Here is a 136,377-nt window from a genome sequence, read left to right as displayed (position 1 = left end):
ACACCAAGCCCCCGCACAGCACAAACTCTACGAGGAGTACGCATACGCAACATGGCTAGAAAATGGTCGGCTGCGGGAAGCTCATAAGCCTGTCTTGCGTGGTACAATACAAAGACAAATGGCACTATTTAAACGGGAACGCAAAAATCTAGCAAAAAAACTAGAACTCAATTTTAATGCAGCCTACATATCATTTCAAGATAATCCATCTCAGAGTACAAAATCTCATCTGGAAAAATCTAGATTGGAATACGATCTATTTCTCACTGAGTCAGTTGATAAATCCCTCAAATGCTCCAAACACAATTTCTACATGAATACAAACAAACCAGGTACATATTTGGCTCGGACATTAAATTCAACTAACAAATCTTTCAAACCAATACGTTTGAAATTATCAAAAAATGTTTACACTTGTAATCCAGTTAAAATAGTCCATAAATTTCACTCACATCTCGCAACTTTATACAAGACAAACAATGAATTTAATCCTACAGAGGCTGAATCCTTCTTCTCAAAAATAACCTTACCTGAGTTATCTCAGAATCAAAAAAGCAGTTTGGATGAGCCTATAACTATAGATGAAGTTGCTAACGCCATAAAAGACCTAAAACAAAAGGCCAGGCCCAGACGGCTACTCGGCTTTATACTATAAAATATTCTCAGAAATACTCTCTCCCATTCTCACTGAAACTTTTAACAAACTTCTAGATGGACATTCTTTTCGGCAAGAAACACTAATGGCACTTGTTTGTATGATCCCAAAACCCCTTTCTGATGATACTTCCTGTGTGAATTATCGGCCTATCTCTCTGTTAAACCTCGATATTAAATTATTAGCAAAAATAATAGCAAAACGCCTCAATAGTATTATAGGAAAATTAATACATAGAGATCGAGTAGACTTCTTGCCAAATAGACAGGCAGGCGATAATATACGCAGGGCAGTGTTATTGGCACATATTGCTAAAAAACGGAAAATCCCTTTATGTTTTCTATCTCTCGATATTAAGAGGGCATTTGACACAGTATCCTGGCAATATATGCAATATTCATTACAAAAATGGGGTTTTGGACCCCACTTTTTAACATGGATCAAAGCATTATATAATAAACCCAAAGCCTATATAAAATATGCTGGATACAAATCTGAAGCCTTTAATATCGAAAGAGGTACCCGACAGGGTTGCCCATTATCTCCCTTATTATTTGCCCTTATACTCGAACCCATGGCCCAATACATCAGAACAAGCCAAACTATAACTGGCATTGAAGTAGGAGGTATTACACACAAATTATGTATATTTGCAGACGATATATTACTTTTTCTATCATCACCACAGGTCTCTGGTCCTAACTTAATACCAGCTCTTGATGGATTTGCAGCCCTATCCGGGCCTTATGATTAATCCTAAGAAATGCCTAGTGCTTAATATTTCACTCACAAACATGGAATTGATCCCGGCTAGGGCTGCGCTCCCATTCACATGGGCAGAAAAATCAATCCCATATCTTGGAATTCATTTAACAGCATCTCATTCTGACTTATTCTCAACCAATTATCCTCCTGTATTAAGACAGATCACAAATCTAATAAAACAATGGTCCAACTTCCTTTATCCTGGATAGGGAAGATTAATGCAATCAAAATGACTATTCTACCCAAATTGCTTTATCTATTCAGAGTCCTCCCTATTCCAATTCCTTCCTATTTTTTGAGAATAGTACAAAAAAGAGCAACTTCGTTTATATGGGGCTCTTCTAAACCACGTATACCTATATACACACACTACATCTTCCCAAAAATAAAGGAGGCCTGGGATACCCTAATTTTACTAACTACTACAGAGCAGCACATTTGGCCAGTCTGTCCAAATACCATGCAAATACCATGCAAAACAGGAAATCCCATTATGGGTATTTATAGAGGCTTCAGAAAATGACCCTCTATTAATATCAAATTTATTATGGCTTGATACTAAAGACCGCTTTAAAATTCATAATCCCATAACTAAACACTTCTTATCTCTCTGGGATAAACTAAAAACCAAATGTCAGTTACAATCTCCACACAATCCTCTCCTTTCTTTTATCAGAAATCCGGCCTTTTATCCGGCATGGATCTACCCAAATTCTTTTAAAGCTTGGACAACATCAGGCATTCAGACACTAAATGAATTCATAGCATCTAAATCATTCCTTTCATTCCCATCGCTTAGAGAAAAATATGATCTACCAAACTCTGAGATATTTAGATATCTCCAAATCAAAAATTTCTATACACCATTCCTAAAGGGGGATACACCATTATCCCAATTATCCATTTTTGAATCAATCTGTACAAAAGATCCATTTGCTAAAGGTACAATTTCATCACTTTATAATCAATTATATGGAGTAGCAAATCTTAATAGACCCTCTTACGTTCAGAGGTGGGAGGAGGACCTGGGACGAACTTTAGAAGACACGGACTGGTCTAACATATGGCTCACATCTAAGTCATCTTCACCCAACATCTTAGCACTGGAGACAAATTATAAAGTCCTAACTCGCTGGTACCTTGTACCCGCTAGAGTGGCAAAATATTCACCTAATACCTCAGCTCTTTGTTTTCGAGGATGCCCAGAAATAGGCACATATTTACACATATGGTGGACGTACCCAGTAATCCAAACCTTCTGGAAGGAAGTCTTCGTGATTGCATCTAAAATATTTAAAAAAATAATACAACCAGATCCATATTTAACTTTACTTAATCTAAAACCGGAATGGTTAACACTCTCTCAATTCAAACTTATGATCCAACTAATAACGGCTGCAAAACAAACAGTGGCCAAGGCATGGAAATCTCCTACATTGGTACTAGCAGAAACAATTCACAGAATGAATAATACAATGTCCCATGCTAAGATGGTAGCCATCGATCAAAATCAAATTCCAAAATTTGAAAAACTTTGGCATCCTTGGATAAAACAACAGTTCCTGTCAAACTTCAATGACTCTGTCCTGTTGCCATGGTAACAGATTAAATGACTTACAGAGACACCCATTCTAAGGCTTCAAAGAGAACTAAAAAGAATAATAAACTGACGAGCGGGACAACCTTGTGGACCATACCTCTACCTTTCAACCCTTTTTCTTCTTTCTCTTTCCTTTTCTCCACCTTACGATTAAAGCTCATTATCAGAATTTATTTGACCTATATACACTCTACTTGTAAACAATATGTATAGTAGGTATAAATCATTTAAATACCTACAAAAGTAACTAAGGAAATGATATATATCTTTAATTTAGGTTTACGTGAACCCAATGTTTAATATTTGAAATTTCATGATATTTACCTATATAAACCCTACTGTAAAACAATGAGCTTACTTTATAGATCCTTGTAAACTTACTTTATGTATCTTTATAACATTGTATACTCAATAAACTTCTTTTGACAAGGAAAATGGTCGGCTGCTCAGAGCGAAGTAACAGAATGCACTGAAGAACAGCATGGCCTGTGAAGAGCGACCTGAAAAACAGTAATGAACGAACAAGAACACAATGACAGAGTCACACGTAGCTTGCTTGCACGCACTGAAGAGCAGATACAAACCCACAAGCACAAACTGAACAGCAGAAAACGATCTTAAAACCACGAGTCTGAAAAAGCGAAAGGAGCCCAAAGGGTGCCGTGCTTGGTTCTGAACTGGCCTTTTCTAGTCTCGTCGTACGTGGTTTACGTCACCGCGTTCTTGGCGATTGGAAATTCCGACAACTTTGTGCGACCGTGTGTACGCAAAACAAGTTTGAGCCAACATCCGTCTGAAAATCCTAGGATTTTGTTGTCGGAATGTCCGATCAATGTCCGACTGTGTGTATGGGGCATTAGATTCATTTTGAACTTTATTTCAGTTAGTTTGAGGTCATGTCCCTTTGTTCTTGATTTTGGTTTCATGTTGAAAAGACTGCCTTCCTGAACCTTTTTCACCCCCCTGATGTATTTAAAGGTTTCAATCATGTCTCCCCTTCCCCTTCTTTCCTTCAGACTGTACATATTAAGTTCCTGAAGTTGCTCTCGATAGGTTTTATCCCCCACACCTTTCACCATTTTTGTTACCCATCTCTCGACTCGATAGAAACATATCCCTGTATGCCGTGATCGTTAAGATGCCCATCTAATAGTTTTTTTAAACTATTGATGCACCCTGCTGATACCACTGCTTGTGGAACAGAATTCCACATACTTACTGCTCTGACAGTAAAGAACCCTCTACGCAGATTAAGGTTAAACTGCTTCTCTTCCAATTTCAGTGAATGGCCGCATGTCTTTTTAAACTCCCTTTCACTGAAAAGTTTTTTCCCTATGCTAGGGTCACCAGTAAGGTATTTATATATGGCTATCATATTCTCTCTCAAGCGTCTCTTCTTCAGAAAGAATAAGTTCAATGCTTGTAATCTTTCCCCATAGCTGAGATCCTCTAGTCCCTTTATTAGCTTTGTTGTCCTTCTATGAACTCTTTCCAATTACAGCATATCTTTCTTGAGGACTGGTGCCCAGAACTGGACAGCATACTCCAGATGGGGCCAGACCAGAGTCTTGTACAATGGGGGAATTATCATTTTATCTCTGGAGTAAACCCTCTTTTTAATGCATGCTAATATTATGTTGGCTTTGCTTGCTGCAGCTTGGCATTGCATGCCATTGCTGAGCCTGTCATCTACTAGGACCCCCAGATCCTTCTCCATCCTGGATTCCCCCAGAGGGTCTCCCCCTAGCAATTAACTTCCGTTCGTATTTTTAACACCCAAGTGTTACTTTACATTTTTCAACATTAAACCTCATTTGCCATGTAGTTGCCCACCCCATTATTTTATTTAGGTCTTCTTGTAAGGTTTCCACATCCTGTGCAGAAGTTATTGCCCTGCTTAGCTTTGTATCATCAGCAAACACTGAGATTGAGCTATTTATACCAACCTCTACAGTGGCGGCTGGTGGTCATTTTTTTGGTCATGTCGGTCTGTCTGGCCGGTCAGTCAGTGGTGCACTTACCTCAACCATGGGTGGCTTCCCCGACTCTCCTCCGCGGGCATCACCTTCCCCAGCTCGGCGGCTTCCGTCTCCTCCCTCCTCCTCGGCGGCCGATCAGAACGCTTCTCCTTTTGGCCAAGTGGGAAACGCTTCTTACATCTGCGCTTCCTGATTAGCGGAGAGGCGATTCAGTGTTAGAATAGCGAATATTAATTTGCTATTCTAACACACCTAGGTGGGCTCCGAGCGCAATTTTCCGTGTCCAGGGCCCACCCTAGTTTGAAGCCTATTAGAGCCTCTGGCTCTAATCCGGTGCTTCAAAAAAAAAATGGAAAGGCACCCGTGCGGCCTTAATGGACGGGCTGCCCCTGAGCCTCTATATCATTTATGAATACATTAAACAGAATTTGTCCTAGGACAGATCCTTGGTGGATCCGACTTACCACACCGGATCATTCCATGTACTTGCTATTTATTACCACCCTTTGGACCCGCCCCTGTAGCCAGTTTTCAATCCAGGTACATACCCTATGATCCATGTAGACAGACCTCAGTTTGTAAAGAAAACTTTGGTGAGGAACTTTATCAAATGCCTTTGCAAAATCGAGATACGCCACATCCATAGGCCTTCCATTATTTAGAAGGCAGCTTACTTCCTCCTAGAATGTTAATCGATTGGTCTGGCAAGAACGATTTTTCATGAATTCATGCTGATTACTACTAATGATACTGTTTTCATTAGCAAATTCTTGGAAATAATCCCTTATCATCTCCTCCAATAGCTTACAGACTATTGATGTTAGGCTGACTGGCCTGTAGTTTCCAGGAATATATTGCAGCCCTATTTTAAATATTGGTACCACGTTGGCTTTTCTACAATCAGCTGGTACCATTTCAGTCAGTAAACTGTCAATAACAATTAGGAACAATGGTCTAGCTATCACCTGACTGAGTTCCTTAAAGTGGATGTAAAACCCATTCATGAAATCTGACCTGGGCGCATATATCTGTAAGGGGGGGTGGACAGGACGGTGCAGTAGGCAGCAGGTTTGAACACTGCAAACGGACAAGCTATCTCATTGTTTTTTTTTAATTTTATCTGCTATAGAGTGGTGCGCTTTAGCACCTGGAAGATGTGAGTACCCAGATTGATGTTTTACTTTAAAAAAAGTTATTAAACGATAAAACACCATTTAGACTTTATTTTTATGATTGGACATTTAGACCTCAGTTGGACTAACACAAACAGACACTATTTAATGTTTTTTTTTTTTTTTATTTATTTCATCAACATACATCTAGGGATATGGGTTCCCATATAGGTTTTTGATGCATTTATTTGTATCCATTCACTTTATTGATTGATATATTTATTTGCACTTATTCACTTTACTGATTGTGATATCAGGGTATTTTTTTATGGTTTAGGATTTTATATACAAGCACCACTCCAACAGATGGGGAGAATTTGATAAGCGCATTAACAACATATTTTATATTGATTTGTAGCAACAGTGTCAAAGCATTAATTGGTTGGTTGCAGCTCATACGTTTTTTTTCTGGTGTTTGAAGCTGTCTGACCATTGTAACAAAAGCGATTCAGCTACTGTGAATGTGTGAGTGGATTACATTGATTGCCCAGTTTTGTAGCATTTAAAAACACTGCGCAACAATGGTTTTTCTTTTTATGTGAATCATCACCTTGCAAATGTAATTCATCATGCAACTGTGATCTGTGATAATTGAAATACAAGCAAGTTCATCAAAGGCATTTGATTGGACGTTTAGACCTCAGCTGGAATAACCACTTCAGCCCCGGAAGAATTTACCCCCTTCCTGACCAGTGCGTTTTTTGCGATTCGGCACTGCGTTGCTTTAACTGACAATTGCGTGGTCGTGCGACGTGGCTCGAAAACAAACTTGAGGTCCTTTTTTTCCCACATATAGAGCTTTCTTTTGGTGGTATTTGATCACCTCTGCGGTTTTTATTTTTTGTGCTATAAACAAAAAAATAGCGACAATTTTGAAAAAAACGCATTATTTTTTACTTTTTGCTATTAAAAATATCCCCAAAAAACAATTAAAAAAACATTTTTTTCCTCAGTTTAGGCCGATACGTATTCTTCTACATATTTTTGGTAAAAAAAAAAAATAATAAAATAAGCGTTTATTGATTGGTTTGCTCAAAAGTTATAGTTTTACAAAATAGGGGATAGTTTTATGGCATTTTTATTAATAATTTTTTTTTTAATAGTAATGGTGGCGATCAGCAATTTTTATTGTGACTGCGACATTATGGCGGATACATTGGACATTTTTGACACATTTGTGGGACCATTGTCATTTATACAGCAATCAGTGCTATAAAAATGCACTGATTCCTGTGTAAATGACACTGGCAGTGAAGGGGTTAACCACTAGGGGGCGGGGAGGTGGTTAAATCAGTACTAGGGAGTGATTTCTAACTGTAGGGGGGATGGGCTAGCTGTGACACATCACTGATCTCTGCTCCCGATGACAGGAAGCAGAGATCAGTGACACTGTCACTAGGCAGAACGGGGAGATGCTGTTTACATCAGCATCTCCCAGTTCATCCTCTCCGTGAGGCGATCGCGGGTATCTCTGCGGCGATCGAGTCCACAGGACCCGCGACCCGAATCACGGAGCTCCCGGCCGGCGCGCGTGCCGCCAGCGGTGCGCACGCAATGGCACGGCGGGAAATTCAATGGGACTTACCTGTACACCCATTTGTCCAGCCGTGCCATTCTGCCGACGTACATCAGCGTGCGCCGGTCGGGAAGTGGTTAACACAAACAGACACTATTTTGGGTTTTTTATTTTTATTTCTTTCATCAACATATATCTAGGGATGTGTGTTCCCTTATACGTTTTTGATGCATTTATTTGCATCCATTCACTTTATTGATTGATATATTTATTTGTACTTATTCACTTTACTGATTGTGAAATCAGGGTATTTTTTTATGGTTTAGGAATTCATATACAAGCACCACTCCAACAGATGGGGAGAGTTTGATGAGCGCACCAACATATTTTATATTGTTTAATAGTATAGTGTTAATGGTGGTGGTGTCGGCACAATATGAGTTCCTCTATGTGGACGTGGGGAAGAATGGCCGGATGTCGGATGGAGGAGTCTTTGCCCAGATGGAGTTCTACCAACATCTCTAGACTGGTGGCCTGGCATTGTCACCTGATGCGGACAACGTGGAAGGACTCGCATTTGTCTTTATTGCTAATGAAGCGTTCGGTCTGGGCAAGCACCTGATGAGGCCATTCCCCCAAAGGACCCTCACCCCGGAGAGGAGAGTTTTTAACTACCGGCTGGCCAGAGTGAGAAGAGTCGTTGAGAATACCTTCGGGATAATGGCCAGCCTGTTCCACCTGTTTCTGACAGCAATCCATATGGCGGACTATAAAATCAACCACATCATATTATCCTGCTGCATATTGCACAATTTTTTAAGGAAAAATGCCCAAAATTATATTGCCTCAGTTGGGCCTGAGGCGGGACTTCCTGAGAATCCCCAGACGGCCTAGATACTGGCCGTCCTGGCTTGGCACCCCAAAGCGCCCGTGAAGTTTGGCAGAGATATGTAAATTATTTTACGGGTAGGGGGGCTATTGCTATGCCAGACAATGTGTAAATATTTTTTTAATAAAAAAGAAGATCTGATAAAATCTTGAATTTTCTTTATTGCTTGTGTTTGTTTTTGGCTGTCTCCTAAGTTTTCCCTAGTGCACTTGTAGTGCCAAGCGGATTTTCCTTTAGTAAATAAGCCCCATTGTCACTGTAAACACAAAATTACTTCAAAAACTGGTATTGACCATTGAAAGAATAAGCCACACTTTGTTGATTAGCAAAGTTATTACTCTGTGCACATTCACATTTGATGCAAAATTTTTTTTTTTTCTCAATTTTTTTTACTTGTTGTTTTTTTTTTTTTTTGGTATAAACACGCATGTTTAGAAACATAACATACAAAACTATGGAACTTACAAAGTTCAACGTGGAAAAACTGAAGGCAATATCAGACATTATAGTGTCAAAAATGTCTTGATATTGCTTTCATCAGATGGGGTGATGTCACCCCTGTAAAGGCCAAATTTTGAAGATGCACACAATTTGGGAGTCAAAATGGGTATTTCCCTCTTGATCCCATGCCTAATGTCAACATGTGCTATCTCCCATCATGGGGGGATCAATTGACGTGTTTTGGGGGTGCAACCCCTTCCTCTCACCTACTAGCGTTACGAGGAAGGAGTTGCACCCACAAAACACGTACATTGATATCCCCTGATTTCAGATAGCACATGTTGACACACCGTGTGCATCTTCAAAATTTGGCTTTTAAAATGTCAAAAAAAAGTTTGGGTAAAGTCCAAGAAATGGAAAAATGACATAGCTTTTGGAAGAAATTCAGATTCTACCCAACACATCAATTATATTCTTCGTTTGTTGTTCCAAAACATTGAGTTTCTTCCTTATGATGTCAATTTCACCATTCCACACCATGATGTCGTTGATTAGCCTTTGTGCACTGTCACTTGTGAAATGTTCAGCTTGCTCTTCAACAACCAGCACATCACCTAAAAATTTGGTTAAAAACATGTATTATAAATATGCAGGCATACATATAGTACCTGAAGCTGGGGTGTCAGACACTCACCTGTTGTGGTGACAATCTCACCGACTTCCTCCACCTCTCCTTCCTCCAGATCCACGGGGTGTGGTGTTGTGCTAAGTTACCCTTCTTTTTGAGGTGTAGAGTTCCTGGTGTCCTCTGATTAGTGTCCTACGAGTCTTTTCTCCCCTATGAGAATGAAACAAAAGGTAAACTTAGCACACAGATATTTGAGTCCAGAAATAGGAATATGAAACATTGCTGGGAAGTGGGGTACAATTGTCTGTTTTGGGCACAGTTCCAAGCTGAAGACCTGATTTTTTACGTTACCCAAGCTGGAATACTTTTTCTGTCAATTTTCACAGATGGAGACGCCCCAAGTATCCACTGGAGCACCTGTGTGAGACACCTTAAAAAGTTTATTCTTGTGTCCCACACTAGTGTTCTTGAGTCCAGATGTGTAAACAACTGCTGAGTGTCCTCTCCTTACATTACACTGAATCAAGCTTGCATTTCATTCTAGTTACAAACACATCTAGACATCGATGTACAAAACTTATTTTTAGACAAATAGGCATGACCAAATGTATTTAACCTGTATCTGCCCAAAACATTGTATTTAATGAGCGAACAATGTTTCCTACAACCGATTAATGTGCCCACGAACATGAAAGTCGCCATTTTAACAAATCAATGGTAACGAAAATCACATGGAGCAGCATGCAAGTATAATAATATCATAATCGGAACACACGACAACTACTTACTTTTTAGAAGAACTTTCTTGATCCTTCTATACTGATCCTGCTCCCTCAGTTTCAGGTCTGACCAGCGTTTCCTTATTTGCTCCTTTGATCGTCATACCCCAAAATTTGTGTGCAGACTCTTCACAACTTTTGTCCTGATTTTGGCCTTTCTTACATTCGGGTTGGTGTACAGTCCATTTTTGCCATCATAGTCGTTCCTCCTCAAGATGTCCACCATCTCCACCATCTCTAGAAAGGCCATATTTGAGGCCTTAAATCTTCTCCTCCTGGATCGTGACATTTCAGCCTCCGGGCTTTCCTCCTCCTCGTTACTGTTCTTGTCGCACACCTGCTCTGTCTCCGCCATGTCACTCTTACTGCGCACTGAAGAGAAGGGGCGGGGAATATTCTAAAAAGATGTCTGGGGTGCTCGACGTGGGCGGAGTTTCACGCATGCACAGTGTATATCAAGCTAAAACGCATGTGTTTCGTATGTACAATCTGTGTGCGGAGGAAAGGAGGAACGGAAGTGGCGAGCGTCCTAAACGAAAGTAAAATTTGAACTTGGGCCATCAGTGGCCTATACTGATTCAAGATTGAGGCCTATATTGCGATAAGATTATGAGAGTTTAGGCTGACATTAGTGTTTTTGTCTTGTGTATTGTCTTACAGCAAATATGAATCACTTTAAGGACCCAGAATTCAAGGCCAGTTTCATAGACAAATACAGGGAGATGAGGAATTCGTGAGAGGTGAAACACAGCTTATATTATAATAAACAAGCTTGGAGGTTAACGCTGGAGAAACTTCTGGAATTTGTGAAGACTCAGGTCCCAGATGCAACCATTGTGTTCTTGGAAAAGAAAATTGGGATCTTGAGGAACATGTATAAGAAGGAGCATAATAAGATCCAGAAATCACTCAGATCAGGAGCATCAGCAGCGCAAATTGTATGTACCCAGGCTGTGGTACTTCAACAAACTGCGGTTTCTGGATGACCAGACTGAAGCCAGGGAATCACTTTCTACCCTCCCCTGCAGCCTTCCCTCCACCCTTCCCTCAATCCCAGCAGAGGATGACGAGGAACAACCTGGGCCTTCCATCCTGGAAAAAGTGGATGCGCCCAGCTGGAGCCAGGTATATTATTTGTGGATATATTTATTGTCCTAATATTATTGATGTTAACTAGATGTTATAATTGATAACAAATTAATGATTTAAAACAAAGAGATTTACATATCAACAGACAGTAGTGGCCAAAAATGTTTGGAACAAGATTAAAAAATGCTGGGGTCAGAACGATAGTCTTTTCTATTTATTAACATTCAATTTGCAAGTCATGAGCTGAAAATTGTGTGTGATTGATGAAGCAAAGATTAAAACTATGTCCCTTTTTTATACACAGGATGAACTCAGCCAGGAGGAGGGTCTGGAAAGTGTCAGCCAGGAGGAGGCCATGCCCAGTGTCAGCCAGGAGGAGGCTGTGCCCATGGTCAGCCAGAAGGTGGGCGGGCCCAGTGTCAGCCAGGAGGTGGGCGGGCCCAGTAGGAGCCTCACCTAATCCCAGGTGCCTCCCCTCCGCCTTACAACAAAAAGGACCAGGAAGGGGATGATGACGGAGGAGGCAGCACTGGGCCTCATTAGGGAACCAAGTGATGTCCTCAAAAGCCCCCCCAACACTGAAGAGGCCTATGGCTGATATCTGGCCACAAGATTGATGAAATTGCAGGAGGGCCAATTTTGGTGAGGCCCTAAAGAAGGGGTTGAGGGGCCAGCTGACTGAGAACAGCCACATATGTGAGCTCGCCCATCCTCCTCCTCCTGCCACAAGTCCACCACCAGAGCCACAGCCTCCAAGGAAGGCTGCAGGGAAGGGTGCAGGGAAGGCTGCAGGGAAGCGTGGAGGGAAGGCTGCAGCGAAGAGAAGAAAGTGATGACCTGGCTTCAGTCTGGTCTGACAGAAGACGCAGGCTGGTGTAGTACCACAGCCTGGGGACATATGTCATCTGCTGCTAGTCCTAATCTCTGGGAGTCCTGGACCAGATTGTGCTCCAGATTATATGGACTCCTCAAGCTACCAATTTTATTTTTCACAGACTTGATGTGTGCCCTGGGGGCCAATAGGCTTTGCAAATTCCAAAAGTTTCTCCAGCGTTGCCTTCCTCTTTATTTTGTTACCCAGAATAAATGGAGATTTTATTTTCTGAAAATACTTGCCTATGTGTTTTTCTACAAAAAGGACAGTTTGTGAGTAGGCAGGTACATTTCTAAAAGACAATGTCAAATTAACAAGGGACACCAACCTCCTTGAGGTTAATAAAAAATACAAGATAATAATGTTATTGTGGTAACTTGACACACAAAAAATAAAATTATAAATGGAGATCACTAGAAAATAATTTTTCAATAATCCAAAAAAAGGAGATCTTGATGAAATTAAAAAAAAAAATAAAAGACTATAAAAAAAAATTCTAAACATTATTATTAAGATCTGGCTTTTAAAAATTAAAAGATTATTCATGAAATCAGCAGGAATAATCAAAAAATAAGTTTGTGAGAACTCTGTGTGAATATGAGCAGCAAAACAACTTCATTATTCTAGCATTATAAAGAACAAAAGAATGAGCTGCATTAAAAGATTACAGAATTTGCTGCGTGAGGAATGTGCTAGGTCCATTATGAACGCTAGTTTTACCTGAATGCTTCAGTCTCGTACTTGCTTCAGAGCATGCGTTGTTTTTAGTACGTCGGAACAGCATACAGATGAGCGGTTTTCCCGATAGGAATTGGTTCCATCGGAAAAATTTAGAACATGTTCTCTTTGTAGGTTCGTCATTGCTTCAGAGCATGCGTTGTTTTTAGTACGTCGGAACAGCATACAGATGAGCGGTTTTCCCGATAGGAATTGGTTCCATCGGAAAAATTTAGAACATGTTCTCTTTGTAGGTTCGTCAGAATTTTCGACGTAGAAAGTCCGATGGGGCATACACAGAATCGGAATATACGATGAAAACCTCCCGTCTGACTTTTTCTGTCGGACATTCCACTCGTGTGTACATGGCATAAGTCATTCATGCACTTTATTTATATGTGTCATATCACACTGGTTATTTCAATATAGTGCGCCACTTTTCATTTGTCATTGTTTAATTTGCCAGCAATGGACATTTTATATAATATATGGTATTATGTTTAATATCATGCACAGTTTGCACTAAGATATTCATGCATTTTATATGTGTCATATCACATTGGTAATCTTAATATAGCACGACATTTTATTTGTTTTTATATATTTATGCACTTATGAGATTGTGATCAGTGCCAACAGCTGTATCAAATAAGAAGGTTCTGAGTCATTAGTTTGGTTTGCTCACAAGCTTATTCAGTTTATCACATATATCTGTAGTCTTTACTTATCTCTCTCCAAAGCTTTGAGTGCCGTGTCTTTCTGCTGCTTTGTTCCACTGTTATCAGCATTATAAATTCTGACAAGCTCTCCAACACAGGAGATAAAAGCAGCTGGAAATTTGTGTCAGAGAGGTAACTTAGAGATAGATAAACAGAGAGCTTGTCTATTCACAGCACAGCTCTGCAAGTTTCTTCGTTCCTCTATATAAAAAGCAGAGGGTGCAATCAGCGCAAAAATAACAACAAACCCCCCTTTGTATGCAAGCTGAACACTAAGGAGCTTTCGCAAAAAATTCAAAATAGTAAATGTTTAAAATATATAAGTGCAGCGCAAACAAATTCCCAAACGTTGATGAACAACAAGTCCCAGAATATAATTTTCAATAAAATGATGAGAAAAAGTCCAGATAGTTGGTGGACAACAAGTCCCAGAAAACCTTCACCAGTGATGATAAATCCACATAAGGTGGCAGTCCCTCCACCTCTGGTCTTATTATCTACTCTCACCTCAAAGCATGGACTCCTGAGCTAACAGGTAGCCATGCAAGCAGATCCCAATATATCAAATGGGTTGAAGCGGATCACACACTTATCTCCAGAATCCTCAGAACCAAATGCAGACGTCAGACCATAAATGATAGAAAGGAACAGATTTAAGTGCTCACTGTATATTTATTAAAGTTAAAAATGTGTCCAAACATGGACTACTCACATTTCAGCAGTTTGGTACAGGCATAAAAAACACACAACCATGTGTCAAACAGTTTCTGAAGGGCAGCAGCGGGTGACGTCATACGCAACCTTCCCCCCGTACGCATTACGTTCCTGTGAACTTCCTCAGTGGGGCGTGGCTACGGCGTCACCCATCAATCAATTTAAAGGAGGTTGCTGTTACGGCAACAACCGACTCCAATCACAACGGGGCAGGGCCACGACGTAAAGCCGTCAGCCGAGTCCAAATGCGCCGTTGTAATGGCTACGGTCGACGCCACACAAAGCTGCAACACATACAGATCCACAGCCAGTGTAAAAAATCAACCTCTGAGCCTCTGTTCCTTTGCCTATGTGGAGGGGGGGTGTGCCTTTCCTCCAATCATCTCACACACGGTGTATGCCCAGACTCCCCTCCCACTGCTGAAACAGAACGAAAATTTTCTAACACGATGTGCACTTTCTAAAGAGTCTAGAAAGCTAAAGACAGAAGATATACAAGTAAAACATATGTAGGGAGATTTGTTTCATCTCTGTGTATCATCTGAGGCTGTTCACTTCACTGGATATATGTGAGGGTTGACATCCACTTTAAAGCGGAGTTCCCCCGGAAAAAAAAAGAAAAAATTAAAAGTCAGCAGCTACAAATACTGCAGCTGTTGACTTTTAAAATAAGGACACTTGGAAGAGGGAACGTTGCTCCACATTTTTTGGGACTGCCCCAAAATCAAACCTTACTGGTTGGAGGTGGCACGCACGATCAAGCACCTGACTGGTGTCACTCTGGAGGGGGATCCTGGGGTGTGCTTACTGCACCTCTCTAAGTGACCCATCAAGAAATACAAAGCCTCCCTTACTATCCAGTTATTGAACGCCGCCAAGTCATGCATCCCTTTGTGTTGGAGATCAGAGACTCCACCAACGAAATCCCAGTGGTCTGCCAAGGTGAATGAACTAAGAAACATGGAGGATCTCACTGCCACCTTGTACGGGAGGGAGAAGGCCTTCCGGGAGACATGGCGACCATGCCAACATTACATCTACACTGAAGCATACCTCCGAGAGGTTGCACAGCCTGATTAATCCCTGGGGCTCGGGTCACTCCCTAGTCGGGGGGCACCAACACCGTCTCCATCTTCCTTTATCCCCCCCTCTACCCTGCTACTTTCTTGCCTACCCCTTGCTTTACCTCCCCTCCCTCCCATCCGGGGAGTCCTATTCCCCCCCACCTTTCCTCTCTCCCCTATTCCTCCCTTCCCCAAATTGTTCCCAGTCATGGGCTGGTCTTGTCAGATACTATGAATATCTGATTTTACATCACCCGTCTGTTGTGTCCCGTGGCTGGGCTCAGCTGGTACTCGGGAGGCATTCCTCCCAGTCAGCTGTGAATGTGTTTCTCACTGTATGGCCCTGGTAGCTATACTAGCCTAAGTGGGTTATTAAGATAACAGTCTGGAAGCCTCCCTGGTTTAGCACACGCACAGCTCCATCATAGTGCCTCACCCTTACATGTATTATACAGAGTGCATAACCGAGGGAACCGTTTTTTGACACTGCTGATATAACATCTAACCCTTTCTGTTACACATTTCCGTTTTTCTTGTATACACTCTCATTTGTTTTTGACTATTAAACTGTACCATCTTGAAACAGAAATAAAGGAATAAAATAAGGACACTTACCTGTCCAGAGCTCCCACGTTATCCTCATCTGAAACCGACCCGTCCCTCGGCTCCAGGTGCAGGCTCTGGCATCTTCAGCAAGGGAATCAGGAAGTGAAGCCTTGTGGCTTCACAGCCTAGTTCCCTGCTGCGCATGCGTGCGTTGTGCTGCGCGTCCTGAATGGTCCCTGCTGTCTTCTGGGACCTGTCTGTCTCCCAGAAGACAGGGGGGGGACAGAGGAGGGGCCGGACATGGCGTAGATTGCCGCGGATTCTGCGGCGATCTTTAGCTGGAAGTGGGAGCAAATACCTGTATTAGACAGGTATCTGCTCCCCCCTGAAAGGTGCCAAATGTGACACCGGAGGGGGGGAGGAACCGGATAAGCGGAAGTTCCATTTTTGGGTGGAACTCCGCTTTAAAGACCCTCGGGTGTAAGCTGGTGGTTGGGGGGACAAACTTAAAACAGCCCCTGCTTGCTTTTGGTGCCCTCTTTCTGCCCTTTTTGTTAATTGAAGTGTACAAAAGTACTCTTAATTCATGTCACTGTACAGTGACATTCGATCCTGTACGGTGCGCTGGGATAAAATGCAGCATGTCTGCATTTTATCACAGCTTGCTTTAGTGGGCTATGGGTAGCATTGTTGTGTTAATGGGACACACAAAAACAGTTTTCTGTGTCCTTGCAGTGACCAGTATTTTACAATGCACTAAAATGCCAGTCACTGCACATAGGGGTTGATTTACCGAGGCTGGGTTCACACTGCAATACGGAGAAACTCACAGCAGGGGTTCGGTGTGTCCCTTTTCCCCGTTTCAGGTCTGATTTTCGGTCTGACCGTTTCAGGACTCCTGAGTAATGCGCTCCGGAGATGTGTGAACCGGCTCCATAGAGAAACTCACATCAAATTAGCAATAGTGTAAACCTAAACCTAAGGCCAGATTCACACTGACAGCGGGAATGAAATGGTGCGAGTTCAGCTGAACTCACATCATTTCATTCCCGCATGTCAGTCCCGACTTCGGGGGTGATTTCAGAGACATCTGTGCGGGTTTCTGCACAGATGTCTATTGAAATCGCACCCCGAAGTCACCAAAAGTAGTACAGAAACTACTTTTGGGAATAGCTGCTGATTTGGCATGCAATTTGACATGTCAAATCGCATGCCAAATCGCTGCAATGTGAACCAGGGCTTAAACTTGAGAATGCAAAATCTGGTTCAGGTGTCCATGGTAGACAATCAGCTTCTAACCTCAGCTTGTTTGACCAAAACAAAAAAAAGGAAGCTGATTGCTTTCTGTGCAGAGCTGTACCAGATTTTGTACTCTCCAATTTTATTAAATTGACCCCATAGTGTGATCCGGATCTTACTCTAAAGAGGAGGGTAATTCCTCCCACAAGGGTTAATGAGTTGGCACATATAATCATAATTTTGATGCATTTGCTATAATTTTATAGGTGTATTTTATGTGCTTATGTGTTTTATACTTGTTTTTAATGTGTTTCATGGTTATATTAAATAGTTTAGTTTACACAGAGTAGTATATTTATATATTGTGACATTATTACTAAAAAAGTGGCAAAGTCCCTTTGAAATTATAAAAAGAGTAGGGGAAGTAAACTGCAAGGTTTAGCAGCCAGGGAAAAGGAAACCAGAGCAAATATATCATGTTAACCTCTTGAAACCTTGGAAGGACAGAGAGACTGGCACTGGCAGTGCCGACCACCCAAAAGGATACCCATAACTGAAGCCTTATCAGTGGCCCAATAGAATGGCGTTAAAGAGTTTGCGAGTAATAATAGAGACTTTTTCTCTCACTTACCCAAACTGACCACAGTTATACAGCATGACATAATTATGGAACCAGGTGTCCATGTAAATGTAAAGCCCTATAGAATACCCGAGGCTAGGCTGGAAGCAGTTGCAAATGAGTTAAAGAACATGTAAGAGTTGAATCAAAAAGGGAAGGGGGTGGAGCAGTAGCTACAGTTGCTGCTACTGTCAGCCAGTGTCTCAACCCCCGAAGGGAGGAGGGGAGGGGACTATTCTGGTACTCAGTGTAGGTATATCATAGTAGGTATGGAACAGAAAGAATTATAAAATATTTTTATAAAAATTCACTTTTAATAGAAAAAATTTTCATAAAATTGCAATACCGCATACAATTGCGATTATAAACAACAATACTACAAATAACCATAGAAAAGGAGATATCACATAGTCTGAACCAGTGGATTCCACACAGTTTTAGATGGCAATTTTGTGTACAACTTTATTTCTCGACCGGTTTCGCGGTTAACACCGCTTCTTCAGGAGAATAGTATCTACAATATGACATAAAGTAGTTTTAACAAATACAAACATAGATATGTATGCATATAGAATTATTGCAGCAAAACTGTTGACAAAATATCCAAACATTCCATACAAAAAACATAAAAATAAGGACAAGCTCCCCCATTCAGGAGATTTCTGCGGGAATGTAGGACCTCATATAAAATACCCCTGCGGCGGACACAGGGGATGACAGACAGCCTCTGATAAATAAATATTGGATAAAATGATTATAAATATCACCATACTGTGATATCAAGGGGTGTGCCAGTGCCGTGCACGTGAGGTAAACCAGGGTAATGGTGTGGGGAAGGAAATCCGTGGGGGAGTAAGTAGGAAAGAGGGGAGCAAGAGGGGGGGGGAAAGAGGGGGGATGGAAAAAGACACCAGGAGGGGGGGTGTGGACATGAGTGGGGGAAAGGAGGGGGGGGAGAGAAAGAAGGAGGGCAGGGAGAGGGAAAAAGGGGAGGGGGAAGGAACATACGAAGGGGGTAAAGGAACCAAAGGGTGGGGAACAGAAAGGGAGGGAAGGGAAGGAAAGAAAGGGGGGGGAGAGGGGACCGCTGGGGGGAGGGAAGGTAAGGGGAAACCAGGAGAGGGTGAGGAATAGGGAAGGGAAGGAACCACAATGGAGGGGGAACGGACTGACCAGGATGGAGGGGGGAGGGGAGGAGGGAAAGCAGGAGAGTGAGGGGGGAGGAGGGGGGGAAGGAGAATAGGAATGGGAGAAGGGAGGGAAGGAGGAGACAAGGGCAAGAGAGGGGGGAGAGGGGGAGGAAAGGCGGAAGGGGGGTATTGGAAGAAGGAGGGAGAAGGACCCAAAAAGGGGGAGAAAAACAGGCAGGGGGTGGGAAAGGAATGGTGGGGAAGGAACAGGGGGGGGGGAGGGGGAAGGAAGGAGGGGAGGAAAGGGGGGGGGAAGAGGGGAGGAAATGGAGGGGGGAGGAAGGGGGAAAAAAGGGGTGGTAATGGGGGGAGGGGGAGACCCAATAAATCACCATCCATGCAGGTACTAAGAGTTGTAAAGATTGTAGAAACACTGCACCCTGACAGTGGTAATTCTGGCACTCACCACCTAGATATTGGAGTGTTGTGTGACGCATGAGCTGGAGTTGAATGGAGGAATTTCCGTTATAAAGGCAGTAGGTCCACGGGGTAATAAGAAGCCATGAGAAACGTTATGGCTTCAACCCTGTAATTAGGGCCGTGGGTACGTCCCAACTGGGATCACTCTGGCTAAGCCATTTAGACAGCATTGCCAATACGCAGCGGCCTAGTTGGATGATGTAGTCATCCACAGCCCAGATTGGGAATCTCATTTGCCCCGATTGCAAGTAGTAGTAGATTTCCTTAGGAAAGCAGGAATTACTGCCAACCCCAGAAGGTGTGCCATAGGCTTTGAGGAGGCCAAATACCTTTGCTATGTTATTCTTCGAGGCCTGATCAAGCCTCAAATCAATAAGATTGAGGGGGTTCAAAAGTTGCCCCAATCTATAAATAAAAAGCAAGTTCATGCATTTCTTGCGTTCACAGGATACTACAGACATTTTATACCCAATTTTGCCACCATTGCAGCCCCACTGAGAGATCTGACGAAAGGTAGAGGGTCAGTCATGATTAAGTGCAATTCTGAGGCAGAGAAAGCATTTCAAATGTTGAAGCAAGATCTTTGCTAACAACCTGTGCTCATAACCCCAGATTTCACAAATGAGTTTGTGGTACAGACAGACACCTCTGATGTAGGGCTGGGTGCTGTTCTGTCTTAAATCAGAGACGGGACGGAGCACCCGGTAGTCTACCTTAGCAGAAAGCTTAATAAACATGAGAAAAACAATCCCATTGTCGAGAAGGAATGTTAGGCTATCAAATGAGCCTTGGATGCCCTCAAATACTACCTGTTGGGGAGACAATTCAAACTAATCACTGATCATGCCCCTCTCAAAACAATGTGTGATAACAAGGAGAAAAACAGTTGTATGAGGTGGTTCCTTGCTCTTCAAGCATTTAAGTTCACAGTGGAGCATAGAGCTGGGTCACTTCAGAATAATGTAGATGCCCTTTCCCGTCCATTGCCTTGTTGGGACAGTTGCTCAGCCACAGGGGCTTGAACAGAGGGGGGTGGGGATATATGTGACATTATGAAAGGTAAGATGACTAAATAATGTATGTTACATATCATCTCGCATGCGTTCATATGCAGGGAACTAAGGAGAATCCGGTCCAGGTTTTCCGGGCCACCTTTGCAGTGTTGGTTCCAGACCTGATTGCAGTCCACTAGTAACCACCAGCAGGTGGTATAGATTAGGCAGGACTGGAGTAGGAGATTGCTCTTCGCCTGGGACTCAGGAAGCCAAACCAGAGAGAACTACTGATGTGAAGTTTGCTTTGTGAGAGAAAGAAAGTTTTCATTAACTTTTTTGTGGGTGACTGAGAGAAGCCCTTCACCTGTGACTTAGGAACCTGAAATGTTTAGTTAGTGCCTGGATGGCAAGGATTATTTTTTTTTTGATTGATCATGCAACCTTTTAAATAAAATTGGGTACAAGTCAGATTTGTTTTTGTTTACAGACGATTTTTATTATGTAAAAGGTCAAGGTATAAAACAATTACAATGATGGTACAGGTATGTATACAAATATTTTTAACAGTGAATGTTGTACAGGAAATAAAAAAGCGTATATGTTAAGAAGAGGAGGTGAGAAAAATAAAATAGAAAAATTATATATTTTTTTTCTCCTTTCTTTTTCTCCTTCTCCCTTTTTTTTTTTCTTTCTTTCATTTTAAATCAGAGAGGTGGTATCCCAGAGAATCCATTTTTTTTTTATAAAGGGGCATTGAATCGTATAACGTGTGGTGAATTCTTTCAGAAAGTTTGATATTCGTCATGCGGTTAAGAATTTGTGGCCAAGGTACCGAGGTGGAGCGCCAATTAAAAGCTATGGCCCAATGAATGGAGCTGAGGAATGTATGGATTAGCCTTGTGGTAGTCATTGGAATATCCTGTATAGGGGAGAATAGAAGACAGATTTGGGGTGTAAGAGAAATCTTTCTACCAGATATTTTTTCTATGATTATGCTAGCCTTATGCCAAGTGTTTTTTATGTGGGGACAGTCCCAAAAGATATGTAAAAGTGTTCCCGTTTAGCAGGGGTAAGATACCATCTATAGAGCAATTTGATGGCTGATTCTATGATTGAGCTTGTTTTGGTACATTCATGTAGATTTGTAAAAATAGTATCCCATTGATCAAGAGTAAATGAGGTATTTAAATCTGATTCCCATTGTAGCATGGGATGTGATTTCTCAGGCATGTTAGTCTCATTTAAACTTTTATATATTCTAGAGATTAAACCCCTATCCCGAGGGGAGGAGATACAAATTTGTTCAAATTGTGTTTGGGGGGTTGGGGGGACGGTGGAGTGTAAGTGAGTGATATTTCTGATAGAATTGTCTTATATTTGTATACTTCTCTAGTTCTGAAGGTGGGAAATCATATTTTGTTTGTAGATTGCAGAAAGTGATAAATGAATTGTTGCGGGAGAGCGATTTTAAATGTGCTAGGTTATGTGACTTCCAATTCGTTAGAAAGTTTTGATCTTGAGCTCTATCTGGGGGGGAAAAATGAGGGTCACCTAGAAAAGAAGCCGGGGGGAAGTGTGAGAGGATAAATTAAATTTAGAGACTTGTCTGTTCCATAGTTGAAGGGTGTGAGTGACGATAAGGTTTAAGGGTCTTATTTTTTGTGGTGGGATGGTCTTGGACCAAAGTCGTCCTTGTTGGTTGTAGGGTAGAATAGATTCTTCCTCGAACCGGAGCCAAGGGATTTGGGGTGAAGGGGCATACCACTGGGCTAATTGAGTGAATCTGGCCGATAAATAAACCCAAAGGTTAGGAATGCTGAGGCCTCCTTTTATTTGGGGTCTAAACATAAGGGAATAGCTAAATCTGGGTTTCTTGTTTAGCCAAATTAATTTGTTGATCTCTCTCTGTAAAGATTCTAATATTTTTTTTTAGGTAAAATAAGGAAGGGCTCTAAAAAAAAAAAAAAAAAGTTTGGGTAATATCATCATTTTTACGGCCACTATTCTGCCCGAGAATGAAATCTGGTCTGATGACCAAAGTTTAAGTAGATTTTTAATACTGTTAAATAGGGGAGGGTAGTTTGCTTGGTATAATGTTTCATACGAAGGTGTAATCTGAATACCTAGATATCTGAACAAATCCGCGTTCCAGTTGAATGGGAATTTGTCTTTAAGTGAAGATATTAAGGCTGGGGGAATATTGATTGGTAAAGCCGAGCACTTAGATTTACACCCAGACCTGTCAGGTCATGGAAGATGTCAAGAGTTTTAGTTAGATTGGGTAGGGAGATAAGAGGGTCAGTAATAAACAGAATCATGTCATCTGCATAGAGACTTAGCTTGTATTCTTTGGATCCCTTAAAATATCCTTTAATGTCTGTGTTGTTTCTGATAGCGCAGGCAAGGGGCTCTATCGCAAGGGCGAAAAGTAGAGGGGAGAGGGGGCAACCCTGTCTGGTGCCTTTGGTCAGGGGGAAAAAGTCAGAGTAGATGCCTGGGAGTTTGATACGTGTCTGTGGGTTGTAATAGAGAGCCTTAAAGCCATGTAGGAATTCATTGTTGATGCCATATTTGGGGAGTAGAGTGTCAAGATATGACCAGGAAACGCTATCAAAAGCTTTGTGTATATCAAGACTAAGTAGTATTGTGGATTTGGAATGTATGTTGGAGTCTTGAATGATATTTGTGGTCAGTCGTATGTTGTCTGTTATTTGTCTGTTAGGAATGAAGCCTGTTGATCAGGATCAACTATAGAGCAGATGACAACAGATAATCTGTCTGCCAAAATACGGCCAAATATTTTTAAGTCGTTGTCAATAACTTATATTGGGTGGTTGTTTTGAGGGGTGGAGCGGTCTTTATTTGGTTTGGGAAGAAGGGGACATGTTCGCTAAAAGCATTACAGATGGGAAATGGCCGCCTTGTAAGATATTATTATACAGTTTAGTAAGGTGTGGGGTAATGGTAGAGGCAAATTTTTTATAGTAAGGTGTGGAATAGCCTTCCAGGCCTGTGGCTGTGGATATCTTTAATGTTCCAATGATCCTGTTAACTTCTATGTCTGTACAAGGGGCATTGAGAGATTCAGTTTGTTCCCTAGATAAAGTGGGTAATGTAATGTTGTTAAGCCAGTCCAGGGAGGACTGTTTGGGAGATGATTGTGACGTGGAAAGAAGATTTTTAGAACAGTTTCATGACTTCTTTGGGATGGGACACTGTATTTCCAGATGGGTTCCTTAATTTGTAGGTGTGGGGTGGTTTCGTAGATTGATTTAGTTTTCTAGCGAACATGGTGGAATATAAATTGCTGTTGAGTAAGAATCTAGCTTTGGACCATCTGAGGGTGTCCGATGTTAATATTGTGTCTAAGGTAGTGCGTTTCTCTTGAATCTGTTTGAGAAGGTCACTAGATGGGTTTTGGCTGTTTCTGTGATATAAATGGTCTAGGTCTTTCGTGAGGGACCCAATATCTGCATGTTTGGATTTGTTTTTAATTGAGACGATATTTATCAGATGGCCTCTCATTACCGCTTTACGTGCCATCCATATATTTGTAGGAGACATGTCTGGTGTTACGTTATGTGCAAAATATTGCTCAAGGTGAAATAGAATTTGATGTTTGCTTGATGGATCTGTTAGCAAGCAATCGTTTATTCGCCATGAGTGTGTTGTATTGGCTAGACCTATGCGTGAAGTGTTAAAGGAGACTATGTGGTGATCAGACCAAGGACATGCATGGATATCTGCCTTAGAGGAATTGGCAAGTAGGATTGGGGTGCAGAAGATGTAATCAAGTAGGGCGAAGCTGTTATGCGGGTGGAAATAGAATGTGTAGGATTTGATACCTTGTGGGCTCTCCAAGTATCTACTAATTGATGATTATATATTGATCTGTTTTAAAGATTTGGGGAAAGCTTTAGAGAATGGGACAACTTTGCTTCTGTCTAGAGCCGAATGAGTGGCTAAATTGAAGTCACCACCCACTACAAGATGTGTGGAATGATAATTGTCTAGAGTATCAAAAAATGTGTTGAAAAAGTTTGATTGGTCATCATTTGGAGCATATACTGAGGCAATAGTGACAAAACGTCCTTTTAATTGAGCCTTTCAAAATCAAATAACGACTATCTGGGTCTTTAAAGACATTCTGAACCTCAAAAACTACCGAGTTCCTAATAAATATAGTAGCACCCCTAGATTTTGTTTTGTAAGTAGTGCAATAAAATTGACTGAAACTCTTGTCAACAAATTTAGGGTATTTGTCTGTTGCAAAGTGAGTTTCTTGCATTAATATTATATCCGCTCCTAATCTTTTGTAGTGGCGAAAAGCTTTCTTTCTCTTGTGAGGTGAATTAATGCCCCGGGCATTGTGAGAAATCACCCTAAGACCTGTTGTGGTGTTATTAAATAGAGATGATGGCTATAAGGTAGTGGCAATGGATCACAAGGCCCGGGGAAGAGCATATGGCAGTGTCACTAGGGTTGTCCCGATACCACTTTTTCAGGACCGAGTACAAGTACCGATACTTTTTTTTCAAGTACTCGCCAATACCGAATACCGATACTTTTTTTTTATGTCACGTGACAGTGTTTTTTTTAATTTTTTTTTTAACAGTGCTTTTTTTTTTTTTTTTTTTTTTTGGGGGGGGGGGAGGGGGGTGAACGGTGTATGTGTGTTTTGTTTTTTTTTTTGTTTTTTAAATTTACAATTTTTATTTTTTACAATAATTTTTTTTTTATTCTTTATTGCAATATGTGTTTTTTTTGTTTTTGTTTTTTTTTTTAATCAGCCCTGTTGGGGGGCTTTGGTGAGATATCAGGGGTCTTAACAGACCTCTGATATCTCCCCCTTGAGACAGAGAAAGAGACAGAGGATAGAGATTCCCCAGTCCCTTTCTCTGCAGCCTCAGCTGCACTGAGAATGAATGGAGAGAAGACAGCGGCTCCTCTCCATTCATAAACTGACACATAGTAATCACAAGAGATTACAATGTTTCAGTTATGTGAATGGACAGAGTCAGCTGACTCTGTCTATTCACAAAGGAAGGAGGAGGAGGACAGCGGAACGGAGGGGGACAGAAGGAGGGGGGAACGGAGGGGACAGCGGAGAGGCACAGAGGAGGAAAGAGGAACGGAGGGGGAGAACGGAGGGGGACAGAGAAGGAGGGGGGAACGGAGGGGACAGCGGAGAGGCACAGAGGAGGAAAGAGGAATGGAGGGGACAGCGGAGGGGGACAGAAAAGGAGAGAAGAACGGAGGGGGACAGCGGAGAGGCACAGAGGAAAGGAGGGGGCATGGAGGATAATGCAGTGACAGTCAGCGGTGAGCGATCACCGCTGTGTCACTAAAGCAGCTGAAAGCCGCTGGGGGAGAAGCTTGTATCTCCCCCATGCACCGATCACAGATGACTTTTAGGTATCGGGGAAGCATCGGGAGCATTTGCCCGAGTACAAGTACTTGGGCAAATGCTCGGTATCGGTGCCGATACCGATACTAGTATCGGTATCGGGACAACCCTAGTTAACACCATTAACATTAAAAATGAAAGATTACCTGAGATAGAGGAAAATCTGGTGATCACTGAGATGCCATCTATATCTTCATAAATACAATATTTCAAAATATACATCAATATCTTGCATAAGTATTTTCTTGTTGACCTATCTATATCAAATGACAAATTGTACTTATATATGTAAACACTGGAGATTAGGGTACTTGAACAGTAGAACCCTGGAAATAATGAACTCCTAGATAATAACAGTGCTACGTTGCACAGCGACACACCATCATAATGCCTTAAGTAAAATAGAGAGTATTTGGTCGACCTTTTCACAATTTTGTAAAAATAGAGTATTTTAGTATAATTATGAAAAATATTATTTATAGCTTGGGGGTCAGGGTGAGAAGCACTACCTGACCGAAAATAATATTGTTGTGGACAATACTGTCCATTACTCACAAATGGAGCATCCATCATTAAAACAATGGATAGCAGGATCAGTCGTGGAAGTGTATGCACTAATTGAACCATGCTTTTGGATACAAGTCAGATTTTAAGAAAGGCCTGCTGTCTGCACTACCTTTTTCCAAGGGAAAGTGATCCCCATTTGAGCCAACCCCCACAATATTCAATATAAATATTTATATATATATATTATATATATATTTTTTTCATTTTTTTATTTATTTGTATGTTTTCCAATAGAGAGTATTGTTTTCTGTGGTGTCTTTGTATCAGATTGTTGACCCCCCGCCTACGCAGATTTTTAAAAAATAAAAACGGGTAAAAAAGAATATACAGTAATTAAACTACCCCTCTCCTACACATACTACCCCCGCCATACACTCTACACCCCTCTCCTGCACATACTACCCACCACCATACACTTCGCACTCCTCTCCTACACATACTACACATACACATTCCCTATTTAACATTACCACATTCTGCATTATGTAAGTAATCTCAGACTCTATTAAACCACACCCCTTTAAGCCACTCACAATATTTCACGCATTTTAAGCCACGCCACAATTTTGACGCGGCACGCCGCGTTTTCGTTTGTCAATTACTGGGGCCCACTTTTTATCTTTCACACGGGCCCACTCATTTCATGATACGCCCCTGATTGATGAGCATGGGAGAAGTGCCCCCTTACACTGGTGGTCAGGGGGAAGAATACCCTTGTTACATGTAGCAGTAGCTATGCATCCTGATTACATTGGCAAGCTGGCCAGGACTCTCAACAGAGACACAGCTTGTCAGCCTCGCAGGAGTGATTTCCCCCCTCCCTTTTCTTCTCACAGACATGTTCTCAGACAAGACAACCCACTCTGCCCTTTCCTCTAGTTCTTCATTGGCAGAAAGAAGTCAGTTAATCAAGGGAGGAGCAGCAAGGAACTCTGGGGGATGGAGTTCCCAGCCCAGGATGTTTAACTGAAATCAATACACAGGGAAATACATTTTCCAAGAAACACTGCTGCACGGGAGAAGTCCTAACCAGAGAGGCTTCCTGGGAGAAGGCAGAGCTACCACGAGGCACGGGAAAGTCTGGATGTGGGGACAGAGGGCTGTGGCCTTAGATCTGAGGGATCGCTCCTTCTACAGTCAGGAAGTTAGTGGCAGGCATCGGGAGCTAAAGGAGGACTCAGAGTGCACATCCCAGGCATCCCGATCAGGATGCAATGTTCCAGAGAAAAGGTGTCAATCGGACACTTGCAAAGACCGGTATCACAGTGTCTCCGCCTGCGGCCTTTGGACACAGGAGTTGGTGAACGGAGTCTCGCCCAAATCCTTCCTAAGCTAGAACTCTGAATTATCTTTGTTGCCCTGCCTTCTTTAGTTATATGGAACTGTGATGCTGTTATACTCTGTCAGGCAGTGAAAACACTTGTCTGCTATCCCAAATGGTTACAATACTGGTTGACTGTCAAGCCTTTTTGGATATACTGTGTTCACCTCATTACAGGAGATCAACACGTGCACCATCTTAAAGTAACTCAAGATCTTAGAGGCCCCATCTGTGTTCAGGACACTAGTCACTTATATGTGACTCCACACTGGGGGTTGATTCAGTACACTGAGTAAAGTATTGTGATTAAGCAGGCCTACTGGGACTGTGGTGCTGGGGTAAAGAAGGGAGTGGACTGATAGACTAAAACAAGGCCATTCCTCTACCCTCCTCCTGCCTAGATTTATATAGCCCAATATAACTGAGGTTATCAGATGTTTGTTAAAGTAACATTATATTTCTGACTCATTATTCTTGTGTATTTACCTCTGCTCTCTGTGTTATTTCATTTAAAGGAGTCTCCTGAAAGCAGACAGATTGCTTTCATGCCTTAGTACTTTTGCTCTTTGTTCTATCAATGCCTATTTGTTTTATGGCTCAATATCACCGTGACTATTGTTCCATTTTTCTTTAAGCAAGTGCACAGTAAAGTCTCGCACTGTGTTCATTATAACCTGTCTCCTTTTGCTATATTATCTACACTACATTACATCCAGGTGTGCCAGTGGGGTTGGGTCTGTTCTTGGAGTTGAAGAGACAGAGTAAGAAACCAACAATATTCAAGTTGCTCCTGCGGGGGTAGCGCTACAGATACCTGAAAAGTATTTGTTTATTTGAGCGGAAATAATTGCCCATTGCTCAAGGAACCCATAGCAACCTTTGGAGGAACCCTGTTTGAGAAAGCCTGGTGTATACACAGGAGATGCAATAACTGCAAAAGAAACATATGGTGGTTTAAAACATATAAAAGTTTATTTTACTTTATAAGTACTCATGGAGTGGAAGCTTACATAAAACCATGAAGCGGAGTTTCAGGCCGGGATGTTGGTAGCGCATGCTCATTTGTGTTTAGGGGTAATAGGACGCTTGTTGCGTTTTTCTGATTTCAGATATGTGCTCAACTTTGGACGGGTGGCAAGGCATTGAATGTAAGCTGACAGGAGAGGGAAGGAAGCTAAACATTTTGGGTCAAGGTCAAGGTGACAGTGAAGCATGTCCAGGAGATTGTAGTCAGCATATGAGATCTGTAACAACAAAAGAATGAAACATTACCTCCAAATCTCACTCAATTTATTTAGCTTTAGACCCAACTCTCACTCTATTTCCCAACTATATTTTATTGCTGTGACCCTATTAGGAGTTTTCTCCTTTCTCCATGCTTGTCTTGGTAGCACATTGTCTGTCAAAGTGTGACAGGAGGCCCCCAGAACAAGAAGAAAAGGCAACCTGACAGATTCTAGCCATTCTTCTTAACAGAAAAAACAAAAATTATTGGTACAGTTTGGCTTTAACCACATCCCACCCGGCCTATAGCAAAATGACGGCCGGGCAGTGGTTTAATTGTTGTGATTGGACATCAAATTACGTCCTTCACAAAATGCCGCTTGAGCGCCCCTGGGGGTACACACCAGAGCAATGTGTGGTGCGGTGTGTCGCTCAGACACACCACATCTCCAATCACGGTAAACAGCCTATGACATAGGCTCTTTACCATGTGATCAGCTGTGTCCAATCACAGCTGATCAGTGTAACTAGGAAGTGCCGGTCATTGGCATTCCTCTACTCATGATGACAACACGTCATCGGCTTTCCTGGCGGGGGGATCTGCAATGATAAACAGTGCAATGATTATCAGTGCAGTCCCATCAGCAATGCCAATCAGTGTCCACCAGTGATGCCCACCAGTGCCTCCTGATCAGTGCCCCATCAGTGCGGCATATTAGTGCCTCCTTATCAATGCCCATCAGTGCCGCCTTATCAGTGCCGCCTCATAAGTACCTGTCAGTGCAGCCTCATCAGCGCACATCAGTGAAGGAGAAAAATTACTTATTTACAAAATTTTAGAACAGAAAGAAGGAAAACCTTTTTTTTTTAATTCTGTCTTTTTTAAAAAATGTTTGCGAAAAAATAAAAAACTCAGTGGTGATTTAATACCACCAAAAGAAAGCTCTATCTGTCTCAAAACAATGATAAAAATGTCATTTGGGTACAGCATTACACGGTCACACAATTGTCATTCAAAGTGCGACAGTGCTGAAAGCTGAAAATTGGTTAAGGACTCATTCACGCCAGAATGCAGTGCAGGAAAGCCATGTTTCATGCGCAGTTCCCACATTGCATTCAAAATGCACTGGGTGTGCAATCTGTTGCAGGTGTCAATGTAATCCTAATGACACCCCAAACGCAGATTAAAAATATAGTACCATGCTATCAGATGCAAATTGTTTTTAAAAGGTAGTGCATGCACTATTTTTTTGTGTTATTTCAGAAAAATAACACCATGCTGAATCGCAAAAGAACCCAGACCACGTTCCTGTGCGATTCAGGTGTAAATCGGCCTTTAAACTGTATAGATCCCATTTTCCACATGTAACAACTTTTATTTTTGTCCAACTAGTCCTTACTTCTTCCTTTTACTCTTTACTCTTATTACTTATCTATTTGTTTAACCTAGAAGACTAAAGCTGGATACACACTATCCAATTTTCTGTAGATTTTTTGCTTTAGATTTGCCAAAACCATATAATATGAGGTCAAACCTTAGGAGTTTCAATTTGTATGGAATCAGGCAGGTCCTTGCACTACATGGTTTGGGTAAATCTGAAGGAAATCTGACAACAAAAGTTGTATAGTGTGTATAGGGTCTAAAACTACCATTTTGTAAGACAAAAATAAATAATTTAGAGATAAACTTCTGACCTGTTTCTACTGTGACTACTTACTGACTATGACTGCTTTAAAGTATTGCTCACAGGGAAAGAACTATCCCGTCTGATAGAAATATCAGAGATGGCACAAAATATGATTCAGTATCAGTGTTTCCATATCTGCCTCCTCTCTAAATTCATCAATTACTTCCATTGTCAGCTTGATTTTAAATTAAAAAATGTAAATTGAAGCTTCACACCACTGCTAAGAGATCAAGATACAAATTCATTCCAATAAAAGCCAGGGGGACAATCCAAAAGTAACTGTGTTTTGGGGGTCCAAGCGTGCCCTGTTAATCAAGGCTTGATTGACAACAATGTGAACAGGCTAGAAGTGAACTGGACCTTCAACCACTTCCCACCTGCCATATTGTCAAATGATGGGTGGGCGGCGGCTCTCTCGTTCTGGCATGACATCATATAACGTCGTCCAACTCCTGCCGCACCAAAGAAACTCTTGCCCACCAAAAGAAACTTCTATCTGTCTCAAAAAAATTATAAAAATTTTGTTTGGGTACAGCATTGCATGACCGCGTAGTTGTCATTCAAACTGCAACAGCGCTGAAAGCTGAAAATTGCCCTGGGCAGGAAGGGGGTAAAAGTGTCCAGTAGGCAAGCAGTTAACACTTTTTTTCAATGTTTACATTTACAGAATTTGTCAGCAGCTGGTTTGACATTGTTGTTAATCAAGCCCTGATGAAGGGGGTGCTCTTGTTGGCTACTTTTTGGATTGTCCCCCTGACTTTTATCGGAGTTGTATGTGGACTTTTTAGCAGTGGTGTGGTGCTTCAGTTTCAAGTATTTTTTTATTTTACACTACAAGCCAAGGAAACCATATAGATCCCATGGGGTGTAAAAGTTGTCCTATCCAGGAACCAGATCATTTATATCAACATCAGTTTGGGTTGCCACCTCATCCCTTTAAAACCAAACACATATTAATTACACAGGTCCGATGGCTGATTAAGGTGTTAATTAAACTCACTTGGTGCCTTATCTGCATTAAATTAACCCATGTAATTCATATACATAGGTGTGCGCAGGGGGGTGTGCCAGGTGTGCCTGGGCACACCCTAATCACAACGTGAAGTGCTGATTCCCCCTACTGCCCGAGCGTCCCCCATGTTGGCCCCCATGCCCCGCAGTGCTGCTCGATTCCCTCCTCTCCTCTCCCCCGAGCTTCTGCGGGGGATGTTTCAGGATGTAGAGTGAAAGAAAAAGCAACTAAATTTGTAATTTACCAGCAGCCTCTTTTTCTAAATGAACACAGTGAACACACTCACTCACTGTGTTCATTCATAACTGAGGCATAGCAAACAGTGTTTACTATGCTTCAGTTTGTGAATGAACAGGAAGCCGCTTAGCAAAGAGAACTTCCCATTCATTCACTGTCCAGTGCAGCTGAGGCTGCAGAGAAAGGCATGTGTTTGAGCTTTGGGGTGCACACCCTAATGCAATAGGCTGCGCACACCTATGTTCATATGTGTTTGGGTTTAAAGGGATGAGGTGGCAACCCTAACATCAGTACATTAAGGTAGCAATACCAGTGAGATAACCCTTTGGGTACAGTTCTATTTTTTCACTTTACTTAACTGATTTGAAATTCAAGCAGGTGTGCAAATTAAAGGTAGATAGCACATTTCTACCCAGTTTGTCCACCTTTTTGGAACTCTTCTTGTGTAGTATTATTAAAAGGGCACGTCCATTTTAAAATACTAAAAGGGAACTTGCTGACCAGAGCAGGAACAGTTTAACTTGTTAATTTTTCTCCAGTGTCTTTCTTCAAACATTTTCCCTGTTACTTGGAATACATTTCCTGAACCTTTGGCCTGATTTCTAGTAAAGTGTAGGCAGAGGAGAACACCAAAAGCCCCAAACATTGACCATTTTAGGACTTTATGCTAGGTTTACACTACTAATGGAAAAAAAAACTGTAAGCCCAAAGACGTGATTGTGAATATAAAAGTAGGCAATGAATAATCATATTAGTCCATAAGTTCATAGAAGGGTAAAAGCTCTTGGAGTGATGGTGGCAGCTGTCCTCAGAGAAAGCCTGCTCTGTAAACAGGTAAAGAGAGAGGGGGAACACAGGAAGCACCCCCTGAGTGTAGTATTAAAGCACAATTTTAATGGCAAGGTAAGCAATAACACTCACAAGATTGAAATAAAAAGCAGGCTCATCTGTGTGAATAGATGGTATCTCTCCTGGCATCCGGAAAATAAGCGTCCACGCATTATGGAGATGACAGCAGATCCCCTTCCACCTCCATAATGTGTGAGCATTTGTTTTCCGGATGCCAGGAGAGATACCATCTATACACAGATGAGCCTGCTTTTTATTTCATTCTTGTGAGTGTTATTGCTTACCTTGCCATTAAAATTGTGCTTTAATACTACACTCAGGTGGCACTTCCTGTGTTCCCCCCTCTCTCTTTATAGGTTCACACTACTGCGATATGATTTTTATCTAACTTTCAGTGCAATTATGTAGTGCTACTTGGATGCAACTTTGATAAGTTTGAGTATCCTATAGGGCCAAACTGCACTGGAATTGCACCAAGGTAGTACAACAACCTTTTCTAAAACTGCTCTGTCCTGAGCTGCATTGATGCAAACGCGCACCATTTAAAACATGTTATTTCCCTTGTCATGTGATTCTGAGCAACTCAAGTTGTATCTGAAATTACACTAGTGTGAAACAGGCCTTAAGCTGTGAGGGTCGCCAAAGTGAGCATAGTTTAACCAGGGGTGTCCAGCCTGCATCCCAAAATGGCTATGAATGGGGCCCAACTCAAAATTGTAAACTTACTTAAAAATGTTGATTTTTTTTTGATGAGGGTGGGGGGGATTTTTTGGAAAAATGTGTTTTACAGCCAGTAAACACATGCGGTTGAATAAAAATGTGACAGTGGCGGACATTTACTATAGTGCGAATATGTGATTGCGCGGTGCATAAAAATAGCGCCCAATTAAAAGTTCAAGTGGCCGAATGCGCGATTCCCGGAGCGCGCTATTAGCGGTGAACATGCTTTAGTAAATTTGGAATCTGCGCTAATCAGCGATTCCGTGGATCTGCAAGTGCCAATTGCGAAACCCATTGAAGTCTATGGGAACCGAACAGTAAAAAATCAAAAGTGCCCATTTTGAAGAAAAATTGGCCACAAAAGGTATGGAGGTCTGGGAACTGCCCTGGGGAACATGTATCAATGTATCAAAAAAAAAAAAAAAGATTGATTTTCAGGAGCAGTGATTTTAATAATGCTTTAAGTGAAACAATAAAAATGAAAAATTCCTTTAAAATATCCTGCCTGGGGGGTCCCCTTAGTCTGCATGTAAAGTAGTAGACATGTGTATAATGAAAAAATTTGTTTCGTTTCGTTTTGTTTCGATCCCTTATTTAACTAAATTCGTTTAGTTAAATTCGTTGCATTCGTTACATTTGTTTTCGGGATTAGTTTAGTTTCATATTCGAATTCGAAAAAAAATTGCCAGTATTCGAAAAAATTTGTCTGCATTCCAAAAAACCTATGAGATTCAAGAAAATTCTACCGCATTTGAAAAAAAACAATCAAATTCGAAAAAATTTTACCGCATTCGAAAAAATTTGATCGAATTTGAAAAAGTAAACTATATATAACCATTTTGCGAAATTCGTATAGAATGAAAGTGAATTTGAATAGAAAAGATTAGAATAGAATAGAAAATAATAGAAAAGAATAGCATAGAAAAACAATAGAACAGAATAGAAAAAAATATAATATATTCTATTCTAATCTTTTCTATTCGAATTCGAATTCATTCTGTACCAATTTCGGAAGATGGTTTTATATATATATATATATATATAATTTGTATTATATAATATATATATATATATATATATATATATATATATATATATTATATTTATATTATATAATATAATATTTATATTATATAATATAATATAATATATATATATATATATATATATATATATATATATATATATATATATATATATATATATATATATATATATATATATATATATATATATATATATATATATATATATATATATATATAATATATAATTCTGTTCTATTGTTTTTTCTATTTAATTTTTTTCATTTCATTCTATTTCTATATAACCATTTTTCCGAAATTCGAATTTCGTATAGAATGAATTCACATTCAAATAGAAAAGATTAGAATAAAATAGAAAAACAATAGAACAGAATAGAATAAAATATATATATTATATTATATTCTGTTCTATTGTTTTTCTGGTCTATTCTTTTCTATTATTTTCTATTCTAATCTTTTCTATTCAAATTCATTCTGTATGAAATTCGAATTTCAGAAGCCATCTTCTGAAATTCAAAATTCGCATAGAATTAATTCAAATTCATTCTAAAAATGAAAAAAAAAAATTCATTTGAATTCAGAATAGCATAGAAAAACAATGGAACAGAATAGAAAAAAAAATAATATATTATATATATATTTTTTTTTTCTGTTCCATTTTTTTTTCTATGCTATTCTTTTCTATTTTATTCTAAACTTTTCTATTCGAATTTTGAATTATTTTTTTTACGAAATTCGAATTTCGGAAGATGGCTTCTGAAATTCGAATTTCGTATATAATGAATTCGAATTTGAATAGAAAAGATTAGAGAAGAAAATAATAGAAAAGAATAGACTAGAAAAACAATAGAACAGAATAGAATAAAATAAAAATAGAAAAATAGAATAAAATATAATATATTATTTTTTATTCTATTCTGTTCTATTGTTTTTCTATGCTATTCTTTTCTATTCCATTCTAAACTTTTCTACTCGAATTTGAATTCATTCTATACGAAATTCGACTTTCAGAAGATGGCTTCCAAAATTCGAATTTCGTATAGAATGAATTTGAATTTAAATAGAAAAGATTAGAATAGAAAATAATAGAAAAGCATAGACTAGAAAAACAATAGAACAGAATAAAATATAATATATATATTTTATTCTATTCTGTTCTATTGTTTTTCTATTATTTTCTATTCTATTCTATTTGAATTCAAATTCATTCTATCCGAAATTCGAATTTTGGAAGATGTTTTTTATATATATATATATATATATATATATATATATATATATATATATATATATATATATATATATATATATATATATATATATATATATATATATATATAATTTTTTTTTTTTTTTTTTTCTATGCTGGTCTATTGTTTTTCTATGCTATTCTTTTCCTTTTCTATTATTTTCTATTTTATTCTAATCTTTTGTATTTGAATTCGAATTTCGGAAAATGGTTATATAGAAATAGAATGAGATTCTAATTCTAATAGAAAAGACTAGAATAGTAGAATAGAAAAAAATTGAAATATATATATATATATATATATATAAACATCTTCCGAAATTGAAATTTGGTACAGAATGAATTAGAATAGAAAAGATGTACCAAATTTCAATTTCGGAAGAAGGTTATATATATATATATATATATATATATATATATATATATATATATATATATATATATATATATATATATATATATATATATAATATTTTTTTTCTGTTCTATTGTTTTTTCTATTCTAATCTTTTTTATTAGATTTCTATTTTCATTCTATTTCTATATAGCCATTTTCTGAAATTCAAATTTTGTATAGAATGAATTCAAATTCAAATAGAAAAGATTTGAATAAAATAGAAAATAATAGCATAGAAAAACTAACATCTTCCAAAATTAGAATTTCATATAGAATGAATTCAAATTCAAATAGAATCAAATTTGTTTTCGAGAATTCACTCGTTTTTTTTCGGATTCGTTTAAATTCGTTACTTTTGTAATTCGGAAATTCGGATGCATACGAATTCCTGAATAATGAAAAATGTTATAATAATGAACTAAACAGAATGCACATGTCTATAAAATAGCACATCTTGCCGCAGCAAAACGACATTTCAAAGGAAAAAATTGAAACCAAAAATTACTCGTGGCTGTAATGTATTGCCGGTTCCCAGCAATATAGATGAAAAATCAAGGAAAAAAACAGCGTAAGGTCCCCCCAAGCCAGAATTAGAAAAAAATTGACGTAGGGTCCCCCCCCAAAATCCATACCAGACACTTATCTGAGCAAGCAGCCTGGAGAACAGGAAGGGGGGGCGAGCGAGCACCTCCCCCTCCTGAACCATTCCAGGGCCACATGCCCTCAACATGGGGAGGGTGCTTTGGGGTCTCCCGATTGACGCCTTCCAGTGGCTATGCCCCATAGTTATATATGACATGTGCACCATGGAAGCGGACCAGAGTCAGAGGAGGGTCATTTTTGGATCGGAGAAGCGGGGGGAGAAGAAGCCGAAGGAAGACCGAAGGAAGAAGAAGACTAGGAGAAGAAGCAGGGAAGGAGAAGATTGGAGGAAGAAGCAGGGAAGAAGAAACATTTTTAATAAAGGAATTGTGAAAAACTGGCTATTGTCTTTTGTCACACTACATTACTTTTTTTGGTCAATGCGTACTCATTCACATGGGGGGGCTGGGATCTGGGTCCTCCCTTGTTAAAGGTGGCTTCAAGATTCCGATAAGCCCCCTCCCTGCAGACCCCCACAACCAATGGCTAGGGTTGTCGGAACGAGGCACTTGCCCCCATCAACATGGGGACAAGGTGCTTTGGGGGGACCCTGTGTCAATTTTTTAAAAAATTTGGTGTGGGGTTCACCTTAAAGTCCATACCAGACCCAAAGGACCTAGTATGTACTGTGGGGGACCCTATGCTGTTTTTTCCTTGATTTTTGAATAGCCGGATTTTTGGAATTCCACACCATATTATTATTGAATAATTACATACCATTGCATGCATTTGAAGGGTTAAAATTATGGAATAAAGTGCATTGGCTAATTATGGTGTTAAGTACAATGCAAGTTTTCAGGAGGCGATACTATCAGTGGGATTTGAACCCATCTGGATCCGTATCGGGAACCCCTGAAGTCGATCCATCCAATGATCCAGACAGAGTCTGATTGCCCGGATTTCCAAGATGTTGATAGGAGAGCTCAGGCCCAGGACTCCTCCCCACCCGGACAGACTGACATCGGTGGTGACCACCGTCCAGTACAGAGGAAGAAAAGGATTTCCCCTGCTGAAGAGCCGGGGGAACGAAGCCACCAGATCAAGGGACCCTTTGGTTCCTTGGCTCAACCGAATCTGACTGTCCAGAGACCCTGGATATTTGTCCCATTTTGACAAGAACCGGGCTAACACCTTGCCAGAACCGAGGCCAACACCTTAGGGAAGACCTGCGGAGCAGAGGCGAGACCAAAGGGTAACACCGCAAACTGATAATGCTCCTCTCTCACAGCAAAGCGGAGGAACCACTGGTGTTGTGCACATATCGGAATGTGCAGGAAGGCATCCTTGATGTCGATGGAGGCAAGAAAGTCCCCCTGATGAAGAGATGCCACCACGGAGCGAATCAGAGAGGTCCACGGGCCTGGAAACCAGCAAAGACTTCCCCCCACCAGCACTGCGGGCGAGGGCGCCCCTTCATGCCGAAGGAGCCTTATCTGGGGGTCTGGAGAACCCTGCTCACGGTTTGCCCGACCAGGGTTACTTGGAACCTCCCGAGGGGGGCTTGAAAGACTTTGAGCCTTTATCAGTGGACACTGAGGGACGAACAAACTTTCTGCGTGCCGAGAAGGAAGGACCACGCTTGCAACGTGGCTCCTTCCCCTTTTTTGACTGAGGAAGAAAAGTACTCTTCCCCCTGTGACACTATTAATGATATCATCTAGAGTGGCCCCAAACAAATGATCGCCTTGAAAAGGCAGATCAGCTAGGGCTGGTCCGCAGTCCAACACTTGCACTGAAACAGACCCACAGTTCCCTTAGAAAGCAAGGGAACTGCGTCCAAAGAGGCATCGCAGACAAATTGCAGCCCCTGGACCAGTTGGTCCACCAATTCTGTGAAGGCAGGAGGAAACTGATCACCCTCTAGGTCAGCGTTTGAGACACCAGGGCAATGGCCAGGACTGGCCCAAAGAGCTAAACCCACAATAGTGAACATAGTGCGACTCAGTTACTCTGCCTTTCTGTCAGCAGGATCTTTAAAAGCCGGAGAGTCTTCAACCGGAATCATGGTGGCTTTGTTCAATTGAGAGACCAGAGGATCCACCACAGGTGGAGTCGTCCACTTCTTAAGGCTTTCCTCAAAAGGATAACGCACCGCGAAGCACTTTGGGACTGCAAAGGGACGTTTTGGACGCTCCCATTCCCTAAAGAAAACTTGTCAAAAAAGAAGGGATAAGGGAACACTTTTGCCACGCGAGACGGCTGTGAGTGCCAAAAGGGATTGGCACCACCACCACAGCTGCGGCTGCATCCTCCAACCGAGACTCAGTCGTATGCGACCTCGCGAGATGTTTAACTCGCAGGGCCAGCCCCCTGTCCAGTGGGGCTATGTCATGGCCGTAGCTGCGATCTGCACGCGTTCGCTGGCCAGACTGGGGAGACCACTGGATCAAGTGTCCAGCCCATCGCCCAGTCTGGCAGTGGATTGAGGATCTCACCGGAAAAAATCCAGGAAAAAAAGAAAAAACAACAACAACAAAAAAATAAAATTTTCCAGAACTAGCGATCCCAGCAGGGAACTAGGTCCTTACTCCTGACTAGGCAGAAAAAAACTGAAGACCTGTAGCAGAGAGAGGGGTGTATATCACCTAGGACTGTCCATGGGCGTAGCCAAGTCTTTTTTCTGCCTAGTGTCCTACTCCTGTAGGGGGCGATATAACCCTATGGTTCTGAATAAGGAAGTGCTGTGTCTGTCAATCAACGAATGAGAAATTCCTTTTTATCTCAAACATTATATAGCAGTTGTAAGTCCAGGGCTTTTTTTCTGCTTGAACGTGCCGGAACGCAGTTCCGCCACCTCAGGCAGCCTTCTCCTCTGCAGCATGTCACAGAACACATAAGCCTGTAGAGGAAGTTTTCTATACCATTCACCTACTCCACCGACTTCTGTATGTTAGCTCCGGCACCCAGGGTATGTGCCCCACAGCTGACTGATTGGTGCCTTGGGATCGGGTTCAGATGCCGCAACTGTCGGCATTAATGAGGATTCTAGTGGCAGCTATCCCCACCTGCTGTCTGTCAGATCAGTGTAGCACGGAGCCGAGTGAAGTGCTCTTAAACTCCTCCTCGGTTCTGTGCTACACTGATCTGACAGGCAGAGCTGCACAAAGGAGACTGCACAGCAGGCTGAGGGAAAAAAAAAGCCAGATCTGCCTAACAGAATGGAAGTCTGCTGCATTGCTCTAATGCCGGTGAGAGAGCTGCCGAGGGAAAGGGGGGGAAGGGGGATTGGTTGTGCAGAGAGAGGGGAGACTGGGGGGGTTAGATTGTGCAAAGTGAGAGCTGTGGGCAGGGGGATTTATACAGGGTTAAGAGAGCTGGGGGGTGCAGAGGTGGAAGATAGGGGGTTGTAGAGGTTTACAGCTGTGGACTGGGATGAATTGAAGATAGGGGTGCAAAACTGAAATGTGGAGGGGGGGGGGGGTAGGCTGTGGATGGGGGTGCAGAGGTGATTGTGGACTGGGGATGTAAGCTGTTGCTGGGGGGGTGAGCAGAGATGACATTTTGACAGAGGTTAAAAGGGGAGTTTTGGATAGGGGGCTGCGCATGCTAAGGTGAATTGTGGAATGTGGGGGCGAAGATGGGGAGCCGTGGATGGAGGGGTGGTGAACAGTGGACAATGTAATCTGTGGGTGGGGGGGGTGAACTGTGGAGGAGAGAAGAGAGGGTAACCTATGGGGAGGGTGTAGCTGTGTCGAGGGGGAGAGAGGGCGAGCTGTGGGGGAAGGGTGTGAGCTGTGGACGAGAGAAGAGAAGGTAGCCTGTGCATGGTGGGAAGGTAAGCTGGGCATAGGTTGTGATCTGTGGACAAGAGAAGAGAAGGTAACCTGTGCATGGGGGGAAGGTAGGCTGTGCATGGGGGGGTGAGCTGTGGACGAGAGAAGAGAAGGTAACCTGGGCATGGGGGAAAGGTAAGCTGTGCGTGAAGGGTGAGCTGTGGACAAGAAAACAGAAGGTAACCTGTGCATAGGGGGAAGGTAAGCTGGGCATGGGGAGGTGAGCTGTGGATGAGAGAAGGTAACCTGTGCATGGGGGGAAGCTAAGCTGTGCATGGGGGGGGTGAGCTGTGGACGAGAGAAGAGAAGGTAACCTGTGCATGGGGGGAGGCTAAGCTGTGCATGGGGGGTTGAGCTGTGGACAAAAGAAAAGAAGGTAACCTGTGCATGGGGGAAAGGTAAACTGTGCATGGGGGGGTGAGCTGTGGACAAAAGAAGAGAAGGTAACCTGAGCATGGGGGAAAGGTAAGCTGTGCATGGGGGGGGTGAGCTGTGGACAAGAAAAGAGAAGGTAACCTGTGCATGGGGGGAAGGTAAGCTGTGCATGGGGGTGGGGGGTGAACTGTGGATGAGAGAAGAGAAGGTAGCCTGTGCATGATGGGGAAGGTAAGAAGGGCATTGGGGGGGTGAACTGTGGATGAGAGAAGAGAAGGTAATCTGTGCATGTGGGGGTGAGCTGTGGATGAGAGAACAGAAGGTGACCTGTGGATAGGGATGTGAACTGTGGACAGGGAGGGGGAGAGGGTGGGCTGTGGATGGGAATGTGAACTGTGGACGGGGGGTATAGGGTGGGCTGTGGATGGGGGAGGTGAGCTGTGGATGGGGGTGGGGGGAAGGTGAGCCTTGACTACACCCATTGTTTGGCAACACTTAACTTCTCTTTCCCGAGGAATGGCGGGATTGGGGGCGAGGATAGGGGTGGGGTTGGGGCAGGTAGTGGACTGGGGAGGGTGGGTTTCTGCGCCTATTCTCTGAGAAAAAAAGCCCTGTGTAAGTCTAACGTGAGATTTAGAAGAAATCATCAAATAGTCTTAGTGGGATGTGCAGGATTAGGCATTATGCACACCCCCAAAACCACCATCTATTTGTGACCCAATATATACACTGCGAAGAAAAAGTCAGGCCTGTTTTTATGCTGGCCTTTAAATAACCTAACTAAGCTTGCTCACCTCCACCCACCCAGTAAAGGACACACCCACCAGTGTAATTGATTCTGTCTCTTGAGGACTCAAGTGGTCACAGCTGTTCATTACGAATACATACCCTTTACAAATGAAAAAAATGCCTCAGCAGGGTAAAAGGGGAAATGACAACTTCGTGAGGGGTGCTTCACACAAATTGGTGACAAAGCGCATTTGTCATTCATCATAAGCACACAACATTAAAATATGTATGCAGCATCACACCAGACATATACAGTATCTCACAAAAGTGAGTACACCCCTCACATTTTTGTAAATATTTTATTATATCTTTTCAGGTGATAACACTGAAAAAATGACACTTTGCTACAATATAAAGCAATGAGTATACAGCTTGTATAACAGTGTAAATGTGCTGTCCTCTCAAAATAACTCAACACACAGCCATTAATGTCTAAATCGCTGGCAACAAAAGTGAGTACACCCCTAAGTGAAAATGTCCAAATTGGGCCCAAAGTGTCAATATTTTGTGTGGCCACTATTATTTACCCTTAACCCTCTTGGGCATGGAGTTCACCAGAGCTTCACAGGTTGCCACTGGAGTCCTCTTCCACTCCTCCATGATGACATTACGGAGGATGCCCCAGACATGCTTAATAGGGTTTAGGTCTAGAGACATGCTTGGCCAGTCCATCACCTTCAGCTTCTTTAGCAAGGCAGTGATCGTCTTGGAGATGGGTTTGGGGTTGTTATCAAGTTGGAATTCTGCCCTGCGGCCCAGTCCCTGAAGACAGGGGATCATGCTCTGCTTCAGTATGTCACAGTACAAGTTGGCATTTATGATTCCCTTAATGAACTGTAGCTCTACAGTGCTGGCAGCACTCATGCAGCCCCAGACCATGACACTCCCACTACCGTGCTTGACTGTAGGCAAGACACACTTGTCTTTGTACTCCTCACCTGGTTGCACTTGACACCATCTAAACCAAATAAGTTTATCTTGGTTTCATCAGACCACAGGTCATGGTTCCAGTAATCCATGTCCTTAGCCTGCTTGTCTTCAGCAAACTATTTGTAGGCTTTCTTGTGCATCATCTTTAGAAGAGGCTTCCTTCTGGGACGACAGCCATGCGGACCAATTTGATGCAGGGTGCTGTGTATAGTCTGAGCACTGACAGGCTGACCCCCCACCCTTCAACCTCTGCAGCAATGCTGGCAGCACTCATATGTCTATTTCCCAAAGACAACCTCTGGATATGACGATGAGCTCATACACTCAACTTTCTTGGTCGACCATGGTGAGGTCTGTTCTGAGTGGAACGTGTCCTGTTAAACCACTATATGTTCTTGGCCACTGTGCTGCAGTTCAGTTTCAGGGTCTTGACAATCTTATTATAGCCTAGGCTATCTTTATGTAGAGCAACAATTCTTTTTTTCAGATTCTCAGAGAGTTCTTTGCCATAAGGTGCCATGTTAAACTTCCAGTGACCAGTATGAGAAAGTGAGAGCAATAGCACCAAATTTAACACACCTGCTCCCCATTCACACCTGAGACCTTGTAACACTAACGAGTCACAACGAGTTGCTTGACACCAAGGAGAGAAAATGGCTAATTGGGCCAAATTTGGACATTTTCTTTTAGGCTACTTTCAAACTGGGGCAGGCGGGCGCCGGAGGTAAAGCTATTTTTAGCGCCGCTTTACCATCGTTTTTGCGGTGCTATACAGCTGCTAGCAGGGCAGGTTTTAACCCCCCGCTAGCGGCTGTAAAATGGTTAAAACCACCGGCATAGCTATGCGGTTTAGCGGTGCTGCCCATTGTTTTCAATGGGAAGGGGCGCTTTAGGAGCAGTGAATACACCGTTCCTACAGCGCTGCAAATATGCGGCTTGCAGGACTTTTTTGACCATCCTGCAAGCGCACCACTCCAGTGTGAAAGCCTCGGCTTTCACACTGGAGACACAGGAGAGGCGCTGTAGCGCCTGTAAAGCACCTCAGTGTGAAAGTAGCCTTAGGGGTGTACTCACTTTTGTTGCCAGTGGTTTAGACATTGATGGCTGTGTGTTGAGTTATTTTGAGGGGACAGTAAATTTTTCACTGCTATACAAGCTGTAAACTCACTACTTTACATTGTAGCAGTGTACTTTCCTCAGTGTTGTCACATGAACAGATATAATAAAATATTTACAAAAATGTGAGGGGTGTACTCATTTGTGTGAGATACTGTACATCCATATCTGGGCCAAAACACCCCAGTTCTAGATTTGGTGCAAACCCACACTTGCTTTATTTAAAATGTGATTTCTTAGGGTTCCATTATGCGAAACCCATCAAAAATGTTAGCACTGGTGAAAAAGAAAGTTTAACAACACAACATATAAACTTCTAGCTAGATTGGGGAGCTCTTCTGAGCAGGGCCCTCTTAATCCTCTTGTATTTTATTGTATTATAACTGTATTGTCTCCCTTTTATATTGTAAAGCGCTGCGTAAACTGTTGGCGCTATATAAATCCTGAATAATAATAATAATAAAAAACCCAGAAACTCGCTGCTGCAAGGCTAAAGCTCTAGGCTGTGAACCACTGTGCTGTTCCATGTTTTTTGGCTGCATCTCTGTGGTGTCAAACTGTCCTAAGTCCCGGGGTGCAAGAAGTTAATCAGTGTAGGTGTACTGTGGAAGACCAGAGAGCCAGTGAACCACCTGTTTCTGGCATATGCCATCTGTTTTGAAGGCTGGGTGATTACTGTCAGCATGCTGAGAGATAGCTGTAATTTTTTGGGTTTTGGCTTTTTAAGAGGCTGCAATTAGTGGTGGTGGGGAAATGTTAAGGTTGATTTTAGTCCTAGATGTTCTTGTTGAACAAAATTTCTACTCGAACATTGGGTGTTCCCCCCGCTCGCCGAAGAGCGAACATTATGGGGAGCCTATATCTACAGTGCATTCTGTGGTGTACTGTTTCTAATACACTTCAGGTGGTGTATTGTATACACAATACAGTGCAGCCATAGTACAGTTGCTAATAAAGTGCAGGTGGTGTACACAGTATCTAATACAATGTGTACAGTTTCTACTACACTTCTGGTGGTGTACACAATACAGTGCAGCAGTAGTACAGTTGCTAATACAATGCAGGCAGTGTACACAGTATCTAATACAGTGTGTACAGTTTCTGCTACACTTCTGGTGGTGTACACAGTACACAATACAGTGCAGCCGTAATACAGTTGCTAATTCAGTGCTAGCAGTGTACACAGTATCTAATATAGTGTAGTGTGGTGTTGCAAAACAAAATATACATCATGTCCGGAAGGTCACCAAGAAGAGAGACGCTCACAGGCCACTAAAAGAGGGCAAGTAGCCTCTGTGTCTACAGTCAGCAGTGCTTGTCGTGGACATAGTGCATCCTCTGCAGGAGGCCGTGGTGCACGCTTGTACTTTTCTTCTGCTGCTGGCCGTGTTTATGAGCCAGAACATGCAGAAGAGTTGGGGGAATGGATAACAAAGCCGTCCTCATTGTCCTCATCCTCTGTCACCCAGACTCAGAGTAGTTTGCCTTCCAACGCAGCTACCAAGTCGGCCTATTACACCGGCTCCTTGTCCACAGTCACTCCTCCCGTAGTCTCATCATCATGCATGGAGGAGTCCCCAGAATTATTCGACCACAGTGTCGGGTACATTCTACTGGAGGATATGCAGCGATTTTAAGTCTCCAATGTTGGTTCCCAGGTTGAGGAAGGAAGTAATGTGAGCCTAGAGAGAGGGGGTGCCCAAGAAGGACAAGAAACTGTCAGTCATGTTGCCCCACCTGCAGCATACTGCCAAGTTTGCTCCAGTGACGAAGAGGGAAGGGAAGATGAGGTCACTGACTGTACTTGGGTGCCTGAGAGAAGAGAGGAGGAAAGTGAGGAGGAGGAGGCACAACTCCAACGAGGCAGGGTGTCCTCTAGGGGGCAGCTTAAGTGCAGCCACCCTATTGCATCACATCGCAGAGCTCCGCAGGTGCAGGGCACTGCTGACTCCCCATTGACTATTAAAAGTTCCTTGGCGTGGGCCTTTTTTGAAACGCATGCAGCAGATCGCACCCTTGCTGTTTGCAACCTATGTCTGCAGTGGATCAAGCATGGCCAGAACAGCAGCCACTTGGGCTGTAGTCCGTTGGCAACAGCACTTGAAAGACCTACATCAAAGAAAAAGGCAGACTTCTCCTTGCTCCTCATCTGGGATCTCCAACCCTACTATACCTCCTGTCCTCTTAAAAACCTGCACTTAGAGGAATGAAGGTATAGCAATAGGTGTCCCAAGTACTTGCAGCCAATCTGCTAGCAGTACACCACCATCTGATTTTAGCAGGCAAATTTCCCTACCCCAGTTGCTGAACCGTAAAAAGAAATTTGGTCCCAGCCATCCACATGCTCAGCGTCTAAATGCTAGCTTGGCCAAATTGCTAGCACTGCAACTGCTGCCTTTTCAGCTGATAGACTCTGCCACCTTTTGTGAATTTGTTGAATGTGCTGTACCTCAGTGGCAGGTTCCAAAATGCCATTTCTTTTCACGGAAGGCCATTCCGGCTCTCTACCACCATGTGGAAGGCAATGTTTTTGCCTCATTGGACAGGGCAGTCAGCAGTAAGGTGCATATTACCGCTGAATCATGGTCCAGCAGGCATGGGCAGGGACATTACCTTTCCTTCACAGCGCACTGGGTAACTCTACTGGCAGCTGGGAAGGATGCAGGACAGGGTTCAGTGTTGTTGGAGCTTGTTCCACCACCACGCCTCCAAAAAAGGTAGTGGTGATTCTGCTCTCTCCTCCACCCCCTCCTCTTCTTCTTCCTCTATGGCCTCTTCTGCAGATTTATCCTCTGAACCAGCGGTGCTCCGTAAGCATTCAAAGGGCTACGCAAGCAGTCAGGCTAAAAGATGCCATGCGGTGCTTGAGTTGGTCTGCTTAGGGGACAGGAGCCACACTGGGGCAGAGATTCTGTTAGCTCTGCAGGGTCAGGCTCAGAGGTGGTTGACACCAGGCCAGCACCGGCCAGGAATGGTTGTATGGGACAATGGTACCAATCTCCTCTCCACCCTCCGACAGGGACACTTGACCCATGTTCCATGTTTTGCACACGTCCTGAATTTGGTGGTGCAGTGGTTCTTGAGCAGGTCCCTAGGCTTACAGGATCTCCTGAGGCAGGCCAGAAAAGTATGTGGTCATTTCCACCGGTCATACAATGCCAGTGTTCGGCTGGCTGACATTCAAAGGGAATGCAACCTGCCCACCAACCGCCTCATTTGTGACATGCCCACCAAGTGGAACTCAATGTCGGCAATGCTGCAGGGACTGCACACACAGCAGAGGGCCATCAATGAGTACCTGTGCGAGTATGGCACCAGGACGGGGTCAGGGGAGCTTGGCTTCTTTTCGCCACATCAGTGGCTACTGATCAAGGATGCATGCACTGTCCTGTCACCATTTGAGGAGGCCACAAGGATGGTGAGCAGCAACAATGCATGCATCAGTGACGCTGACCCTCTAGTCTTCCTGTTGGAGCACACGCTTCGTGGAATCATGGACAGGGCACTTGAGGCAGAACAGCCTGAGGAAGAGGAGGACTTCCTTTCCTCTCAAGACCCCCTTTATGCAGATAGCATTCCTGCGGGCCCGCCAAACACACAGGAAGAAGGAGTAGAATTGTGTCAGCATGGATGTAGAGGATAACACTCAGCAGCAGTCTTCAAGGGTTCAAGGGATGGCTTTCAGTCCCTAGAAACCTAAGGAGTTGTATGTGGCTGGGAGGAGGTAGTTACAGATCATGTGATACTTAGTGACCCAGAGGACTCAGAATCGAATGCCTCTGTAAACTTACGCTGCATGGCCTCCCTGATTCTGCAAAGCCTGAGAAAGGACCCTAGGATTTGCGGTATCACAGAGAGGGATCATTACTGGCTGGAAACCCTTCTTGATCCACGTTACAAGGGTAACGTTGCAGAACTCATCCTGCCTTTGCAGAGGGAGCAGAGGATGAAACATCTTCAAGAGGCCTTGAAGAAAGGTTTGTGCAACACATTTCCAGACCGTGGGAGGTTACAATTTCCTGGTGCTGGACAACGTGTTGCTGAGGTTTCATTAAGTCAGAGGAAGAGTGGTGGAGAAGGTGGACGGCTGAACAATGCCTTTAAACAATTTTTCGGTCCTCAGCGCCAAGGTCTGATCGGTTCAAGCAAGCATCGCCAGAGTCTGCATTACATGGTGCAGGAATATCTAGGGGCAAGAGCAGACTTGAAGACCTTTCCAACAGAGCATCCACTGGGTTACTGGGTCTTGAGGATGGACCAATGGCCAGAACTTGCTTAATATGCAATTGAGCTACTGGCCTGTCCTGCATCCAGTATGCTTTCTGAACACACATTCAGTGTTGCTGGAGGGTTTGTAATGGATCAAAGAGTGCGCCTGTCCAAAGACTCCGTTGATAGGCTCACATTCATAAAAATGAATCAGTCTTGGATCAGCAGCTATCAAGCACCTGATAATGATGTAACTGATTTAATTTGCTATGAATGTGGGATCCCTTGAAGACTGCCTATGTGGACTATCCTATTCCTCCTCAATCTTGATGATGCTAGCTTCCAACAATATTTTTGGTTTAAGGCACCACCACCGCCACCCAAGGCCCAATTTGTCTGCCCCTGTTCAACAGAGGCATGTAATTACAACTTTTGATATAATATTTCAACGCAGGGCCCGTTCCTGCTTCCAACAAGAGTATCTGTGAGAGGTTACAGTGTTCTGGTGCCACCAACACCTAGGGCCCAATTTTCTACAGAGTATATAGGGTGGACCGTATAGTGTATATATGCTGCTGTTCAGAGTATATAGTGCTTGGGGGACCCCCAAGCCATTTTCTAAAACATTTGGGTGCGGGGTTCCCCTTAATATCCATACCAGACCTGAAGAGCCTGGTATGGATTTTGGGGGTGACATCCATGCCATTGTTTTTTCGTATTTGTGATTTTTTTCTATCTATATTGCCGGGATCCAACAATACATTACAGCTGCGAGCAGTTTTAAGTGACATTTTTTCCTTTAGAAATGTCATTTTGCTGTGGCACTGTTATAAACATAGGAAAGATGCGCTACTTTACAGGCATCCTATGGACACCCCCCAGGCATGATATTTAAAGGAATATTTAATTTTTATTGTTTCACTTTAAGCATTATTAAAGTCACTGCCCCCGAAAAAATGGGCACTTCTAAAAAAAATGTTTGCATTAATACATGTCCCCTTTGGCTGGACCCAGGCCCCCAAACACTTTTTATGACAATAACTTACATATAAGCCTTTAAAATGAGTACTTTTGATTGTTCATGTTAGTGTCCCATAGACTGCGGCTTTCGAATTTGCCCCGAACACCACATATTGTTCGGTGTTCGCAGAACATTCGAACAACCAAAGTTCAGCCCGAACTTATGCTTGGGTCGAACCATTCGCCCATCCCTAATGTTTGGGATGCGAGCCCAGAAACTCAGTGCTGGTAGGCGGAAATGCTAACCTCTAAGCCACTGAGCTGCTACATGTGGAACCCTCCTATACTGCATTTCTTTGGACATATAGGTGGTGGAATTACATTAGTCAGATTTATTGTTCTTGATTTATTCTGTGATATTTGGTGGCTCTTGGTGTGTGAGTATAGAATAGTGACGTTACCCTCAGATTATTGGGAATTGCATTTTTATTTCTGATGTTGGTACGCATATCACATTTTTTTGGGGCTCAAATTATGATCATTTGGAAATAATAAAAAACACACAAAATTTAGACTCATTTTAAATTTGCATCAGCAATGGTATTGTTTGTGGTTTGTAAAGACACTTGTGTGAGTTTGGGTAAAGATTTTTGTGAGATTGAGATCAAGTGAAAGAGACCGAGAAAAATATACTTTACCAAAACATGAAAACATTACACATTTTAGCATTCTTAAAAACAAAATAGATGAAAAAGAAGTTTCAAACACAATTTTTTTGAGAGAAAGATACATTTCATCTGAAAATTATTTATTTGCTGAAGATATAATTGTACCATTAGAATGAATGGCTGAAACTTGCATTCTCACTCTCACTCCCAAAAAAAAAATTTAACCCAGCGCTCATTTTGGTATTTACTATAACTCTTGGTAAAAAAAAAGCCATGGGAGTTGAAAATAGTAGTTTGCCTTCTGAGCATGCTCGGTTGTGTTGGCACCTAGTTGTAAAGAGATAGGGAATTTATCTCTTCTCAGACTTTTAAAGATATTTCAGTGTAGATATCACTTTTTCACACAGTTTAAAAGCAGATTATCTTTAAACAATATACTGCATATTTCAGTACCATTTAGGCAATTATACGATGCTCTAAACATTATTTCCATGTGCAGTAGTTGTGGTCTTAACAAGAGTCATGGTTTGGGTGCTAATTGTGTTCAGGGAGCTATAGTAAATTCTTTTTTGAGAGTATTTTTTGCACCATAGCTATAGTAAATACAGATTAGCGTTAATTAACCACTTGACGACCGCCTCACGCCGATGTACGTCAGCAAGGTGGCACGGACAGGCAAAATCACGTACATGTACGTGATTTGCCTTCCGCGGGTGGGGGGTCCGATCGGACCCCCCCCCCGGTGCCCGAGGCGGTCGTCTTTCGTCCCACGGCGATCGGAGGTGAGGGGGAGGCCATCCGTTCGTGGCCCCCCGCTCGCGATTACCGCCGGCCAATCACAACATTCCTTTGCTGCTGTATGCCAAACAGCAGCAAAGGAAATGATGTCATCTCTCCTCGGCTCGGTAATTTCCGTTCCGGCCAGAGGAGAGAAGACATCTATGTGAGTGCACAACACTACACACACACAGTAGAACATGCCAGGCACACAAAACGCCCCGATCCCCCCCCCCCCCCCCGATCGCCCCCCGATCCCCCCCAATCACCCCCCCCCCCCCCCGTCACAAACTGACACCAAGCAGGTTTTTTTTTTTTTTTTTCTGATTATTGCATTGGTGTCAGTTTGTGACAGTTACAGTGTTGGGACAGTTACTGTTACCCCCCTTTAGGTCTAGGGTACCCCCCTAACCCCCCTAATAAAGTTTTAACCCCTTGATCACCCTCTGTCACCGGTGTCGCTAAGCGATCATTTTTCTGATTGCTGTATTAGTGTCGCTGGCGAGGCTAGTTAGGGACGTAAATATTTAGGTTCGCCGTCAGCGTTTTATAGCGTCAGGGACCCCCATATACTACCGAATAAATGTTTTAACCCCTTGATGGCCCCCTAGTTAACCCTTTCACCACTGATCACCGTATAAGTGTTACGGGTGACGCTGGTTAGTTCGTTTATTTTTTATAGTGTCAGGGCACTCGCCGTTTATTACCGAATAAAGGTTTAGCCCCCTGATTGCCCGGCGGTGATATGCGTCGCCCCAGGCAGCGTCAGATTAGCGCCAGTACCACTAACACCCACGCACGCAGCATACACCTCCCTTAGTGGTATAGTATCTGTACGGATCAATATCTGATCCGATCAGATCTATACTAGCGTCCCCAGCAGTTTAGGGTTTCCAAAAACGCAGTGTTAGCGGGATCAGCCCAGATACCTGCTAGCACCTGCGTTTTGCCCCTCCGCCCAGCCCACCCAAGTGCAGTATCGATCGATCACTGTCACTTACAAAACACTAAACGCATAACTGCAGCGTTCGCAGAGTCAGGCCTGATCCCTGCGATCGCTAACAGTTTTTTTGGTAGTATTTTGGTGAACTGGCAAGCACCAGCCCCAGGCAGCGTCAGGTTAGCGACAGTAGCGCTAACACCCACGCACGCAGCATACGCCTCCCTTAGTGGTATAGTATCTGTACGGATCAATATCTGATCCGATCAGATCTATACTAGCGTCCCCAGCAGTTTAGGGTTCCCAAAAACGCAGTGTTAGCAGAATCAGCCCAGAAACCTGCTAGCACCTGCGTTTTGCCCCTCCGCTCGGCCCAGCCCAGCCCACCCAAGTGCAGTATCGATCGATCACTGACACTTACAAAACACTAAATGCATAACTGCAGCGTTCGCAGAGTCAGGCCTGATCCCTGCAATCGCTAACAGTTTTTTTGGTAGTATTTTGGTGAACTGGCAAGCACCAGAACCAAGCAGCATCAGGTTAGCGCCAGTAGCACTAACACCCACGCATGCAGCATACACCTCCCTTAGTGGTATAGTATCTGAACGGATCAATATCTGATCCGATCAGATCTATACTAGCGTCCCCAGCAGTTTAGGGTTCCCAAAAACGCAGTGTTAGCGGGATCAGCACAGATACCTGCTAGCACCTGCGTTTTGCCCCTCCGCCCGGCCCAGCCCAGCCCAGCCAAGTGCAGTATCGATCGATCACTGTCACTTACAAAAGACTAAACGCATAACTGCAGCGTTTGCAGAGTCAGGCCTAATCCCTGCGATCGCTAACAGTTTTTTTGGTAGCGTTTTGGTGAACTGGCAAGCACCAGCGGCCTAGTACACCCCGGTCGTAGTCAAACCAGCACTGCAGTAACACTTGGTGACGTGGCGAGTCCCATAAGTGCAGTTCAAGCTGGTGAGGTGGCAAGCACAAGTAGTGTCCCGCTGCCACCAAAAAGACAAACACAGGCCCGTCGTGCCCATAGTGCCCTTCCTGCTGCATTCGCCAATCCTAATTGGGAAACCACCGCTTCTGCAGCGCCCGTACTTCCCCCATTCACATCCCCAACCAAATGCAGTCGGCTGCATGAGAGGCATTTTCTTTATGTCCTCCCGAGTACCCCTACCCAATGAACCCCCCAAAAAAGATGTTGTGTCTGCAGCAAGCGCGAATATAGGCGTGACACCCGCTATTATTGTCCCTCCTGTCCTGACAATCCTGGTCTTTGCTTTGGTGAATGTTTTGAACGCTACTATGCACTAGTTGAGTATTAACGTAGGGTACAGCATTCCACAGACTAGGACACACTTTCACAGGGTCTCCCAAGATGCCATCGTATTTTGAGAGACCCGAACCTGGAACCGGTTACAGTTATAAAAGTTAGTTACAAAAAAAGTGTAAAAAAAAAAAAAAATATATATAAAATTTAAAAAAATAGTTGTCGTTTTATTGTTCTCTCTCTCTCTCTATTGTTCTGCTCTTTTTTACTGTATTCTATTCTGCAATGTTTTATTGTTATTATGTTTTATCATGTTTGCTTTTCAGATATGCAATTTTTTATACTTTACCGTTTACTGTGCTTTATTGTTAACCATTTTTTTGTCTTCAGGTACGCCATTCACAACTTTGAGTGGTTATACCAGAATGATGCATGTATCATCTTGGTATCATTCTTTTCAGCCAGCGGTCGGCTTTCATGTAAAAGCAATCCTAGCGGCTAATTAGCCTCTAGACTGCTTTTACAAGCCGTGGGAGGGAATGCCCCCCCCACCGTCTTCCGTGTTTTTCTCTGGCTCTCCTGTCTCAACAGGGAACCTGAAAATGCAGCCGGTGATTCAGCCAGCTGACCATAGAGCTGATCAGAGACCAGAGTGGCTCCAAACATCTCTATGGCCTAAGAAACCGGAAGCTACGAGCATTTTATGACTTAGATTTCGCCGGATGTAAATAGCGCCATTGCGAAATTGGGGAAGCATTTTATCACACCGATCTTGGTGTGGTCAGATGCTTTGAGGGCAGAGGAGAGATCTAGGGTCTAATAGACCCCAATTTTTTCAAAAAAGAGTACCTGTCACTACCTATTGCTATCATAGGGGATATTTACATTCCCCGAGATAACAATAAAAATGATTAAAAAAAAAAAAAAAAAAAAAAATGAAAGGAACAGTTTAAAAATAAGATAAAAAAGCAAAAAATAATAAAGAAAAAAAAAAAAAAAAAAAGCACCCCTGTCGCCCCCTGCTCTCGCGCTAAGGAAAACGCAAGCGGCGGTCTGTCGTCAAACGTAAACAGCAATTGCACCATGCATGTGAGGTATCACCGCGAAGGTCAGATCGAGGGCAGTAATTTTTGCAGTAGACCTCCTCTGTAAATCTAAAGTGGTAACCTGTAAAGGCTTTTAAAGGCTTTTAAAAATGTATTTATTTTGTTGCCACTGCACGTTTGTGCGCAATTGTAAAGCATGTCATGTTTGGTATCCATGTACTCGGCCTAAGATCATCTTTTTTATTTCATCAAACATTTGGGCAATATAGTGTGTTTTAGTGCATTAAAATTTTAAAAAGTGTGTTTTTTCCCCAAAAAATGCGTTTGAAAAATCGCTGCGCAAATACTGTGTGAAAAAAAAAAAAATGAAACACCCACCATTTTAATCTGTAGGGCATTTGCTTTAAAAAAATATATAATGTTTGGGGGTTCAAAGTAATTTTCTTGCAAAAAAAAAATTACTTTTTCATGTAAACAATAAGTGTCAGAAAGGGCTTTGTCTTCAAGTGGTTAGAAGAGTGGGTGATGTGTGACATAAGCTTCTAAATGTTGTGCATAAAATGCCAGGACAGTTCAAAACCCCCCCCCAAATGACCCCATTTTGGAAAGTAGACACCCCAAGCTATTTGCTGAGAGGCATGTCGAGTCCATGGAATATTTTATATTGCGACACAAGTTGCGGGAAAGAGACAAATTTTTTATTTTTTTTGCACAAGATTGTCACTAAATGATATATTGCTCAAACATGCCATGGGAATATGTAAAATTACACCCCAAAATACATTCTGCTGCTTCTCCTGAGTACGGGGATACCACATGTGTGAGACTTTTTGGGAGCCTAGCCGCGTACGGAACCCCGAAAACCAAGCACCGCCTTCAGGCTTTCTAAGGGCGTGAATTTTTGATTTCACTCTTGACTGCCTATCACAGTTTCGGAGGCCATGGAATGCCCAGGTGGCACAAAACCCCCCCAAATGACCCCATTTTGGAAAGTAGACACCCAAAGCTATTTGCTGAGAGGTATAGTGAGTGAAAAAAGTGAAAAAAGAAAAAAAAAAAAGTTTTTTCTTGTCTTTCTTCATTTTCAAAAACAAATGAGAGCTGCAAAATACTCACCATGCCTCTCAGCAAATAGCTTGGGGTGTCTACTTTCCAAAATGGGGTCATTTGGGGGGGTTTTGTGCCACCTGGGCATTCCATGGCCTCCGAAACTGTGATAGGCAGTGAAGAGTGAAATCAAAAATTTTCACCCTTAGAAATCCTGAAGGCGGTGATTGGTTTTCGGGGTCCCGTGCACGGCTAGGCTCCCAAAAAGTCCCACACATGTGGTATCCCCATACTCAGGAGAAGCAGCTAAATGTATTTTGGGGTGCAATTCTACATATGCCCATGGCCTGTGTCAGCAATATATCATTTAGTGACAACTTTGTGCAAAAAAAAAAAAAAAAAAAATGTGTCACTTTCCCGCAACTTGTGTCAAAATATAAAATATTCCATGGACTCAATATGCCTCTCAGCAAATAGCTTGGGGTGTCTACTTTCCAAAATGGGGTCATTTGGGGGGGGTTTGTGCCACCTGGGCATTCCATGGCCTCCGAAACTGTGATAGGCAGTGAAGCGTGAAATCATTAATTTACACCCTTAGAAATCCTGAAGGCGGTGATTGGTTTTCGGGGCCCCGTACGCGGCTAGGCTCCCAAAAAGTCCCACACATGTGGTATCCCCATACTCAGGAGAAGCAGCTGAATGTATTTTGGGGTGCAATTCCACATAGGCCCATGGCCTGTGTGAGCAATATATCATTTAGTGACAACTTTTTGTAAATATTTTTTTTTTTTTTTGTCATTATTCAATCACTTGGGACAAAAAAAATAAATATTCAATGGGTTCAACATGCCTCTCAGCAATTTCCTTGGGGTGTCTACTTTCCAAAATGGGGTCATTTGGGGGGGTTTTGTACTGCCCTGCCATTTTAGCACCTCAAGAAATGACATAGGCAGTCATAAACTAAAAGCTGTGTAAATTACAGAAAATGTACCCTAGTTTGTAGACGCTACAACTTTTGCGCAAACCAATAAATATATGCTTATTGACATTTTTTTTACCAAAGACATGTGGCCGAATACATTTTGGCCTAAATGTATGACTAAAATTGAGTTTATTGGATTTTTTTTATAACAAAAAGTAGAAAATATCATTTTTTTTCAAAATTTTCGGTCTTTTTCGGTTTATAGCGCAAAAAATAAAAACCGCAGAGGTGATCAAATACCATCAAAAGAAAGCTCTATTTGTGGGAAGAAAAGGACGCAAATTTCGTTTGGGTACAGCATTGCATGACCGCGCAATTAGCAGTTAAAGCGACGCAGTGCCAAATTGGAAAAAGACCTCTGGTCCTTAGGCAGCATAATGGTCCGGGGCTCAAGTGGTTAATGCGATTAGAGCTAATTCACGCTAATTAGCATGCGACGCTATAGTAAATGACCCCCCCGGTGTCTCTTTACATGACTTTTATAAGTTTTATCTTCCCAAAGAAAAATATCCCACTCTTCACAATCATGCCTTATTCATGTCATCAGTTTTCGGCAACAAATTATTTGTGAGCCACTATTTTCAAGGGTGAAACACAATAGGGCAACATTGGAACCAAAATATCTGATGAGCAGGGAGCTATAGTAAATTCTTTTTGAGAGTATTTTTTGCACCATAGCTAGAGTAAATACAGTTTTAGCGTTAATTAGTGCGATTTGATGAGCATCTTGAGGATTTATTGAGAAGTGCTACTACATAACCAGATAATGTGCGTTAGTTTATCAAAAGCAGTGTTAAATATGAATAGTTTTATGTTGCCCTCTTTTACTTTTACAATAAAAAATATATTAAAAAAAAAATGAATTTCTATTACTCAGATAGGTACATTATCCATATCAGTGATCATTAACTTGTGATCTAACCAACTTTTTCTGCTCATTGAAGAAGAGAAACAGGTGCCTCTAGGTTAGAACTGTAACATTTCAATAAAATACAGGTGCTATCCACTTACTATACATAGAAGTTAGGGAGGCAAGTCCATCCACACTGGCATGGCCTCCCTCCATGTGCAACAGCGTTCACACAGCTTATCTTAGCCTGGAGGAGAGGGATCCTGACCAGTAGGATCTCTGCAGCCAGAGAGGTGGAAACGAGGCTTGGATTCAACTAATTGTCGATGGTGAGGGCTGGAGAGCAGCGTCGGGCGTGATGACGTCATTGGTGGGTCGCGACGACATTTAGGGCATGTGAGCTGGCCACTAGGACACAGAGCGCGCTCCTTTCTCAAGCTAATAGGACATAGGCTGCTATCAGTTTGCTGCCATCTAGTGGGAAGAATATAGAATACTTTCCAAAAACAAACCTCCTAGATCTAAACTATTACAGATGATATGTGCAAAAAAAAAATCAAACAACATATGGATTAAAAATTAAAATATTCATCAAGTGACATTATATCAAAAAAAAGTTCAGTTTGATAGTTAGTTGTTTGTTATATAATCAGCTAAAACATTAAAAATGGAAAATCAATACTTACCGTAATTTTCCTTTCCTGATGGACTCCATGGCAAACTACATGTGGGTTAACCCCGCCTCCTCTCCAATGCTATAGGACCCCACTCCCATAAATTTGAGCTCACCACTAGAGACTGCGTTCCATAACTAGCCAACTGTTTGACCGATGGGTGGAAAGGAAAATTATGGTAAGTATTAATAATAAACTTTCCGTTTTCCTGACAGACTCCATGGCAGACTACGTGTGGGAAATAACTACCCAATCCACACGGGTGGGTATACAGATCAAAAAGAAATTTAATTTAGCCCATCAACTGACAGTACTCTTAAACCAAAGTTCACAGAAGATAGAGACGCAGGCTCTATGCAATAATGTGACATAAAGGCATTAATGGAGGCCCATGAGGCCGCTTTAGAGATGACATCTACAGCCACATGCCAGGCTGCTGCCCACGACGCCGCCATACCCCTGGTAGAATGTGCCGTCACTGCCTCTGGAGGAGCCAAGATTTTGCCCCTATAAGCTTGCTGGATGGACTGGCCGCACACAATCCAAGCCACAATCGTTCTGGGTGAAGCTTGCTTCCCTCTGTTAATGCCTGAGTGCAAGATATACAGGTAGTCAGAATGTCTAAAGGAGGAAGTAACTTGCAAGTATTCCTTCAGTATTTCACCTACATCCAGAGGATGAACTTCAGAGGACCCCGGGGTCCTGAATGTAGGTAGGACAATTTCTTGGTTCTCATGGAACACTGAAGTAGCTTTCGGGTTTGAGCCGAGCATAGGGATGAGGACCACCTGGTCCGGAAAGACAATCAAGAAAGATTCTTACTGACCCAAGAACCCGATCTCCGAAATCCTTTTGGCCGAAGTGATGGCAACTAGGAAGGCAACTTTTGCAGAAATTGGGGGGAGTGTTGCAGCGCTAGAAATCAGGTAAAAATGTCCCCATAAAGGTAAAAATAAATAACAATAGCTGAACAAAGTCCTCTTCATCAGAAAGAAGTGGTGACACTCTGCTCAGCAAAATCCATAATGAAAGGACACTCAGAAGAGAGATGTAAACACCAACAAGGGCGACAAGAGATTGGCGATGCAGGACACGATAGGACGGTGACACGGCGGCCATCTTTTTGGCCAGAAGCGCTGGATGCTTCATATTGCTCCATACCTTCTTATTAAATGTGAGTGGCTCTTTACTTTTTATATAATAAATTATCCTTTTTGATGGAATTTGCGCAATGAACGTTTTCTCTTTACTCCCTACATACCACGATTCTTGAGATACATATACCCACTGGACTATACCTGGTTCTTAATCCTGTCACAAGGAGGAGACCTAAAGCCTTCCATTTAGTTCAGAGGGAAAAGAATACGTTTATGCTACTCCACTGGAGGATCGTTGGTCTATCCCAGGAAGATTGCCCCTTGCTATCTATTCCTTACACATGTGTATAACCCATACACTGACGGAAAGGGTCAGTTTGTTTGGGTGTTGGTGATGGTGTTTACATCTCTCTTCTGAGTGTCCTTTCATTATGGATTTTGCTGAGCAAAGTGTCACCACTTCCTTCTGATGAAGAGGACTTTGTTCAGCTATTGTTATTTATTTTTACCTTTATGGGGACATTTTTACCTATCACTGCACCACTCCCCCCAATATCTTCTCAATTGTATCCAGTGATTTTTTGTGTCAGCAGCTTTTATTTTACTTCTTATTAAGCGCAACAGATTTTGTTTTTCAACTTTTGCAGAAAGATCTTTGATAGAAAGTGGTGCTGATCCTGCGATACTGAGACCAGACAGCGTGTCGAAATCAAGGGGAAGATCCCATTTGGGAAATCTTAGTCTTCTTTGGGGCCTGTGTCTTGTCACCCCACGGAAGAGCTGCAATATTAAAGGGTGAACCGCCCATGATGTTCCGGGGGAAGGCTGACAGAGCTGAGACTTGAACTCAGAGAGCTGATGGCTAGAGACAGATCTAGGCCAGATTGAAGTAAGCCAAGGATATCCTGGACTCCTGGATCCCTGAACAATCTGCCCACAGAGGATGAGGATTCAACAAACTTGGCCCATATCCTCCCATAGACTTTATTCTTGCTCTCTTTTCTCGAGCTCATGAGGGTGAAAATCACTCTTGAAGTGCACCCGCGAGATTCCAGCCTTTCCCTCTCAAGAACCAGACCATCAGTCTTCATGACGTCAGACAGAGGTTCAGGACTGCCCCCTGAGAAAGAAGATCTGTCCTGGTAGGAAGAGGCACCGGGCCCGGAAGCTGAGATGAGTCAGGAGGGGAAACCATAGCCTGTTCGGCCAGTAAGGTGCAATCAATAGCACCTAGACAGCTTCCACTTGGAGTCTCTGTAAGAACCTGAGGATGATCGGAAGCGGGGGAGAGGAAAAAACAAGAACCCTAGAAATAGGGAACTTTCGTACCCCCCGGTACAATGGGACTTTATGGGCGAACAGAACAATTACGTTTAAGTAAAATTATTATTTATTTAGAAAAGACATAAAAACAAGACATACTGAACATAAATCTCTACAAAAGTGCTTATGCAGTGAATTTTCTTTCATATGATCATTATATACTTCCATCTATAGATACATGTTTCTCTGTAGGCCTAACCTGAAACCTTATCTATCAAGGCTCATGACGCTCTAGCCGCCCACTCGATACAGCCAAACTCAAATAAGTAGGGCCACTCTGGGGACGCGGCAGGGTCGTTCCTTCATTTGGGGGCCTTTGCGGGGCTATTCCTGAATCCAGGGGATAACCATCACGCCCGCCATTCGGCTAACTGATGGCCATTGCTATTTTATCAAATTATTCCCTTTTTTTCATATGACATAAAAGTTTGCTTGTGTGCATATCTTATGCACTTTATTCTCATTTTAAGGACCAGCTTTTTGAATGTGTCTTCCATACATATAATATTTCTCTTTGCAACACGCCTCTGAAGAAGGGACATCGTCCTGAAACATGTTAGGCCTACAGAGAAACATGTATCTATAGATGGAAGTATATAATGATCATATGAAAGAAAATTCACTGCATAAGCACTTTTGTAGAGATTTATGTTCAGTATGTCTTGTTTTTATGTCTTTTCTAAATAAATAATAGTTTTACTTAAACGTAATTGTTCTGTTCGCCCATAAAGTCCCATTGTACCGGGGGTACGAAAGTTCCCTATTTCTAGGGTTCTTGTTTTTTCCGCACTAATTTGGGATGTTGGCAACATATTGAAGGTGATATAGTTTACCTTTGGTGGTTCATTATATTACATAAGGGAAGGGGAGGGAACCGTTCTCACTCGACCAAGTTGTTGGTAATTCCACCATGGCCGGTCCCAAGTCCGTGCTGAGAAAGGAGGAGGGGAACTTTGGAGGGGAAGGGCCAAAGGAAGGGGAGGGAACTGTTCTCACTCAACCAAGTTGTTGGTAACTCCACCGTAGCCGGTCCCAAGTCCGTGCTGAGAAAGGAGGAGGGGAACTTTGGAGGGGAAGGGCCAAGGGAAGGGGAGGGAACCATTCTCACTCGACCAAGTTGTTGGTAACTCCACCGTGACTGGTCCCAAGTCCGTGTTGAGAAAGGAGGAGGGGAACTTTGGAGGGGGAGGGCCAAGGAAAGGGGAGGGAACCGTTCTCACTCGACCAAGTTGTTGGTAACTCCACCGTGGCTGGTCCCAAGTCCGTGCTGAGAAAGGAGGAGGGGAACTTTGGAGGGGAAGGGCCAAGGGAAGGGGAGGGAACCATTCTCACTCGACCAAGTTGTTGGTAACTCCACCGTGGCTGGTCCCAAGTCCGTGCTGAGAAAGGAGGAGGGGAACTTTGGAGGGGAAGGGCCAAGGGAAGGGGAGGAAAAAACAAGAACCCTAGAAAGGACGACCCTGCCGCGTCCCCAGAGTGGCCCTACTTATTTGAGTTTGGCTGTAACGAGCAGGTGGCTAGAGAGTTATGAGCCTTGATAGATAAGGTTTCACGGGGGAGAGGTGTACGCCCTGTTGAAGCTCCACTGATCTGTCAGGGCATCTACTCCAAAGGCCTGGTCACAGGCCCCGAGTGTAATACTTCTCGATCTTGAAGTTGCAGGAGGATAATAATAGGTCTACTTTGGGATTGACTCCCAAAACAGGATCCATTTGAACGTCTGCACGTGAAGAGACCACTCATTGTCTAACTGTGTGTGAGACAGGAAGTCCGCTTGGACGTTCTGAACTCCGGGGACAAAGACCGTTGAAATATTGGCCAGGTTTTTCTGAGCCCAGGACATGATAGGCTTGACTTCTTGGAGCAGTGTGGAGCTCCGAGTGCCCCCTTGCCCCTTCACATAGTAGACCGCTGTGATGTTGTCCATTCTAAGGAAAACTGACTCCCCTTTCAGGAGATGAGTGAAAGATTGAAGGGCACACCAGGCTACCCGTAGTTCCAGGACGTTTGAGCCCGGGTTGTGAATCCCACTTGCCTTGAGCGAGTTCTGACCCGCAAAGGGCTCCCCAACCAGCACCACTGGCATCGGTAGTGACTGTGACCCATGAGAAGGGGCAATGGAGTGGCAGGTGAGCAGATTTCTGTGCTGAAGCCACCAGAAGAGGCCGTTCCTCATCATTGAGGTTATGTGAATGGACTGATTGCCGTCCCCTGAGTTCCGCTGACCGAGAAATCCTGTCTGGAAAGGGCGTAACCTCCACAGGGACCATTTGACCATGAGGGTTGTAGAGACCATCATGCCGATAATTTTTAGGCACTGTGAGGCCTTTAGGCATGAGCTCAGAGCCCGTGAGATTCTCCCTCGGTTGACTGGGATTTCTCCACTGGGAGAGAGATAGTGCTTTCCACCGTGTCGAACTGGGCTCCTAGGTATACCAGGTGCTGAACTGGTTCTAGATGGCTTTTCTCTAAGTTTAGGAGCCAACCAAACTCGAGCAGTGTGGTGATAACCTGCTCTCTGTGGATCAATAGCTACTTCTTGTCTTGGGACAGTAGCAGGAGGTCATCAAGATAGTGGTACAAGCATATCCCTTTTGTTCTGATGAGGGCCACTACAGCCAGAAGAACTTTTGAAAAGACTTGGGGTGAGGTTGTCCATTGTCAACCCAAAAGGGAGGCAAGTGAACTGTAGATGTTCTTGCCTGACTCTGAACCAGAGTATTTGCGGAAATAGGCATCTTTTAAGTCGATTAAGAATAGCCAATCGCCAGGCTGCACCGTTTGTTCTGATGGTAGACAAAGTCTCCAATTTGAATGTTTCGTATTTTATAAACTTGTTTAGGTAAGTTAGGTCTATCACGAGTGCCATGAACCGTTTTTCTTCTGCACAAGGAAGAGAGGGGAGTATACCCCATGAAACTCTTCTCCTTTCGGGACAGGCACCACGCCTCCTTGTACTATCAGTGAATCCACGTAGGACAGTAAAACCTGCTTCTTTTCTTCTGACCATGGGAGCAAGGTGGAGATAAATCTGCAGGGAGGAGTACTGGTGAAGGACCATGTGTGGCCTATGGAGACCGTCTTGATCATCCAGTAGTCTGTGATCGAGGCCACCCAGATGTGCCGGAAGAGAAGCAGGCGCGCCCCCACCCGATCAGCCTGGGAGGGCCCAATCTCAAAATGACTCAGCCGGCTCTCGTCCACTGGATGCCTGGCTTTTAGCAGACTTTTGGAAAGATCTCTGACCTCTGCTCCAATTCCTTCTGAAACGCCTGTAAGAGCGTGCTTCCCTTGAATGCTCAGTACTGCGTCTTCTGTGCTGAGGCTTCTTTGGCCAAACAGACCCCTTTCCTGGGGTAGGAAACCCGGGCTATGGCGCTATCCAGCCTGTTACCAAACAATAAGGGCCCTTCAAAGGGGATCCTACACCAGGCCTGCTTAGATGCTAGATCAGCGAGCCAAGTGCACAACCATAGGGCCCGCTTAGAAGCTTCCCTCAGGAAGGCCACTGCTAGCTTCAATTCATGGACTGCTGAGCCCTTGGCCAGATCTTCTGAGATGAACTTGAGCACAGAGTCTACATTTTCTGTCCAGGGTTCCATAGCCTTGGACGTAGCTGCAAGGGCCAAGGCGGGTTTGCAAGCCATACCGGCTAGCCCGTAAATTCTCTTGAGGTCTCTATTCTCCTCTCAAGCCTGCCCTTGAAGGACACAGTGTCCTCTAAAGGAAGAGTGACGTGTTTGGCCAGTCGCATCAATGCTGCATCTACAAGAGGGGAATTTTCCAGATATTTCACTTCCTCTGTCTTGAAGGGGTATAATCTGGAGGTTTTGCTTAACATAGAAGTCTTCTTGTCTGTCTTGCTCCACTCCTCATCAATGATATCCTTCAATTCGGAAAGGAGCGGGAAGTTAGAAAGTTCCTTCCCCAGGTGCTTAAATATCTTTCTTTGCTTAGCCGGAGGAGTGGAAGGATCTTCCCACTTAAGGGCCTCTTTGACCGCCTTAATTAGTGGGGAAACAAGGGTGAAGCCGAAGCCACTGACAAAATCATCTTCCTCCAATTTCTTCTGAAGAGCCGGGGGAGGCACTGTAAGGCTGGAATGGGCCCGGATCCTGCTGGGCATCGTCAGCCAGGGAGCCAGATAGAGTGGTGGACTGGCTCCGCGTTTGGGTTGTATCCCACTCCTTTAGGGATTGCACCACACGCTTAACAAGAGACTCCATTTGTTGGTTTTCCATCCCTTTTTCCTGACCACCTGGGCATAACTTAAATCACATAGTGACTTGCCCTCCGGGACTCATGTCCCACATCCCCAGCAGGCTCTGTGATCAGAGCGGCTGTCATGGCGGTGGGTGCGGTGTCTGGAGGAGGAATGGGAACATCTGGACCTGGATGAGGAAGATTGACATTGCGGCCTGGCAAGGTCCTTGTCGTTTTGGACAGTAAACTCACGGTCTGACCTGGAAGGGCTAAAAGATAGGCCAATAAAACATGACTTTAGGGGATATGTCCATACCAGTGTGGACTTGGCTCCCCCTTTCTCACACCCCACGCACCTAGAGCGTTAAAACTCACTCGTCCTAGGAGAAAGGAATGTAAATGCAGTGTAGTTTCCCCTTTAAGAGCCATATCAGACCCCCCCATCACCCTGCACCATAACCCTAGGCTGGAGCTTAACTTCACCTGAAAGCCTGGTGCATGGAGGAGCTGTAGCAAGTTGCCCACAGGAATCCCCAATATGACAGGGGCTGACAGAGATTTAAATTCCCCGCCACAATGACGTCACCACCATGGTCCAGTCCGCGCCTGTGTAATGGTGACCTGCCGTAGAGCACCTGCGCGACCGCCGGGTCCCTGGCCATACCGTGGAAGCGCACCGGGTCAGAACCCGGAAGTGGCAGCCGTGTCCTGGAACGCACCTGCCTTCCAGGCACCATAGAGGCAAGAGCAAAAGAAAATAAAATTTTCAGGAAAGAGGGGACGTGAGGGGGAGACAGATGATCACACTTTCTGCCATGGAGGAAAGATAAATCTTTAGACCTGCCAGCTGATCCACCGCTTCCTCGCTTGGGCATACAAAGGCTGCCCCCACCACCGGACATAGGGGCCTGGAGCCGCACACCCACCCATGGCTGGGCCCTGGGCTATCATCACACTGCTAGGATGTATGCCCAGCAACAACCTTGATCGATTTGGACATCCGAAAAATGTAAATGCATTGTTTGTAGATCCAAAGAGGACAAAAAAGGAATGCAGTCTCTCTAGTGGTGAGCTCAAATTTATGGGAGTGGGGTCCTATAGCATTGGAGAGGAGGCGGGGTTAACCCACACGTAGTCTGTCATGGAGTCTGTCAGGAAAACATTAATTCATTCTGGGTCCACTATTGCATGAAATAGATTTAATAGAATTAAGGTTTTTAATGTTTTTAATGTTTTAACTGCTTATATAATGAACTATCTTATGAACTGAACTTTTATTTTGATATAATGTCACTTGATGTATATTTTAATCTTTAACCTATATGTCTGTAATAGTTTAGATCTAGGAGGTTTGTTTTTAGGAAGTATTCTATATTTTTCCCACTAGATGGCAGCAAACTGAGGCACAGATAAGGCTGATAGCAGCCTATGTCCTATTAGCTTGAGAAAGGAGCACGCCCTGTGTCCTATTGGCCAGCGTGGATACTCCAAAACGTTGTCGCAACCCACCAGTGACATCATCGCGCCCGACACCGCGTTCCAACCCTCACCATTGACAATCAGCCAAATCCAAGCCTCGTTTCCATCTCTCTGCCTGCAGAGATCCTGCTGGTCAGGATCCCTCTTCTCCAGGCTACGATAAGCTGTGTGAGCACTGTTGCGCAGGGACAGACGCCACGCCAGTGTGGATGGACATGTGCCTTACCTCCCTAACTTCTCTGTAAGTGGATAATGCACCTGTATTATATTAAAATGTTACAGTTTTAACCTAGAGGCACCGTTTCTCTTCTTTTTGCATAGAGTCTTCTCTCAACTTCCCCTACAAAGGCTTTCCCTGGTCTCTGGACTGTTACACTATATACAGGTCTCCTGTCTCCATTTATGCATTTATACTGGGTACTCCACTAAAAGGACTTACTTGATGGACTCATATATTATTATACCTACTATCTGACAGCTCCACTATGCCAATTTTGTATTCTCATTAGCTATCCTTATGTTGGTGTACTTTATATGTGGCCCACGACAATTTCTCTTCTTCCAATGATGCCCAAGAAGGTCAAAAGGTTGGAACCCCAGATTTACACACTATACTCACATCCCCTATCTGGTAGTTTGATGAGCTCCACTCAAAATGACTGCTGTTGCTTTCTCATTGTATGATATCTGGTATTAGAAGAGCTGTACATACAGTATATATGCTGTGTCTATAATTTCCTCATACAAAGCTACATTTGCAAGAAAGGTGTAAAACTTTAATAATCATGAAACATATTTCAGAGCAAAAAGCGTTTGCTTTTTCTGACGTTACCTTATCTCCCACTACAAATTTGGTTCCCTTTGCATTATTAGAAAGGATCCTTTCAAATGGTGACAGCTGATTAGGAAGATCCTTCAAGTATTTCTCCTTCCCAGTGTCCTGTAAAATGGAAATAATTAGTCTTGCATGTTAACTGTGCTTTCCTAAATAGATATATACACACTATATCTGCATACATATTATATAAGTATACTTAAAGTGTATCTAATGGCAAAACTTATTACAATTTCGAATAAGAGGTGAGAAGGTGCAAAAAAACTGACAGGAGTTTTAACTCTGAAAAGAAAAAGGGATTGTCCCCCGTATGGGGTTTTCTAGGCAGCAAAGGGTTTGAGAAATACTACATGGAGTTGAATTAATGTAATTTTATTATAGCAAAGTATCAAGAGTTTTAACTCTTACCCAAACAATAAAAATGTTTTGGCTTTGGATTGTAGAGAGCATGGCTTTCAGCATTGAGCCTGTAGCTTGTCAATCAGCACAGGGCCACACCTAGTGCTTCCCCTTTGTTTTGGATTGACAGCACTGTCTGTTTGCCTTGTCTGTTTTGCATTGTGAGCTGCAGTGAATGGGAGGGAGGTCATGTGAGACACAAATGAAGAAAAATTTGGTTCAGTAAGGGAAGGTAAAGAGAGTTTTTGTTTAATGAGGCTTGTGTTTGCTTGCCTACATACTTATTTTACATATAGTGAAATGCAGAAAAAACTTGCTTGCAAATTATGAATTGTGGACACTTTATGGGGCAAGTCAATTGAATTAAATTAATTTAGAAGCAAAGGAGAAGACGTGTGGCGAGCAATAAAACACATTTTTCAAATTAGACCATCTAATTAATCTGTAGTAATAATAAGTACATATTCAATAAAAATCAAGCGGCTGTATTTCTGCCTTAGATCCTCCACGCCATCGTTCACCATGTCGATAAGTGCATTTTCTTGGTTGTTACTGCCAGCAATTCCTGCAGAGATAATAAAATTTGTGTTAGACCCAAGTATGTACAGTATTCGTGAACTTAAAGGAAATATTTTGTGTGTGTTTTTTAAGTATGCTTTTACGCTTTGCTATAAAGTGCAATGTTTAAGTAAAAGCCATATTTACATGACTTTTGCATTTTCATTGACACTAAAGCTATCCAAAAGAAGCTTCCCAAAATAAAGAATTCTATTACTCTTCAGGGGAGACCAGCCATTGGCAGTGGGTTATAACAGGTCAGTACAAACCTTTATATTTTGAAAGCAATTTTGTTTTACATTTTTTTGGATAGAGTCACAGTTAACAGTATTTGTATAAGGAATTACTAGAAAGAAAATAAGCAATTTGCAGAAAATAATCACATCTTAGAGACTTTCCACTCCAGGTCCATAGACCTTCTGGTGTAGCTGCCAGGAGCTGTCATCAGTTGTTTCAGCATCACCACAACAACTTGTCAGGAGCAGCTATTTTCTATGTATCTATAGCTTACGCAGGGCTTTCTTAATAAAACATGAAGGCAGAGAAAGGTGTTTTTTTTTTTTTTTTTTTTTTTACTTGTTTGTGTTTTTAACTTTTATAGAAAGTGAAATAACTTTTCACAGACAACATCACCAAAAGGAAGCCTTGCTTGTGTTCAATTTATTATCATATAGTAAAGGTATTGCCAAATTAACATGCCCGTAGCTGAAGCTAACAGCCCTGACGCTTAGCTTGTGAAAGAGAGCTTCTGTAATAAAATATTTTTTTTCCATAAAACCATCCCATGTGTACATATGTGGTATTAGAAAGCTTTTGCTAGTCAAGAGTTTTGTATGCAATTAAATAGAAAAAAGATCGGAACTCTCACCAAATTTGCATCCAAGGTACCTCAGGATGGTATTGCTTTGATACAGAACAAAGTCTCCATCTTGAAATTGAGGCAGTTGTCCAAAGACCTGCAAGAGACATTAATTGTCAGTATACAGATAGGATAGGTAGGTGTGTGATGGGGATACAATTATAGAGAGGGCTGAAAGACGTAGGCAATCTTAAAGCCCAACTCTGGGCTCACTTTTCCACAACAGTATTTTAGCTTTTTTTAATACTTACCCTTTTCCAAAGTGTTCATGTCTGTCACTTGATGCTACAGAATACTCTTCCTCTTTGATCTTCATCCTGTGATTCGTGGACCTGATACTCCTGATAGTCCTGATCCTGATACTCTAACTTTGATCAGTTACTCTTCCTCTTTGATTTTCATCCTGCGATTCGTGGACCTCAGTTATGCCAATAGCAGTGCTAACAAGATTATGCCAGCATAGGACTCTGCATGGTGCCATGGCAGTACCTCTTCAAGGGGCCGGCCCATGACACCCTGCACTCAGGAACAGGCTTACTTTTGCTTGTCTCTGCCATGTCTCATACCTGAGATTTGTATTTTAGAGCTGCCACAATTCCCACAGAAGATATTAGCTGGATGGAGAGGGATGTCACAGACCAATATAGTGGGTGAGTGCTTCATCCGCCCTGTTTTTTGTCCAATCCCTGGACTTTTTCAGGACAAATTAGCATTTTGGAAATTGGTGTCTTACAGCCCTGCTACGTGCTTTTGTATATGCCTCCTTCTAGCCTTTAAACTGACAAACCCCAAAAAATGTAATATAACAAGGAGTATAAGGATCAGTTCAAAGTGGGTTTGTGGAACATTGCAAAAAATCTGGTGTCAATGCAGACCTCTCTGAAGTCAATTGGAGCTGATTATTTATATTTACACAGAAAGGGTTATTCTTTTTCTAAGGCAATGGAGTATGTTACTTTGTAGTTTAGATTCAGATACAGTTCTATAATCTTGAAAACAGTAACAGAAAATTATTTGCAGCTGATTTTTCCACACTGCCTTCTGCTGAAATATTCTAAGTAAGAGGGAAACTCAGAAAGAATAGAACTATGTGTGTATTTGTTATGTTAGCCATTGTAAACTTTAAGTAAAGGTCATTATTAGAGGCCACAAAAAGGCGACTGCTAACACTTTTATCAGCCAGAACAGCCTAATTTGTGAACTTCTTTGATCAAGGTTTATGACTTTCCTCACTCTGGGACTAAGCCAAGTTCAACTTCCATGCCCTGTTCAATGACTGTAAGCGTGTTTTTACAGAATAGGTTTTTGCATCACCATACCATTTTAGACAAGAACTTTTATTTGTGAAACAGAGTGGCTGATCAATAAAACAGTCTGAAAAGAAAGCATACACATTTCCAATAGCAATCATACAGTTTCCAGTTGCAGTGTGTTTTAGTGTTAAAAATTAACCTGATTTGGTACTATGTAAAACTCCTGCTATGTTCCTTTGTTCCACTATTCCTAATTTACAATTTACCATATTGTGGATTATAGAGTATTTCAAAATGTCACACCCAAAATTTGTCACTTTTGCTTCTCGTCCACCAATCATATTCAAACTTTAAAACTTCATCTGTTACACCAATGCCATATGTAGTCTCATTTGGGACTATAGGACATAACAAGTAGTTTCTAGGGTTTGAAGCCCATAACTACATTATACTGCAGGAATTTAAAAAATGTTTGTATTATATGGGTTAAAACATTTAAATTGCTGCAATGAGCATCCAGCATAAATTAATCTGAATTCAGGCCAGCACACCAAGTTAAAAAAAAACAATGTGTAACTTCTGGCATTTCTCTCACAAGAATACATTTCTACACCCCGTTATTGCAACATAAAACAAAGGCCCAGTTAAAACCTTAGCAGAAACTATTGCCCTGTACTTAGTGAAGCAGCAATGGACTTAAAAGTAAAAGTAAAGGCTCCTGTTAAAAAATGTGCATCTGCGCTTACATAATTCTCTTTGTCCCCTTGCAAAGTCCCACAAACACCCATTGAATCTTCCAGTAAAGTTCCTGTCATATGCAGCTTCTTGTATAGGCATTGCAATGGAGCTGCACAGTTTCTAAATTCAGAGCAGAGTTGACACTCTCATGTAGGCTATGCCTGTTTGCACTACAGTGAGATAAAAAAATGTTCAAGGGGGAATGGCTATCAGCATTGTCACTGCTGATTCATATGCCTGCATGATATCAATCAGAACCTAGCGGTGCCTAATGCTTTCTCGATTTACAGCACTGTCTCAGCTGCAGAAACCCTCCCATGTGGGGCGCAGCATCTGGGAGGGCGAGCGCGATACAATATGCAAGTATCTGCATTCTGACCTTATGGGTCTCTAGTGTTTTTATAGGGACCAGGCAAGGTTTTTCAAAACTGTACTTTGTTTGCTTTCTACCCCTTAGTATTCATGAATATTTATGAGCCTAGGAAAACTGACAGAATGGAAATATGCTTTTAAAGAGGAGTTCTGCTTAAAAAAAAAAAAAAAAAAGTCAGCAGCTACAAATACTGCAGCTGCTGACTTTTAACTTACCTGTCCCAGGGTCCAGCGATGTGGGGGAATGAAGCCCCACTCATCTCCCCCTTCTCTCTGCGGCGCCGGCATAGTAACTGTGGGTGCCCGACTGTGGCTTCACAGCCGGGCACCCACTGCGCATGTCCGAGCCGCACCGTGGCTGGCCTGGGCAATCATCTAGGACCTGTGACCTGTCCCAGATGATTGCCGAGAGGGAGGGGGGAGAGGTGATCTCCCTTCCGGTGCCGTGGAGGAAGTGGGAGCTGGAACCCCACCAAAAAAATGACATGCCAAATGTGGCATGTCAGGGGGTCACCTCCCTTAAAGTGGAAGATCCATTTTTGGGTGGAACTCCGCTTTAAGGACACAAAATCTCCTTGCTTCAATGCCTAGTTAAAGACCTGGAATAAGCCTGCATACAGAGTTGTCTGAACTCCTAACTTACAGCGCCTTGAAAAAGTATTCACACCCCTTGACATTTTCCACATTTTGTAATGTTACAACCAAAAACCTAAATGTATTTTCTGTGATTTTATGTGATAGACCAACACAAAGTGGCACATAATTGTGAAGTGGAAGGAAAATGATAAATGGTTTTCAACAATTTTTTACAAATAAATATGTGAAAAGTGCGTGTATTTGTATTCAGCTCCCCTGAGTCAATACTTTGTAGAACCCCTTTCACTGCAATTACAGCTGCAAGTCTTTTTGGTATGTCGCTAGGGATGAGCCAAACACCCTCCTGGTTCGGATCGCAGCAGAACATGCAAACTGGTAAAAAATTTGTGTGAACACCGTTAAAGTCTATAAGGAGAGGAACCCTGACGGGCGTGATCGGAAGTTGAGGTGAGAGGTCGTTGCAGCCTGGACCTCATACCTGCTTCCGCTCTGAAGCTCCAGAGATGCAGCGTGAGGGGGAGCTGAGCTGAAGACGCCGGGAGGCGGTGTGGCTGGCTGGTTTGCTGGACAGGTGGTGGAGTTTGTTCCATCTTTGCAGTGGGCACCGGTGGCGAGCTCTCCCATGGGGACATCAGCAGCGCGGCTCCTCTGTGAGAGGACACAGCGCACGTCCTGGATAGAGCCGCGGAGGGTGTTAGAGGAAGCCGGAGCGCCCCCCACACTCCCCCACTATGACTAGGAGGAGGGGGATGGAAGAGGCGGCCACACACGTTGGCGCTGGTGCGCAAGTACAGCGCACAGCAAAGGAGAAGGGGAACCAGGCCACCGCAAAGCTGGAGCGAGTTGCCCATATACCGGGCTAGAAACCCGTGAAAGGTGGGTAGGCTGGGGGGCACAACAACCGCATCCCCAGACCGGCTCTTCTGTGGGAAGAAAGAGCCAGGGCCCAGTACCATCAGCAGCAGCAGCAGTGACAGTCCACGAGAGCGTGCCAGTTTCAAGCGAAATGACAGAGGGTGAAACTTTGGAGCAAACCCCAGGAGGGGAGGAGCAGCCATCCCTGAAAGATGTTCTCTATGCAATCAACAACTATAATGCCCCATTGTCGGAAATTCCGACCATGTGTGGGCTCCATCACACATTTTCCATCGGAATTTCCGACACACAAAGTTTGAGAGTAGGATATAAAATTTTCCGACAACAAAATCAGTTGTCGGAAATTCCGATCGTGTGTACACAAATCCGACCGACAAAGTGCCACGCATGCTCAGAATAAATAAAGAGATGAAAGCTATTGGCCATTGCCCCGTTTATAGTCCCGACATACGTGTTTTACGTCACCACGTTCAGAACGATTGGTTTTTCTGACAACTTTGTGTGACCGTGTGTATGCAAGACAAGTTTGAGCAAACATCCGTCGGAAAAAATCCTAGGATTTTGTTGTCGGAATGTCCGAACAAAGTCCGACCATGTGTACAGGGCATTAGTCCTCCTTGTTTAAAATGTCTGACCAACTTAAAAGTATAAAAGAGGAGCTCTTGTTGTTAAGACATGATATGCAGGAGGTGTGCGAACGCACATCTGTTTTGGAAGAGAGACTTAGCCTCTTGGAAGATGATGTGAACCCAATGAAACAAGAGATATAATCAACGAGGGAATAATTGAATATGTGTATACACAAAATGAACGAAATGGAAAATAGGTTGCGCAGGAAAAACTTAAGGGTCTTGGGTTTCCTGGAGCACAGGGAGGGGATTAACCCCATAGAATACATGGAGGACCTTTGATGACACCCTGTGGAAAGCACGCCAGGAACAGTGTTTTTATACTAATAGCTCCATGCTTGATGCCTGTTTTATCTTACTTTTTGTAAGTACCCATCCCCTTGTTCAAATAAACCTTTTTTAATGGTACTTCACTATCAGTTCGATTCTTTTTTCACTTCTGGGTACTTGTTTATCTGGCTGAGAAACCTCACCAAGGAATCCTGCTATTCCAAGACATCCATACCAAGCTTTAAGTGACTCGCCAGACTGAAAAGCTGGGGGTAGTTGCGATCCGGTGAGTGGGGATACATGAGGATTGGAGCATCTTTAGTCACTTACTTTGGACTGTGTTTTGTTTTATTATTTATTTTTATTGTTCACTTATTGTGTTTGCGAGCTCTATATTTATATTCATATGTTTTTCAAGTGATCAGCACTTTGCGTATAGCAGCTGCATTTTTATTCACTAATATTTTTTGTCACACCATTAGCGCAAGCATATATATTTAGTGTGTATATATATATATATTTTTACAATCTTTTCGATGACCAAGGAGGTGGGGTTGAAATACTCTGCCTGCAGGAAACACACCTGGAGAGGGAGACGAGTACTTTGAGGCATAGAAATTGTCAGGTGCAATACCATTCTACTTATACATCCTATTCAAGGGAAGCGAGTATCCTGGTGGACTCGGGGGTTTATTTTTCCTGTAGGCAGAGTAAAATAGACGAGAAGGGTAGATATGTTTTTCTTTTTTGCTTAATAGAGGATAGGTTGTCCGTTTTGGCCAGAGAAGAGAAGGTCGCCATGTATAAATCCTGTATAATAATGTACATGGATGATGTATTGCTGTTCCCGGGGGACAAGCAGAGCTCCCTGAAGGCAGCAATGGGCATAGTCAGAGATTTTGGTCACCTCTTGGGGTTGGAGATTAGCTGGGAAAAGTCGGCACTGTTGCCAATTGTCCCTCTTATAGAGCCCTTACCCCATCAGATAGCCCAAGTAAGGGTAGTAATCCAAATGAAGTATCTGGGTATTAACATATCAAAAGATCCAAGACAATATATAGCATGTAATTTAGTCCCGCTCATGACAAAATGAAAACAGAAATGCCGGGTGTGGTCTCAACTTGCACTCTTGGTAGCTGGCTATTGCAGTTTAATTAAAATGGTTTGGATGCCACAGATTCTGTATGTGTTACATCACTCTCCAGTTTGAATCCCGAAGCACTGGTTTTAGAAATTGGACAGTGTTTTTAGAGAACTGATCTGGAAGAATGGAGTGGCCAGAACCCATTTGTGGGTGTTGCAGCTGCCGAGGGAGGAGGGGGGACTAGCCTTGCCAAACCCAAGAAATTATTTTTTAGCCGCACAGATGCAGCATATGACAGGGGGCAATCTACCAGCAGAGAGGGAAGTAGGAGCGAATTTGATGTTTGCAGATACTAGCCATGATACAGTAGTAGAGGCAGTTGAGGCAGATTTGTTTGGCTCTAGGTGCCCTATGGCCCAATTGATGGTAAAAAGCTGGGAAGTTGTTAGGGCTATGTTGGGCTACGGTGGCCTCTCTGAATTCTCCCCCTTGTGGGATAATAAGTACAGGAGCTGATGGCAATGGGGAAGATTGAGGAATGGGAATGAAGTGGCATCCACTGTCTGGCACAAATGTATAATGCTGGTAGGCTGAAAACATTTCAGGCAATAAGAGAGGAATATGCAGTTTCAAATAGGTCTTTTTATAGGTACCTGCAGGTAAGACATGCCCTGGACGCGCAGTTTGGGGAAAGGTGCAGTGGAGTGAAATGCCCTTTCTCCAAAGGGTGGTCAATGCAGGGACGTCTAAGGGGTTGGTTCCCGACATGTATTGGTGCATAAGTAGGGCTGAATTGGAAGGTGAGGGGGGACTCCCTATCACTGTCCCCTTCACAGATTGTATCCCATCGATTTCTGTTACATAGAGCATATCCCTTTGAAAATGTTTAAGCTTGGAAGAAGGCCAGATGCAAAGTGCCCAAGGTGTGGTGATGAGACGGGTGACCTGGTGCATATGGTCTGGAGATGTCCCAAGTAGTGACAAAAAAAATTCCGTATTTGGGACATCTCTGGTCTTGGAAGCCAGAACATGCGTCTTGGGTCTGGGAATGGCTAGGAGATACATGAATTGCAATTGTTAGATGTCTGTTTCAAGCAAGGAAGTTGACTGCACAAAAGTGGCAAAGTTCCCTGCGACAGTGGAAGAATGGATGACGGTGATGAAAGACACTATATGGAAAGAAAACTTCACTTACTGTGAAAGGGGCAATATTAAAAAATAGGAGAAAGTGTGGAAACGGTGGTTAGAGGTGGAAGAACCCCAAATATAATTAAAACGGAGAAGAGTGAGGAGGGGGTGTGGGGAGGGAGGGAAGTGAGTAGGGAATGAATAAATGAAATGGAAGTATGAGTCTGTGTAAGGAAGGATTGGGTGGAGAATGAGAGGAGTGGGGAGGGGTTGAAGTGGGGAGGGGTTGAGGTGGGGGGGGGGAGTTGGGGGAGGGGGAGGAAGAGGGGGATGGTATTTTGTATTGTTTTTCTTGTGATGCACAAAATGTATAAAATGTAAAATGAAGAATTTATTTTTTCAATAAAAATGTATTTGATTTAAAAAAAAAGTCTATGGGACATGAACATGAAAAATCAAAAGTGCTAATTTTGAAGGCTTATATGCAAGTTATTGCCATAAAAAGTGTATGGGGATCTGGGTACTGCCCCAGGTGACATCTATCAGTGCAAAAAAAGTTTTTAAAAAACTGAAGTTTTTTCAGGAGCAGTGATTTTAATAATGCTTAAAGTGAAACAATAAAAATGAAATATTCCTTTAAATATCGTGTGGGGGGTCCCCTTAGTCTGCCTGTAAATTAGCACATTTTTTCCATTTTCATAACAGTGCAAAACAACATTTCTAAAGGAAAAAATGTCATTTAACCCTTCAATGACTAATGCCGCGTACACACGGTCGGACTTTTCAGCTACAAAAGTCCGACAGCCTGTCCGACAGACTTTCGACGGACTTTCGACGGACTTGCGGCGGACTTTCTAACGAACAGACTTGCCTACACACGATCACACAAAAGTCCGTCGAATTCTTACGTGATGACGTACACCGGACTAAAATAAGGAAGTTGATAGCCAGTAGCCAATAGCTGCCCTAGCGTGGGTTTTTGTCCGTCAGACTAGCATACAGACGAGCGGATTTTTCGACCGGACTCGAGTCCGTCGGAAAGATTTGAAGCATGTTTCAAATCTAAAGTCCGTCGGATTTGAGGCTGAAAAAGTCCGTTGAAAGTCCGGAGAAGCCCACACACGATCGGATTACCAGCCAGCTTTAGTCCGTCAGCGTCCGTTGGACTTTTGTAGACGAAAAGTCCGACCGTGTGTACGCGGCATTAGCCTATTTTTGACATTTGCTGAATTAAAAAAAAAAACGAAACAGTAAAGTTAGCTCAATTTTTTTATATAATGTGAAAGATGATGTTACGCCGAGTAAATAGATTCCAAACATGTCACGCTTTATAATTGCACGCACTCGTGGAATGGCGACAAACTACGGTACCTAAACATCTCCATAGGCGACGCTTAAAATTTTTTTTACGGTTACCAGGTTAGAGTTACAGAGGTGGTCTAGTGCTAGAATTATTGCTCTGACAATCGTGGCAATACCTAACATGTGTGATTTGAACACCGTTTACATATGTGGGCGTGACTTCCGTGTGCGTTTTCTTTGCTGTGCGAGCGCGCAGGGACGGGGGCACTTTAAAATTTTTGTTTTTTTCTTATTTATTTTATTTATTTTTAAATTAATAAATTGTGTTTGAAAAAAAAAATTGATCACTTTTATTGCTGTCACAAGGAATGTAAACATCCCTTGTGACAGTAATAGGTGGTGACAGGTACTCTTTATGGAGGGATCGGGGGTCTAGCTGCCTGGAGGTGGCGGATTGTCGATCAGGTCTCCCGGTGAGACGGCAGGAGGCGGCAGGAGGGGGGGGACGTCCCCTCCCGCTCCTCCGGTATAACATCCGAGCGGCTTTTAGCCGCATCGGTTGTTCTCTCTCGGTTGTTATCTCTGGAAAGCCGATCGCCGGCTCTAAAAAACGGTACCAGGATGATGCCTGCAGCTGCGGGCATCATCCCGGTATAACCCCCGAAAGCCGAGGCCGCACATCTGTGTACACTCGGCGGGAAAGGGTTAAAATTGCTCGTGGCTGTAATGTATTGCCGGATCCTGGCAATATACATAAAAAATCATTGAAAAAAAATGGCATGGGCCTCCCCCAGTTCATTACCAGGCCCTTCGGGTCTGGTATGGAAATTAAGGGGAACCCTGCGCCAAAAAAAATTGGTGTTGGGGTCCCCCCAAAATCCATACCAGGCCCTTCAGGTCTGGTATGGATTTTAAGGGGAACCCCACGCCAAAATTAATTTAAAAAAATGCCAAAATTAAAAAAATTGCGTTGGGGTCCCACCCCAAAATCCATACCAGGCCCTTCAGGTCTGGTATGGATATTAAGTGGAACCCTGCGCCAAAAAATTTGGCCTGGGGGTCCCCCCCAAAATCCATAAAAGGCCCTTCAGGTCGCGAGGTACTTGTCCTGCTGGAAGGGGAACCTTTGCCCCAGTCTCAAGTCTTTTGCAGACTCTAACACAGTGGTTCTCAACCTGGGGGTCAATTGATGATTTGCCAGGGGTCACAGAATCCTGGGCTGTTTCTGAGGCCCGCACCACTCTCCCACCCTTGTTGCAGCCGCCCAGCAGGCTGTCCCTGGAGCCTGTGGCCACCCAGCTGGGCTGTTCCTGGAGCCCACAGCTGCCCACTCAGCCTCTTTGCAGCTGCCCATTCAGTTCACGGCATGGCTGGGGGCAGAGACTAGAGGTCAGCTGACTGGTGAGGAATGTGAAGTGGGAGGGGCTGGAGGAGACCCTATCTCCTGATTTAGGCATAGGTGTCACTGCTACGAGACACCACAAAGTCTGAGACACAGTGAGTAACACTACCTGTGATTATAGTTGCCATTAAAAGTCCCCACTACAGTTCTCAGATCAGCAGATGACCTTCATCAACTCACCCCATTCCCCCCACCAAGGAGTAAGAGAAGGAATAAAAATAGAGAATACATGGAACGGAGAGGAAAAGAGGGGGAGGAACAAAGAAAAAGGGAGAGAAAGAATAGGAGAACAAGAAAGACGGCTAGAGAGAGGGATGGGGGGGGGACAGGAAATTAGGATAGAGAGGGATAAAAGGGAAAGAAAGGCGAGCAAAGAGAAAGTGGTACATCCTAAAATGTACCATAAGGGGTTTTAATACTGTACGTGTGTAAGGGACTCAGGGAGCGCTAAATGTCCGTGGGTTAGGGGCGCAAATTACTTGTCTTGCCTTGGGTGCTGACAACCCACGCTACGAAAATAATTTTACTGTTAGGGGTCCCCACAACTTTTATCAAAGGGTCACGGCACTAGAAAGGTTGAGAAACCACTGCTCTAACAGATTTTCTTCTAAGATTGCCCTGTATTTGGCTCCATCCATCTTCCCATCAACTCTGACCAGCTTCCCTGTCCCTGCCACCAGCATGTTTCACGGTGGGGATAGTATGTAGAGGGTGTGGAGTGGATGTGGAGTGATAGTTTTCCGCCACACATAGCGTTTTGCTTTTAGGCCAAAAAGTTCAATTTTGGTCTCATCTGACCAGTGCACCTTCTTCTACATGTTTGCTGTGTCGCCCACATGGCTTCTCGCAAACTACAAATGGGGCTTTTTATGGCTTTCTTTTAACAATGGCCACTCTTCCATAAAGGCCAGATTTGTGGAGTACGCGACTAATAGTTGTCCTGTGGACAGATTCTCCCACCTGAGCTGTGGACCTCTGCAGCTTGTCCACAGTTACCATGGGCCTATTGACTGCTTCTCTGATTAATGCTCTCCTTGCCTGGCCTGTCAGTTTAGGTGGACAGCCATCTCTTGGTAAGTTTGCAGTTGTGCCATATTCTTTCCATCTTCGGATGATGGATTGAACAATGCTCTGTTCAAAGCTTGGAATATTTTTTTTATAACCTAACCCTGCTTTAAACTTCTCCACAACTTTATCCCTGACCTGTCTGGTGTGTTCCTTGGGCTTCATGATGCTGTTTGTTCACTAAGGTTCTATAACAAACCTCTAAGGGCTTCACAGAACAGCTTTATTTATACAGAGTTTAAATTACACACAGGTGGACTCTATTTACTAATTAGGTGACTTCTGAAGGCAATTGGTTCCACTAGATTTTAGTTAGGGGTATCAGAGTAAAGGGGGCTGAATACAAATGCATGCCACACTTTTCACATATTTATTTGTTAAAAAAACATTTATCATTTTCATTCCACTTCACAATTATGTGCCACTTTGTGTTGGTCTATCACATAAAATCCCCCAAAAGAAACATTTACGTTTTTGGTTGTAACATGAAAAAAATTTGGAAAATTTCAAGGGGTGTGAATACTTTTTCAAGGCACTGTACATACTTTTTCTGGCCATTGGCTTACTAAGTAGTGTAGTCAGAATGAGGACCTGGATTTGCACATTTAAAAAACACCTCAGCAATGGCATCTCCCATATTCTACGAAATTTCCTTTAAAGCTTAGTACACCCGGCGGGATGAACAAAAAAAAAAAACTCAAGAGCTTGGGAGGAGCCACTGCACTAACTATCCAATGTTGGTACAGCGATCTCCCCGCTGAGCTCTTGTGTTCTGATGGGGGGGGCTGATCGGGTGCTAAACAACAGACCTTTTTCGGTCCAGCCTCTTCACAACGACTGCCATGCACACAGGCCGAATGTCGGCCGGTTTCTATTGAACCGGCCAATGTCGCCTGATATTCGGCAAATGTGTATGGCCTAATGCTGGGGAAAGAAAATACACTACGAATTTCTGATTAAAAAGTGTGTTACTTACTGCAGTCTTCTTCAATTCGCATTTTCCAGACCACCAATCATTCAACTGAACTTCGTCCTCTGTCCAGGAGGCTCCTTGATCAGCCAGCAACAGCCGGATGGGCTCAGCTCTAGCTGGAAATAAGATCAACAGGGAAATGTAAGGTAACTTTTCTTTTACAAAGGTTTTATTAATAGCCAATTCAACAGTACAGCTTGACATTTTGGTGGATACATTGCAGTTAAACATTAAACAGAGTCAGGACAAGGTTTGGATGGCAATTAAGGAAAAAGGGGTAACATAAGCAAAATAGAAATGTTCAAATTCCAGAAATACCAAAATCAGCCATATGAAAAATTTGAGGTCTGGAGCTTTGTTGTTCTGAGGAATGTTGCGTGAAGTGTAGAGCCACAGGGTTTACATTTTTTGTTAAACATCGGCCATTATCAACCATGTGAATCAATATTGTATATCAACCAGAGTATAACTTTGGCCAGTGCAATATAGCCAACAATGTAGCCGTCCCACCCAGGCAAGCACCTGGTGGTCTGGCAATCTATAAGGATGGATGAAATATCAAGTTAAGAAAGAGAAGAAGAAGGAGAAAAAGGGCGGAAAGATGGAGAAGAGGGAAAGAAAGAAAAAAGGGGGGGTCCACACGGTGGGGAGTAAAAGCGCATTAAATCGAAAGAAGTGTAGTATAAAATCTGGAAGGTTTAATGTAGTCAACCCAGGGTTGCCAGACCCGAAGGAATTTATCGTGGGTGTCTGATAGAATAGCAGTCAGTTTCTAGTTTACCATTATGTCGTTCATACGATTTTTAACCGCCTCAAAACTAAATATAAGTGTTTTCCATGCCCTAGCTAAAGTTAACCTGGTTGCAGTAAAGAGATGAATAGCCGGCTGGCATTCCAGCAGGAGCAATTTAGCTTCATAGGGATCTCTTTTAAGGTTAGTATGAAGTATGTTACGGAGAAGAGAGTAGACTCTGACCCATAGTCTGCATACCTTTGGGCATGTCCACCAAATATGTGCCATAGTGCCCTCCTGAGAGCATCCTCGGAAACACAATAGATAGTAGTCAGGAATGAAACGGGCCAGCCTGGCCAGTGTGTAGTTCCATCTGTAAAGTACTTTGTAAGCATTTTCGAGAGTAAGAACATTTTTTGAGCATTTAGTGTTACAATCATGACCTGCCAGTCCTCCAGGTCCAGCTGCCTTCCTAGTTCTGTCTCCCACTGAAGGTGATAAGATCGTAAAGGTGTTTTTTTATAGGAGATTATAGAGAAGCAAATTAGGGATATCAAGCCAGAGGTTTGAGGTCGGGCCCTACAAATGCTTTCAAAAGGAGTCAGGGTGTAGCTGTTGGAGGAAGTGTCGGAGCTGTAGGTAGCTATAATGTTCTCGTAGAGGAATATTATGAGAGGAATGCAGGGCCTCAAATGCAATGAACCTAGTGGGGGAAACAGAGTGAATATCCACAAAACCATTAGCTGTCCACCAGGAGAATTGTTGGGGATTATCACAGCCCAGCGGGAATAATGGGCAGTGTAGAATTTTGAGCAGGGGAAGATGAGGAGAAATCAGACCTGCAGAGAATTTAATCGAATCTCATAGGTGGAGGAAATGTGACAGGCATGGACCAATCATGGTGGGACAATGTCTAGGGGGGAGCCAGGGCAGAGAGGAGACTGGTATCGGAGATGAGTCCACTAGATCAATAGTGGCCCATAGTGGCATTAGATAGTTCTCGTGGAGATGAGATAGTGGCTATATTTCCTGCTGTATAGTAGGCTTGCAAATTGGGCACCAATAGTGTTGATCTTGCGGGCATATAAGATATGCTTGTTAATCCTGGGTCGGGTGGAGCCCCAGATGAACTTCAGGATTTTGCGTTGATGTATCCGCAAAACATGTAAGGGGACAGGGACCGGCAGGACTCTAAAACAGTAAAGTAGTTTTGGAATATAGGTCATGCGAACTGCCACAATCCTGCAGAACCAAGATAATGGAAGATGAGTCCAGGAGGACAACATATCTGTCAGTTTTTTGAATAGAGAAGGAAAGTTGGCTTGATAGAGTCCTGCATAGGTCGGAGTAAGCCGGATTCCGAGATAGGGTAGAGAGGGTAGCCATTGGAACGGGAAAGCTCTTTGTGGGGTTGTTAATTCTGTGGGTGGAAGATTAAGTGACATAGCTTTCGATTTGGTAGGGTTGTCGGAGAGGCCAGAAAAAGACGCAAAAGTATCCAAGAGGGAGAGCAGGTTGGGCAAGGCGATTCTGGGTTTGGTTAGGGTCATCAGAATATTGTCTGCGAATGATGATATCTTATGGGAAGAGCCCGCTGCCTAAACCCCTGTTATGTCTGAATGAGAATGAACTGCCTCCGCCAGAGGCTCCAAGGCCAAGATGAATAAGAGCGGAGAGAGTGGACAGCCTTGTCAAGTTTCCCTCCTGATAGGGAAAAGAGATGATTCAAAAACCATAATATTCGACCTTTGCCTGAGGGGAATCATACAGTGCCAATATCCATCTTAAAAATGAGGCTCCAAAACTGTAATGGCGGAGTACCATTGTTAGGTAGGGCCAGGACAATGTGTCAAAGGCCTTCACATCTAGGGACAAGAACATAGTTTCCAAGGATTAATCGTGGGCTGTATGCTATATTTGTAATATTCGTCTTATGGTGTCACCTTGGGACAAATCCTACCTGGTCCTTCTTGATCAGATGTGGCAAAAAGGAATTTAAGGGAATGGCCATGATTTTCGTTAAGATTTTCATGTCCACGTTAATAAGCGAGATGGGCCCAAAGTTGGCCCAAGAGGAATGATCATGGTCCGGTTTTGGAATCATCACTATATTGGCGGTTAAGAGATTTGAAGTGAAGGCCTGGTCATCCTTTACTGCATTGTACAGGGCCGTCAGATGGGGAGCTAAAACGTCTGCCATTTTTCTATAGTAAAGTGCTGTAAAACCATCCGGGCCTGGCCTCTTGCCTATTTTTAGTTCTTTGATACATTGTAGCACTTCGGTTGTCTGTATATATCGGTCCATTAAAGATACATGGGTTTCAGACAACGTGGGCAGTGTCAAGCCATTCAAGAAGGAGTCTAGGCCCTGTGTGGAAGACTGAGTATGGGCGGAATAGAGAGTAGTGTGACGGTGACGAAATTAGTCTAAGACCCGTAGCGGATTGCTTGTAAGACATTATGTCGGGTACGTAGGGTGATGGGAATGTGTTTAGGAGTGAAGGTGGGAAGTCTATTAGTCAGCATAGAGTTAGGTTTATTCGCCTTGGCATACCATTTCTGGTGGGCCCAACGTAGTGTACGTTCCGCTTCATCTGTTAAACATACAGTATCTCACAAAAGTGAGTACACCCCTCACATTTTTGTAAATATTTTATTCTATCTTTTCATGTGACAACACTGAAGAAATGACACTTTGCTACAATGTAAAGTAGTGAGTGTACAGCTTGTATAACAGTGTAAATTTGCTGCCCCCTCAAAACAACTCAACACACAGCCATTAATGTCTAAACCGCTGGCAACAAAAGTGAGTATACCCCTAAGTCAAAATGTCCAAATTGGGCCCAATTAGCCATTTTCCCTCCCCAATGTCATTTGACTCGTTAGTGTTACAAGGTCTCAGGTGTGGTAAATTTGGTGTTATCGCTCTCACTCTCTCATACTGGTCACTGGAAGTTCAACATGGCACCTCATGGCAAAGAACTCTCTGAGGATCTGAAAAAAAGAATTGTTGCTCTAAATAAAGATGGCCTAGACTATAAGTAGATTGCCAAGACCCTAAAACTGAGCTGCGGCAGGGTGGCCCAGACCATACAGCGGGTTAACAGGACAGGTTTCACTCAGAACAGGCCTCGTCAAGGTCGACCAAAGAAGTTGAGTGCACGTGATCAGCGTCATATCCAGAGGTTGTCTTTGGGAAATAGACGTATGAGTGCTGCCAGCATTGCTGCAGAGGTTGAAGGGGTGGGGGGTCAGCCTGTCAGTGCTCAGACCATATGCCGCACACTCCATCAAATTGGTCTGCATGGCTTTCGTTCCAGAGGGAAGCCTCTTCTGAAGATGATCCACAAGAAAGCCCGCAAATGATTACTGGAACCATGTCCTGTGGTCTGATGAGACCAGGATAAACTTATTTGGTTCAGATGGTGTCAAGTGTGTGTGGTGGCAACCAGGTGAGCAGTACAAAGACAAGTGTGTCTTGCCTACAGTCAAGCATGGTGGTGGGAGCATCATGGTCTGGGGCTACCAGACCCCCCAAGGAAACCACCCACTTTTTTGGATGGATCTGGTTTCCACTATTGCACTAGGTGCAAAGCTTGCAAAACCACTAGGAAACCGGGTACAAGTAAGAAAATATCTCAATTCAAATCTGTAGTATCAAAAAAAGAATTTAAAATCAAACTTCTTATTACATGTGACTCTGACCACGTGACTTATGTATTGGAATGCCCATGTTCCTTACAATACGTGGGCAGAACCACACGACAATTGAAAATAAGAATTAATGAACATCTTACAAACATAAAAAATGGTTACCCTAACCATAGTGTCTCCAGACACTTTAAACTCTGTCATGACAGTGATCCAACATTGTGTACATTTTATGGTATCGATAACATTTCAAAAAATTGGAGGGGCACCCACATGAAGAGAGCTGTATCCCAAAATGAAACATATTGGCTCTATAAATTACAGACCATGCAACCACATGGAATGAATATAGGTCTAGATTTAAATTGTTTTCTGACCAATGACTAGCATTTTGGGCCATTCATCAATGGTATATATATATAGTACCATATTTTCAATATAATTTATCAACTTCATAAAACTTCCTATGATACTATTTGGTCATACTTTTGTATCCAAAAATGGAATCACACCAACAACACTCACTTATTTGGCTTATTAGTCTTTCCAACCTATTACAAGTTCCAACTAGAGCCAGTTATGTTCCTTTTTGATCTTTTTACTTTCCTTTTCATTCATTTAAATATATCCACAATAATATATCAGACTATCTTGCTGTGACCAATATAAGGATAGTAAAGCGTTTTAATCATGATAATGTTAACCGAGACTGTGGCTACACGGGATGACAGGGTTTAATAAATAACATGGTTTAATATAGATTATCATAATTTTTCATGTTTTATATCTATTGTCCTAATTACCGTATTACAATTAGTACTATATCAACATCTTGACTATGGGTAATTCCCGACAACATTCAGAAATAACCACTAGAGGGAGCAGTATCTGGCAATGAGAACTACTGCTAGTTTTTTTAATAGTCAATTCTTTTTAGTTGGAGTGATTATTGAATCCTTTGGATTAGAACCACCAGGGGGAGTATTACTCTACTCCTCTAACTATTGGCATCTAACATGCCAACTTTATTGATGTGAACAGAACTTCTTCCTATCACGTCTTTCATCTGTCCCTTTTTCCTTTATAAACTCGTAACCTAGTGAGCAATGTATACTAACCTGAGGACGTTCATAACGAAATGTACGTCAGAGGTACGTGGTCACGTGATTCTTACCTACATCCGGCTCTCTGGTTGCTTCTCACGCCGGGTGGAACGCATGCCGTTCTTCGATGTGGTGCGACGGGTCTGTGATCCCAATCTTACCCTGACAAGCGAGCAGCCCCAGTGCCGGGTAGGCACCCACAAATGTAAGCAGCCATTTGGTGTTTTTAATGTATCCTTAGCCTTTTATTAAACAGTTTTACACTATGGAGACTTTGTTTAACATATATACCATGTTTGAACGATTGGGACCGGAGGGGTTCTTAGCCTAATCATCAACCAGCTGTCCAGCCATCCATGTGAGCAGGCACAATCCTGCAAAAGCGCTAATGACTCTATTTTTGATTAAAGGTAAGCAGATATCCATTTCTACAAGGTGCATTTTCCTCTTCTTCTTTGGTGAAGGAACTTTTTATCTATCAACAGGAAGAACCTGGCTCACTTTGGAAGATATCACTATAATTTATAATTTTTTTCACTGCATATGGAGATAGTTTATCACTGTCACTGAAACTATCACTGTTGGTTTTGTGTGTTATTATTTATGGTTTAAATTTACCAGTTACCATTAATTGCATATTCATATTTACCTCTTTTTATAAAGGTATACACTAAGCATATTTAAAAAAAGTTGTAATACAATAGTTTATTCATTAGACAATTATTAGCGCCCCCTATCTATTTACCATCTGGTCATTTTATGTTCAAGTTGGGGAGCAGCTCGTTTGTGCTTTTTTGGGTTATGGTCCACTATTTAAAGTAATATTTTTTGATTTCTAATTACTGATATTATTCACTCATATTGGCACGGAGTCAGTTTTCACTATGACAAATGGGGCAGCCTAGGGTGGGGTTCTATACCACAGGCAATTATAATTGTTCAAAGCAGAGGCTCTGAGGGACAGGAAACAGGTACCTCTGAACCCAGTTCGGTCCATTGTTAATTTGATAGCAGGGGGATAATGCTCTTTAATTGCAACATAGGGGTTGTATCAGGGGGCGATAAAAGACACAAGTGCAGCCGCAAGGGACGGTCTTGAAGTGTTGGGCTTGTAGGTCCCACAGAGCTTGCGAGGCGGGCTGGGATCCTTGAGAAGTTATTGATATCTGGGTTGATAGGATGAAGATGGAGCCCCCCCCCCCCCCCCCTGGGAAGGAGGTAGGTAAAATTGTAGCTCCTGGAAGTGGCGCATAGGTTAGATTTGGAAGAAGCATTGAACTGGCGACCTTGATGCGTGAATGAGATTTTAAAGGAGGACCCCCATCTATATTTAATCCCTTGAGTTTGCAGGACCTGAAGATAGGGTTTCAATCCCCGGCGTCTGGCAATAGTAACCAGGGAGAGGTCCGCAAAAAGCTGGAGGGGGTTGCCTTGAAAGGAAAGATCTCATTGTTCCCTTGCAGAAGGAGCCTCTCTTTAGTGTGATAATAATGGAATATGATGATTATATCCCTCGGGGGACCCTCTGATGGTTTGGGGGTGAGAGATCTGTGGATATGGTCAAATTCCAACCGCTCTGGAGGTATCTCGGGAGCCAGTTCTTGGAAAAAAAGCAGTCGCTGTGCCCTGCAGGTCAGTGATGGCTTCAGGGACTCAGTGAATGCGCAGATTCTCCCTGCGGGACCTATTTTCAGCATCTTCCAATTTGTTCCGCATGGTTTCTAATTCAGTTGACATTTTATTTACTTCTTCTTCATGACCCTCAAGGACAGTGGTTGCCAGATCCATACGCTGCTCTAATTGGTTTGTGCGGTGGCCTATCTTTTTAAGACCCCTCACCAGGTCAGAGGACAGTTTGAGGGAGGCCACAGGATTCTCATCCCGCACAATAGAGCGGAATTTAGCCAGCAAAGTGTCAGAGTCAGTGGTCAGAGGACTTACCAAATCTGTGGGGAATTGATGCAGGCTGTCAGCTGGGGAAGCTGGGTCTGACGCTGATTGCTGAATGGAGTCATCTGGCTCTGGAGGTTCGGGTGCCATTTTTCATTTGCCCTTCCCTGCGGCTGGAGAGGCTTTAGACTGCTGGTGGTTCTTCTGTTTTTTTTTTTAGAGGGGTACATAACCCGCCAGGAGCCTGAGACGGTCCAGAGAAGCGGGAGGCGGTTGAGTGGTGCCGGGATGCAGGCTGTGCTTTATGCGCCAGGTTTTAGCGTTGCAACGGTGTGGAGTGAGGGGATCAGGCAGCCATCTTCCTCACTCGCGTGCCTGCGCCCCATAAGGTAACTTTTCAAAGGTTTTGTGCAAGTAATATGATATTTGTCTTATCCACAGGAACTGCAAAAACTTCAGTCCATGAAGTTATAATAGCCAGAGCCTGAAAAATCTTTTGTACCTCTGAGCCAATGTGCCTTTACCTGTATTTGTGCTTTACCGGGATAAGCATGACTCCATTTTCAGGTTCTATAAAAAATTTGCTACAAATGTCCATTTTGCTTTCTCTCTCATGCCTAAAGATGCTGCCCAATTATCTTCTAATCCTCAACTAGAAACATAAGTATTGTAAAGGTATGGACATTTGCCAAATACAAATACGGTAACTAGAATTCTCAGGTTGCAACACCTAAACAAACTTGTAGTATGTAACCAAGTAAATGTCTTTTCTTTTTCCTGTTAAATAAACTAGGCAATAATACTTTTCTTGGAGCCAGTCTTTTCCTTTGGATGTGTAGAAACCTAAGATGTCTACAGCTGGCATCTAAAGTTAACTGGTATATAAAATGGGCAAAGATGTGGAAATATGCATGTATTGCACTGCCGTACTGAATATTTTATATTGCCCAGGTATACACTTTTTTAACTTGCATAAATATATATGTAATCCCTTTTTTTTATTAGAAGCAATAATTTGTTCATTTTATCTTGTGTTTCCCATACTCTCTTATAAAAAAAAATCTTGCCTTTGCCAACACACTCATGTAAGAATTTATTCCCTATCAGTAATGAATTTGCCAAAAATATATATTTATTCACTTGTTCTGAAAATAATCTCATCATTGGTGCTTTTTCAGATAACAATATACCGTAATTTCATTTTATAATGCTGAATGCTAAATTTTCATAAATATTTTACTTCTGAAAAAAATCTCAATGTACTTTCCGAGCTTAGTCTAGAGGAGAGGTTGGGCCCTTTACTGGGAATGAGGTTATTTTTAATATTACTTTTTATTTTATGAGTTGCCTTGACACATAGGGGCTGTGCCACACTGAAATTCAGTAAAGGAGTATGTTTGGCATGTTGACTCCTCTTTAAATCCTGCATGTGCTGATATCCCCAGATAAATGCATAAATAAATAGTCATAAATAGATAGACAGTCATGCAGACACGTTATTTGTATAATCAATGTTACGGCACTTACCACTTCCTGCTCTTTCTGAGCTCACACAATGTCACCACTTCCAATTTACTGCAATACTTGCCCTCATATAAATCCTGCTCCCAGTTTACCGCCCTAACCCTCCTGATACTCCTAACTTCTGGGTATATTGCCCAAAACCCTGGCCCTCCACCCGCACGCTCTCATCCCCAGAACTGGCAGTCTCCTATCTCTGGCAGCAGCAGTAACCCTCCCTCTAGTATCTCCATTGCCCTGCTTCTACGAGTCAGCCCTCCCTCATATGTGCCCTCTGGAATGCCAGCTCAGACTCTAACAAACTTGCCTCTGTCAATTACTTTTTCTTATCCAACTCCCTCAATCTACTTGCTCTTTCCGAAACCTGACTCCAGGAATCCGACCCTGCCTCTCCCATGGTGGCCTCTTCTGGACTCACTCACACACACACACCCAGACCCAGTGGACGAAAAGGAGGTGGAATTGGAGTTCTCCTCTCCCCACAAAGTACCTTCCAGGTTCTTCTTACACTTCCCTCTTTTTCCTTCTGTTCTTTTGAAGTGCACTGCATTTGTCTTTTTTCTCCAGTTTGTTTGAGGATTGCAGAAATTTACTGGCCTCCTGGCTCATTGTCACACTTTCTCAATGACTTCTCTGCATGGCTACCCTACTTTCTCTCAATACTTTCCTCCTTCAACCCTGTTACTACTGAGGAAGTTGCCAAACTCTTTTCCACAGCCCATCTCACCACCTGTTCCCTGGACCCTGTCCCCTCACAATTACTACAAACCCCTTCCTACTCAATCCTAAACTCTCTAACCCACATCTTCAACCTCTCCCTCTCCTCCGGCACCTTTCCCTTCCCGCTCAAACATGCACTGGTTGCCCCCCCCATACTTAAAGTCCCTCACTGGACCCCACCTGTTTAAATAACTTAAGACTTATCTCCCTGCTCCCGTTTTCCTCCAAGCTTTTTAAACGCCTTGTCCACAACTGTATGAATTGCTACCTCACTGACAACAACCTTCTTAATCCCCTACAGTCTGGCTTCCGCCAACAAGAATCCACTGAAACTGCCATACTATAACTCACTAATGATCTACTAACTGCTAAAACCAAAGGCCAGTACTCCATACTTATACACTTAGACCTTTCTGCTGCCTTTGAACCAGTTAACCAGCTGCTCCTCCTCAATAAACTCCACTCCTTTGGCCTGCATGACTCTGCTCCTTCCTGGCTTTCCTCTAACCTATTTCAGCACACTTTCAATGTCACATACAACACCATCTCCTCCGCTCCTTTTCCTCTTTCTGTTGGAGTACCCCAAGGTTGTCCTTGGGCTCCTCCAATTCTCTCTATACGGCTACCCTGGGCCAATGGATGCCTCCTATGGCTTCCTATACCACCTCTACACCAACGACACCCAGATCTATCTCTTCATACCTCAACTCAACTCCTCAATCTCCACACCTATCACAAATTTACTGAGCAACATATCAGTATGGATGTCACACCACTTCCTCAAACTCAATCTTTCTAAAATTCTAAGATTCTAATATTTCCTCCTACCCGATCCCCCTATAACATTGAGATAAACGGCACAAGCATTGGTCCCTCCACACATGCCAGGGTGCTGGGTGTAATCCTATACTTTGACCTCTCCTTCAGCCCCCACATCCAATCACTGGCTAAATCTCCCCATCTTAACCTCTACAACATTTCCAGAATTTGCCCCCTCCTGACTAACTGCACCACAAAACAGCTTATTCACGCCTTGGTTATTTCCTGCCTTGACTACTGCAAATCCTTCCTCACTGGCCTTACTTTACACACATACTTCCCTTCAATCTATTATGAATGCTGCTGCAAGACTAATACACCTTACTAACCGATCCTTGACTCCTGCCCCAATCTCTTCACTGGCTTTCACTAGCCCAATGTATAAAATTTAAAATACTAACCACAATGTACAAAGTCATCCACAACATCGCCCCCCCCAGCTACATCACCAACCTTATAAATTAAAGAATCCGCGCTTAGGACAGTAAAAAGAGCTGCTGCCTTTTCCCTAATTTGTTCCCCGAAGGGGCTAATTGATAAGTATAGTGAATAATTGGAAAAAATTGGCGCTGCCCTATTTCACATTCCTTGATTACTTATGGATGTAGAATCCATATAACACGAGCTGTACTCGGTACCGTATAATAAATAAAAACTAGTTAAACAAATTACTAAAAATCAACTGGGCACCTAATTAGGTGCCCAGTTGATTTTTAGTAATTTGTTTAACTAGTTTTTATTTATTATACGGTACCGAGTACAACTCGTGTTATATGGATTCTACATCCATAAGTAATCAAGGAATGTGAAATAGGGCAGCGCCAATTTTTTCCAATTATTCACTATACATCACCAACCTTATCTGCAAATATAACCCAAATCATCCTCTCCGCTCCTCCCATGACATTTTGCTCTCAAGCTCCTTTGTTACCTCCTCCCATGCTCACCTCCAGGACTTCTCTAGAACCTCTCCCATCCTCTGTAACTCTCTACGCCAGTATGTTCAGTCAGGTCCTATCCTATCTGCATTTAGGCGATCCTTGAAACGTATTTATTCAGGAAAGCCTACCCTGAATAAACCCCACCTCCACCTGAGAAATGTACTTGAGTAACCTCCATCAGGTCATCTCCTGCAGCTATTACCTTTTGTACCACCTCCCCCCACCAGTATGTGTTCAACTATTAGACTGATTACACTAGATTTTAGGGCATTGAACATTTGGAGTGATCATCAGGACTGGAACACAAATAAATTAGTGAATGCATGATCATATTTATATCCCACCGTTTATCTTCATGGAACACCCAAACAAACTGTAAGATGTTGCAGATAATTTATTAATGGATGATATAAAATTACTGAAAATATCTGGGTTCATTTTTGAAATTACATTACATTTCTGTTGTTTATTATTTATTCCCCACAGTTAAGCTACACTATAAAATTTTCAAATGAACGTTCATATGAAAAATTGATGAATGGCATGTGAAAGTACTTAAAATTTTGTTTGCTTTCAAGATTTCCTTTTGGTATGAATGACATTTCCCAAATAAAAACTGCATATACTGTTTGGAATTTTCCATTCTGGTTTTTCAAATTTTCTCGACTGACCACACTAATGCCCCGTAAACACGGTCGAACTTTGTTCGGACATTCCGACAACAAAATCCTAGGATTTTTTCCAACGGATGTTGGCTCAAACTTGTCTTGCATACACACGGTCACACAAAGTTGTCGGAAAATCCGATCGTTCTGAACGCGGTGATGTAAAACACGTACATCGGGACTATAAATGGGGCAGTGGCCAATAGCTTTCATCTCTTTATTTATTCTGAGCATGCGTGGCACTTTGTCCGTCGGATTTGTGTACACACGATCGGAATTTCCGACAACGGATTTTGTTGTCGGAAAATTTTATATCCTGCTCACAAACTTTGTGTGTCGGAAAATCCGATGGAAAATGTGTGATGGAGCCTACACACGGTCGGAATTTCTGACAACAAGGTCCTATCACACATTTTCCGTCGGAAAATCCGACCGTGTGTACGGGGCATAACAATTAAAAAATTGACAACATTTCCAATAAAAGTCTACTCGTATATAGCCAGCTTTAGTCAAAAAGTGCACTCAATTTGGGAGTATGAATTATTTATTTTTGAAAGATCGTGAGAGAATATAATGAGAGCAGAAAGGCTCCATGGCAAGCATAACTGAAGTTATTCTGCATATTGAAGGGTATCTCAAGCAAAAAGTGTTTTTCCTGACGCCTCCATGGCAGCACACGCTGGGTTGTGACTCCGCCCCCACAACCTGACAGGATTGGTTAGCTATAAGTTTGAAGGGGAGACACCCCGCTGCATTCTCTTTTTTATCCTCACCTGACAGATTGGGATAAGCAGCTTGCTCCTGTTGTCAAGATAAAAGAAAAAGCCTCTTACCGCACTCGCCCCAGCAGGTTCAAGCCTCTCCTGTTTGGAAGTCCCTCCTGTACAGTTTCTAAAGGAGCTTCTATGGAGGGAACCCCCGGTCTGGTGGTCTCAGGGGGCGTCTGGACATCTGGCACAGTAAGCTTTAAAGAAGCTTCATATTTTTGCAGTGGTCTCCTTTTCTTTTTTGCCTGTACCTTGCCTGTACCTTGTTTATGATGTTTCTCCTGCTTAGGGGGCTTGCTGGCACTTGCTGTCCACCGCTGTGGAACCGTCATGGCCGCCGAGGCCGCCTCCTCCACTCTGCAATTGGCCTCAGGGCCAAGTTCTGCCTTGGGAAGGTAATGCCCTTCTCCAAGATGGCGCCGAAGCGTTCGGGACGCTCTGCGCATGCGCGGGAGCGTCATTTTGCCGCGACGGCGGCGGCAGATTTAAAAGCACAGGCATTTCTGTGTTTGTTTGCTGAGCATTATCACAAATACATGATTTTCACCGTGCGTTCAACTGCTTTGCCAGAAAACAACTCAGCAAGACCAGGTAAGTCAAATCATCTGATTTAGCCTTTTTAAAAGAAAAAAAAAAAAAAAAAAGGAGAGTAAGGGTTTTAAAAAAAAAAATTTTTTCTCTTTTTCTTCTCTCTTATTACCCTTCAGTCTTACTGTCTTACTATCACTATGGAGACCACTGCCCGCGCAGACCACCATCAGCAAACGAGGTAAGAGGCCATTCGTCATTGGTAAGTATTGAAGAAGGGGAGAGAAAAAGAGAGCCAACCACTAACGCTGCGTTTTTGGCAGCCCTACCAGGTCAAGAGCCGCAAGTTCCAGGCATGAGAGGAGATCAAGTCATGCATCAAGCAAGAAGTCTCGCAGAAGCCGCTCAAGATCTTCTTCTTGCCACCGAAGACATAGCCGCTCACGTCACAGCCGCTCAAGACGCAGCCGCTCCCGTCACAGTCGGTCACACCGCAGACGGTCACCTTCATCACACCGCCAAAGCCGCCACACCCGTCCTGCAGCAAACGCTTGCTGGGTATGCGGCGCACCAGCCTTGCCAGATAAGCTAGTCTGCAGATCCTGCTTCAATGAAGCAGCAAAGGACAAAGAGCTAGACGCAGCAGTGGCTACGGAGCTCATAAGAGAATCTGTGCGGGAATCCATAAGGGAAACAACAGCACCACTAATCGATAGGCCTACGCCCAGCACATCGGTAGCGGATGACCTCCAACCCCAGGCATCAGAACCCTCCTCAGGAGATGAGGATCAGGACATGTCAGCAGGTTTTGATTTCTCCCTTGTACAGCCTTTCGCAAAGTCAGTCAAAGAAGCGATAGGCTGGGGAGAAGATAAAGCGGAGCCGCAGAAAGTCCGGAAATATTTCCCAAATTTAAGGAAAGACCAGAGAATTTCCCTTTTATAGGTGAACTGGAGGATCTAATTAAAGATGAGTGGGAAAGATCTGATAAGCGGTCCAGTCTCACCAACAGACTGACAAAAATGTATCCTCTGAAGGAGTCAAAAGTCAAATCATTGATGAACGCCCCAGTAGTTGACTCCTCCTTGATGCGTCTTGCACAGCATGTCACTCTGCCTATTGAAGACGCAGTTTCCTTTCGGGATGTTCTGGATCGGAAATTGGATCTGGAATTGAAGAAAGCATACTCCACTGCTGGGGGCGCGTGCAGACCAGCAATTACCACAGCAGCAGTGGCTAAAGCCATATCAGGTTGGGCAACCAAGGTGGAGAAAGATCTGCAAGACGGTACTGAAGTAGACAAAATAATATCTTCTCTTCAGGAGATCAAGTTGGCAGGTGACTTCGTGGCAGAAGCTTCAGTGGATATTATAAGATCCTCGGCGAGATCAATGCTAGCCTTAGTCACGGCAAGAAGGGCCTTGTGGCTGAAACCATGAATGGCCGATACTGCATCTAAAACAAACTGGTGCAGAATTCCATATGATGGCTCAAACCTGTTCGGGTCTAAATTGGACACCGCTATCTCGAAGGTAACAGGAGGGAAGTCGGGATTAATTCCCTCAGACAGAAGACCCAAGGCCCAAAAGGGTTCCTTCTTCAGGCGCAACCTTCCTGAGAAATATAGGGAAGCTAGATCCTACCGTCCTGGTAGGGAGTTTAGAAGAGACTGGAAGAACACAAGACCTTCCTTCCTAAGGATGCAGAAGTCCAAGCCTACCCCGGCAGGGGAGCAGCAGAAGTCTTTTTGAAGGTTCGCCTGCCCACCCAGTACAGGTGGGCGCCAGGCTCAAGGACTTCGTACAGATTTGGTCAAGCCATATAAAGGACCAGTGGACTCTTTCCACGATCAAATTTGGACACAAGTGGAAGTTTATGGGCAAAATTCCAAAGAATCACTTCCAATCAACAAGACTGCCATCTTCACTAGTCAAAAGGAAGTTACTATTAAAATATATAGTGGAATTGAAGGAGAAAGGGGCAATCCTGGAGGTTCTGTCAGATCAAAAGGGGAGGGGGTTCTATTCCCCACTATTTTTGGTAAAGAAAAAGACCGGAGACTTACGTTGGATTTAAAAAATCTCAACAGGAACATAAAAATAGAGGCCTTCAAAATGGAGAGTCTGCAGTCTATACTTCTGGCAGTGAACCTGGGCGACTGGATGCTCTCAGTAGATTTATCGGACGCTTACCTACATATTCCAATTCATCCCCCCTTTCAAAAATTCCTCCGATTTGCCATCAACAAAAGCCACTTCCAATTTCAGTGCCTTCCTTTCGGCATCTCGTCGGCTCCCAGGACATTCACCAAGGTCCTCCTACCCTTGGTTGCATTCCTCAGGGAAAAGGGTCTGCGAGTCCACCATTATTTGGACGACATCCTGCTCTTGGCAGAAGATCAAGAAACCTTGCTATGTCATCAGAGAATCTTACTTACGACTCTCCAAGACTTCGGTTGGCTAGTCAACTGGAAAAAGAGCAGCTTACAACCCACACAAAACATGGTATTCCTGGGAGTGGATCTGAACACCAAATTGAACAGGGTACAACTCCCTCAGGAGAAGATTCAGCCTCTAGTACAGAAGATGTGGAGATTACTATCAGCGAGGCATCTTCCAGCCAGAATCTGCTTGAGTGTGCTAGGGTCCATGGCTGCAACCCTGCCCATGGTGCAATGGTCACAATGGCACATGAGAGTCCTCCAAAACTCCTTTCTGAGGCAGTGGGATGGAGTATCGATGCGTCAGACCATTACTATCTCCAGACCAATGAAGCAATCAGTGTGGTGGTGGACACACTTGACCAACCTCAGGAAATACAAGCTGATAGTTCCCCCAGATCCGATAATAGTCACCTCGGACGCCTGTTAGAGCGGCTGGGGAGCTCACTGTCAAGATCAAGCAGCACAGGGCTGATGGCAGTTCCGGGCCCAGGATATAGTGTCGAATATACTGGAACTCAGGGCAGCTTTCCAGGCCCTCATGGCATTTGCACCAGTCCTCAGAGGGAAGAACGTGCTTATTCGGATGGACAACAAGGTGGCAGTGTCCTACATCCAGAGGCAAGGGGGTACCAAGAGTCTCACACTGATGGAGGAAGTCCGCCCTATCTTGGAATGGGCACAGGCACACCTAGCAGATTTAAAAGCAATATATGTTCCTGCGGCACAGAACACGTTAGCCGATTACCTGAGTCGAGAGACTCTTTCAAACAACGAATGGTCCCTGAGTCTCCAGGCCTTTTCTCTTCTTACGGAGACATGGGGAGTACCAGAGATCGACTTAGCAGCCACTCCTGCGAATACGAAGTGTCGGAGGTTTCTGTCCAGAGCATCTTTCCCTTCAGCCGAAGGGATAGATTGTCTAATTCACCCCTGGAACTTCAAGTTGGGGTACATATTCCCGCCAACTCCGTTAATTGCGAGATTCCTGTCCAGGCTTCGGAGATCTTCAGCCACATAATCGCGGTAATCCCTCTTTGGCCGAGAAGACCATGGTTCACGACCCTATTGCAGCTCAGCCTTCAACCTCCAATCCTCCTTCCGGTAACTCCGGATTTGCTATTTCAAAGCCAATTTCTACATTCAGCTCCAGAGAAACTGCATCTGACGGCATGGAAGTTGAAAGGGTTAGGTTAAGGGAACAAGGCTGCTCACAGGAAGTAATATCGACTCTGATACAAGCCAGGAAAAGCACCACCAACACCACCTATACAAGAATTTGGAACCAACTCTTTACAATGGCGCAGCAGAAGGGATGGGATCCTATTGCTCCAAAACCTTCTCAAATCCTAGAATTTCTCCAATCAGGAATCAACAAAGGTCTAAGTTCAATTCCCCTAAGGTACAAGTATCTGCCTTGTCGGCCAAAACAGGCACCAGATGGGCATTACATCCGTTGGTTATCCAATTCCTGAGAGCCTGCCTAAAAATCAAACCTCCTAAGAAACCAGTTTTTCCATCATGGGATCTCTCAGTAGTTCTTGAGGCCTTCACCAATCCTCCTTTTACTCCATCTGAATCAATATCTCTGTGGGATCTGACTCTAAAACTATCTTTTCTCATTGCAATCACATCAGCAAAAAGGGTGTCTGAGATCCAAGCACTGATGGCATCAGAACCTTACTTGGTATTCTTTCCTGATAAGGTAGTATTAAGACCTTCAGACCACTTCATCCCGAAGGTAGCAACTTCCTTCCACTACAACCAAGATATTGTCCTACCATCCTTCACTAATGATCAGGGTGAACCTCATCCTCTGGATGTTAAGACGACCATCATTAGTTACCTGGCGGCTACAAATTCTTTTAGAAAGACGGATACCCTCATGGTCATTCCACATGGGAACAGACGAGGTCAAGCGGCTACCTCACGTACTATCGCCTCCTGGTTAGCCAAGTCCATCAAGAAGGCATACTCTATGCATCATATGGCAATTCCTGAAGGCATCAGGGCTCACTCGACCAGGGCAGTGGCTACCTCCTGGGCAGCGTATTGCAGGGTTTCACCGGAGACGATTTGCAAAGCAGCAACTTGGTCCTCCAGACATACTTTCATTTCTCACTATAGAGTAGATTCTGCTCACTTGGCTATGGCAGACTTCGGTAGATCTGTTGTTAGAGCCAATTCTTCCGCATTATAAGGAATAAATATTATTTTCTTGCACCCACCCGACTGGCGAGTTATTTCCCAGCGTGTGCTGCCATGGAGGCGTCAGGAAAACGGAAAATTGTATACTCACCTTTCCGTAATTTTCCTTTCCTGACGCCTTTCCATGGCAGCACACAGATCCCCACCCCATTTTATGGTGATATATTTACAGAGAATGCAGCGGGGTGTCTCCCCTTCAAACTTATAGCTAACCAATCCTGTCAGGTTGTGGGGGCGGAGTCACAACCCAGCGTTTGCTGCCATGGAAAGGCGTCAGGAAAGGAAAATTACGGAAAGGTGAGTATACAATTTTCCGTTTTTATTGTGTTGGATGGTGGTGAGGCATTTATATTGCTGTCTGTCACCTCCACCCTACCTAGGGTGGGGGTGATGCTTCTGTCCTAATGATCAGTCATCAGGACTTAAAGTAAAGGTCAAAATTTTAAGCTATCATCACAACAGGGATATAGAGGAAATTCTCAAATGGTGTTTAACCATTCTCTACTCTATCCTAAATTTAAAAAAGAAATGTTGGCTTTAGAAATACTCTAAGGCAGCCATTCTCAACCAGGATTCCATGGATCCTGTAGGAGGTTACTAGCAGTTATTTGACCTATATAGCTGATGGACCTACCATCTGATGGTGTATGCAAAATGTTGGCTCCAAACCCACTTGGCATAACCAGTGGCATGACACCAATGATCTTTTAAGCCGTCTGTAAGACTAGCATTCTGACCATCAATGTAAGGGTGGCATTATTTCTACCAACCCTTAATAAATTATTTTAGTAGGGGTTCCCTGAAAACTATCTCAAGGGTTCCCCTGGGGTAAACATTTTGAGAAAGTCTGCTTTAAGTTATAAGCCACAGTTTGCAAATGAAGGGCACGTGTTTTCAAATGAGTGGTAGAAAGGAGTAGGGATTCTGTGGCCTGCATACTCTAATTCTGAAACAGGTTGTTCCAAAAGACCATTTTACAGGTCAGCATAGCACAGAGCACATACGGAATGGCAGGTAAAAATTTACTGTCACTGTGCAGGTAGAATTATTCTAAATAAAGAGCTTATGTTACTATTTGGCTGAAATATACATTTACATTTACACCCTATGTAAAACAGACCTAAAGCTTGTTCTGAGGCTCATGTTTACTCCTGAAGTCCTTTAAGTGTGGTTGGAAAAAAATGGTCATATAAATTATGAATTTATAACTGAATGAATGAGAGTATGCTGACAGCTGTCAAACCTCATATCACCCAGAGCTGGATTCCCCCCTCTTCCCCCACCCTTCTTGGACAGAGCTGATAATTAGTGTTTGTGAAGTCCTGGGGGGTCTAGACTAAGAAACATGGCTGCCAAATTCAAACAAACATGTTTCCCATTGAACATGTCTTGTTATGGTTTAATCTCAACACCTCCTTTACCCCTTTACTACTATGCCCACTCGCTTGCCAAATATATCAAATCATATAAGAAGGGCTTGATAGCAGCACAATGCAAAACAATGCTTTCCATTGTGCCGAAATGGGAAGGGATGGAGTTTTTAAGTTGTCATCTGCACTCCATGTGAGCTACAGTAGCAATCATTATATAAATATAAAGGCTCTTCTAAATTAAAATGATAATCTAAGATCATTCTACTACAACACATAAATTAATGCACTTATTTGATATTTGTTTCATCAGAATATGTCTCTGAAAGCTTCCAATTAAGCAGGTGTAAGACCCAGTTTCAAATTCCAAACTGCCTAAGAAACTGTTAGGTCCTATAATTTCTTTGTTCAGTTCTTTGTTTCTTTTTTAATATCTCATACTTTTACCTGTACCCAATGACTCTACTTTCTCTATACCTCTCCAGGTACTTCTCTGTGACAGGTGTGTATAGTATTCTCACAATACTTCTCCTCAGTGTACCACTCCTCTTGCAGCTAGCAGTGCCAAGACCTCTCCCTGTACCTTCATCCAGCAGCAGTATTTACTGTTTTCAGCTTACACGTCACTGGTAGCATTTTCTGCTGGTTGTTATATCTCTCTCTCCTTATTCTTACCCTCAGTATCACTACAGTACTCTAGGGATCTCTCACAGCCAGCAGAGACACCCGTTCTTCGCTTTGTACTCTTTTTCCTCACTGTATACTCGGTTACTAATCCTCCTGCTGGCAAGTAGTTTCCCCAACTAACTTAATTTTTTGCCCTGGCAACATTTTGCACTGCTCCACATTATTTTACAACACTACTCCTTCAGGGTTAATACAGGAGGCAGAGAAGATTCTAGCAGCTCTATGCATATGACCCATGAGGCCAAAACTTGCTTTGCACAGTCATTTGCCATTTTAAAGTGTATGGAAAGAATGCTATCAGTGTGGAAAGAACTGGTAGCACCCTCTGCCTGAGTTTTAGTGCTGCTCTTTCCCTGGTTGTCCTAGTTGACATGGTCACTAAATGATGGGAAAATTCAAATTGTTTTCATTGTCACTGAAGCAAGATAATGCAAATAATGATCTGATATGGGTTTCATCCTTCTCTGCTCATAAATAGGGATGGGCCAAACGGACCCCTGTTCGGTTCACACCAGAACTTTTGAACGCCACGAAAGTTCGGACCCGAATAAGTCAATGGGACTCAAAAATCAAAAGTGCCCATTTTTAAGGGTTATATGCAAGTAATTGGGCATACATTCGTTATAGGGGTCCAGGTCCTGTGCTGGGGGACATGTATCAATAAAAAAAAAAAGTTTGTGAAAAATGAGCAGTGACTTTTTGATTTTTAAAGTGAAAGCCTAAAAAGGAAAAATTCCTTCCAATATAGTGCCTGGGGGGCCTCCTTAGTCTACCTGTAAAGTGGCAGATCTGTACCATATCTAGAATCTGCTGCAGAAATAATTGCATTTATAAAGCCAAAAAAATTACATTTTCTCTGCAAGCTGCCTTTTTTTTTGCTCAGGAACAGCTAGGGAGCCAGTGTATATGATGAGGCCACAATGTAGTGCACTGGGAACAAGATTTTTTGGATACATTCTGGTGTCACTTTGACTTTGTATAGAAGTAACAGGTGCAGAAAAATTGGTCTTTAGGTGTCGGTGGCACTTTCCCACCGTAACCCTATAGGGGTACTCTTCATGAAAGCAGGAACTGGCCTTGTTGTAAAAAATTGCAATGATATGTACCTGTCAAACAGGTGCAGAAAATTGGTCTTTGGGTGTCGGTGGCTCCTTCCCACCATAACCCTATAGGGGTACTCTTGATGAAAGCAAGAATTGGCCTTACTGTAAAAAAATTGCAATGAAATGCACCTGTCAAACAGGTGTAGAAAATGGGTTATGGTAGGGAGGTGCCACCAACACCCAAAGTGTCAAAATCCTCCTCCTCCTCCCCTCTCTCCTCCTGTGTGTTCTGTGACATAGGAATGATGGTGTCTGGATAAAGTGGGCCTTGAGATGAAAGGAAGTCCTCCTCTTCCTCCTGCTGCTCTGCCTCCAGTACCCTGTCCATAATGCCACGCAGAGTCTGCTCCAGCAGGAACACAACAGGAATTGTGTCCCTGATGCATGCACTGTCATGGCTCACTATCCTTGTGGCCACCTCAAATGGTGACAATACAGTGAATGCATCTTTAATGATCAGCCATTGGTGTGGGGAAAAAAAAGCAGAGGTGGCCTGAGCCTGTCGTCGTGCTGTATTCGCACAGGTACTCGTTGATGGCCCTTTGCTGCATGTATAGCCACTGCAGCATTGACAAAGTTGAGTTCCACCTGGTGGGCATGTCACAAATCAGGCAGTTTATGGGCAGGTGGATTTCCCGCTGAATTTCAGCCAAGCAAGCTCTGGCTGTGTATGACCGCCTGAAATGGCTACAGACTCTTCTGGCCAGCTTTAGCACATCTTGCAACCCTGGGTACGTATTTAGGAAATGCTGCATCACCAAATTGAGGACATGTGCCAGGCATGGCACATGTGTCAACTTTCCCTGTCTAAAGGTTTGAGACATTATCGCACCCACCATTCCTGGCTCCAGCTGGTGTAGTGTGAACCACCTCTGGGCCTGTCCCTGCAGAGCTGCAAGAATCTCTGCTCCGGTGTGGCTCCTATCCCCTAAACACAGCTGAAGCCAGGAATGGTGGGTGCGATAAAGCCGAAGCACTGCATGGCACCTTTTAGCCTGACTCTGGCAATAGCCCTTTGAACACTTAGGGGGTACCTGATGCTCATAGGACAATTCTGCAGAGGAGGGCATGGAGGTGGCAGAGGAGGAATAGGTAGAGCTCACAGGTTTGGCATCATCACCACCAGCTGTATGGAGACGTGGGGGCACAACAAGCTGCAGCACCAAGCCCTGTCCTGCATCCTTTCAAGTTGCAAGCAGCGTTACCCAGTGTGCTGTGAACAAAATATATCGCCCCTGTCCATGCTTGCTTTACTGCCTTGCCCAACGATGCCAGAACATTTCCTTCCCCGTGATGGGAGAGAGATGGAACGGCCTTACGTGAAAAGTAGTAGCAACTGGGAACCTGCCATTGTGGTACAGCTTAAAACGGCGTTAAACTGGAAGTAACGCACACAGAAGTAAATGGTGTTAAACTGGCAGTAACACACACAGAACTATATGTCATTAAACTGGCAGTAACGCACACAGAAGTAAATGTCATTAAACTGGCAGTAACATACACAGAACTATATGGTGTTAAACTGGCAGTAACGCACACAAAACTATATGGCGTTAAACTGGCAGTAACACGCACAGAAGTAAACTGCGTTAAACTGGCAGTAACACACACAGAAGTAAATGTCATTAAACTGGCAGTAACATACACAGAACTATATGGTGTTAAACTGGCAGTAACGCACACAAAACTATATGGCGTTAAACTGGCAGTAACACGCACAGAAGTAAACTGCGTTAAACTGGCAGTAACACACACAGAAGTAAATGGCGTTAAACTTGCACTTATGCAATCAAATAGAGAGTTTTCAACCGTCACTACACTGATGCTATCTGAACTGTCCCTACTCTAGCTGCACACTATGCAAAGCTGAATGATGGTCCTTCTCACTACACTCACACTATCCCTAGACTGACACTAAACTAATATTCTAAACTGACAATTGAAGCTAAATAGCACAGTATAGCACACTAAATAACTATTAGGACTGAACAGAGCCCTGTTCTATCTCTCTCCATGCCAAAATCACACTGATCATGGCTGCCATTGAAAGAATAATTTTATCCTGTGGGGTGGGAATGAGCCATGATTGGATAAAGTCATGATGACAGTGTCCAATTATGACTCTGACAGTGCTCTGTGCCCTGATTGGCTGAAGCTTTCACTGCTTCAGCCAACCAGGGCTTGCAATGCACTGTTCAGCGCCAAAATGCATTGTGGTCGTTTCGCTGAACGTTCGAACAGCCAAAGTTTGGCCCAAACTGATGCTCGGGCCGAACTGTTCGCCCATACCTACTCATGAACAATGTGAACTGTTAAAGAGGTCCTGGGGATAGTTTAGAAGTTCACTACAGCTAAAGGAAGACTAAAGTCCAAAAGGGGCACTGACAAATGTTTCCTGTCCAGGCAGAGGTCAAACTTAGTGCCCATCTTCCAGATTACAACCACACAGAACAAAAATAAATGTTTGTACTTGATGGTCTCCACTCTAATCGTAACTGTTGTTAATAATTATGTATTTATGTCTAAGTAGCTGGATGGATTCATTCATTTATATGTATGTTTTATTAGGAGCTGTCAAAATGAAACAAACAAATATCAGTTCATTAATAGTAATGAAAAAAATCACTAACCTCTGATTGGGAAGTAAGTAATTCTATATCCGGGCACTAAGGGGAAAAAACAGAACATTAGATGTATAGTCACTTTACATATTGCATTTTAACACTGGTTATAACTCCATCTCAGAATAAACCTCACACTCTAAGTAAAACAAACAAAGAGTGGGTTATTGGGTTTATTTGTGCATGAAAGAACAGCTGTTTCCTGGGATTGTTTGTAATGGGAACTGTGATTTGTTCTTCCTCTGGGCATATCCAAGATGACAACCAAAGCAGATGTGTAGCTGTGGAGCTCTGCTGCACTATCCTTTCTAAGAAGAATAGCTCAATGAAATGTAAAACCACCCCACACATACACCTGATTGGTCAATTCACTAAGGATGGGACCTTGACAGCTGAGGTAGCACAGAAAGCATCACGGAGAAGCCATCATCTCAGTGAGCCACATAAGACCCCTTTCTCAAGGTGACTATAAACTAAAATTACTTTCATTTTCTGTTCTGGTGACCACACAGAAAGTGAATGGACATCTCCTCAATTGACTCAAAGACAGGTATAAAAATCTAATTAAGGTTCTGCTCTATTCAAAACTTATAAAACATTTGGCTGTAATCATACTTTAATTGGTTACTTTCGTCAACTAAAATATGTTTTAAAAATAAGATCTTCGAGCCAAACGAAAGATTCAGTATGAATCAGCCACAACCTGGCTGGGTAGAAACACCTGTCAGCCTAATGTGGAGAAGGACTCTTTCACTCTGTGTGAAAACAGTGGTCTCTCTGCAGAAGTCCAAGCTCTCCAAAGGGCATGAGCTTTGCTGATTGCAGAGCTATGGATATGACTCAGCAAAAGGGTATGTCAGACCTTAGCAGAGAGACCTTGGACCTCTGAGAATGAGTCCTTCTTTACAGCATGCTGGCAGGGTAAAAGGTGTTTCTATTCAGGTTGTGGCTGTTTTTAAAGAGAAACTATAGGACTTTGCACACATTTTGTTTTGATGCACCTAGATTTAAACTAAGAGTTCTTAACTGCTTGCCGACCGGCTCACGCCGATATACGTCGGCAGAAGGGCACGTACGGGCATATTAACGTACCTGTACGTTGCCCTTTAAAAAGCGGCTTGTGCGCGCCCGCCGCGAGCTCCGTGAGTGTGATCGCAGGTCCCGCGGACTCGATGTCTGCGGGAATACCCGCGATCGTCTCACGGAGAGGAAGAATGGGGAAATGCTGATGTAAACAAGCATTTCCCTGTTCTGCCTAGTGACAGGACACTGATCACAGCTCCCTGCAATCGGGAGCAGTGATCAATGTAGTGTCACACATAGTCCACCCCCCCCACAGTTAGAATCACCCCCTAGGACACACTTAACCCCTACAGTGCCCTCTAGTTATTAACCCCTTCACTGCCAGTCACATTTACACAGTAATCAATGCATTTTTAATCACACTGATCAATGTATGAATGTGAATGGTCCCAAAATAGTGCCAAAAGTGTCCGATCTGTCCGTCCTAATGTTGCAGTCATGATAAAAATCGCTGATCGCCGCCATTACTAGTAAAAAAAAAATTATTAATAAAAATGCCATAAATCTATACCCTATTTGGTAGACTCTATAACTTTTGTGCAAACCAATCGATAAACGCTCATTGCAATTTTTTTTACCAAAAATATGTAGATTACTACTACATGTCGGCCTAAACTGAGGAAAAAAAAAAAAATTTATATATTTTTTGGGGATATTTATTATAGCAAAAAGTAAAAAATAATGCGTTTTTTTTCAAAATTGCAGCTATTTTTTTGTTTATAGCGCAAAAAATAAAAACCACAGCGATGATCAAATACCACCAAAAGAAAGCTCTAGGGGAAAAAAGGACGTCAATTTTGTTTGGGAGCCATGTCGCACGACCAATTGTCAGTTAAAGCGATGCAGTGCCGAATCGCAAAAAGTGCTCCAATCTTTTGCCAGCCAAATGGTCCGGGCTGAAGTGGTTAACTGCACTTTCACAATAAAATCTTCCATATGACCAACCCCCATCACACCTTTTTTACCAAATAAGTGAATATAAGTGCAGACCGCAGATATATCTGTTCCCTTATTTGGCAAGGATGGTGATGAAGTCATAAGGAGAATTGTATTGTTCAGCCCTATATGTTCTGGAGCTGCCTTACTGCTTTAATAGACACAACACAATTCAAAATGTAGAAAAATGGACTGTTATCTGAAACTGAACTGTTGTCCACTGCAATTCATCCTAAAAATGAAGAAGATGCAAAGCTTTAGAAATACTTACTTGTTGCAACTTGAGTGTCCCTTCTTGCAGTTTGAATCTGTCCTCACCTGGAACTTGCTTCGGTCACCTATTCATTGGCTCTAAACTGCCGGTTTATATAGAATGTAGCTTGTGCTGAGTCACAATGAGGCAGTGAGATGGATTAAGTCAAAGTAAAGTCAACAATGTTTGAGCGGGACTATGAGTTGCAAAAGAAAGAAGTCTAAAAAAAAAAATCATTTACATGTACTAACAGAAGCAACCTGACTTAATAATGTATATATGAATACAGCATTTATTGTATTAAGATTTACATTAGTATAATATCTGATCTGATTGTGCCTACAGATATAAAAGTATCTGTGGTAGATAGAGAAGTGAATATTTATCTGTAAGTCTTTTTGAATGCTAAATAAAAAAGAATTGCTGACTTAGTCTGGGTTCGCACTAGTGCAAATTGGATGCGGAGGTTTCTCCGCTTCCATTTCGCATAGCAGGAGATTGTGACCGTCTCTATGGAGCCGGTTCACATATCTCCGCAGCAGCTCTGGTGCGTATTGCACAGGAACCCTGTGTGTCTTTTGGTCCGTTTCAGGATCTAATGCAGCCCAAAATTCGGGCTGAAATCGGACCTAAAACGGTGAATGGAGATGCACCGGACTCCTGTTGTGAGCCCAGCCTCAAGGTCATATTAAAGCATTAAGAGGCTACTGGCATTAAACCCACAGCTTTAGACCACAATCTCAGTCTCAATGAACAAAGTACATGTGCGTCTAAAAAATTGTCAACCAAAGCTGTCCTTTAAATACCCAATAATTTTATTCTACAAAATACAGGACTAGGAATACCCATATTAAAAACCATGGTACTGCAATGTAAAATGTTCCGCAAGGAAGTTCTAGTGTACCCCCCTAAATATTCAATTGCCACCAAAATAAACAAAGCATAAGTCTGTGACACATAGTTACATAGCTAGTCTGGTTGAAAAAAAGGTACAAGTCCATGTAGTTCCATCTAGTTCAACCAATAAAAAAAAGACAGGGATTCTTTAACCGGTTCCCACCCGCCGTACAGTAAAATGATGGTCGGGCGGGACCGCTCTCTTTCTGGGAGGATGTCATATGACATCCTCCCATTCGCCCTCTGGGGCGCACAGCGTGGCGACACAGGGCATAATTCAGAGGTGTAACTAGAACGTTCAGGGCCCCGATGCAAGAAACCGTGAAGAGCCCCCCTGACCCCCGAACAAGGCCCTTTCCGCCGAGCCCAGTGGCGGAACAACAGGGCCCAGTCGCAAGTGAGTGGCTGCATATAAAGGAACCGATTTCTCCATTTCCCCCGCTTCTCCTCCCATCCCTTCCGCAGGCATTCAGCGGCTGCAGGATTAAAATGGAGAGATCGGTTCCTCTATGCCAGTGTTTCTCAATCTTTTTCCAGTCAAAGCACCCTTGAAGGATACCCCTAGGTGAATGGGGCTGCACTGCAACCACCCCACAACTGTGTGCATTGCATGCAGTTGCAGCATAGTGATGATGCATTTAAGGGGTTTGAACAGGCGGTCAGGAGGCAACATATTGCCTCTTTACCGGCTGTCAACTGCCTCTGAAAAGCGATCTGAGCATGAATTGCTTTTCAGAGGAACAGCATTTTTTTGCTGGTACTATACATGCACACACATACATGCACATACACACACACATAAACACACATACATACAGATAGCCGTTTAAAAAACCTTACCTCTTCCTGCTGGGTGCTGCACTGTAGGGAGAGACAAAGAGCACAACATACACTGTGCTCTCACTTTTAGTTCAAATCAGTATGACGAGCTCCCTGCAATGCCGATTACAGTTTGGCTGAGGATCGGGGAGATCGGTCTCAGCCGCCCTTGTCGCTTCTTCTATCGAGGTATGCAGGGCTGCAGCATGGGGCCCGGTCGCCATGGTGACCTCAGCGACCCCCTATACTTCCGCCACTGGCATCACTGATCGGGGTAAAGAGCCAATGACAGTGGCTCTTTACTACATGATTGGCTGTGTCCAATCACAGCCGATCACAAATGTGCACAAAGACCAGTAACTCACTGTTATTGGCCTTTTCCCCTCACACAGAGATTGGTGTGAGAAGAGCCAGGGAACCACGAGTTACCAGTCTAGAGAGTATTTACTGTGTACAACACCCCACTGCCCACAATAAAAAGTACCTGTTGCCCATCAGTGCCCCTGTCACTCATCAGCAGTGTACCTGTCGCCCATCAATGCACCTGTCACTCTTCAGCAGTGTACCTGTCGCTCATCAGTGCCCCTGTCACTCATCAACAGTGTACCTGTCGCCCATCAGCAGTGTACCTGTCGCCCATCAATGCACCTGTCACTCATCAGCAGTGTACCTGTCACCCATCAGTGCCCATAAGTGTACCTGTCGCCCATCAGCAGTGTACCTGTTGTCCAACAGTGCCCATCAGCAGTGCACCTGTCGCCAATCAGTGCCACCATCAGCAGTATACCTGTCACATAGCGGCCCATCACCAGAGTACACGTTACACAGCCACGATCAGCAGAGTAGCTGTCACACAGCTTCCCATCAGCAGAGTACCCATCTTACAGCCACCCATCAGCAGAGTACCCATCACACAGCCACCATCAGCAACCAGTCACAGTGTCACCAGAGCCAGCCATGTCCAAAAAAGTTTACACTAGTGAGGAGGTGTTTCAAATCCTCAGTATGATGGATGAGAGCAGCAGAGAGCTCTCACCGTCCGATTCCGATTCGGTGTATGAACCCGTCGAAAGTAGTGGATTGGTGACTGAATTGGAGGAGGAAAGGGTCCCTCCTAAAAGGATAAGGTGCTCTGAAAATCAGGCAGCCACCAGCAGTGCCATGCACCCCAATGGTCAATTGGCAATCACCAAGGATGCTAGACCCCAGAATGAAAGGCCCAGTACCAGCACTGGAATATCACATCTCCCAAGAATCAAAGCCCAAACATACCTCCCAGACACACTGGCGGGACCCATTATGGCTGCCTTCCAACTCGGGATCAGCAAGTATTCCCCCTTTCACCGCACAGCCAGGTGTGCAGGCCAACACGGAAAATTTTTCAGAAATATATATTTTTTATTTATTTTTGCCCGATGGTTTACTTCAGTTTATTGTGGACCAGACCAATCTTTTTGCCCAACAATATATTGCTAACAACCCCAGTTCATCCCATGCCCGTCCATATGAGTGGAAACGTCTTACATTGAGTCATAGTTATTTATGGGCCTCGCCATTAACATGGACATTACAAAAAAAAAAAATGAAGGACAAGCATACTGGTCCACCCACCCCACCCATCATATGCCCATTTATTCTGCTGTATTGTTCAGGTCACGATATGAGATGATCATGCGCTTCCTTAATTTCAGTGAAAATACCCAGTACCCTCCCCAAGATCATCCCAATACTTCTTAATTTTTTTCCAGAGATTTGCTGAACTTTATGTCCCTGACCAAAACATATGAGCAAATGAGTCCCTTGTCCACTTCACTGGCCGGCTGGGAATCAAGCAATACATTCCCAGCAAAAGGGTCAGATATGGAGTAAAGATCTACAAGTTTTGTGAAATAACCATGGGATATTTGTATGTGTTTCGCATGTACAAAAGATAAAGATTCCCAGCTCAGTCCCCTTGAGTGCCCAAACTACATCGGCACAAGTGGAAAATTTGTCTGGAACCTAGCTTTTCCATTGTTCCAAAAAAGGTATCACATCTACCTAGATCAATTCAATACCAGTCTGTTTCTTTTCCACCACCTGTACCATGAGAAAACCTTGGCCTGCGGTATCACCTGAAAAAACAGGAAGGGCTTCCCACAAAATTTAGTGACCACAAGGCTACAAAGGGGGGAATCAGCAAGAGCATGAAGTGGAAGGATAAGAGAGCTGTGTACGTCCTGTCCAAATTAGACATGTGCGATTAGTTTCGTACGAATCGAAAATTCGTACGAATTTGCGGAAATTCGTACATTCGTGAGGATTCGAAATACGAATTTTTATGCATACGAATTTTGTACGAAATACGAAATTTTGTTTACGAACTTCGGATCCAAATTTCATTACAACAGAATCGGACAAAATAAGGATGTTCGTTAATTACGATTATCCCTTATGATGAAGTTAAAAACCCCAGGAAGTCAGCACAGCACAGGGATGGTGGGAGCCCCTCATAATGATAAATTCATCTTAACAAACATTCGTAATTGTTACGAAAAGTTAGCGAACCTAAAAGTTGAAAACCCAGGAAGTCAGCACAGCACAGGGATGGTGGGAGCCCCTCATAATGGGCACAGCGGGTGTACACTCAGAACAGGGAACTCAGCACAGGGATGGTGGGAACCCCTCATAATGGGCACAGTGGGTGTACACTCAGACCCGGGAACTCAGCACAGAGATGGTGGGAAACTGCCATTCCGCTCCTTGACAGCGAGGTGTGAGGTTGCTAGTTACTTTGCTTCCAGAGACCAGGGGCTAGAGTTGCTCCTCTGCCCCAGGAGTGATGCTGGATCCTGAGGAGGACCCTGGTGGAGGCCCCCTGGATAGGCCTCAGCCTGTGGACAACACTGGGCCTGGCCCAAGGAAAGATGTGTCCCTGTCTGCCTTTAGACGGAGGGTTGTTGAAACGTTGAAGCGGATTGAGAAGGAAGAGGAGAAATTGGTAGCTTTGAAAAAAGAACTTAAAAAGAAAAAACAGATTTGTGCCAAAGTGTTCAGCAAGAAAAGACCGGCTCTGAGGCCTGAGTTGAAAGACCTGGAACAAGCTCTGCAGAAACTGAAAGAACTGGTGAGTTCTCTGAAGGAGAATAGTGGAGCATTCAAAGTGGGGTTCCACCCAAAAAACAAAAATACATAAAAAATTCTAAAAAAAAAAAAAACAAAAAAAAAAAAAATGGATATTTTTTTTTTTTTTTTTACTCACCTCTAAATGCCTGTTGCTAGGTGGTCCCTCGTAGTCTGCCCCTTCCTCTGCCTGGGCTGGTGACATCACTTCCCCCTCGGCAGAGGAAAGGCTCCGCTCTGCTCCCTCCCTCCTGTCAATCATCTGGGACCCATTACAGGTCCCAGGTGATTGAGCGGCCAATCACGGCGCGCGGCGCCGCTCACGCATGCGCAGTGGGTGCCAGGCTGTGAAGCCACAGCCCGGCGCCCACAGTTGAAATGCCGGCGCCGAGGAGCGGAGGGGGGGACGAGCGGGGCTTCGATCCCCCGCATCGCTGGACCCAGGGACAGGTAAATGTCCAATTAAAAGTCAGCAGCTGCAGTATTTGTAGCTGCTGACTTTTAATTTTTTTTTTTTTTTTGACGGCCCCCCTGGGTGGAACCCCACTTTAAAGAAAAATATAAGAATGAAGAAAGATTCAGCCAAATGAGAAGAGGAGCCGTTTCCTACATGGAGGGTGAGGAGACCAGTGAGATGCAGGTACAGACAGCAGAGAGTGAGAAAGTGGGCCCGGAGGATGAGCCCAGCTCTTCAATGACTCAGACATCTGCTGAGCCCTCACTGGTGGAGGCCTCTGTCCCCTTCACTCCCCAGAAATATGAAGCATCTGAGCAGGAGGTTGAAGGTTCTGGCATGCTGGATTTTATCAATAAACTTGAATCACCTCCAAATGTGGCTTCCCAGGATGATGAGGAAAAGATGGACACTGTTCCTAGCCCTTTGAAAGAAAGACCTGTGGAGAGACAAGGTGCAGGTACAGTGTGTGTGCAGGATGGTGTGAACTTTAATGACAATGTGCTTGCTGAGGGTTGTAGTGCTGCAGGCAGTCAGCCCAGACCCATAGACAATACACAGCATGCAATAACATCTGCTAATAACTGTCAGCTTCAGTCTGCAGAGAGGTCCATGGACAATACAGAGACTTTGCCTGGACCAGGCACAGCGGCTGTACCTGTGAATGGTGGAGGAGATGCTGGGTGCAGTAGTGCTACAACTTTCCAGGAGTCTGCAGCAGCCATGACTGTGATTGATCCCAGAAAAGAAACTGTGTTCGGGGGGAGGGTCCTGCCTCTGCTAATCAGAAGACTGCTATCCCAGCTGATTCAGACTCTCTGCCAGCAGGTTTGAATGTGTCTAAGGACAAGACTGCAAATGCTGCTGGTGTAAGAAAAACTTATGCTGGTGTTGCTGCTACAGGATTTGGGAGGGGGCAGCAAGCGGGGAAGGAGCATGAAAATGGTTTATCTTCCTCCCTGTTTAAAAGGAGGAATGTTGTCCAGTTAAAATGGGAAAGCGGTGGAATCCCCCTACATAGGAGGGCAGTGGTGGATAAAATCTTGCAGATGGGGTTTACACCCACAGATATCTTCACCCTGATCAGTCCGGCAGGTTTCTGTGAGTATGATTTGTCCTTTATCCGTCCGGAGTCTTTGGACATATTTTGGGAGAAGTATGAACACGTGTAGGGGCCTGCCGGACTGGAAAGGGCTCATCCCCAAGCTTATATCACGCCAGCCCCTCATTAAAATGGTGACAGTTCTTGTCCGTAATGAGTCCATACCGCAAGGGGATTTAACTGTTTGGTTGAGGAGGTATGGAGACGTCCTGAGCCCCCTAAAAAAAAAAGATTGTGAATGATCGGGAATATGGACGGGGGGATGGTCTGTGCAGCTAAAATTAAAGGTCGTTGATAATGTCGTCCAGCATCTGCCATCCTCAGCTTTCCTTGGGAGGGACAGGCTGACCATCTTTTATTCAGGCCAGCCAAAGCTCTGCAATAAGTGTGGTAATAAAGGGCATCTTGCATCCTCCTGTCCAGTGATGAAGTGCTCTCTGTGTCAGGGTATAGGACATTTGCCGAAGGATTGTAATATCATCAGGTGCAATCTGTGAAATGCGGTGGGACATCCTTACAGTCAGTGTCCTGAGTAGGGATGAGCCGAACACCCCCCTGTTCGGTTCGCACCAGAACATGCGAACAGGAAAAAAGTTCGTTCGAGCATGCGAACACCGTTAAAGTCTATGGGACACGAACATGAATAATCAAAAGTGCTAATTTTAAAGGCTTATATGAAAGTTATTGTCATAAAAAGTGTTTGGGGACCTGGGTCCTGCCCCAGGGGACATGGATCAATGCAAAAAAAAAGTTTTAAAAACGGCCGTTTTTTCAGGAGCAGTGATTTTAATAATGCTTAAAGTCAAACAATAAAAGTGTAATATCCCTTTAAATTTCGTACCTGGGGGGTGTCTATAGTATGCCTGTAAAGGGGCGCATGTTTCCTGTGTTTAGAACAGTCTGACAGCAAAATGACATTTTGAAGGAAAAAACTCATTTAAAACTACTCGCGGCTATTGCATTGCCGACAATACACATAGAAGTTCATTGATAAAAACGGCATGGGAATTCCCCAAAGGGGAACCCCGAACCAAAATTAAAAAAAAAAAAAGACGTGGGAGTCCTCCTAAATTCCATACCAGGCCCTTCAGGTCTGGTATGGATATTAAGGGGAACCCCGGCCAAAATTTAAAAAAAAAATGACGTGGGGTCCCCCCAAAAATCCATACCAGACCCTTATCCGAGCACGCAACCTGGCAGGCCGCAGGAAAAGAGGGGGGGACGAGAGTGCGGCCCCCCCTCCTGAACCGTACCAGGCCACATGCCCTCAACATTGGGAGGGTGCTTTGGGGTAGCCCCCCAAAACACCTTGTCCCCATGTTGATGAGGACAAGGGCTTCATCCCCACAACCCTGGCCGGTGGTTGTGGGGGTCTGCGGGCGGGGGGCTTATCGGAATCTGGAAGCCCCCTTTAACAAGGTGACCCCCAGATCCCGGCCCCCCCCCTGTGTGAAATGGTAAGGGGGTACATAAGTACCCCTACCATTTCACGAAGAAAGTGTCAAAAATGTTAAAAATGACAAGAGACAGTTTTTGACAATTCCTTTATTTAAATGCTTCTTCTTTCTTCTATCTTCCTTCATCTTCTGGTTCTTCTGGTTCTTCTGGCTCTTCTGGTTCTTCCTCCGGCGTTCTCGTCCAGCATCTCCTCCGCGGCGTCTTCTGTCTTCTTCTCCTCGGGCCGCTCCGCACCCATGGCATGGGGGGGAGGCTCCCGCTCTTCTCTTCTTCTTTTCTTCTCTTCTTCTTTTCTTCTTTTCTTCTCCGGGCCGCTCCGCAATCCATGCTGGCATGGAGGGAGGCTCCCGCTGTGTGACGGCGCTCCTCGTCTGACAGTTCTTAAATAACGGGGGGCGGGGCCACCCGGTGACCCCGCCCCCCTCTGACGCACGGTGACTTGACGGGACTTCCCTGTGGCATTCCCCGTGACGTCACAGGGAAGTCCCGTCAAGGGGGGGGGCCGGGATCTGGGGGTCACCTTGTTAAAGGGGGCTTCCAGATTCCGATAAGGTTGCGTGCTCGGATAAGGGTCTGGTATGGATTTTTGGGGGGACCCCACGCCGTTTTTTTTTTTTTGGCGCGGGGTTCCCCTTAAAATCCATACCAGACCTGAAGGGTCTGGTATGGAATTTAGGGGGAACCCCACGTCATTTTTTTTTTTAAATTTTGGCCGGGGTTCCCCTTAATATCCATACCAGACATGAAGGGCCTGGTATGGAATTTAGGGGGACTCCCACGTCATTTTTTTTTTAGTTTTGGTTCGGGGTTCCCCTTTGGGGAATTCCCATGCCGTTTTTATCAATGAACTTCTATGTGTATTGTCGGCAATGCAATAGCCGCGAGTAGTTTTAAATGAGTTTTTTCCTTCAAAATGTCATTTTGCTGTCAGACTGTTCTAAACACAGGAAACATGCGCCCCTTTACAGGCACACTATAGACACCCCCCAGGTACGAAATTTAAAGGGATATTACACTTTTATTGATTGACTTTAAGCATTATTAAAATCACTGCTCCTGAAAAAACGGCCGTTTTTAAAACTTTTTTTTGCATTGATCCATGTCCCCTGGGGCAGGACCCAGGTCCCCAAACACTTTTTATGACAATAACTTGCATATTAGCCTTTAAAATTAGCACTTTTGATTTCTCCCATAGACTTTTAAAGGGTGTTCCGCAGCATTCGAATTTGCCGCGAACACCCCAAATTGTTCGCTGTTCGGTGAACTTGCGAACAGCCAATGTTCGAGTCGAACATGAGTTCGACTCGAACTCGAAGCTCATCCCTAGTCCTGAGGCAATGCACAGCAATCCTGAGCGCATGAGAGTTTTTCCGCCTGGACATGGAGGATGCTCAGAGCTCAGCAGCTGGAGTGCCTGTGAGTCCATCCGAGTCTGTGCCAATACCTAATGTGTCTCCCCAGTCTGTGGTGCCCCAGTCTGTGCCAATACCTAATGTGTCTGTGTCTCCCCAGTCTGTGCGTTTTTACCTAGTGTGCCCGTGTCTTCTGTAGGTAAGGTATCAGTTGCCAAAAATGTGTCCAATCCTTCTGTGTCTTCTAAAATTGCAGAGGCAGCAAGAGGTGCTGAGGCAGCTGCGTCAGGTGTGGTGCCAATCCCCCTCCCCTGACACTGCAGGGTTTCTATTGAGGATCGTGGGGTGCAGGGGAGTGGGGAGGATGGTGGAGAGGCTGGCCTGGTGGTAGGGAAGGGGGAGTGAAGGGGAGGATAGGTGTGGGGAGGCTGTTGAGTCTGGTTTGTCTAAGGATGACATGGAGTGGTTGGAGGATAGGAGGAGGAGGGGCAAAAGAAGGAAAAAAAGGGGTTCAGTTACCTTAAATTCTAAAGTTTTGCCTTTGGAAAATAAGTTTAAGGGCCTGTCTGATGATGATGATGATGATGAGTGGGACTCGTTCAGTTCGGCATCCTCTATGGAGGATGAGTGCCAGGATGCCACGAAGTGCGCTGGTTCTCCAGGGAGAGGGAGTAGTCAGGCTAAGAAATGGCTGCCTCAACTACCCTAATGGCAGTTCCCACTCCGTTAAAAGTGGCAACCATTAATGTTGCCAGCTTAAGATCAGGAAGTGCTCGTCTTATGGCCTTATTTTTGCTCAGCGAGTTTGATGCTGACATTTTGTTTTTGCAAGAAACCCATCTGAGTAGTCTGGCCGATATACATCTGGCAAAGAAGGAGTGGAGACGTGGTCCCTCATTTTGGTCTGTTGCGGCCGAGCCTTACAGCGGAGTTGCAGTTCATTTTTCTGGTATGGTAACGTGCCGGCGGGTAATTGAGGTAGAGATAGGGAGATGCATGATCTTAGACGTCTCTGTGAAGGGGCAAGACTTGCACCTGATTAACATCTATGGTCCCCAGACGAAGTGGGACAGGAAATGCCTCTTTACAAAGATTAAGCCTTTTCTTTTTACGGCCCAGCAGGTTATCTTTGGTGGTGATTTCAACACCATTACTAGGTCTAAAGACAGGCGAGGTTTCAGAGATAAGCTGGGCTATGACACCATTTTTCTTAATGCGATAGTTAGGGAAGCAGGTCTGGTAGATGCGCACATTAAGACCTGCCCATACAGCATGGGGTTCACTTTTCAGCGAGGTAATAGTCAGAGTAGGATAGATAGGTTTTTTTTAAAGGGAGACTCCGCTTTTTCGGCACCTCTGTGTCGGGCAGTGGAGTTTTCTGATCACTGTATTCCATCTGTGACTCAGAATGCCCCAGACATGCCGCCTAGGGGGAGGGGTATCTGGAGATTGAATTCGGCCCTCCTGGAAGATGAGAGAGTAAGACAATCCTTTGAGGATTTTTTTCAAGCACAGGTAACGATCCTAGACTTTTGCAACAGCAAGTCAGAATGGTGGGAGCTTGTTAAACAGCGGACTATTGGGCTTTTCAAGGCCATAGGAAGAAAGAAGCAGCAAGATAAGTATATCACTTACCAGTGTTTGCGGAGGAAACTTGACCTCCTTGTTTCGAATGGAGGAGATTCTGGGGCAGGCGAGATTCTGAGGTAAAGCTCCTCCTTAGGAGACATCAATATGACCGGCACGCCTCTTTGGTTCAGGAGAGGGATTACGGGAAATACCATTCGCCTGACCCTTACCAGAACTGTAAACAGAGCGTAGCAGTTAAGATGGTCAATGGCCTGAGGGACAGTACGGGCTCTCTGATGAAGTCTAGGTCAGGGATCCTGGAGGTTGTGAGGTCATACTATGCCGATCTCCTGGGAGGAAGGAACCTTGATCGGACAAGGATGTTGGGTTTTTTGGACTCTACACCAGGACTGGAAAGTAATGTTCCTTTGATGAATTTGACAGATGAAATCACTGCAGATGAGGTAATCCAGGCTATTGATAAACTAGCCATCAAGAAAATGCCAGGGCCAGAAGGTTTGACAGCCGAGTTCTATAAATGTTTTAAGACGATCCTGGCTCCCTACCTTGCGGAGGTTTTTATTAGATGTTTGAATGAGGGTTCTCTCCCTCCCTCCATGAGGCAATCTGCAGTGATTCTTCTGTCAAAGAGTAATGATCATTCGATGATTGGGAATTGGCGCCCCATTAGCCTTCTTAATGTCGATAGAAAGATACTGGTAAAGATTTTCTTCTGGTGATTATCACCAGTTGCAGGCAGTTTGTTATCCCGCCACCAGCACTGTTCAGTCCAAGGTAGAAGCACTTTCTCAGTGGTGTTAGCTGTCCGGGAGGCCTTGGAGCGTTGTAGGGCTGCTGGTTGGGGTAAATTTTTGCTGACATTGGATCAGGCTAAGGCCTTTGATCAGGTTAATCATGAGTACTTGTGGCTCCTTCTTGACAAATATGGCCTGGAGGGGGGGTTTCATTGATTGGCTCAAGATTTTGTACAAAGGGGCTGAAAGGTTTCCTCTGGTTAATGGTTGGGTCGGGCAGCCCTTTGCGGTTGGTTCGGGTGTGTATCAGGGGTGTCCATTGAGTCCTCTGCTATATGTGTTTGCAATCGACCCCTTCATTAGAAGGCTAAAGAGTGGACCATTGTGTGGGGGGTACCTTTGGGCATCACTGGTGAGCCTCCTTTGAAGGTTGTGGCCTATGCTGATGATGTTTCTGTTTTTATCTCTGGGACTGGGGAGGCGCAGGAGGTGGTCTCAGTGATAGGGCAGTATACAGAGGCATCAGGTTCAAAGGTCAACCAGGACAAGTGTGAAGCTTTCTGGATGGGCATGGAAGGTGAGAGCTTTGTTCTTCCGGATGACTTCCCGGAGCCCCAACTAAAAATTCGGCATTGAATTCGGCCCAGGTGACTATGATCATGCAAATTGGGTGAGCAGGCTGGAGAATGCCGATGCCAAGGTGGCAAGCTGGAAAGGTTGGCAGCTTTCCTTGAGGGAAAAGGTTGATCTGATCAAGACTTACCTGATTCCGATTTTTCTGTATGTCAGTTTTGTTTGCATTTTGCCAGTTTCTCTCTATACCAGGATCTATAGTTGTTTCTTCCAGCTGTTTGGGGGAACAGAATAAACCTTGTCAAAAGGAATGTGACTTACCTTCCTAGGCGGGAGGGTGGTCTAGTGATGGTCAACCCTGTAGTCTTTATCTCTCTGATGTTTGTGACGTATAATCTTGGTAACATGTTGGCAGAGAGACCGCCTGGGTGGGTTGGTTATTTCCAGTCCTGGTTTAGGGCCTTTCTGCAAGACTGGGAGAATGGTGGGCCAGTGAAAAGCCTGAGGGTCAAGCATGAACAGCTCCCGGATTATGTTGCCCTGTGTTTGAAAATTCTTTGGCAGTGGCAAGTAACAGCAGGAGAAGTCAGATCTCTTCCACGGAAACTTCTTGAGAAGCGGATCATGAGCTCTGCTTTTTGCGAGCCACTGGCCTTGAGGGATTGCCCAAGCCTGGTTTTGGGGGTGGGTTTGCGATTGATTAATTTGGAGAGAATCCCATTGAAGTTTAGGGATCAGGCTTGGCTTGCCTTTTATGGAAAACTATATATGAAGGGCAACTTGAAGTTTCTTTCCATGAGTGATCGGGCCGCCCGAGAGTGGAGTGTGGAGGAGTGGTTGAGTCCATGGATTACTTTCTACTTCAATGCCCTTTTAATATAGAGGTGTACAAGAGGGTCGGGTGGGCTCTGAGTATACCCTTCCTCCCCCATATGAGTTATCCAGAGTGGGTGCATGGGGCATTCCAGACTCGCCGGGATTATGATTTGGAAACACTTTTTTTAGTTAGTCTAGTAGTCCGTTATTTCACGTGGAGTGCACGGTGTCAGGTAGCCTTATGGAGTAAAAGCCTCCCTGTCGAAGTGGTGGTGCAGGACATTCTGGGTGAGGTTGGGAACATTCAGGGTCTTGAGAAAGGCAGGTGGCAACAGGAGGCCTGGATAAGGGCGTGGAGGAATATCAGAACTGTGTAGCTGCTGCCTGTTGATCTCAGGGTGTGCGGCTTTTCTTTGTATTCTTGATTCACTCCCCTAGATTTTTAAGATCAAATATATTTTTGATAAAAGGCTACATGCATGGTGACGGTGATGTTCCCTAGTCTGGCTCTCCCGTAGGGATTGTGTTGTACGCACTTTGGTTTGTACCATTTATTATGTTCTTGTTTTGTATAATCATATTCAATTATTTTGTAAATATGTTTTATTTATTTATTATGGTTTTATTGTATATAAGTTGTTGTTTGTAAGATTTTTCAATAAACAAAATTAACCCCTCATAATGGACACAGCGGGGGTACAGACCCGGAACTCAGCACAGGGATGGTGGGAACCCCTCATAATGGGCACAGTGGGTGTACAGACCTGGGAACTCTGCACAGGGATGGTGGGAACCCCTTATAATGATAAATTCATCATAACGAACATTCGTAATTGTTATGAAAAGTTAACGAACCTAACGAAAATTCGTATTTCGTACAAATCCAAATTAGATTTCGGACACGAATTACAAAATACAAATTAGTTCTAATACGAAGCGGAACGGAACAAAACGAAACAAATTTATTGAGGGCGCACATGTCTAGTCCACATGTCCTATTGTCTAGTAATAAAGAAGCATGAACATAGGACTAGATAACCCAATGAAAATAAATAAAAACAATGAATAGTATTTACTGAAACAACAGCCTAGGGCAGGTTCCCAGTAGCCAGATGAGTCAGAAATTAGGTTCCTGTGTACAAAAAAATGTCCTGTGCTCTAACCAACCAGTGTAAGGCAATAGTGCTGGCTGAACCAAAGGCAATGTGCCAAAAGCATCTTGCCCAAAATGTCAAGATCACTGTGGAGATCAAAGGGACGCTGGCAGACACACTGGTGCCTGCCTAAGTAAGTGTCCTAAATGTCTTGTCCAGGACAAGTGTCTTGCCCAAATCTAGATGTCAAAATCACTGTAAAAAGCAGAAGGACACTGGCAGTTGCACTGGTCTGGTGCCTGCACAGATAAGTGTCCTATGACGCTCATGGGAGTTATGACACAACAGCCATGTCAAAAGACTCAGCCAGACAAAACCCTCCAAATGTAAATCCCAAGGTTAAAGTTCACTATGCCTAGAGTATATTAATAAATTGGTTCCTATACAACAAGAGTTTGATGGATCTAACCCAGTTCTGGCAGAGAAAAATTACAAAGAAAAAGTGACGCTGCTGTCAGTTGCAGCATACAGATCAGGGTGTCACACAGCCTTGCACAGTTGCCGATGCTGCTCCCCTCCCTCTCCCCTGACACAACTGGTCTGTGTAAGGAGAGGGAGAGACACAGACATTGTCAAACGCTGCATGCCAGCAGCCACATCTATGGTGAGCCCCATCCACCAACTTGCCAGGAGAGAGGGAATTGTGATTGGCTACCGCTGCAGTCAGAGTCCTCTTCAGCTCCTCCCATTGTCTATGGTGGATACAGGAGGTAACCAAATTGTGCTCTCTGTGTTTTAGACACCCGCAAGAAGCACTGTAGTAAAATTTGGTGTTATCGCTCTCACGCTCTCATACTGGTCACTGGAAGTTCAACATGGTACCTCATGGCAAAGAACTCTCTGAGGATCTGAAAAAAAGAATTGTTGCTCTACATAAAGATGGCCTAGGCTATACGAAGATAGCCAAGACCCTGAAACTGAGCTGCAGCATGGTGGCCAAGACCATACAGCAATTTACCAGGACAGGTTCCACTCAGAACAGGCCTCGCCATGGTCGACCAAAGAAGTTGAGTGCACGTGCTCAACGTCATATCCAGAGGTTGTCTTTGTGAAATAGACGTATGAGTGCTGCCAGCATTGCTGCAGAGGTTGAAGGGGTGGGGGGGTCAGCCTGTCAGTGCTCAGACCATACACCACACACTGCATCAAATTGGTCTGCATGGCTGTCCTCTCAGAAGGAAACCTCTTCTAAAGATGATGCACAAGAGAGCCCGCAAACAGTTTTCTGAAGACAAGCAAACTAAGGACATGGATTACTGGAACCATGTCCTGTGGTCTGATGAGCCCAAGATAAACTTATTTGGTTCAGATGGTGTCAAGCATGTGTGGCGGCAACCAGGTAACAGGTTGCCACCACACACGCTTGACAGGCAAATTTACCTACCCCAGTTGCTGAACCGTAAAAAGAAATTTGATCCCAGCCATCCACATGCTCAGCGTCTAAATGCTAGCTTGGCCAAATTGCTAGCACTGCAACTGCTGCCTTTTCAGCTGGTAGACTCTGCCCCCTTTAGTGAATTTGTGGAATGTGCTGTACCTCAGTGGCAGGTTCCAAAATGCCATTTCTTTTCACGGAAGGCCATTCCGGCTCCCTACCTGCCTGTGGAAGGCAATGTTTTGGCCTTGTTGGACAGGGCAGTCAGGTTCATATTACCGCTGACACATGGTCCAGCAGGCATGGGCAGGGACGTTACCTTTCCTTCATGGCGCACTGGGTAACTCCGCTGTCAGCTGGGAAGGATGCAGGACAGGGTTCCGTATTGTTGGAGCTTGTTCTGCCACCACGCTTCCAAAATGTTAGTGGTGAGACTGCCACAGCTCTCTCCTCCACCCCCTCCTCTTCTTCTTCCTCTATGGCCTCTTCTGCAGATTTGTCCTCTGAACCAGCAATGCTCCGTAAGCGTTCAAGGGGCTACGCAAGCAGTCAGGCTAAAAGATGCCATGCGGTGATTGAGTTGGTCTGCCTAGGGGCAGAAGCCACACTGGGGCAAAGATTCTGTCAGCTCTGCAAGGGCAGGCTCAGAGGTGGTTGACGCCATGCCAGCATCAGCCATAAATGGTTGTATGCAACGATGGCACCAATCTTCTCTCCGCCCTCCGACAGGGACACTTGAACCATGTTCCATGTTTGGCACACGTCCTGAATTTGGTGGTGCAGCATTTCTTGACCAGGTACCCAGGCTTACAAGATCTCCTGAGGTATGCCAGAAAAGTCTGTGGTAATTTCCGCCGGTCATACAATGCCAGTGCTCGGCTGGCTGACATTCAAAGGGAATGCAACCTGCCCACCAAACGCCTCATTTGTGACATGTCCACCAGGTTGGCAATGCTGCAGCGGCTGCACACACAGCAGAGGGCCATTAATGAGTACCTGTGAGAGTATGGCACCTGGACAGGGTCAGGGGAGCTTGGCTTCTTTTTGCCACACCAGTGGCTGCTGATCAAGAATGCATGCACTGTCCTGTCACCATTTGAGAAGGCCATAAGGATGGTGACCAGCGACAATGCATGCATCAGTGACACTGTCCCTCTAGTCTTCCTGCTGGAGCACGTGTTTCGTGGAATCATGGACAGGACACTTGAGGCAGCAGGACTTCCTTTCCTCTCAAGGCCCCCTTTATCCAGATAGCATTCCTGTGGGCCCACCAAACACACAGGAAGAAGAGGATTAGGAGGATTAGGAGGATTAGGAGGATTGTGTCAGCATGGATGTAGAGGATAACACTCAGCAGCAGTCTTCAAGGGATTGTTTTCAGTCCCCAGAAACCCAACCCAACCTAATTGGGTAGAACCCTACCAAAAATTCAATACAAATGGTTAGTGTGAAGAGAAAAAAAATTAACCAGAGTACAAGTCTCATTGTTGCTCATCTGTAAAAGAACTGAGTTAGCAGAACAGTTTATACAATACAGTACAGGGTTGGAGCATTATCTCCTCAAAGAGAACCCTCGAACAAGTCAGTAATACATAACAACCTAAAATTAATGATTTACAGTCCTTGAACTATACTCTTTGTCTGTATCACCACCTAGTGACCAAACTATTGAATTCCCCCATCAGTTGCCAGTGACAGTGGCCATGTGCTCTGAGGGAAATTTCGTACAAGATACCCTCAAAGGAGCCTCAGGCATGGATGATATACTGTGTAGAAAGATAGATAGTGCTACCCTCAAAAGGAGCCTCTTAGTGTAATACACTTTCCCAAACAGTGCAGGGCAGCCAGGTACACAGCAACAGTCCATTCACTCCAGCTCATTAAACAGGCCAGGGATTGCCACTTTTGGAATTTTTTTCCAGTAGGAACTTGGGGAGGGATTTGGGATGATGCAGGGTACTACAAACCTGGATATATTACAAAGGAGGACAATCCTTAATTAACAGCAGTGGCACTAGTATACATTGACCGGCACAGTCCACAGTTCACAGCTGGGGACCATTAAAGCAGTATGAGTGCAAATAATACTACTTAAATACTTAAATAAATAGTCCACAGTTAATGGCTGAGGACTACAAAGTAGTTTTAGCACAGAAAAGAGGCTCTACTCACTGGATGCTGGTACACAATCAGTCTATAGGTGCATCCTCTTGCATTGTAGTACTAGTCCAGCATTCAGTCCAAATGTTATAGCATCTCCAAAGTATGGGGTATATACTGGAATTTTTATTTATTTATGTTATACTAGTAATGGTGGTGATCAGCGACTTATAGCAAGACTGCAATATTGCAACAGACAGTCTGAAACGAACTGACACTTGACACTTTGTGGGAACCAGTGACACTAATACAGTGATAAGTGCTAAACATATACATTGTCACTGTACTAATGACCCCGGCTGGGAAGGGGTTAAACATCTAGGGCAATTAATGGTTAAAATTTGTGCCTAACCAGTGTTTTTGTGTACTATGTGTACTGTTTTTACTAAGGAATCTGGTGAATTTTCTTTCCCTGCATTGCATCCCTGTTGACAGAACAGAGCTCTACCTTGTTTACAGAGAGCTCAGTTTTGTGTCTCTCCTTGTCAATCAGCAGGTGCTGGCGAACATCCATTGGCTGGCACCCACTGATCAGCTTGTGCTGTGTCTAATCACCCCCTATCCAGGAGTACCGGATCACATACCAGGTACATGACCTGGCGCAGAAGAGCCGCTCTGCCGCTTTATAACTAATTTATGCAGTCGGCAAGCAGATAAAGATATGATTTTTCCTCATTTATTTTTTACACTAGAATTTATTTTGTTCTTTTACAGAGATCTTTGTTCTGTGTCTCTCTTTGACAATCAGCGGCTGCTGACGGACAGCCATTGCCGGCACCCGCTGATTGGCTTGTGCTGTGTGTAATCACCCCCCTACCCGGAAGTGCTGGATCACCTACTAGGTACATGATCCGGCGCAGAAGAGCCGCTCTGCCACCAGATAACTAATGCAGTCGGCAAGCAGATAAAGACCTGTTTTTTTTTTTTCTCATTTGTTTTTTTACACTAGAATTTAGCTTCATAGGTTTTAATTTTGTTCTTTTATGCTTATCACCCAGTGGAATACAAAGACTAATGCATTTGTTTAACCACTTGTCAACCAGCCGCCGTCATTATACTACGGCAGGTCGGCTCGTTCCTGCAAATTGCCATAGCTGTCCGTTTTACAGCTATAGCAGGTACGCTAAATGGGTGTGTGGACAAGGGATTATAGCGGTGCTAGGGTCAGGAAGATTAGAGAAGAAAAGATAAAACAAAAAATACTAAAATTACAAATTTTATTAATAGTCTATCATAAATACAATGTACATTATAAACAATTCATACAGTAATTATACAAATTTTGTGGATACATGTACTGTAAGTGACCCTAAGAATGGTCAAGTGGGCCAGATGGCAAGTGGCCGTTGAAGGAGGGGGGGCTCATTTTCCTACATGTTTCGCCAAAACATTGGCTTCTTCAGGGAACAGGAGCTCATAGGGTGGATATATATAAAAAATTCTGTGTGGTGGACATAAAAACACATGTTAGAAATGTTAATTTGACCAAACACTGCATAGTAAAAACAATAACACATTACAACTGTGGCTGGACATTCATGCAACCCTAAGCTCCACCCCACTAAACGGAACTGCGGACATACCTGGGGCGTCAGTGCCCAAGACGGGAGGGAAGAGAGGGAGAGGGGGAACACAGCCACCCAAGGAGATCCCCACAGCAGACCCTAAACTTGCACCTATTTTTTTAGGGCAGGGCCAGGAGTCTCTCCCAAGCCCACCCCCCGATTTACACCCACAAATGCCAATGATCCAGCAAGACCAACCACCCCTGATGTAATTAATCTATCTTCTATTCCACTCAATGCGGATCAGATCTATGTACTCCAATTAGGCCTCACATTTTGTCCCTCTAACGACTTTGACAAATTCGCCTTTATTAAAGACGTGCATCTTTTTGCACGTAAACTTCTTTTCAAAGTGATCTATGACAAATCTCAATCTAATACTGCACTTGTTCAGAATGTGCATGTAAATCCTTCCCAACAGGTTCCCACCCTAGCGGAAATACAAGCCCTCGAAGAATTAATGTCACTTTGGGAGGAGGGGTGCACTGATGGTGACGACTCTCTTGATCCTACCAATCTTGAGGCCGCCGCCCTTGGTGCTCCCCCCTTCCCCCCTCCTGTTTCTTTTAAACCCAAATCTGTGAATTTTCCAAATCTTTCTACAAATCCCAATATATGGGCCTTTGTACAACAGGTCACTAATACCATCGAAGGCTTAAATTTCAACTCCGCGTATCCCTCCAACCTAACTTTGGCTCAGATTAGGGCCATCAAATCCCTACAAAACCATCCTGAACTCACCATTAAGCCAGCCGACAAGGGTGGCAATGTGGTGGTGATGGATGTGTCCTTCTATGAACAAATGTGCCTGGATATTTTAAACAATCGCGAGTGGTATAGACCAATTTCTAAAACACTCATTGCTAACTATATATCCGAATACCAACAGCTGATATTTGCAGCGTATCAAAAAGGCATTATAGACTCCAACACATGGAAATTTCTTTATGTTAAAGAACCCACTACCCCTACTTTCTATTCCCTCCCGAAATTGCACAAATCTCTCGACCACCCACCTGGTCGCCCAATTGTGTCTGGTCGTCAATGCCTCACAGAATCTGCCAGTGCTCTGGTAGATAAATATCTGGCACCCCATGTTGTAGCTTTGCCTTCATATATAAAGGACACTATCCATCTCCTTCGTATATTAGATGGCCAATCCCTGCCCAGTGGCACATGGTTGGTAGCCCTAGATGTGGAAAGCTTATACAACGTAATCCCCCACAATAGAGGTATCTCAGTTATCAGCAAACTCATTCGTGCCAGAGGCCCCCAATATGATGAATACGGGGACTTTGTCCTCAAATTATTGAGGTTCATACTCACACGCAATTATTTCATGTTTGGCTCCTCCCACTTCCTCCAGGTGCAGGGTGTGGCTATGGGGACTAAGTGTGCCCCTGCCTATGCCAACCTGTACCTGGGGGGGTGGGAGAGGGAACTTTTTGACTCGATTCACTTCAACCCCTACCTGTCCAGGATTATATCCTGGTACAGGTATATCGATGATATACTTCTGTTTTGGGCCGGTACTAAGGAAGAACTTTCCTCATTTGTACAAAGCCTTACTGACAACACATACAATTTAAGATTTACCATGGAGTGCAGCCAGTCTCAGATCCATTTCTTGGACCTCCAGATTGGTGTACAACCCAATGGCCAAGTCTATACTACTCTATATCGCAAACCCTCTTCGGGCAATACAATCTTACATGCCCAGAGTGCCCATCCTGAGCCCCTCCTTCGAAGTATACCATATAGTCAATATGTCAGGATTAAACGTAACTGTACCCGCGATGAAGATTTCTTCAGGGCGGCACACGACCTCTATAATAGACTCTTAGATAGAGGCTACAGCCACTCTCTCTTAAAGAAAGCATTCCATAAGGCAAAAAAACTCAACCGTAAAGACCTGGTTTTCTCCGACAAACCATTGGATTCTAAACAACCCACACGACTCATCACCCAATTCTCCAATCAGCATACCCAAATCAAAGACGTCCTCAAACAATTTTGGCCCTTACTCACATCTGATCCTACCATTGCCAAATATATTAACACCTATCCTGATATTACCTATCGACGCTCTCCCTCTCTCCGTGATCGTCTGATTCATAGCCATCATTCTACTGACACTGCACATAGGCCCACTGCCACCGGTACCTATCAATGTGGCAAATGTGACATATGTACATTCGTTGCCAATTCTCAGGTTGTTAATCTACCCGATGGAAACACACACACCATCAGACACTATGTCACCTGCGCCACTGTTGGGGTTGTATACCTGGCCCAATGCCAATGCGGCGCATTCTATGTTGGCAAAACCAAGCGCCCCTTTCAGACCCGTATCCGGGACCATATCAAACCACTATACAAGAACACCACCACTACGGCCATTAATAGGCATATCGCTGCCCAACATAACTCCGATCCCCATGTTATTTTGTTTTCCGCACTTGAACATATCCCCTCACATGTAAGAGGCGGTAGTACTGATAATTCACTATTACGACTCGAAACTAAATGGATTCATATATTAAATGCTACCATCTTTCCAGGACTCAATGAATATATTAGTTTTAAGCCCTTCCTTTAAGTTTTTCTTTTCCATGTCCCTTCCCCAGACAACGTCGTTTGTGGTTTTTCCTCTCTACCCTATCCTCTTCCATCCCTCTTTCCCCCCCCCCCCTTCTATTCCCTTCTTAGTTTCTCATTCTCCTGTATTCCCTGTCTTTCTTTCCCTTTGCTGCCATGGCTCCACCCGGTATTTCATCCATATAATGTTTTTTTGACATGGACTAATACCTTGCCTTTTACATTGATTACAAATGCCTTTTTCCTTTTCTGAGACAAGCTGGCAAATTGACTCAATATATCTTATATCCCTGTGTATTCTATAAGTGTATATTGCCTGTATTTATTTGCGACTTAAAACTCTTTTTTGTCATTATTGAACAATATTTTTCGACACAACTGTTGCAATACATATACTGTGTGTTTCCTTTTTTATATATTGTTTTTGCATTGTATTTTCAATTTTTGGTTGCAGGTTTCACTGTCGTACTGGGACCCAGTGGTTCTCTATGCACACTGCACACATTGTGGCTGGATGTCGTGTGCTGACACACAGTAATTCCCACCTTCCCCAGTGGCCCCTGTGGATCGTTGGGCAACCTTTGGGATATCCTCCCATCCTGTGTCTCGGCGCACTACACTTCGTGCCCCTTTGTTCCCCGCCACTGGACTGCGGTTGTCCCTGGTGCCTTGGTTAGCCCCACGACTGGGGGGATTATCTGTGGCGTGGGTGGTGGGCGGCGGCTCCGCGGGCTCTCCCGGTTTGGGGGTGACATGGCTAGCGCTGTCTTTGCCTGTACGGACGCCAAGGCGCAGACAACTGTCTGCCCCTGGGTGCCCACGTCTGTTCTCAGACCCTCTGGTCCCTTATTCCATCGGCAGATTGGGTGAGATGACACCTTGGTACTTCCCATTCCAGGGGTGTTCGCCTCTCCAATCGCTACACACGGTCCGTGAGATCTGAGCATGTGCGCGCGTTGCATGATGGAACTCGTAGTTCCTAGGCACCGTGCAGTGCACAGCCGTGGCTACCCCTCGTTTAGCGTCCGCACACCTGATCATCATCTGATCAGGTGTGGGGGGTATATGAGTAACCGGCCAGTCCCTCAGTTCCTATGGACGAGGGACGTGCCTGCATTCGCTCTGCACACAGCTACAAGGTAAACTTCTGCCTTTCAAAACACCCTGACTTCATGTTGTTTACATGAATTATTTATTATTCCTTTACATACTTTTTAGAACTTACTTTGGACCGGCCTCTTACATTGGTGGTTAACACTGATTTTCTCAAGCAACACGGTGTGCTTCATGATGAATTAGGTATTAGATTCCTTTTCACTAGCCTCACCTGTGCCCAAGTACATTTTAAAGCTTCCATTTCCCTACCTTTCTGATCCTCCTTTTTTCCTTTATATTTCATATAGGATCCACGTTTATTTTTATCCCTTTTTCATCCCAGCACCGGTACTATATACCTGTGAATGTACCGCTATGAGAATCTTTTCTAACAGCAGATACCATCAAGTAAGTATAGGCATAAACTACCATATCTGGCCCCAGTTAACAACAGCAAGACCCCTAACACTACCCATTTTTTCAACTAGGCCTGCTTTAAGTGGTCTGCAGATATGGTTCAACCTTGATGTCCTTTCCTTGCTGTGTGCATACATATATCACAGGCACTTCCTGACCTTGCCTCTCTACAGCTTTTAGATATACATGTAAGTCCGCACCTTTTCCAGAGATATAGATACATTTATACCTATTTATATACATATATTTTTTGTTCTCTTTTTAATACAATGCACATATGCGCAACCCTCTATTCCTGGAATAACTACCACAGTGCATTATGACACATGACTATCTTTACATTCCTTTGCCAGGTCTACTGTATGCCCCCTGCAGGCATAATTTACGGCGCGGTCTGCCTGCTCCCCTGTGGGGATCTCCTTGGGTGGCTGTGTTCCCCCTCTCCCTCTCTTCCCTCCCGTCTTGGGCACTGACGCCCCAGGTATGTCCGCAGTTCCGTTTAGTGGGGTGGAGCTTAGGGTTGCATGAATGTCCAGCCACAGTTGTAATGTGTTATTGTTTTTACTATGCAGTGTTTGGTCAAATTAACATTTCTAACATGTGTTTTTATGTCCACCACACAGAATTTTTTATATATATCCACCCTATGAGCTCCTGTTCCCTGAAGAAGCCAATGTTTTGGCGAAACATGTAGGAAAATGAGCCCCCCCTCCTTCAACGGCCACTTGCCATCTGGCCCACTTGACCATTCTTAGGGTCACTTACAGTACATGTATCCACAAAATTTGTATAATTACTGTATGAATTGTTTATAATGTACATTGTATTTATGATAGACTATTAATAAAATTTGTAATTTTAGTATTTTTTGTTTTATCTTTTCTTCTCTAATCTTCCTGACCCTAGCACCGCTATAATCCCTTGTCCACACACCCATTTAACGTTTGATTATTTAGGGGATGAGGTGCTGTATCCTCTGGTACCATCTAGCCATCTTTACTTTTTTTTATAGCAGGTACGCGCACGCGCCCACTGCACGGCAGGTGAGCTGATGCGTATGGCCAGGGGCCACGATGTCCGCCTGCGATCGTTCCACAGAGAACAAGAATGGGGGATCTGTCAATGTAAACAAACAGATCCCTGTTCTGTCAGGGAAGTACAGAGTGATCTTCTGTTTCTAGTGATTAGGTAATGTAAATCACTCTCAGAAGGTCGTCCACTTCCTCCAAAGATAGCTTGTACCTAAAGGCTCGGCTAGCGTCTTCTTCCTCCTCCTCATCTGAATCCCTGAGCGAGGTAGGCCTACACCCTCCACCTTGGAGAGAGTGCAGCTGCCTGGTTCCAGCATGCGTATCCACCAATGCGGAGGAAACGCAATAACTGAAGCCATGGTGGAAGAGGAGGGATTTAAAGGCTGCATGCGTTTCCTGGAAAATGGGCGGAGCTGCGCTCTTTCCAAGGTTGTCCTGAAAGGCGATTTGAGAAAGTTTTATCCCTATTGCGGGATCACCAATATGGTATTTGTAAATTGAAATCATATCCCTCTCAAGCGTCTCTGCTCCAGAGAGAATAAGTTCAGTGCTCGCAACCTTTCTTCATAACTAATATCCTCCAGACCCTTTATTAGCTTTGTTGGCTTTCTTTGTACTCGCTCCATTTCCAATACATCCTTCCTGAGGACTGGTGCCCAGAACTGGACAGCATACTCCAGGTATGGCCGGACCAGAGTCTTGTAGAGTGGGAGAATTATCATTTTATCTCTGGAGTTAATCCCTTTTTTAATGCATGCCAATATTCTGTTTGCTTTGTTAGCAGCAGTTTGGCACTGCATGCCATTGCTGAGCCTATCATCTACTAGGACCCCCAGGTACTTTTCCATCCTTGATTCCCCCAGAGGTTCTCCCCCTAGTGTATAGATTGCATTCATATTTTTGCCACCCAAGTGCATTATTCATCTCTCATTTTTTAAAATTGCTGACAGGTAAGATCTCTTCAATCAGTTTCTTCTGTCATAAATGCTTCCTCCTGCTGGTCAGCTGTCATGTACTGTACACAGAGCCGCTTACAAAGCTCATCGTACATTTACAGCACCCGCTCTGTGCCATAATGTGACTCCTGTGCATATGCGTGGGAGTGACGTCATTGCAGCCCTGCCACTCAGTGGCTGAACAGATGGAATCTGGAAGATGGAAGTGCCTGGAACCAGCGGGAGTGGTGACAGCAAAAAAGAGTTTAATACCGCTTTAATTACATAGTAAAATGTATTTTCTCATACTAATAACATTGCCCTGTTTCCCAGTCATTTCAGTCCGTGAAAGGAGCTGAAACTCCTCCTCATTCTTTATGTTGGGGGCCTATAACATTGTCACACAAGCAATTTATCATTTGTTGCACTCCTATGGAGCTGCAGCCTTAATGACTCTGCACCAGAAATGGGCCGAACACCCTCCTGTTCGGTTCGCAGCAGTACTCCCAAACAGGGGAAAAGTTCTAACCCCAAACAGCAAACCCCATAGAAGTCTATGTAAGCTGAACAAGAAAAATCAAAGGGGTATGGGGGTCCGGGTACTGCCCTGGGGGGCAGTAACCGCTTGCTGACCGCCGCATGTACATTTACATCGGCAGAATGGCATGGCTGGGCAAATGGGCGTACCTGTACGTCCCTTTGAATTTTCCACCATGCCGGTGCGTGCATGCTCCATGATCGCGCCTGCGGGTTCCACGGACTCTGTCTATGATGTGGAAAACCTTGCAAAAAGATCTGAACAAATTAATGGGGTAGGCAACTACATGGCAAATAAGGTTTAAATGTAGAAAAATGTAAAATAATGCATTTGGGTGGCAAAAATATGAATGCAATCTATACACTGGGGGGAGAACCTCTGGGGGAATTTAGGATGGAAAAGGACCTATGCCAATGCCAAGCTGCTGCTAACAAAGCAAACAGAATATTGCCTTGTATTAAAAAGGGGATGAACTCCAGAGATAAAATGATAATTCTCCCGCTCTACAAGACTCTGGTCTGGCCGCACCTAGAGTATGCTGTCCAGTTCTGGGCACCAGTCCTCAGGAAGGATGTATTGGAAATGGAGCAAGTACAAAAGGCAACAAAGCTAATAAAGGGTCTGGAGGATATTAGTTATGAGGAAAGGTTGCGAGCACTGAACTTAATCTCTCTGGAGAAGAGACACTGAGAGGGGATATGATTTCAATTTATAAATACCATACTAGTGACCCCACAATAGAGATAAAACTTTTTTCGCATTAGGGAGTTTAACAAGACACATGGCCACTCATTAAAATAAGAAGAAAAGAGGTTTAACCTTAAACTACGTAGAGGGTTCTTTACTGTAAGAGTGGCAAGGATGTGGAATTCCCTTCCACAGGCGGTGGTCTCAGCGGGGAGACCACTATCAAATAAGCACCTGAACGAACGCAACATACAGAAATATACAATGTAATACTGACATATAAACACACACATGGGTTGGACTTGATAGACTTGTGTATTTTTTTAAACATCACCTACTATGTAACTATGTAGAAAAAACAAAAAAAAAAATAATCACAGACATGCCTCACAACTATTTTGATTTGACATTCACAAAAACACCCACACTACAGTACACCACTAATACTTTGTTGCACAGCCTCTGGTATTTATAACCACTTGAATTCTGAGGCATGGATTTAACTATCGACAAACAGTATTGATTAATCCGCTTCCAACTTTCTCTTATTGCAGTTTCCAAATCAGCTTTGCAGGTTGGAGCCTTGTCATGGACCATTTTCTTTCGATTCCACCATCGAGTTTTCACAGCTTTTGCCCTATGGCAAGATTTATTACCATCCTGAAAAATTATGTCAACCATCCTTTCAATTGATGGAATTAAAAAAAAAAAAAAAAAAAGTGTCCAAAATCTCAATATAAAATTTGTGCATTTATTGAAGGATTTAAATTAATGTAATCTCCCCTGTACCTATACCTGACATGCAACCCCATTATCATCAATGATTGTGGAAATTTGCATGTTTTCTTCAGGCAGTCATCTTCATACATTTTATTGGAATGGCACAAAACAAAAATTCCAGCATCATCACCCTGCCCAATGCAGATTCGCGATTCAATCACTGAATATCCCCATTTTCCATATCCCTGTATATATTATACTAAGAAACACATCTAAAAGTGCTTTAATATACTTGCATATACTCTGCTGACACCACCAACTGTGGAAGGGAGTTCCACATTCTTACTATGAACAGAAGAGTCCCTTACACAAGTTAAAGCTGAGCTACTTCTCATCCAACTTGTGCGACTAGATTTTACCTTTCAAAATAAATATGGTTATGTACTAGGTCGGTGCACCCTTTTCTTTGTGGTCGTTACCACCTGTCCTCTTTTAGAGGCCTTAGATGCAGAGTTTCCTTCCAATGCCAGAGGCATCATTTAAAAGGTTTATATTGTGATCATATCCCCTCCTAAATATCTTCTCTTCAGGAGAAAGAAGTTTCATGGTTGAGAGCCATTCGTCATAAACTCCAGCCCCCTATTAGCTTTGTTGCCCATCTCTAGACTCTCTCCAGTTCAAGCACATCCTTCCTGAGGATTGGTGACCAGAACTAGATTGCATAATCAAGATGTGGCCAAACCAGTTTTGTAAAGTAGTAGAATGATAGTTTCCCTCCCTCCTTGAGTCAGTACCTGTTTTAATGCATCATATATCACTCTGCTAGCCTTGCTTATTGCAGCTTGGCATTGCTTGCTACCTAGAAACCCAAGATCCTTTTCCATCTTCAATTCTCCCAGACGTTCTCCACATAGTAACTTGCGTTCATATTTTTAGGTCTCAAGTGTATTACTTTAGATAATTCAGTATTAAAAGGAGAAGTATGGGAATGCAAAAATAAGTAGTACATGCTACCCTCATACCTGCATTGCATTCCTTTCTTTCCTCAGCCCTTTCGTTTTTGCAGAATAGTCTTTTGAAGTGTCCAGAATCAGCCTCTAACGGTTATTTCAGTTCAAACGTTTCCAGGGGGTGGACAGCTCCACAATCCAGCCACTCCTTAACTCCTTCCCTATGGAGGACATGTGGGTGTGTTTGGTGAAGAGGTGCACACCCAGGCTGCTATCTAGAATGAGCACGTTGACGTGCCTCAGTTTCCATGGCAGCGTGTCCCCAGCTAAAATCCAGAAGCAGAGAGACCATGTGATACAAGCAAAGTCTTCTCACCTTTCCCTGGCTGTTATCTGCAAGCTCTCCTCTGCAAGACTCCAACACCTCTCTCCTGGGCTTTGATGTTCCTTCCTGTGTCCTCTGCAGGGCGCCTGGGTGCAGAAATATTTCTGGCGCCCCCACATGGGCGTGGTCATCTTACCAACTCCTCCCCTTTACAAATGTTTCTATGGCAATGACTCAAACACAGAGATGCTCCCCTAAGAAGTCTTTGTTACCCTGGGATCCTCCTGTGATCTTTTAATAAAGAAAATACAGGAAGAGGGTACACTAATGAGACCTGGAGGAGAGTCTCTCTGATGCACACAGAGAGGGCTTCTGTTAGAGAGTCTGTTAGAAAGAGCCCCCAGACATACTACAGGAGATGATCAGAGACTGCAGACATACTACAGGAGATGATCAGAGACTGCAGACATACTACAGGAGATGATCAGAGACTGCAGACATACTACAGGAGATGATCAGAGACTGCAGACATACTACAGGAGATGATCAGAGACTTCAGACATACTACAGGAGATGATCAGAGACTGCAGACATACTACAGGAGATGATCAGAGACTGCAGACATACTACAGAAGATGGTCAGAGACTGCAGACAGGATATAAGAGATGATCAGAGACTGCAGACATACTACAGGAGATGGTCAGAGACTGCAGACATACTACAGGAGATGGTCAGAGACTGCAGACATACTACAGGAGATGGTCAGAGACTGCAGACATAGTACAGGAGATGATCAGAGACTGCAGACAGGATATAAGAGATGGTCAGAGAAAATACAGGAAGAGGGTACACTAATGAGACCTGGAGGGGAGTCTCTCTGATGCACACAGAGAGGGCTTCTGTTAGAGAGTCTGTTAGAAAGAGCCCCCAGACATATTACAGAAGATGGTCAGAGACTGCAGACATAGTACAGGAGATGATCAAAGACTGCAGACATAGTACAGGAGATGGTCAGAGACTGCAGACATACTACAGGAGATGGTCAGAGACTGCAGACATACTACAGGAGATGGTCAGAGACTGCAGACATACTACAGGAGATGGTCAGAGACTGCAGACATACTACAGGAGATGGTCAGAGACTGCAGACATACTACAGGAGATGGTCAGAGACTGCAGACATACTACAGGAGATGGTCAGAGACTGCAGACATACTACAGGAGATGGTCAGAGACTGCAGACATACTACAGGAGATGGTCAGAGACTGCAGACATACTACAGGAGATGGTCAGAGACTGCAGACATACTACAGGAGATGGTCAGAGACTGCAGACACAGTACAAAAGATGCTCAGAGACTGCAGACATACTACAGGAGATGGTCAGAGACTGCAGACAGGATATAAGAGATGATCAGAGACTGCAGACATAGTACAGGAGATGATCAAAGACTGCAGACAGGATTTAAGAGATGATCAGAGACTGCAGACATAGTACAGGAGGTGATCAGAGACTGCAGACAGGATATAAGAGATGATCAGAGACTGCAGACAGGATATAAGAGATGATCAGAGACTTCAGACATAGTGCAGGAGATGATCAGAGACTGCAGACATAGTACAGGAGATGATCAGAGACTGCAGACACAGTACAGAAGATGCTCAGAGACTGCAGACATGCTACAAGAGATGATCAGAGACTGCAGACATAGTGCAGGAGATGGTCAGACTGCAGACATAGTACAGGAGATGATCAGAGACTGCAGACACAATACAGGAGATGATCAGAGACTGCATTTCCTATGAACGTTAGTAGATAATGGCCGATCGGCCCTCTCACATGACCCAGCGATACAGCAATGGTTCCTCTGATCAGGAGTCAGCTCACTCTGAATTGCCCGTGGCGACTCCGCTGGGTAGAGCCCAGATCTATATTCCGGCAATGACTCCATTCCTTTCTCTGCCAGGGATGGCGCTAGGCTGTGTGGCTTTCCCTCTGGTGGCGCAGGTCAGCGGGGTTCTCTCTCTGATGGTGTTCTCTCAGCACTGTCCTCTCCATCTGGAGTCCTT

The 136,377-nt window shown here is 43.8% G+C and overlaps 1 protein-coding gene across 1 annotated transcript; it reads right to left on the bottom strand.

The window, feature by feature from the left end:
- Window positions 1-28,854: 28,854 nt before the first annotated feature.
- On the bottom strand, window positions 28,855-105,997 carry LOC141113333 (glutathione S-transferase P 1-like). The gene is made up of 7 exons (XM_073606397.1): window positions 105,878-105,997; window positions 103,597-103,632; window positions 79,824-79,936; window positions 68,141-68,228; window positions 67,176-67,279; window positions 66,313-66,420; window positions 28,855-29,149 (listed from the first exon to the last, which is right to left on the bottom strand). Coding segments are annotated over exons 1-7 (636 nt in total). The 5' UTR covers window positions 105,879-105,997; the 3' UTR covers window positions 28,855-28,963.
- Between the last annotated feature and the right edge of the window lie 30,380 nt (window positions 105,998-136,377).

The sequence above is a fragment of the Aquarana catesbeiana genome, linkage group LG01 (genome assembly GCF_042186555.1).
Source record: "Aquarana catesbeiana isolate 2022-GZ linkage group LG01, ASM4218655v1, whole genome shotgun sequence".
In the NCBI taxonomy this organism is placed as follows: domain Eukaryota; kingdom Metazoa; phylum Chordata; class Amphibia; order Anura; family Ranidae; genus Aquarana; species Aquarana catesbeiana.
The sequence above is the reverse complement of the archived record's forward strand: the minus strand, read 5'-3'. Positions and strand labels throughout refer to the sequence as shown.

Excerpts from the sequence above, each read along its gene's own strand:
- LOC141113333 (XM_073606397.1), bottom strand. Across the intron at positions 79,937-103,596 it reads TACTTACTTCCCAATCAGAG|CTAGAGCTGAGCCCATCCGG; the intron begins GTTAGTGATTTT and ends TCTTATTTCCAG. Across the intron at positions 67,280-68,140 it reads GTACCTTGGATGCAAATTTG|GAATTGCTGGCAGTAACAAC; the intron begins GTGAGAGTTCCG and ends TTATCTCTGCAG.